The sequence below is a fragment of the Pseudoliparis swirei genome, chromosome 9 (assembly GCF_029220125.1).
Source record: "Pseudoliparis swirei isolate HS2019 ecotype Mariana Trench chromosome 9, NWPU_hadal_v1, whole genome shotgun sequence".
In the NCBI taxonomy this organism is placed as follows: domain Eukaryota; kingdom Metazoa; phylum Chordata; class Actinopteri; order Perciformes; family Liparidae; genus Pseudoliparis; species Pseudoliparis swirei.
Genome location: NC_079396.1, coordinates 12,671,200 through 12,789,991, shown reverse-complemented (window position 1 = coordinate 12,789,991; position 118,792 = coordinate 12,671,200). Strand labels below are relative to the sequence as shown.

General features: G+C 41.7%; 14 protein-coding genes and 1 non-coding gene across 21 annotated transcripts; 11 read left to right on the top strand and 4 right to left on the bottom strand.

The window, feature by feature from the left end:
* Positions 1-7,703: 7,703 nt before the first annotated feature.
* LOC130199156 (differentially expressed in FDCP 6 homolog) lies at positions 7,704-16,865 on the top strand. The gene is made up of 11 exons (XM_056422416.1): positions 7,704-7,799; positions 9,237-9,377; positions 9,489-9,674; positions 10,603-10,830; positions 10,932-11,078; positions 12,913-13,021; positions 13,287-13,585; positions 13,679-13,845; positions 14,269-14,467; positions 15,208-15,298; positions 16,139-16,865. The coding sequence occupies exons 1-11, from the start codon at positions 7,704-7,706 to the stop codon at positions 16,333-16,335; spliced, it is 1,860 nt and encodes a 619-aa protein (XP_056278391.1). The 3' UTR covers positions 16,336-16,865.
* Positions 16,866-18,027: 1,162 nt separating this feature from the next.
* On the top strand, positions 18,028-26,456 carry ppardb (peroxisome proliferator-activated receptor delta b). Of its 3 annotated transcripts, none has more exons than XM_056422417.1 (8): positions 18,028-18,172; positions 19,833-20,210; positions 21,473-21,624; positions 21,741-21,879; positions 22,334-22,536; positions 22,809-23,015; positions 23,111-23,354; positions 23,989-26,456. In XM_056422417.1, the coding sequence occupies exons 2-8, from the start codon at positions 19,889-19,891 to the stop codon at positions 24,234-24,236; spliced, it is 1,515 nt and encodes a 504-aa protein (XP_056278392.1). In that variant the 5' UTR covers positions 18,028-18,172; positions 19,833-19,888; the 3' UTR covers positions 24,237-26,456. The 3 variants fall into 3 exon arrangements, with proteins under 3 accessions (XP_056278392.1, XP_056278393.1, XP_056278394.1); XM_056422418.1 differs by having other exon boundaries at positions 19,815-20,210; XM_056422419.1 differs by lacking the exons at positions 18,028-18,172; positions 19,833-20,210 and having other exon boundaries at positions 21,533-21,659.
* Positions 26,457-26,818: 362 nt separating this feature from the next.
* On the top strand, positions 26,819-29,385 carry mkrn4 (makorin, ring finger protein, 4). The gene is made up of 7 exons (XM_056423999.1): positions 26,819-26,889; positions 27,727-27,846; positions 27,946-28,190; positions 28,263-28,345; positions 28,436-28,686; positions 28,778-28,885; positions 29,260-29,385. Exons 1-7 carry the CDS (start codon positions 26,819-26,821, stop codon positions 29,372-29,374), a joined length of 993 nt encoding a protein of 330 aa, XP_056279974.1. The 3' UTR covers positions 29,375-29,385.
* Positions 29,386-30,002: 617 nt separating this feature from the next.
* fance (FA complementation group E) lies at positions 30,003-32,948 on the top strand. The gene is made up of 10 exons (XM_056423189.1): positions 30,003-30,213; positions 30,732-31,293; positions 31,442-31,486; positions 31,566-31,622; positions 31,705-31,848; positions 31,919-32,042; positions 32,236-32,311; positions 32,418-32,484; positions 32,581-32,706; positions 32,795-32,948. The coding sequence occupies exons 1-10, from the start codon at positions 30,011-30,013 to the stop codon at positions 32,897-32,899; spliced, it is 1,509 nt and encodes a 502-aa protein (XP_056279164.1). The 5' UTR covers positions 30,003-30,010; the 3' UTR covers positions 32,900-32,948.
* A 5,512-nt stretch (positions 32,949-38,460) lies between these two features.
* Positions 38,461-40,653, top strand: rpl10a (ribosomal protein L10a). The gene is made up of 6 exons (XM_056423068.1): positions 38,461-38,512; positions 38,919-38,990; positions 39,071-39,151; positions 39,726-39,874; positions 39,971-40,143; positions 40,434-40,653. Exons 1-6 carry the CDS (start codon positions 38,508-38,510, stop codon positions 40,602-40,604), a joined length of 651 nt encoding a protein of 216 aa, XP_056279043.1. The 5' UTR covers positions 38,461-38,507; the 3' UTR covers positions 40,605-40,653.
* A 3,052-nt stretch (positions 40,654-43,705) lies between these two features.
* On the top strand, positions 43,706-45,027 carry si:ch211-163l21.11 (inositol 1,4,5-triphosphate receptor associated 2). The gene is made up of 6 exons (XM_056423866.1): positions 43,706-43,837; positions 44,235-44,391; positions 44,464-44,504; positions 44,592-44,645; positions 44,718-44,857; positions 44,940-45,027. The coding sequence occupies exons 1-6, from the start codon at positions 43,706-43,708 to the stop codon at positions 45,025-45,027; spliced, it is 612 nt and encodes a 203-aa protein (XP_056279841.1).
* A 988-nt stretch (positions 45,028-46,015) lies between these two features.
* On the bottom strand, positions 46,016-53,993 carry inavaa (innate immunity activator a). Of its 2 annotated transcripts, XM_056423320.1 has the most exons (10): positions 53,969-53,993; positions 49,962-50,058; positions 49,439-49,572; positions 49,161-49,283; positions 48,840-49,074; positions 48,704-48,745; positions 48,329-48,545; positions 48,003-48,149; positions 47,247-47,913; positions 46,016-46,776 (listed from the first exon to the last, which is right to left on the bottom strand). In XM_056423320.1, the coding sequence occupies exons 2-10, from the start codon at positions 50,023-50,025 to the stop codon at positions 46,684-46,686; spliced, it is 1,722 nt and encodes a 573-aa protein (XP_056279295.1). In that variant the 5' UTR covers positions 50,026-50,058; positions 53,969-53,993; the 3' UTR covers positions 46,016-46,683. The 2 variants fall into 2 exon arrangements, with proteins under 2 accessions (XP_056279295.1, XP_056279296.1); XM_056423321.1 differs by lacking the exon at positions 53,969-53,993 and having other exon boundaries at positions 49,962-50,135.
* Positions 53,994-55,776: 1,783 nt separating this feature from the next.
* zgc:195245 (uncharacterized protein LOC565483 homolog) lies at positions 55,777-58,741 on the bottom strand. Its single transcript, XM_056423366.1, has 3 exons — positions 57,386-58,741; positions 57,130-57,274; positions 55,777-56,441 (listed from the first exon to the last, which is right to left on the bottom strand). Exons 1-3 carry the CDS (start codon positions 57,511-57,513, stop codon positions 56,307-56,309), a joined length of 408 nt encoding a protein of 135 aa, XP_056279341.1. The 5' UTR covers positions 57,514-58,741; the 3' UTR covers positions 55,777-56,306.
* A 1,058-nt stretch (positions 58,742-59,799) lies between these two features.
* LOC130200211 (small Cajal body-specific RNA 2) lies at positions 59,800-60,164 on the top strand. The gene has a single exon (XR_008832953.1). It is a non-coding gene; the product is annotated as a small Cajal body-specific RNA 2 (non-coding RNA).
* Positions 60,165-62,533: 2,369 nt separating this feature from the next.
* Positions 62,534-75,708, top strand: smc5 (structural maintenance of chromosomes 5). The gene is made up of 24 exons (XM_056422724.1): positions 62,534-62,775; positions 65,149-65,290; positions 65,533-65,585; positions 65,686-65,848; positions 66,122-66,256; positions 66,524-66,664; positions 66,786-66,947; positions 68,231-68,302; positions 68,863-69,118; positions 69,271-69,425; positions 69,991-70,104; positions 70,229-70,323; positions 70,457-70,589; positions 71,029-71,202; positions 71,354-71,523; positions 71,630-71,753; positions 72,098-72,220; positions 72,302-72,427; positions 72,601-72,696; positions 72,883-72,987; positions 73,094-73,213; positions 73,473-73,652; positions 74,830-74,925; positions 75,448-75,708. The coding sequence occupies exons 1-24, from the start codon at positions 62,612-62,614 to the stop codon at positions 75,580-75,582; spliced, it is 3,234 nt and encodes a 1,077-aa protein (XP_056278699.1). The 5' UTR covers positions 62,534-62,611; the 3' UTR covers positions 75,583-75,708.
* Positions 75,709-75,958: 250 nt separating this feature from the next.
* cfap276 (cilia and flagella associated protein 276) lies at positions 75,959-78,586 on the bottom strand. 2 transcript variants are annotated; one of them, XM_056422727.1, is made up of 4 exons: positions 78,454-78,586; positions 76,418-76,494; positions 76,207-76,322; positions 75,959-76,139 (listed from the first exon to the last, which is right to left on the bottom strand). In XM_056422727.1, the coding sequence occupies exons 1-4, from the start codon at positions 78,551-78,553 to the stop codon at positions 76,031-76,033; spliced, it is 402 nt and encodes a 133-aa protein (XP_056278702.1). In that variant the 5' UTR covers positions 78,554-78,586; the 3' UTR covers positions 75,959-76,030. The 2 variants fall into 2 exon arrangements, 1 of the variants encoding a protein (XP_056278702.1); XR_008832808.1 differs by lacking the exons at positions 75,959-76,139; positions 76,207-76,322 and adding an exon at positions 77,230-77,375 and having other exon boundaries at positions 76,455-76,534.
* On the top strand, positions 77,236-89,928 carry elapor1 (endosome-lysosome associated apoptosis and autophagy regulator 1). 2 transcript variants are annotated; one of them, XM_056422726.1, is made up of 22 exons: positions 77,236-77,417; positions 78,914-79,034; positions 79,212-79,392; positions 79,495-79,642; positions 79,740-79,820; positions 79,937-80,042; positions 80,130-80,279; positions 80,543-80,631; positions 80,852-81,029; positions 81,330-81,458; positions 81,844-81,934; positions 82,022-82,127; positions 82,231-82,368; positions 83,058-83,321; positions 83,684-83,860; positions 83,940-84,090; positions 84,460-84,553; positions 84,786-84,887; positions 85,083-85,209; positions 87,856-88,034; positions 88,178-88,343; positions 88,427-89,928. In XM_056422726.1, exons 1-22 carry the CDS (start codon positions 77,331-77,333, stop codon positions 88,511-88,513), a joined length of 2,952 nt encoding a protein of 983 aa, XP_056278701.1. In that variant the 5' UTR covers positions 77,236-77,330; the 3' UTR covers positions 88,514-89,928. The 2 variants fall into 2 exon arrangements, with proteins under 2 accessions (XP_056278701.1, XP_056278700.1); XM_056422725.1 differs by having other exon boundaries at positions 82,228-82,368.
* A 1,072-nt stretch (positions 89,929-91,000) lies between these two features.
* On the top strand, positions 91,001-103,349 carry mapk14a (mitogen-activated protein kinase 14a). Of its 2 annotated transcripts, none has more exons than XM_056424271.1 (12): positions 91,001-91,406; positions 93,778-93,907; positions 94,102-94,160; positions 96,180-96,291; positions 96,536-96,565; positions 96,825-96,872; positions 96,973-97,087; positions 97,178-97,249; positions 98,478-98,557; positions 101,685-101,763; positions 101,969-102,142; positions 102,274-103,349. In XM_056424271.1, the coding sequence occupies exons 1-12, from the start codon at positions 91,288-91,290 to the stop codon at positions 102,336-102,338; spliced, it is 1,083 nt and encodes a 360-aa protein (XP_056280246.1). In that variant the 5' UTR covers positions 91,001-91,287; the 3' UTR covers positions 102,339-103,349. The 2 variants fall into 2 exon arrangements, with proteins under 2 accessions (XP_056280246.1, XP_056280247.1); XM_056424272.1 differs by lacking the exon at positions 98,478-98,557 and adding an exon at positions 97,971-98,050.
* A 750-nt stretch (positions 103,350-104,099) lies between these two features.
* Positions 104,100-114,706, top strand: srpk1a (SRSF protein kinase 1a). The gene is made up of 16 exons (XM_056424270.1): positions 104,100-104,154; positions 104,772-104,829; positions 106,988-107,124; positions 107,296-107,404; positions 107,535-107,622; positions 107,951-108,038; positions 108,532-108,638; positions 109,080-109,245; positions 109,329-109,354; positions 109,497-109,722; positions 109,808-110,173; positions 110,332-110,432; positions 110,684-110,791; positions 110,941-111,010; positions 111,875-111,967; positions 113,364-114,706. The coding sequence occupies exons 1-16, from the start codon at positions 104,142-104,144 to the stop codon at positions 113,546-113,548; spliced, it is 1,941 nt and encodes a 646-aa protein (XP_056280245.1). The 5' UTR covers positions 104,100-104,141; the 3' UTR covers positions 113,549-114,706.
* Positions 114,707-114,718: 12 nt separating this feature from the next.
* lhfpl5b (LHFPL tetraspan subfamily member 5b) lies at positions 114,719-118,264 on the bottom strand. The gene is made up of 3 exons (XM_056424273.1): positions 117,853-118,264; positions 115,647-115,886; positions 114,719-114,939 (listed from the first exon to the last, which is right to left on the bottom strand). The coding sequence occupies exons 1-3, from the start codon at positions 118,259-118,261 to the stop codon at positions 114,929-114,931; spliced, it is 660 nt and encodes a 219-aa protein (XP_056280248.1). The 5' UTR covers positions 118,262-118,264; the 3' UTR covers positions 114,719-114,928.
* Between the last annotated feature and the right edge of the window lie 528 nt (positions 118,265-118,792).

The following is a 118,792-nucleotide window of genomic DNA, read 5'->3' as shown; positions in this document are numbered from 1 at the left end:
AATACAAACAAATATAAATATATAGAGCGTATTCACTCACGTGACCACAACAACCTTTGGCGGCCATGTTGGGGTCCATGCACGGCATTGTTTTGCTTTATTTTATGCCGCTCTTCTTTAGAAATGACCATCTTATCCTGAAGGAGACACAATTTTAGTTCAAAACGGTGTGCCTTGTGATTATGGTACTGTGCCTCACTGTTGGATGTGGGACTAATGATTCAGAATATGGGTTTATCAGCTCAACAAGACGGGCTATTACTTCAACTTGTCATGCATCTACTTCGGCTTCACTCGGCGTATGAGCGTTAGGACTGTTCTCATGTGTTTCTGTTGACACATCGGGTTGTGGGCACGTTTCCATTGACACTCTCTTTCGCCGAGCGAAAATCAAGTTTCACTTGCGCAAAAGGAACTGTGGATGGAAACTTGGGAGGAACATGGCAACTCCGTCGGGCGATGTCTGCCTTTACTCTGTGATTAATTTCAAGGTAAAATAAAACACTGGCTACATGGGCACAGCACTCAGCACGGCCAGCCCATTGATGTAGATGTTGAATGATTTCACTCTACACTTGATAATAGTGAAGCTATTGAAAATTGTTTCCATAATTTATATCGAAATATTCATAAAAATTATTCCAAATCTTTTTTCTTCAAAATGAGAGGTGTAGTCCACTGATGTGGAGCCCATTGATGTAGATATTGAATGATTTCACTCTACACTCGATAATAGTGAAGCTATTGAAAATTGTTTCCATAAATTATGACAAAATATTCATAATAATTATTCCAAATCTTTTTTCTTCAAAGTACGAGGTGTAGTCCACTGATGTGGAGCCCATTGATGTAGATGTTGAATGATTTCACTCTACACTTGATAATAGTGAAGCTATTGAAAATTGTTTCCATAAATTATGACAAAATATTCATAATAATTATTCCAAATCTTTTTTCTTCAAAATAAAAGGTGTAGTCCACTGATGTGGAGCCCATTGATGTAGATATTGAATGATTTCACTCTACACTTGATAATAGTGAAGCTATTGAAAATTGTTTCCATAAATTATGACAAAATATTCATAATAATTATTCCAAATCTTTTTTCTTCAAAGTACGAGGTGTAGTCCACTGATGTGGAGCCCATTGATGTAGATGTTGAATGAATATACCCTACACTTGATAACAGTGAAGCTATTGAAGATTGTTTCCATAAATAATATCAAAATATTCATAAAAATTATTCAAAATCTTCTTTCTTCAAAGTATGAGGTGTAGTCCACTCATGTGGAGCCCATTGATGTAGATGTTGAATGATTTCACTCTACACTTGATAATAGTGAAGCTATTGAAAATTGTTTCCATAAATTATGACAAAATATTCATAATAATTATTCCAAATCTTTTTTCTTCAAAATAAAAGGTGTAGTCCACTGATGTGGAGCCCATTGATGTAGATATTGAATGATTTCACTCTACACTTGATAATAGTGAAGCTATTGAAAATTGTTTCCATAAATTATGAAAAAATATTCATACAAATTATTCCAAATCTTTTTTCTTCAAAGTACGAGGTGTAGTCCACTCATGTGGAGCCCATTGACGTAGATATTGAATGATTTCACTCTACACTTGATAACAGTGACGCTATTGAAGATTGTTTCCATAAATTATGAAATATAATTCATAATAATTATTTAAGATGAGTTTTTTCTCTCCAAAATAACAGCTGTAGTACAACACAGGGTGGCCATTTGACGTACGGTATCAGTGGTGTCAGCCTAGACAATCTTTCAGTGGAGCTATTGAATATTTTTGGAATATGTTTTTCCTGGATTGCTTTTTGCAGACGGTCCCTGGGCTTAGGTCTCACAGCTGATCGCACATTGAGACCAACGTTATTTATCGATCTCGAAGATCGGCTTTTTTTGGTAAAATGAAGGTTGTAGCTTGTTGTCGACATCACTCCGGTCACAGAGAGGTGTTTTTTGTGTTTTAAGTCGTGTCGTGTGAGAGCTATTGAGCTGGGAAGTCTGAATCTGTGAATATCTTTCTAACTTTACTGAACTCCCAGACACGGGGCGCTTGATGTTCCGACATTTGTAGTATTTCCACAACAAGTATAACGCAGAAATAGTTGTTAATGTCCCATGGTCGATAGCGGAAATGAAAACTGTTTTACAGGAATGTGACCAGGCTATGTGCTGGTAACTAGCGAATTAACCACAAAGTGTTGAGCGAGTAAAACCAGGTAAAAAAGCGTTGCGAATATTCAATTCCAACCGCTGATATCTTTCTTTGGTAATGCAGAAGGACATGAGGTTGCTGGGCTCTCGCATAATCAAACAGCGGACACGATAGCCAGGTCAACTTCTTCTGACATTTAATAAGTGGACCCCAAGATGGCGCAATTGAGATGCTGACGTCACGTGAATACGCTCTATAGATATATTTTTATACATTTGGCTTATTCCAATTAGCTACTAAGAAAGCACACTTTGTTTTTATTTATTTATTACTATGCTATGTTACTTTGTACCCTGCATATCATTAAAATAGTATTTATGTATCATAAGTTCGGACGGATGTGAGTTGGTTGATGATTCAAAGTTCAAAAGTAAAGGTTTGGAGGTTCAGGTAAAAGGTTGTTGCTCTCTCTGGGTGTCTGAAGGGTCTGATCACCAACATCGGGTCCCTCCATCTTTGGCGTTTTACATTCCGTTCTATGGTTCCATTTCACAGCTCCACATTCTAAACTCACCTTTGATAATAATTTGGCTATGAATGAACCATAATGGTTAAATAAAAGGTATGATACTCATTGTATCATAAACCAAACTTGGTGGATTCAACCCTTTACTCGTACAGAACACACACATTTTAGGACCATGACTCAATTCTTTGACAAAAACAATAATACTTGAGGAATATCTGCATTTTGGACACAATCAAACATGTTTAACAGACAATTCAGATCCACACATAGTATAAGTACATTTAATGTATTAAAAGGCCTCTAATGTACCACAATTATCAATGGGGCCTCCAATTTAACATTGTTGAAAACACAAACTGAGATTTAATCTCAAATCCACTGAAAGCAGCAAAAACGTCACTTGAAGTTTTCACATAGGGGCAGCAGAATTTGTGAAACCCTTTATTAACATATCTCCACCTTTTAAGTTGTTATAGTGATCTTGTAAACAGACATTTGGCTCTTTATACATCCAGTGGTGAGTGACATTTTCATTTTTTGTATATTATAAATAGAATAATATTGTCATACTATGATAATATTATGCTATATAAATTACACATTTGGCTTATTAGAATTACCAAGAAAGCACACTTTGTTATTACTGTTATGTTACTTTTACACGACATAATATTGTCCATTAAAATATTATAAATGTATTACCTCGACAACAAGTCGAGGGCCATCTTGTTGCATTATATTGGAGAGAAGACAGACACCTCTATGGACGATATCTATAGCACACAACTCACACCAAAACAATCGAGATTGATAAATAATGCCTACAGGTCAAATGGAAAAGTATAATTTGTTTATTTTGGGCTCCCACAATCCGTGATTTCAATGCCTTGTCCAGCTGTGTAATGAGTCCTGTTTAATGAAGAGAGAGAGAGGGAGAGACATAGACAGCCATCTTCTTTGTGTTGCATAAATGCCGTTTAGACAATTTCGAAAGTATGTTGAAAGTATGTTTGTAAATGTCACGAAAATTCACAGCTAGAAAATAGCAGCTAAACTATGCTAACAATGCTAGCTCTCTGTCATGCTATCCTTGTGCCTCATTGTTTTATGTGTTATGTATATCTTTGTTTGGTCTGTTCCAGTCTTACAACGACCAATCTTGTAGAAAGCGGACAACACGGTTTAGCTAAAATAGTTTTAATTTACAGTAAAGTAACAACACAAGTGATTCAAACTATAGTTTCTAGTCTTCTTCACTTTTAATAACACATTTTCGCTGCTTCTGAATTTCCTCTTGGCTGTTGATGTCTATCAACATCGCTCATTTTGAAAATGATGTCAGAGGGCAATACGGATCCGTATCAGACCATGAGGAGGGCAATACGTGGCTGGCATGACGACCCATTAGACTTCTTCTTCTCTCCCTCCCGCTCCCTCTTGCTCAGTGTGTCTCATGTATAGTTATCCCCCTGCCTCCCTTAATGATAACGATACATGCAACAAGTGTAGTTTATTTGCTAGGTTGGAGGCAGGTCTAAGTGGGTTAGATGCACGGCTCCGCGCTATCGAAGCTCAGACAGCTATGCTAGTTAGCCCGCCCTCTCCCGTAGTCGGCGCGGAGCTACAGTCAGCTGTTAGCTGTGCCCGCGGTAACCGTGCAGCCGGATGGTTGGGTAACTGTTCGCAGGAGTCGTAAGTCTACACAGAAGCCCGCCAGCACCAACCACTTCACGTTTGAACCAGTTTTCCTGCTCAGCGACACACCCGCTGAGGAACACACCCTGGTTATCGGGAGCTCTATAGTCAGGAACGTGAAAATAGCGAAGCCACGGACCAGAGTCGTGTGCCTCCCGGGGCCAGAGCGGGCGACGTGGAGTCTTGTTTGAAGCTGCTGGCTAAGGATAAGCGGAGATACAGTCAGATTGTAATACACGCCGGTGGTAATGACGCCGAGCCCGCCTCGGAACTCACTAAAATTAATGTGGAATCGGTGTGCTTATGCCAAGACGTTGTCGGACACCGTAATTTTCTCTGGCCCTCTCCCAAATTTGCAGACAGACGAATTGTATAGCCGAATGTCGTCTTTCAACCGCTGGCTGTCGAGGTGGTGCCCAGCGAATAATGTGGGCTACGAGACAACTGGAAGACTTTCTGGGAAAACCTGATCTGATGAGGAGAGACGGCATTCATCCCACGTTGGACGGAGCGTCTCATTTCTGCGAATATGACCAAGTTGATCACCGGACTTAATCTATGACAACCCAGGGTTCAGATCAGGAACCGGGAGCAGAGTTGTAGTTTAACACCCTTCTCTGCTCTTCCATTCGAGCAGTTACCCACCCTTGACTTTAGAGTAGAGACTGTGTCTGTCCCACGGCCACTTCAATTAAATAAATCAAAAGTAAGCAGAAGAGGAGTCGTACACAATAACCTTATACAAGTTAACACAATTATTTCAGCAGTGCAACAAAATAGGTCTATTAAATGTGGTCTCCTAAATATTCGATCTCTGTCATCTAAAGCTGTGTTACTGAATGAGAGAGAGGAGATAATAGACAGCCATCTGATTTATGTTGCATAAATGAAACCTGTTTAGACAATTTGAAGAATATGTCTGCCTGAAAGAATGTTTATAAATGTCAACTGAAAATTCACAGCTAGAAAATAGCAGCTAAACTATGCTAACAATGCTAGCTCTCTGTCATGCTATCCTTGTGCCTCATTGACTTGGTGATGACATCTACCTGTTAGACTGGAGCAGGCGATTGGCATTTAAAACACGCCGAGACTTTTATGTGTTATGTATCTCTTTGTTTGGTCTGTTCCAGTCTTACAACGACTAATCTTGTAGAAAGCGGACAACACGGTTTAGCTAAAATAGTTTTAATTTACAGTAAAGTAACAACACAAGTGATTCAAACTATAGTTTCTAGTCTTCTTCACTTTCAATAACACATTTTCGCTGCTTCTGAATTTCCTCTTGGCTGTTGATGTCTATCAACATCGCTCATTTTGAAAATGACGTCAGAGGGCAATACGGATCCGTATCAGACCATGAGGAGGGCAATACGTGGCTGGCATGACGACCCATTAGCCAATCAGTCCAACCCTTTTTTCCCTGAAGTGGAGTTTTTCCTGGTCCGATGTGAGGTTTTGGGGCAGGGATGTCTGTGTACAGATTGTAAAGCACTCCGAGACAAATTTGTAATTTGTGAAATTGGGCTATACAAATAAACTGAATTGAATTGAACTTGTACTGTTGTTGACATATAATAATTCATCTTTATTCATAAAGAAAATGTAAGCGAGCTGTCTAATCCTGCCCAGAGGAAACGCAGGTCGAGGACAGCTTCACTAGTGTATTTGTACTTATGCGTCAACTCCGTCTTTATAATTTAAAAAAATTATACATTTTTAAAACTTTTATTTTCTTCATTTTTATTTTCTTATTGCACTATTGTCTTCCTCTTCCTCTGTTGCTGTGCTTCCATTTGGCAGCGCTGCTTCCAGTCTAATTTATTTTAATCAGATGTCACCTCCAGTCTCTATGGAAGAAGAGCAGCTCATCTCAGGCCTTCACACAGGCCAAGTACAGCCTGGTGAAGTACATGGAGGCCTTATCATTGATTGACATAATCTTCAACATGATCCTCAACCAATCACATCGCTAGTTTGACATACTGGGTCTATTTTTTGAGGTCTTTGGCCTTCTGGAAGCGCAGGCTCAAGCACTGTTCTCAAGTCTACTTGAGTATCTGGGAGAGTCCTAGGTACCAGAATGTGGTAACCAGGATGTGTATCGATATAAATATACACATACATGTACGATACGATTCTCTGAATTAGTGTAATTGAGGGTTTTACATTACTTAATAACGCAAGAAACACGGCAACTTTATCTTTTTCCGTCTGCTCCTTCGTAATAAAAGCCCCGCACCGGAACACTGGTGAATTAATCTTACATTAGGTTGTTTAGCTGAAGTAAGACGGCATTGAAGGCCTAGGTAGAAAATGCACGGCCCGCCACTATATATGTGTATATATATGTATATGTATATTATATATATACATACAAATAATGTTATGAATAACGTTACTAATTCATTTCAGTGCATTTAACTGTGGAGTAAGCAGTAGCGTTCTGATATAAACAGCCATTTAGTTAAAGTTAACGTCACCCTCTATTGTGATAAACGTCAACGTTGTCAGGTTATTCATTCGAATAAATATGATGTCGATTCAGGCGTCTGGGATCAGGCCAACGTTGGCGAGCAAGTGACATTGCAATTTGTTTGTTGTTAAGACAATGTCAAACAAACTAGAGAGGTAAGTAACATTAGATGAATTACATGGTAGTTAGAGTTATGTGAGTTACACAACTGAGTTTAAGCTAAATGTTAATTTAGTTATAAGCTTAGTGAAAGTTAACTTGGATAACCACAGATCAAAACGTAAAGGTTTAAGAGAAACTATCGCGTGTTCACGAATGATACCGCACCAATAAAATAACTTTACTTAACACTGTCTTTGTTGCCGTTAAAACATTTAACATAACTTAACATTTCAATTCTATCACCAGCACTTGAAGGCAGCAGAAGCAATAGAAAAATGATAGCACTTAATATCTTAACATAAAGCTTTAATATAACACAACCCTTTAAAGGTTGCGTATACTTATGCAGACTATTTAAGTACTTTTACTAGTTTTGAAGTATTTCCATAATGCAGTATTTCTTCTTCTACCAAAGCATATGAATACTTCTCTCATCACTGGATCAGATCATGGTGGAAACAATCAAGACCCTCCCTCTCCGTCAGGACTATGGCCGGCCTGCAGGTGTCGCTGCCAGCACCCTATTAAAGCCCCAAGCCTGCCTGACAGCACACAGTGTGGGTGTTTGCCTGTCACCCAGGGGCCCTGTGTCAACAGCAAAGGGAAGAAGAAGAGACATAGAGGAGGAAACCAGAAAGTAACTGTGCTGCAGACATGGACCTGCGGTCTGAGCTGCTCAAGTCCATTTGGTACGGTTTCACAGCCCTGGATTTGGAGAAGAGTGGCAAGGTGTCCAAGTCTCAGCTGAAGGTGAGTGGGGTCTCCTCTACCATGAAAATAATAAATTTGTTGTTTGAAAATCCACTTACTTCTTTATTCTGCCGCCTCATTTCCGACCACAATTAATATTCTCGCTCTGAGAAGGATGAGGTAAAGATATTCGAAATGCTCAACAAACTAAATGTCACTGATACATTTGTTATTCGGTCTTTGTTACATTTCATATTATGCCTCAGGAACTAAAAGTGTGTCTGCAATCTGATCATCTTCAATATTTCCTGTGCTTTAAAACCGCATGCTTTCCAACAAGGAACACATTTGTTCTCTACAATTCGCATAAAATGCTTTCACTCCTGAAAGAGGACACAATATGCACCTCTGTTTGGCAAGAGCACGAGAGTAACAGTTTGCCCTCAGTCTGCATATGAATGGGAGCCCTCATCTCCAAGCTGTGCTTACACTGGGCCTCCATGTACCAGCTTATAGTGCAAAGGGTCCTCTGGCACTGGACCTGACCAGAGAACAGCAAGTTGAATAGACATGAGCCCGTGTATGTCAAAAGAACATTGTTGCAGTGAGAGCGAGGAGAAAGTGGAAACATGTTCGTGATTGTTGTCCCTCGCCACAGGGCGTCAATGAAGCCACTGTATTTTTGTTGATCTCATTGTTATGTCACTTCTCGCTTTGGATCAGACTCCATTCCCAGCCAACTCTTACGATGTGCTGCCTGTCGCTGCTGGCTCACAGCGAGTCAGCCCCATGACTAGGCTTATCCCTTCTCATGCATGCAGCCTGTGCACAGGCACCACGCTCTATAGGCACACTCAGAAGCGAGCAGTTTGCGTGCCTCGGCCTCAAAACTGACGGATGTTGTAGAGCACTGGAGGCGAGAGACAGGATGTGGTTATGGCTCAACACACGGAGACCGGTTTTCTGATACCATGCAAAAGATATCTCAAGATGTTGCACGCTCTCATTTGGAGAAATGTATTGCAGTACAAATCAAATGTAATACTGGTGGTAGTAGTACACTGATTGCATATTTTAGTTTATGTTAGTTGGGACTTATTATTCTTGAGCCTTTTTGATTTAGATTGTTTCATTTCAATAATTTGTTGCACATTTTAAAATCTTATTTCCCATTGTTTTGCTTGTTGTCTTTTTATTTTGTCAGACCAGCTGCAAAGCACTTTGAGCTGCACTAAATGTATGAAACTGCTGCATTGAGAGTCTTGACATGTTTACCATAAAGTATGTCCTTGTAAATCACTGACTCTAGGCACACACTATTTTTCTATCTGTTTTCACACTAATGTATCGGCAAACTAAATTATTTTTAGATATATACGATGCAGCAGAAATTCTAAATTTCAGTTCCCTTAATATCAAAGTAGAAATGTTCTCTGAATTTGTTGCTCTATATTTTCCGAGGGCGTCTACTAGATATACGGTTTGTTGATTTTCCAGGTGCTGTCCCACAACCTGTGCACAGTCTTGAGTATCCCACACGATCCAGTAGCTTTGGAGGAGCACTTCAGGGATGACGATGATGGTCCAGTTTCTAGTCAGGGTTACATGCCTTACCTCAACAAATACATCCTGGACAAGGTGATAACAATACAACGATATGCTCTTTTTATTTTTGTCAAATAATATGTTGTCTAATCAAGGATTTGTTGTTCAGTTTTTTTTATAAATCTCTGCATTTTGTTATTCTAGGTCATTGAGGGCTCTTTTAATAAGGAAAACGTAGATGAGCTCTGTTGGACACTTACGGCAAAAAAGAACTACCAGACGGACAAAACCAGTAGCACTGTTCTGCCAGAGAAGGATGCTTTTCGGCTCTGGTGCCTTTTTAATTTTCTCTCTGAAGACAAGTACCCATTGGTTATGGTCCCTGACGAGGTAGGTTCAAGTAGAGTACATTAGATTCAAATGTATTTCGTCACGCTCACTCATTACATTACTCAAAACATGATTGGACTGCAAAAAGCATTTTGTTTAGGTTGAATAAGCAAAAGAATATGCACATCTTGAAGTCATCGTTGTTGTAGTTGTGTGTAATGATAGTGAAACTTGTTTCTAAAATTAGCCACATGGATAATTCAAGTTATTGTGCTCTGTTTTTGAGTAGAAACGGTAGTCAGTAATCTGTGACCTAAAAGTGGAGTTGGATCTTTCACAACCACTAACTACCTGCCTGTTTCTTGCAATCATGGAACACAACGGTGTGGGCTCGTTTCTCACTTGCAGACTTTGGTTTCCTGTTGTGTGTTTTTCACAGCTGCTGCCAAGAGAAAGCTCGACATTTCAAGGGCAGAGTAGTTTATATCATGCTGAGTTTAAGTAAACATTATCTTGTTTTATTTAAATACTTGTCTCGCATAGCAACTGCAGTGCAAAGAAATCGGTGGTTTTACGAGAACTATAGCGCAGTAAATATTGTTTCTAAAGCACGTTTAATTAATAATCAACATTGAAATGTACTCTTCAGAAAGGACATTGTTGGATGTGATCTTTACTCTGTCTTCTATGTTGAAAAGTGGTAACAACAAAATAAAGTGCACAGATAATGAAAAAATACAGACTGCTGTGACAAAAATCATGTATTGTGAATAGCTTCACAACTGTAATGAAGTCAAAACAACCTTTAGAGTAAAGTCACTAAGATGCAAACTAAATTAAACACACAACACTGCAAAAAAACATTAAAAAAGTGGGACTTGATTATAATAGAAGAAGATTGTAACTTCCTCCAAGCAGCAAAGACGAATAATTCAAATGAACCACACACATGTTCCCTCTCAAAACCATTGTTTCTTTTCCTCTTCAGGTGGAGTACCTGCTCAAGAAGATATGTATGTCTATGAGTATTGAGTTCAACTGTGTTGAATTAGACGACTTCTTCTCCCAAGACTCAGTGCAGCAGAGCGGCATTACTGTTTGGGTTTTTCTGGAGATGATGAACTCGGGGAAGATGACCAGAGGAATTGATAAGAGCATAGTCAGCATGACTATAGAGGAAGTATACAGGGAGATAGTGGGTGATGTCCTCAAAGAGGTAGGAGGCCCGTCTGCAACCAAAAGTCTGTGTTTTGCTTCCTGACATGCTCTGAATTGTTTTGGTGACAGTAGGCGTGTGTGTCTGTCGGGTGCATGCAGGGTTATCTGTGGAAGAAAGGCCAGCTGAGGAGAAACTGGAAGGAACGCTGGTTCACCTTAAGGCCGAGCAACTTGTCCTATTACACTGGGGAGGACCGCCAAGACTGTCAGGGCAACATAGTGCTGGATGGGAACTGCTGTGTGGAGGTAAGCAGCTGGAGCCGATCATCTTTCAAAGCTCAACACTCTTAACACCGGAGAACTGTGGATTGTATTCTTTGTCAATTCATCCCGAAAGGTAATAGACATCGTTCTTGTTTGCTTTCTTTAGATTTGAGTCAAAGTGTTATTCTTTAATCCTGTGGTTCCCCCATGATGTTGTAAGATGAGGGGGGAGATGGTTAAGAGTTGTTTTATGACTTTAATCTTTGTTTTTTCTTGTGAATTGCTTCAAAATGGGATCCCTTCATTGTTCACAACAAGCAACCAGATGCAAAATACTCACAGGGGACTGTGTAAGAATGATTTGGGTGGGAGGAGAGCAGAAAACGATGTCTCACAAAAACAAGGCCCTCCCCCGTGTTATTGCAAGTTGAACCATTTCTTTCACTGAGGGACCTTTCACACATGTTTGTTTGTTTGATCCAAACCAAAAATACAGATGTGATGTCCCCCGAACCCACGATCCGCATAAAACAGCTGAAGCTTGTTCCGACATAATGGAGTTTGTCTCTGTCCAGATCAAACTGTCGGTTCTGTTCTAGTGTTCTTTGAATGGGTCGGACTCTCGGATCAAATACAGGAAGTTCTGGCTTGCTGTCGACAGAACTAGAAGAAGAGAAAACAACAAAACAAAATAAGCTGTTGTAGCACATGGGGAGAGGAGGAGACCAAATGATTCACTGACAGTTGGTCCAATGGAGTCAGTTGGGAAGAACTCTCAAAGAGTTAGACAATTTTTGCAATCAATATCCAATAAAGGGAGCTGCAGCTCATGATGACGACAGGATGTACGTCATGTAAAGCTATTTAGTCCGCTCGCATAATTGCAACATGACACCACAACTAACCGGATCAAATGTATCGAATGTTACCATAAAAAACGGATATGAACTGTTTAACGTGGACATTTGATGAGTCAAAATGGACAAATAAAGATTGTTGTTAGTTGTTGTGGTGACAACACACTTGGTGGGTCTAGCGGTCTCCCAGCAGCCCCGCTGTTTGGCTCCTTTGGTGTAACCGGTGTAGCAGTGCGTCATGGTGGGATCGGCTAGCTGGCTAAACAAAGTTGTCACTCTTCTGGCGATAGCAATGTGTTTTGTCCCTTGTGACAAAAGTGTGTGGGTGAAGCATTAAATTACTAATCACTTAAGCCCCTCCCCCTCCATCCTACAAATTGCAGTCTCCCTTCAGCAAGGAGAACATTAACAAACCCTCCCCCTTTTCTGTGCCTCTCTACCTCGATACATGTCATACAATCCCAAAGTAGACGTAGCTTCATATTCATGTGTCATAATTCCAAAAGGTTTGACACGGTCAAGTTTATAAGGTAACATTGAATTATAAGGTCATTGAATGTTCAAATTTCATCACAAATCTTACAGATTTCAAATGAATTAAAGTCAAGATTATTCTTCAAGCCTCAATCTCACGAATGACCCATTCTGACTATGACGCCTGAAGTACAATAACAATGTTACCTGTTGGCTAATGAATGCCACACAGTACCACACTTAGTAATGACAATCACAAATATAGTCATGTTCTGTTATTTCTTCAGCAAGGCCCCTTCACACTGCACCATGTTACTCTAAAGTAAATAAAGCAATCATTCTAAAATCATGCTTTATTATAGGAAGTAGACGATCAATTATTGTTTGGTCATTCAAAATGGATCAAACACCTCTTTTACCCTGTGAGTTCACCTTTTTTTCCCCACCTTACTAATATTTACTTAAGACACGATCACAACAAATGTATAGGACATGTGAAGAAGGAATTTGTATCCATTAAAAATCCTGTGTTACGTGTTGAACAGGTGCTACCAGACCGAGACGGGAAAAGGTGCATGTTTTGTCTGAAAACCCTCTCCAAGACTTACGAGATGAGCGCCTCAGACACCAAACAGAGGCAGGAGTGGACTACAGGTCAGAGGAGCAGGGCTGTCCTTGATTAGTCCGATAACAATCGAACAGTTTGTCGATAGTTTCTTGGAAATAAGTCATTCAGCATAAACAAATCTTAAAAAACGACTAATCACCAATAGAAATCTTTGTCTACTTAGACCAATGAAAGAGTTAGCTGGTTAGCAGCGGGCGTCCCTATAGAGGAGACTTGATCACTAATAAATCATGGATCAATCTTAAAAGCGTAATGTACCTATCAAGACATTAAATATGATCTTCTATACAGCCATTCAAACCGCCATCAGGCTGCACGTGGAGGGGAAAACATCCCTCCACAAAGACCTGAAGCTGAAGCGCCGTGAACAGCGGGAGCAGCGGGAGAAGAGACAACACTCCAAGGAGGAGGAACTGCAGAGGTTGCGGGCCTTGCAGGAGGAACGGGAACGTAAACTGGCAGAGCTGGATCGCCTGAAAGAGGCGCAAAAGCAGGCTCAGGTCCTCCTGGAGCAGGACGAGCAGAGGAGGCGACAGCAGCACGAACAGCTCCAGCGGGCCTTGGAGGTCCAGCTGCGAGAGGCTGAGGAGGTGAGTGCGGAGGCACAGGAGGAAGAACATGCTCTGAATTCAGAAGCAACACAATGATTGTTGATTCCTTTGCTTCTTGCCGTACCTCTCAAGGCTCGGGTTAGTATGCAGGCAGAGATGGTTCTGAAAGAGGAGGAGGCAGAGAGGCAGAGGAAGCGGATCAAGGAGCTGGAGGAGATGCAGAAGCGTTTGGAAGAGGCGCTGCAGCAGGAGATCAAAGCCAGGCTGGACGACGAGGCCTTCCGCTATGCTCAAGCAGGGTAGAGTGTCAGATGAACCCAACCATCTCTAAGACACGATGAGAGACATTTATACACCTTCAGGGCACAACAAGAAGTCATTTATTTGAGAGCCTCCAAATAAAGGGAGGCGCTCTCTGCAGACGGCGGACATTAAGCTCAGATGTCCATGTTGCGTTATGTTCCTCAGGAAGTTGAACCTCCAACAGAGGAAGTTGTTAAATGCTGCCATCATTCATATCTATTGTCACTGTTTCTCTGCTCGTTCAACCTGTCCAAGTAAAAGTTTCTGATTAATTGATCACATTAATCGGCCAACAGCATGCAGTAGCTTCTGTGTATCGCTGCTCATCGTAATGCCTGCAACATTTGATCCTCCCAGAGGATTCATCATAGGTTTTTTTAATCAAATGTTATTATTTGTGTTTTCTTTTTTGTTTCCAGGTTACTGGCCGAGGAGGAGGAGAAAATGAAGGCCCTGATGTCCCTGCAGGAGGAACAGGAGGAGTACATCCTGAAGACACAGAGGGAGAAGCAGGAGCTCAAACAGGAAATGGAGGTCAAGTCACGATCCCTGGACGAGGCTCAGAGGCAGCTGGAGGAGGTCCGCGCCAACAGGCACAGGGTTGACCAGGATGTGGTGGTAAGAACTACAAAATAAAAGCTTCAAGAAAAGATTAAAATCGTCAGAGCTACATGTAACTGAGTCCAAGTTATCCATATTGCATCTCTGGGAGGAAATGTTGTTTTTTGATGTTCTGGTGTGATAGAATAAAACATTGAGCCATAGCAGCTGCTGTTTGACTTACATTTCTTCTTGCACACCTGTTAAGTTGAATTTCAAGCTATTAGTAAGTTATTAATTATATGTATTTATTTGTGTTAACCATCATTTACCCAGGTAAGAGCATGTTAACATGTAGAAATGTCATGTACAAGGATGATAGAGGCAAGACAAACGGCATCTACATGGAGTTACAGACAGGGCGACTTGTTACAGTTTGCAGTATAACACACTTAAATTAAACAAAATAGACCGCTGTCAAGGCTTCTCCTTCAAAAGAGTTCAATGAATTAAAATGCAAACCAGAACCACAGTTTTAAGGTGAAGCTTCCTCTGTCCTTTGTCATTTCTGAAATTATCATTTGTATCCCTTAGTGACAGGACTGTGTAATATATATATATATATATATATATAAAATTAGTTGTATATATATATATATATATATATATATAATTAGTTGAAGTATACAGTTGTTTATTTCTTAATTAATAATAATAATAATACATACAATTTCTATAGCGCTTTTCATAGTACTCAAAGACGCTTAAATTGCTTAATTGCTTAATTGTTTTAATGAGCTGCCCTTTTTCTCTGACAGGCTTCCCAGCGGAAGCTTCGCCTGGCGAGCACCAACGTCAAACACTGGAACGTCCAGATGAACCGACTGATGCGGCCAATCGGACCGGGCGGTATGTGTCCCATCTGCACGACGATCATGTGACATGACAAATCATACAGCATTTAAAGCTTGATTTTTTTCAGCTTTCACACCAGCTGAGGAAAGGGAAAGCCTCTGACATCAGGCGTGTTCACTGACAACATTTTGACATGTCACAGTAGGAAAAGCACAGCTATTAAGGATAGAGACTGTGTATTGGCTGACTTCTGTTTAGCTGCCTAAAACAAATACAGCACACATTTTAATTTACAGAAAATCATCAAAAGAAAATGCTGGTTTCAACAGCTTCTCTTGATGGGAGCCATTGTACAACAGTCTTGTCATCGCAACAGACAGATTTGTAGTTTTCAGTGTTTCAGTCAGTGTTTTCATTTGCAAATTGAAAATGTGCATGAAGACAGGTGACTGGCACGATTCAAATGTGTCAACTGTGACAAAGATCTTATGTCTGATCATGAAACTTTCTCCAGAAGGAGCTTTATATTATGTGATGACAAGTCTGTTTGAAATAAGCATGTATGTCTTCAGTTACAGCAGCATTTTAATTATTTCAACAGAGTGTACTGCAGGTTTCTAAATGCGCTGTGGTTGGATTGACATTTAACTTTGCTTCATGTCAGGACCGGTGTGACACAGTTTTCTGAGATCAGAGATTGTATGAGAATAAATAGATGTTATATTTCATAGCCTGTTCTGTACTTATACTGACTGAAATTTTGACTGAGGTTTTGACCAGTACGTCCTTTCTCTATTTCAACATCCTCATCTCCAAACCACTAAGTCTGATTTTACTTGCCAGTTCTAAATATTCACTTTATTTTCTGAGCTATTTTCTTTGTGCTGTTTTTAGAGAAGAGACCGTCGCTAGGAAGCGCCTACTCAAGCTTCCAGATCCCGACCCAGAGAGATCCCGGGCTGCGCCTCAGAGGGAGATCAGGATCAGAGGATCAGGACGAGAAGAGCAAAGAAAATGTTGACAACGGTGCTGGAAGTGATTTAGAAAAACGCCACTCCCATGCCTCTAACGGAAACATGGACATCCCCTAGAAACACAAGTCAGATACTTCTGTCACTTTCTGAATGAAAGGGCAAGAGATGAAAACAATGGAACGCCTACAATTAAAACTGACTTTACTACCAATAGTACTACCATTTCTATTAAATGTTGAATTACTGACCTCGCTCGACAAACCGAAATAGTTAAAAACATTTTAATGAGAAGAAGAATTTGCAGATTCAAGTAATGCTTTGACTGCAGCCGGTGTGAGGCCTGCACACCAACAGCACCTCAGTGCAGAGAAGATGAGCTGTAAGCCAGATCCTGGAAGTGAGTTGAGATGAAGGCTGATACTTTCACACAATGCAAGGAAGCTCGTTTTTTTTAGCTCTGTAATATAGATACATAACAATGTTTCATTTTTACATGTGTATTTTTTTGGGTGGCTTGGTTCAGTCTTAGAGTTTACAGCAGTTTCATGTGAAGAGGAAAGAGAGAGAGAATCTCTCATTGAACTTCCTGTTTCTTTCGTCAGTTAACATAATTGTAAATAAAAAAGTGAATTGATGCCGTAACCTGATTTCTGCCTGTATCTTTCTTGTGTTAAATTATGCGCCGCATGCATTTCATAGAAATTGTAATCCTGTCAATAATATCTAAATTTATTCTTTACACACTGAGTATCTGAAATGAATACTATTTGAAGAAGTACATTTAATAAGTTATACAAGAGGTAACATTTTAATTACAAAGACAACACAGTGGAGCAAATTCGAACCCACACTGCTGAGTTTTCAAACTGCACATCCGCTTGTTGATGAAATTGAGTCCAACGTCATTCTTTCAGTGTTGAAATGTGTCATGGTGACTAATTTGACAGATCTCACTCACAAAGAAGTCAGCATGAGTGAACAGAGACAGCCGCTGACACGCAGAGCAAACTACATCTTCTGGCTGGATTTATATTGTGTTTTTTTTAAGTTTAAAGTATTTCCCCCCTTTTTTAGGGACTATTTTTCCTTCTCTACAATAAATCATATTATCCAGATTTCAGAAAGTTACAACAACAAAATACAACATATAAACAATAAATACAACAATTACAACACATGAGTTCAGACCCCACAGCCACACATTTCTTGTTCTTGGGAAAGTATTTGTTTGATTTAGCAGCTCTTCTAAATCCATCTAATTGTGAATACAGATTTGAAAGAATTAATGAAATAGAAATATATACCATGACCACGTTAACCTGCCAGTGGTTAAAAAACAAAAGCTGCTTGGCCCCCGATTGTATACTTCCTTTAGTTGCCTGGTTGGTATGTACAACATGGATAGAAAAATCATTAGATAAATACATGTTTTATGTGTTTTGTTACGCACTCCAATTATATCTAAAGAAGTCCATTTTAATCCCCAAAGAAAGTTTAATTTCTGCAGATATGATCATCACAGCTATTCCGGATCCGTGCAGATACCAAAGGAATGACCATGTTACAGAAACGACGCCGAAACATCAATATAAGAGAGACCTTGACTGCTCAGAAAGCTGTTTGATAGATCCAGCCTGATGTGTGCATGCGCGCGGCGGGTTATTAGTCTCTCTCTCTCTCTCTCTCTCTCTCTCTCTCTCTCTCTCTCTCTCTCTCTCTCTCTCTCTCTCTCTCTCTCTCTCTCTCTCTCTCTCTCTCTCTCTCTCTCTCTCTCTCTCTCTCCCAGTCTGACGTTAGCTCCCGCTGCTAGCTGCTCGCTGCTGCTGCTGCTGCTGGGGCTTCACACTGCTTGTCAACAGCCGATCGATCCCGGCCGGGGGACTGGGCTCGCTCCATGTTTGTTTTAGGCCGTTCCTCGTGAACCCGTCCAGAACCAGCTGCAGTATTGGGAGAGGTAAGCTGACGTGCTCGCGTTATTTAAAGTCAACCCGGGAATGTGGGTCAGCTAGCAGTTAACGTGTGTAGTCAAGATTAGTAGCTAACCTAACTAGCTGCGGGTCGAGTTTCCTCGACGGCCAAGCGGCACGTTTTTACTCGTTCAATATTGTTTTCACACGAGTTTAAAAGTTTGACAGTAGCCATGTTGATGAATTTGCAGACTTTTCGTGCCTCTAACTTCAGTGTCCAGTTACAGTCCTGTCATTCACAGCAGCGTTGGCAGATATTTCCTAGAACTAGTGTGACAGGTTGTCTGCTGGACTACAAGCCCAAACAGCCCAATCTGAGCGGGTTGTTCCCTAAACCTCATGAAAACAAAGAGTACACTTTGTGACGCCCATCACGAAGGACGCTATTAATGATCATTATGGATGAATCTGTAATAAGTACACACTGTGGATGTTTGTCCGGGACGCATCTGACGTCACATTCATGCACAGATTAATCCACTAGGGGCCGCAGGGCAAATATTTAACCCCCACCATCAAAGCCCTCTCCCCTACTGCCCTCGACCAGCGATCAACACTGCTCAATGTGTACATAGTGCATATGCACCCTGTCCCCTTTAAGCACCCAAGTACACTGTGCACCCTACCATGGAAATAAGGTAAACAATAATACAGATGTCTCCCGGCTCCAGGAGAGACAATGTTTACTTTTTAAGATAGTGGAGAACAGACTGCATGCTTAAGACACATACATGTCAGGCCAAAGGCTGTGGCTAGCCGAGGACTCTTGGGTGATGGGCCCTCTATTGTCGTGGAGATGGAGCCCTGATCTGTGTTTAGGCCTGCGTTTTGTCATTTATATTTTAATATGGGAAAGAACATTAGTAAGAAAGGGTGGAAGACCATTGTGAGCATGTTCCTACCCAATGAGCCGGACTGCTTCGTGCCTATTAACTATTTTATGTGATCTTTAAAGTGCCTTCATCTGTTCATTATTATATTTGCTGCATTAGCACAACATATACATTTTTGACTGGCTACAATGATTATTTTGTGTGGTTCTCAATTTATTTGACCGAAAATGTGCTATATCTTATTGATATATCAATAACATACACCATAATAGAGGATTTAAAAGATCACCCTATTAAGGTGTTACGGCTATTTATTTTCATGAAAAATGTGACCTTTTAGAGCACTTATTATATATGTCTCACTAACCTAAAGCTAAATAGCCAAACTAAATATGCATGTTTACTAATGTGCTGAAATTAAGTGGAGCATTTTTTTCTCTGCAGCTTGTATTGACAGCGTAATGCTCAGTTTGGCTGTGAGTGTCTTGGACTGTTAACCACTCACATGCTGCAAGGTAGATGACATGTGGACCTTTGAGGCCAGTTTACAGTGATGTGGTCATTGTTGTTTTGAATGACATCCACATATCAGTTATTGTAGATTGTTTATTGTTTTTATAACAGTTTTTTCCCCCATTTATTATTTATATTACTTTGTTCTTTTTTTACTATGTCTCTTGTGTGCAATGTTCCTGTTTGCTGCTGTAATCCTGCAAATTGCCCCACTAATATGTACTAATATCTAATCTAATATCAAATGAACATTTGAATATTATATTGCTTATTTAAAACATAGTATTCTATTCTTCAACAGTGGAACTATGATGGCAACGTGACAGGGGAACCGTTGAGAAAGCTTAAACGGCAAACATGGAAGGACAGCGGAAGGACCAGCACGACAAGGTGAACGGCCACAGCAAGCCCAAATCGCCCCAGGACTCGGCTGATGTCAGGTGGACGCCACCCAAGGGAAAGTTTGGTGGTTCAAACCGCTGCGGGGGGACCAGTGTGTCAGAACTGACAGACCGGCAAGAGTTAAAGGCCAAGCAAAGGGAGGACGAAGAGGAGAAGGAGGTAGTTCCTCCCTCTGAAGGCCTGAAGGGGGACCAGAGGAAAAAAGAGAAAGAGAGTCTGGATAAGGAGGAAAACAATCACAGCAAGCAGAACAGCAGTGCAGCTTCCACCTACACAGGTAACATTTGTATTTCATGACAGTCATTGAAATGGTGCATGACATAATTTAATGACAGAGCATTCAAGGGGCAATCCTTAAAAGAGTCCAGTACTGGTTGATTGAGAATTTCTATTTGAGTGAAAACAATGGTCTATAGCAGGCCTATTCAACTAGCGGCCCGCGGGCCGGATATGGCCTGTTTGAGTTTAACTACGGCCCGCTAGACTGCCTGCAAATCAGTATAGCTTGGTAAGAAAAAATAAAACTGACGGACACGCCTCTTTTATACATTGAGACATCTAACCCAGAGCCATTGAGTTTCACTGTTGCCTCAACCAAACCTGTATGGTTACATCTTTATGTTACGCACCCGTGTTGGTTGCCGGTGTTACACCCCTACTGGTTTTCAAACCTACTGGTTTCCCTGCGCGTGCGTTGTGTTCTCTTAACATCTGCAGCGGGGCTCTGTCTCGCGCACCAGATTCGTCACACATTCACAAACATATTGCTGGAGATCTTCAAGCCACCGTTCATATCCATTTCGGCGATTACGATTGTATAAGTGAGCAGTGCATCACAGCCACGGATGAAGAAATACATTTTCGAAAAAATACAAATAAAAAGATCGCCCGACCTGGTTTTGATCTCTTTCACGCAAAAGGAGACTGCACTCAAAGACGTGCAGTCTGTGCGCTGCGCCACCAGATATTAGTTTCAACTCAAGTAATTTATATATTGATCCATTAAGTCACATTTCTTATGTTTTCATGGGAACAGTTTGGTTGAAGGGATCTGAAACAACTGGTTCCCTTGAGCGGATATTTACACTTTGAAACATGTTTATAGTGATGCTTGTTCGCAACACTTTTGCCACACAATACCGACGCATTTTCGTGTGTGACTGTTTACCTCTGGAAATATACATTACTGTTTTTCATTTTTAGCCATTATTTTATCAATATTCTGTGCGGCCCTCACACCCCCCGTGATTTTCTTATTCGGCCCACTTGCTACTGAAGTTGAATAGCCCTGGTCTATAGGTTAATTTATTAGATTCCATGTTCTACTTTAGAAACACTAAACTAAACTATATGATATGTGTAGGATTATATATGCAGTTATATATATATATGTCTTGCAATATTTTCAACAGTGGCCAAGAGGCTCAATCACCATCGTACTACCGCGTTCAGCCAGAGATAAAGGCTGAACAGTCATTTGTTTCACTGAAAATCTCCCAGATTGCCACGTCAAATTTCATGTTTTTTCTCTTTTTTCAGACTTGTCTCATACCTCGTCACCCTCGCTGTCAGAACAGCTGCGTCTTGGCCGAGAAGACAGCACAGGGTCTGGGATCAGCGTGGAGTGTAAGGTCTGCGGGGACAAGGCCTCTGGCTTTCACTATGGGGTGCATGCCTGTGAGGGTTGCAAGGTAATACAGTGTGTGCGTCACAACAGAATGGCCAAGTAAGATTACAAAGTTCGATAACTGCAGTTTTGTGCCATCTGATGTGAGTTGCTGAACCCGTTGCTTTGTTTCTCACGCAGGGCTTTTTCCGTCGAACCGTGCGAATGAAACTGGAATATGATCGCTGTGAGCGTTCCTGCAAGATTCAGAAGAAGAATCGTAACAAGTGCCAATATTGTCGCTTTCAGAAGTGCCTGTCTTTGGGAATGTCGCATGATGGTGAGAGCAAGAATATGTTCTCAAATGAACCATATCCATAGTTTAAATGTTATTTTTAAAAACTTTATAAATCCATGTCTTGAATTTAAATTATGTTTGAGGTTTAGTTATTAAGAATTGGATTGTTAATCTCTTTTGGAATTAGCTCACATTGTTTTGTTAGTTCTGTTTTGGGGGGAGGTGAAAGACCCTCGAGCTCCAGTGGATGTTAACTTGTTACAATAACAACTTTGTATCTGTCGTCTGGTGCACTTTTGAAACATGCTTTTTTGGTATTATTGAGGTGATGGCTAACAAAGGTCAAGGACTCAATGTTGTATTTAAATTTACAAAAGTGTTTTGCTAACTAGGAACCGGTTCCAAAAAGAAAAAAAGGCATCAGAACCCATGCTTAGGGATTTACTCCTGAAATATTCACCCGAAATAAGACCAGCATGTGTGTGCGTTTGCTCAGCGATCCGATATGGACGTATGCCTGAGGTGGAGAGGAAGAAGCTGGTGGCAGGCCTGCTTGCTGAAGAACTGAATCTTAGCAAACCAGGGGGCTCCGACCTGAAGACCTTGGCCAAACAAGTCAACGCAGCCTACCTGAAGAACCTCCTTATGACCAAGAAGAGGGCCCGCAGCATCCTGTCAGGCAAAACCAGCAGCATCTCGGTACGTTAGAGACTTAGAACAGCTTAGTACTGGTTTTACGGATATATTAAGATATGGAAATGGGGAACTGTGACTCTGACCCTTACCTCCAAACTCTTGTTTTAATCAGTCAGACCTTTTCTGCTTTAAAGTCTGAACATATGTAAGACAACTATAAAGAAGATGTTGATATATAATACATTATTATGTTTTATGCTAATCCACAATCATCAAGTCTTTGAAGTAACAGATGGTCCTTTTTTTGTGGAAATGTATTCTTGTCTTCTGTTTAGCCGTTTGTGATCCACGACATGGACACACTGTGGAAGGCAGAAGGTGGTTTGGTGTGGAGGCAGCTAGTTCACGGCGCGCCCCTTGCCAAGGAGATCGGGGTTCATGTGTTCTACCGCTGCCAATGCACCACCGTGGAGACGGTGCGAGAGCTCACTGAGTTTGCCAAGAGCATTCCGGGGTTTGTGGACCTCTACCTTAATGACCAGGTGAATGGCCGTCTGCTGGACTCCAGAGTGAGATGATGTAGCTGTGCCTGTTTATTTTAGACACTAATGTTCATTTGTCTGTGTGCTCTCTACAGGTCACTTTGCTGAAGTATGGTGTGCATGAGGCTATTTTTGCCATGCTGCCCTCTCTCATGAACAAGGATGGACTGTTGGTGGCCAATGGTAAAGGCTTTGTGACCAGGGAGTTCCTGCGCAGCTTAAGAAAACCCTTCAGTGAGATCATGGAGCCCAAGTTTGAGTTTGCTGTCAAGTTTAATGCTCTGGATCTGGATGACAGCGACCTGGCCCTGTTTGTCGCTGCCATTATTCTCTGTGGAGGTGAGATTGAAGGTTTTTATTGTATATATGAAGACATATTGTCATATTTGATTCTTGTTATGTTCAAAGTTTCTGCAGGTCTTGAGAAGTTTTACAAAATATTACATTAATATTGTCCTCAAATGTCTGAAAAGGGTCTAAAACCACCTTGCACTTTATTTCAAAAACATCTTAAATATGTTCTCAGTCATAAAATGTTTATTTTCAGATTGAGGGCTGTGTGAAGAAAGCGCCATCAGACCTGAAGCAAACACTCGCTGCTCGGGAGCTGTTTGACTCGATCAATGTTAACGTTAAAGTCAAATACATCAACTTAAACAAATTCATCTTTTATAATTGGTTAATCCAACCATCCATCCTGCGTCCAGGTCTCATTAATTCTATGAATTATATCTTCTGAAATTATTTCTATATACTGCTACTACTGAAGAAAATGATATACTAACCCAATTTGTACCTTTTGGTTTTCCTTCGTACTTTAGTCTGTAGGTTTTGAAACGGTTGTTAAATTGCTTTCTATGTGTCACAAAAAGGAAAAACATTTTTTTTATTTAACCTGCATACCCTGTATGTTTGCTTGGCGTAAATTCTGACTCATCAAAAGGTGTCCCTTCTTGTTCTGGTTGTTCTTCAGATCGTCCCGGGCTAATGAACGTAGAGCAGGTGGAGCAGAGTCAGGACAACATCCTTCAGGCCCTGGACCTCCACCTACAATCAAACCACTCTGACTCAGCCTACCTCTTCCCCAAGCTGCTGCAGAAGATGGCCGACCTTCGTCAGCTAGTTACTGAGAACGTTCAACTTGTCCAAAAGATCAAAAAGACGGAGTCGGAGACCTCGCTCCACCCTCTACTACAGGAGATCTACAAAGACATGTATTAGTATTCCCCAGCACAGACTGCTTTTAGCAATACTGTTACAGACTGAATTTACATTCATGATACTACACTGCATTCAGTACAAGCACTGTTCCACGTACCGGCATGGATTATAACGTGCAGATAAGGCAACGTGACGTGGCAGAGCTAACACAATCAGGAAAGTATTCTCAATGTCAGCAATACCCTCTGCACAGTTTGTGTGTGTGTGTGTGTGTGTGTGTGTGTGAGCGTCAGTGTGAGTGTGTGTGAGAGAGGGAGAGATCAGCATCTGGATTCATTTGCTGAAAGTCCGAGTTTCCCACAACGGTCACTTAACAGAGAGAATGAATTGTTTTCTCACCGAGGCTGCTCCTGTTACATTCTAATAGCAAAGCTGACCCCAGAGCAGTTTTTAGAGAGTTTCTCCTCACTCCCCTCAGCTCTGTGTTTGTGAAGGGAAAGCATTTTGGGTTCTTACACCAATGGCATAGTTGAAAAAGAAAAGAGACGTAAAGTTTGTACTGTGCAAGAGTTTCTTATGATGCCAATGTCTTTGATGGAGTGATTGTTCTCAGACTTTTGGTAAAGCTGAAGGTGCACAAATTGGTATTTGTTTACATCATCATCATCAATGACCGCTACTTTGCCATTTGGTTAATAGAACACAAACTGGGCTGGCTCCAGCAGTGTAGAGCTCTCTCTAAGCAGCTGTCTGCAATACCGGTTTAATTGTTCACTAAATGGGGAGATCCAAGTTATACAGGTTTTGTCCTAACGCAATCTGCCCAAGTGGTAACTATTGGACTACGCTGCACAGATGTTGTCTCTAAACTGACTCTATAAACCAGTGGTCCCCAAACTACGGCCCGCCTCCACATTTGGACCGGCCCCCTGAACAATACCAGAGACACGTTCCGATTTATTATTTTTTTCACCCTGCCCGCTGCCGTTGAGATTGCAGTGAGACGCGGAGAAAATGTGAAGTGGTGCTCTTCGCAATAGAACATCTTTGATGGGACGTGTCGCGTCTCGGCCAATCAGCGTTCAGATGTCGACCGCGTTTGGGAAGTTAGGTTAGCTTGAATGTTAGTCCGCTACATCTGCTGCTGTCACGCTGCACGGTGTAGCGATACTAACGAAGTACCCGTACGTTAAAAACGATGTGATTTAGCATATTTTTAGTATCGATACTTCATTAAAAGAGCGATCAGAGCGCACGCGCTGCTCCGCTCCGTTAAATGCTGTCTGCACGCGCAGTGCTCACCTGTGTGCGCGCATCGCTCAGCCGTGATGCGCGCACACAGGTGAGCACACTCTCACCAGCCCCGCCCCCCCCCCCGGGCTGGCCCTCCAGCAGACAAGGGAAACGTTATGTGGCCCTCTCAGGAAAAAGTTTGGGGACCCCTGCTATAAACACATAACCCACTGAAGTTCAAGGGACAGCATGTTTTTTTATATTCTTTTTTTTATGTCACAAATGATAATGAATTTGCCATTTTAAGGGTAGTCCATGTAATTTGTACTAATTATTTGTAATTTTTATTCATATTTGTAAGGGCAAAACATGAATTGTGATCTTGTTTTATGTATTAAGTACATTTTTTTTCATATTACATGCTTGCCTGTTTAGTTTCGGTTGTACCAAATATATTGTCGAGCATACCAACAAACGTTTCCTTGGTAAGGAATTTGGATTTCACGACCTAAAACTTGCATAATGTACCACATTGTCATTATTGGGAAAATTGATGATAAGAAATCAGCATCCAGCATTTGGTAACGTTAGTCGCTCATGTATTAACCACAGTCCTAGATTACTATCCTTTTTGTGTACTGATTTGTCGTCTTAAGAGAGCCACAAAGTGTAACATCCTTACAATACTGAAGCCAAGAATCCTAGGTTTTCAACTGTTTTCCATCCCCTCGTATTCTGTAGGACTTTTCTTTTTTTTCCGTCACTGTTTTGACTCTAAATAGACTTCAGCATGTCAGCATCCGTGCACACAGTCCACTTCCAGAAATCTCCTCCTGTGCTCTTAATCTGTCTTGATCCCTATCTACCTCTAATATATGATCTGTGACATTATTCCACTGTTGCACCTGATCTCTGACGTTTGTTATTGTTGCCTTAATTCTTGCTATTGACACACATTGCAAATCTGATATTATTGACTGATGTGCGGCGATCCAACACAGCAAAGGGTGTGGATGGATAAGGAGATAAAGTACACCAAAAAAAGTTGATGTAAGCTACCTCTGTGTCTGAGTGATTGGGATTGGCATGTGTTCTCACAATAAGACTTGAAATAATTTCGTCCGCACAGTCACGTGTACAACATCTGCAGATCTCGTTTAGTTACATCTCACTGATAAAACTTTATTAGAAATACCGCTGATGTTCTACTTATTTCTAAAGAGAGACAGACGCATGTGCGACACACAGGTCTGGTGTGATCACCTTCACCAATTAGACGTTGGGCTGGTTCAGACCAATTAAGGGCGCGATGGAACACGTCGCGTAGAAACGTCAACGCCTCGTTCCTATTGGCTCGCTGCTCAGGTGATTGGGACGAGGAACCGGCCGCCAACTATTTAGACGTAGAGATGGAGGTCCATTGGCGTGATGCTCGGAGCGCACAGAGGATGGACTCGGCCCGTGGTCGAAGTATCTGCAGGTAAGCGGCGGCTGGTTGTGTTACAGCCGTTAAAGCGGACGAGATGATGGGGAAGCGTTTGCTTTGATATTGAGAAACGTTACTATCCGAGGAGGGGAGCCAACTAACGTTAACGTTACTTTCAACCGCTGCACGAGAAGGCGGACATTGTAGCGAAAATAGTGACTTTAACCGATTTTAATAACGTAACCTAGATGTTAATAAAACGAGAAGCATTTTGTTGTTGTTGTTGTTGTTGTTTGAGTTGGTTTGGAGAGTATAAATGACAAGTGTCAAGAAGCATTTGAGTGTCCTTGTTGACGTTGTTTAACCGCTCATTGACGGGCCCCTGCTCAGCTGTCTCATTTAACATGGACACCATTAAATTAATCTCTCTGGACATGACTTGCTTAATTAATGCGAACTTAATTGTAACGTTAGTGTCACTTCGTAGGACACAAGTTAACGTTAGTCTAACTGAACGTTAGTCTAACTGAACGTCAGCCGGTGACGTGTTTCATACCGTTCAAACTGTCGGTTATTAGCGTCCCAGATATCATTTCTACATTCACTAACTATTCCTCGTAAATAAATGTATTGGTTCCTCTTCTTTCGTTTCGCTTGCATGTTTATTTTGTCATGTTTGGCTTTAGGTAACTAGCGATGGTACAACTGTTTCTAAATGTAGTTTTACTCACCGGAGACTCGCACAATAAGGATAAGTTAACGTTACAGCTCTGACTTGACCAACGTGCGGCCTAAAAGCAGGTTTTATGTTTTGACTCGATTGTAAGACTTATACATTTAATCGACCTCCGATTGTTTAACAAATATACTGCTCACTCTCTTTCATTGCAGGCATTTCATGAATGGCTCATGCCGATTTGGTCAAAGATGTATTTACCAACATGAATTGCCACAACAAAGAATATGTTGGTACTTTCAGAAAGGTGGATGCTGGTATGGAGAACAATGCTGGTGCGCTCTCTATCCCCACATCACTCCGATGTATTTAATTTAATGAGGGAATATGTCATGCACACATTACTTTGGCTCTTTAATATGTTCCCCTGCTAGGTATCGCCATGTCCTTCAACCTGACTTTGATGCAGCTATTGCTGGAAGAAGAGGTTCAGTGCCTATGGTTTCCGTCAGAGTGGCTTACGCTCCACCGGAAAGAAGAGGGTCCGAGCCTGCCCTTCTGCAGGCCGAGCTGCTGACCAGGCAGGAATGCAATGGATCACAGTCGGTGGTTAATGAATTAAATTCTCATCATGGCATTTGGCTCCTGGCAGCAAATATTGCTGAGGAACAATCGCAAGGTATTTACTGTTTTCACGGATGACGCTGACCTCGGTAAGTATTTCGCTACACTACATACTACTTCTTTACAGATGCAGACACTCCTCTCACTGCTTCTTGGGAATCAGTCCAGAGCTCAGAAGTTGCTCAAGCATCTGATGGAAGAAATGAGAAGGTTTGTTTAATGATGTGTTCCTTTATACCCATTAGTGGCTCAAACTAAATTGAATTCTACTTGTACTGACTTCCAAGTTTCTGTGTCAAGGAGACTTTCAATGAAACGATAGAGGATGGTGCAGCTGCTGCAGCCTTCAGTCCCCGTGAGCATATAGAGGAAACGGAGGCCTTCCTCCAGAGTGAAAATGTGACCTGTGGCATCTGCATGGACAAGGTGTACGACGCGAAGGATTCAAGAAGCAATCTTTTTGGACTCTTGCCCAACTGCAATCACTCCTTCTGTTTACAATGCATCATGACCTGGAGGAAAACAAAAGACCTCGGGGCAGATGTTGTCAAGTGGGTTTAAGTAACATATTTTAATATTTAACTGCATCTGACAAGGTGTGTAAATGATTTGACTTTAAATCGGTGTTTGATAATTCCTCAGGAGCTGCCCACAGTGTCGAGTGAGGTCTGCCTTTTACGTGCCAAACAAACTCTGGGTTGAAGGAAGAGCAAAGGAAATCGTAATTGCTGCCTTCAAAGAGAAATTTAGGTATGTTGTCAAATTTAGTTTTGATAACTGCACAAAACGTACATCTGGGCTCAGTCTAATGTGACTGATGGCATATATATATGTGTATATATATATATGCATACATATATATATGTGTGTTAGTTCTGTTTTTATTTTAACTGTATTGTCAAGGTAGCACCCTGACAATTATTAATGCTGAAAGGGCTACATTGGTAATGATTACAAAATGGGACAGCAATAACATAAAAAGACGGTTGCATCAATAAGAGCCTTACCTTCTTTCAATTCTAAGTTTTGCTTAAAGTTTACAGACAATGCTGGTCTTGCAATTTTTGTTTTGAGAATTGACCACCTACAACTGAAACCTCTTTTTTTTCTTGTCTCACGAATAGTATGAAAATATGCAATTACTACAGCCGAGGCCTGCGCTGTCCCTTCCATGCGGAATGCCTTTATCGGCATGACAAACCTGCCTGTCGCGGGTTATTTCCCAGAGAGAGAGACTGACCAACATGTGAACTCACCTGCTGCAGTTGTTTGTGAATGAGTGTACACGTGGCACATAGTTATCTGCTTCTCTTCTAGATGGAAGCAAACCACACGTGATGCTTCTGTCTAATGTTATTGTGGCTGTCTGTGGCCTTCTAGTTTGGATATATTTCTCTCCTGTGGCCATTGTGCTTCAAATATGTTGTAGCCTACATTGTTAGTTTTTCCATGACTTCTAATTCATAAGAGCTCAATTCTGACTACTCTCCTAGCAATTTGCACTATTTTGATATTTTAACGTCTGCGGATAATTGTTTTAATAGTCTATAGATAAAAAAAGTATGCTGTTCCCCCTTCTTGCTAATGTCCACTCCTGATGAATGTCTTTTGGCAAGAATATGAAATGTACGTTTTTATTTATTTTTAAACAAGTTGTACTTGTGCACCGAAAATAAAACATTGCTTCACATGTCTCACTGTAAAGGTAATTTGTTTTATTTTTATTTCGCGATTTGCTCTGAGGGGCCAGAACGTATTGCGCCTGAGTTTCACCGCTAGGTGGCGGTGTGGAACACAACGTTCGTGAAATGACATCCGCGAAGAAGAATGTCAACACAAGTGGCGGGGAGGCGAGCAGCAGCTCATCCAACCGGGATGTTTCTGAGTCGGTTTGACGGGCCAACGAAGCTGCTGGTCCGGTCGCTCCTGTGTGGACCCGCCGGTGCACACAGAGCTCTGGACGTCTTCCAGCGGCAGCAGCGAGTCCACCCGGACATGTCGCTGTGTCGCTTCATGGAGACCCTGTGTCACGACGAAGTGACCAGCTCTCCGCCTGACGAAGCCCAGCCGCTAACTGTGCAAGTAACCGCTCTGGGTTTCTGTAATATGCGTGTTTGGGAGTAAACGTATCTGGAGAGAGGAGACGCGTCCTCTTCTGGGCTAGGAACCTTATTTCTGCTACAATGTACTTGAGCAACACTAAAGTTAGGAAATTATGTTGCTATAAAAACAGGTGCTGGAACCTCAATGTAGACATACATGTGTCCGAATAAAACTGTGAAGCCCCGATTTCTTTGTGGCATGTCAGATAGTTTATACTTGTACTAAACTGCATTTCTGATAAACTTAGTAACCATTTTTAAAACTCATAAAAATGACCAGTTTGGCGGCTGGACTTCCACTGTATGCTGATATGTAACTAACTATTTGAGCCACCACTGTCTGCCTGTATGGTCGGTACCAGCACTCGTAACACGTTGATGCATTTTTATTTGAGAAGTCATAGTTAAGACTAAGTGCTAACTTGAGAAACTGTGGACATCTAGTGTTATTGTCACACCCCTATGCCTCACACCCATGTTCTCACCTGTTCTAGTAAGCCCCTGGTGTGCCTGTTCCCAGCATTATTTCAACACAACCTGCTCTCCTTCATCCATCTGGTCCACTCGGTTCTTCCTCGAACAACTGTTCTTCGTCTTCTCAACTGCCTCAGCCAGGACCCTCATCCAAGCCCCTGGGTCATGGCTCTGGTTAGACAGCTGGAAAGAAACTTTGGGACCCACAATAACCCTCTGTACACTCCACTGTGCAGCCAGAGACTCGAGGCGCTGTCAAAGAATTTAGTTGGTTTTGGTAAGACCGGAGGATGGGCCATGTGCTACAGCGGTCCAACAGTGGACTCTGGTTCTCAACATGCATCTGGGTCATCAGAGCTGGGGACACAACGGAAAAGAAAAGGCAGCGTTCTCACTCTGGACTCAGAATGTGAGGAAACGGGACAGCAGAGTAAACGGATGAAGATGGAAGACTGTGGTCGTGAACGGAGCGCAAAAGAAGAGACGGAAAGATTGGAAAGTGAGGCTCCAGCAGAAACCCTTGGTGAAGAACTGCAGGCAGCACCGGACGGTCCATGTGAAGCCCTGCCTGAACATATCACGGTATGGACCATACAGAGGCACTCGCAGGCTTCATCTGTTCTGTCTTCACTGAGATTTACATCCCTTTAACAATGTAGTACGTTTCCAAAGTGATCAAATCTATTGTTTAGACTATTTTATTCATACAAGTTTATTTTTAATTTTGTAGGCATTTGTTCTTCAAATAAAAGAACTACTGGAAAGTCAGACAGAGGTAAGAATAAATGTTGTCTTTATTCAAGCCAGCATGGACAGTTACATTTGTTTTAATTAATGTTATTGACTGTTTGCAGTGGGACCAGATCTCCATGGATGTGTTCGAAGTGTTGAACAACTGTGACCCTGGCCAAGTATGTCCTCAAAAATACCCTTTTGACCAGTCTTGCTTGCTGGTGGGCAGAGTGAGGTCCAACTTCACATCTCGTCCTCTAGGTGGAGGTGTTATGCAGCATGCTGAGTTTTCCTGACTTACCGGAGCAAACTCTGCCAAACTTGTGCAGCAGTATTTTGGCTCCTGCTCTTGACTTCAGCTACAGCACGGCAGCGACACTCATCAAGAGCCTCCTGCTGCAGAAGGTCCTAAATATGCAAAATATAGAAAATGGGTTTCTGTGTTTGAGACTGACAGGATATCCTTTTATTGCAGGTCCTGGCTCTGTCAGAACCGGCCTCCAGATGTTTAGTCACTGCAGTGACGTCACTGTGTAGCCGCTATCCCAGACCAACGTGCCACGCTCTGATCGGACCACTTCTAGAGGAAAAGAACATGGGTGAGGAAAGGGTTGAGCTACGCTTGAGTGCAGTTATGAGCATCGCAGGGACTTGGCCAGGGAATTACAGCTGGCATGGATCCAGTGTTTGAAGAACATGGAAACAGGACGGATGCTTTGAAGGGACGACCTTGGTCCTCACCGCTTGGCCCGAACAGCAATTTGGCCTCATTTTGTAACTGTTTTTTTTTAGGGAACTTGCAGGCTGATCTGCTAAACAGACTAATAGAAGGCTGCCTGGATTCTCATTACAGACTGCAGGTGCTTCAGTAAGAAAACATTTAGATTATGCATGTACTGCACTAAAGAGTCAAATAAACACACAATTATTATTAGTTGATTGTGTATGCAGTATCCTCTCTCTTCCCCTCCTAGAATGACTTTCAAGAGATCTTGGACTGAGGCTGTGCTCTCCGTTATCCACAGCTTGCTGGACTCAAAGGTAAGAGGAAAATGTGTTTATATATTTTGAATAAACTAATTTTTCTGCAAGGCCACATTGTCCGAATATTCGTTATGGAGTCGTTTTGTTTTTCAGCCTGACTTCAGTGAAGAACTGTTCACACAGTTCACTGAACAGCTCTTCAGCCAGAGTCCTCAATTCACAAAGTCTGTGAAGTTTGCAAAAATGATGCTAACAGTCCTCACCAAATATAACTGTCATGTACGTTTGCACATTGTCATGCACAATGGCAGAGCAGTGGCTGAAATGACATGTTCACCGTTATGCATGTGTTTTAATGTTTTTCCAGATGACACCTGCACACAAACACTCCCTGGAAGGCTGCTTGATGGCAAATGAGACTTTCCTGAAAAAGTCTCTCCAAGCTGCTTGGAGAAGAATCACACAACCGTGAATTTTCTTCTGTTTTAGTAAATGTTAATAAAACTGTTTGAATAAGTTCTCGTCCATCTCTTTGCCATATTTACTTGAAAATGAAAAAACCTTATTTCATGTACAAACTTTGATCTTGTAAATATATACTATGCTGTGATTTAGAATTAGCTCCACCTCGACTATCGTCAACACTAAGTTAGAGTAACTACATACCTGCAAACTTGTCACCATTCGGTGAAATTCACCGTTTTGAAAACAAAATAGGTCATCCACGTGAATCGTGTAGATCTGAAGAGTTTTTGTTTTGGGGTAGGGGGGGTGGGGATCAACTGGCCGGCCGGCGTTTATGAGATTGGAGTGTGACACAGAAAATGTGATGTGCTCTTCGCAATAAAACATCTTTGAAGGGACGTGTCGCGTCTTGGCCAATCAGCGTTAAGATGTCGACATCGTTGGTGGGAATCACCATGTGTGATTCTCCTACACTCCATCCCGGGGTGGGGTGGGGTTCACAGAAGGGCGGATAGGCTCGGAGAGCCTATCATTTCACACCGGCACCGGCACGCACCGTGTCTCAATGGCTGCGTGACAAAAGCAGCCTTAACTTAGATTATATATATATATATATATACAGCGCCGCCGCTCCCATAACGCGCACTACGCGCTGTGCATAGGGCACCAAGTCCTGAGGGGGCACCACAAAATAGGTGACTAAAAAAATCCTCATAGTTATAATAATTATAATGCCGATATTATTTCAGTCTAGAAATATTAGGCGCCTTTAAGGCATGTATATCACAAAACAGGCAGAACAAGAGAGATGTTTAATCGCTCATATATACACTACCGTTCAAAAGTTTGGGATCACTTAGAAATGTCCTTATTTTTCAAAGAAAAGCATTGTTTTTTTCAATGAAGATAACATTAAATCAATCAGAAATACACTCTATACATTGTTAATGTGGTAAATGACTATTCTAGGTGGAAATGTCTGGTTTCTAATGAAATATCTCCAGAGGTGTATAGAGGCCCATTTCCATCAACTATCACTCCAGTGTTCTAATGGTACATTGTGTTTGCTAATCGCCTTAGAAGACTAATGGATGATTAGAAAACCCTTGAAAACCCTTGTGCAATTATGTTAGCACAGCTGAAAACAGTTATGCTGGAGATATAAGCTATACAACTGGCCTTCCTTTGAGCTAGTTGATTATCTGGAGCATCACATTTGTGGGTTCGATAAGACTCTCAAAATGGCCAGAAAAAAAGAACTTTCATGTGAAACTCGCCAGTCTATTCTTGTTCTTAGAAATGAAGGCTATTCCATGCGAGAAATTGCAAAGAAACTGAAAATTTCCTACAGCGGTGTGTACTACTCCCTTCAGAGAACAGCACAAACGGGCTCTAACCAGAGCAGAAAGAGAAGTGGGAGGCCCCGGTGCACAACTCAGCAAGAAGACAAGTACATTAGAGTCTCTAGTTTGAGAAATAGATGCCTCACAGGTCCTCAACTGGCAGCTTCTTTAAATGGTACCCGCAAAACGCCAGTGTCAACGTCGACAGTGAAGAGGCGACTCCGGGATGCTGGCCTTCTAGGCAGAGTGGCAAAGAAAAAGCCATATCTGAGACTGGCCAATAAAAAGAAAAGATTGGTATGGGCAAATACAAATTCACTATTTGTTTATATTTAAGATGGATATCCCATCGCTTCACAAATGTAAACAGCAGATGCACTTGTGAAAATGGGACACTATTGGACATGTGTTAGTTTTCATGAATATATATATATTTAGAAAAAATATTTTTTTAAAGAGAAAAAATATATACTCATGACAAAGATTGATCTAATCACTCACTTTTAACTATTCTCATTTCTATACAGGTAACACTTATATGCTTAAATTGATTAATATGTTAGTCTATTCATAAAATGACATGGCTTGAAAGACTACCCTCCTTTTATACTTCTGGATATTTAAAATGTATTGGACTATCTCAATATTGAAAACTTGAAACTCGAAAATAATAAGTTTTCAAAATACAGATTATTTAGATATCTCAAATTAGCAGGTATTTAGGATTTGTAGGAGGAGAGCGGGGTAATGTGAGACACTTTTTACATTTGCTCCCCTCTAGGCGAGCTTAAATGATATATCAGTAAAACGTCCACATTTCCCATTAATTCAGGATGTTACCTAGCAATGTACGTTATCAGAATGTCTTTTGGACAAAGGGCAGTTAAAACATGATTGTTTCAAAAAAAGTGGTCTTGTGTCTCACTTTACCCCGAAGCTGGGGTGAGACAGACCTGAGAAATCAAGGGGGTAAAGTGATCCACTTACTTTTTCCATTTTAAAACTGCCATAACAACACATGTTGTAATAGTTACAATCCTGACAGCTAGATTGACAACTACACATTCCAAAACTAATATCGGACTAGTCATAGAATCATGGAGATTAAGATCAATTAAGCACATTTATTTAAACACTTGAAAGTAACTCCGAACAAAATCCTATACAACAAAATATAATGCAAAATGTTTTAATTAACAATCAAATGACAGATCACAGCAATTAACTGGAGCAAGGCCATGCAGGAACTGGTCAGCTAGTTGTTTCAAGTGTTTGCTCCTCCTCCATCTCATCTGTAATTATTCTCTTTGCCTCAGCTACTGCACCCCAGGATACTGATTTTACTTCCCCTTTCTATTTTTCTTTATAAATCTTTTGAGGGTTGTCTTGTCAATATTTCTATCCCTTCCAGCTTTTCTTAAGGACTTATGTCCTTGCATGACCTCAGCGGCTGCACTCTCCATCTCTGCAAGGGGTGTTTGGCCCCATGTTGTCTTCCTGGTGTAGTTTCTTGGCATGATGGCTTTTCTACAATGTTTATGATATTACAAATACAACATAATTAATGTAATATTACACTCAAATATGTTTAAGACTAAACTTAACTTGGGGTAAACTGTCTCACTTTACCCCATAACATGTGTCTCACTTTACCCCACAGCCACTATTTTAGAAAAAAACAACATATCTTAGCCATTCAGGCTGATCTTCAGCTAGCATCAATCACATGGTTGTATATGTTAGAGGTTCATCGACATGTATGATATATGGTTTTCTACCTAAATCAATTTGTTTTGACACAAAAGTTGATTTAGTTCACAGCAAGAAATTTTACTTTTACATGCAAAAAACTAATTTTTGTGAAAAAACAAACTTAACACAGCACCAGCACCCACTTCTTTTTCATGGCAAGGGGGGAATGGGAGGGGCTTGAAAACATAATGGTCACATGACCACAAATGGGTTCCTTTGCCTCGATACAGGGGGTGTCTCACATTACCCGGTGTCTCACATTACTCCGCTCTCCCTATTCTTCGTTTTTTTCTGAAATTTTGTGATTTGTTGTACAATTTAATTTATTTAAAAAACTATACTTTGATGTTTTACTGCAACTTTTATAATTCAAAACAAACTCGAACATATATAATCCATGTAATAGACTTTACAAAAATCACCTCTGGCCAGATCCTCCCCAAATTGTTTTAACCTCAATAACCCCTGCACTGCTTTCACTTTATATTCTTAATACACACTTAAATACACTGTATGTACTCCATTTTCTTTATTATTTAATCTTCTTAGTAATATGCCCTGCGCTGCTGTTTCATTGTATACTATATATTGTAACCTCGCTTGCTGCTGCTACAAACACATCTATCTAGTTCAATGATGTCAATGTGTGGTAAGTCCTATTTTATTTTCCATTGCAATAAATGACATCTTTGGAAAGGTCTCACCAGATGTGGGCAGATGATGGGGCTCTATGGAAAAAAGGTAGAAACTTGGAACATATTGTTAAAAAATTGCAAGAAGGGATAAAACAAGTTGAACTGTGGGGGAAGAAATGGGGATTCAGATTTTCAGCAGAAAAACGATGCTATTTACAAGACGGAGAAAGAGGGGAAACTGTCAGCTGAAGCTGTATGGGAGCAATTTAGAAATAGTAGAGACGTTTCTTTAGAGTACACTTTGACAGCAGATTAACATGGAAGGACCACATTAAAAAAAAGTAATTAATGTATTGAGATGTCTGGTAGGGTTGGACTGGGGAGCAGAGGTTGCATCTCTGCTGCACATGTACAAAGCTTTAATTAAATCCAGATTAGATTATGGTTGTGTAGCATATGGTAGATGTTATCCAGGCCAGGGCCCTGAGATCTATAGGGCAGTAAGTAAGAACATCACCTGTGTGCGCCCATCCAAGTAGAGAGGAAAATGCACTGGTCTTCGCAGAAAGCAACTGCTGGTTAATTATTGGATAAATTTGAGAGGTCATGAGGGTAGTCATCCAACTAAAAAAGTACAGGCATGTTTGGAGGAAGGCAAGTGCCAAAGACGAGTTTTGGCTGGATAGATCCCTACTGTCACTTGGCCAATAACTCCTGTGTGGTTGCTGAAGGAACCAGAGGTAGACATGGAGTTGCTGCAGATCAAGGTAAAACAAAAGAATCCTGATCTAGTGAGTGAGTTCTATGAGTACACAGCTGAAAAAACGTAGAGCATGTGCAGGTTTTTCACTGATGGATCTAAAGATCCAGTTGCAGGCAGTACAGGGTCTGCTGTTTCAGTCCCGAGCAAAATTATGAAATATACACGCACTTCGGATTTTCTGGCTGTGTATTCAGTTGAATTGTATGCACTTGTCTTGGCATTAGAGTGGATTGAGAAACAAAGACCAGGCAAAGTCCTTGCAGTGACTCTCCATGTCGGCACTCGCCAGTCTGAAGTGATCTACTGTTTAAAATATTGACAATGAGCTCAAGAGCAGTGGAGCAAGGCATTGAAGTAGTATTTTTATGGTGCGGCTCATGTAGGTATCAGAGGGAATGAGAAAGTGGACAAGCTAGCCAAACAAGCTAAAGGAAAACAGAGTACAAGTAGATCTTAAGTTATCAAAAGCAGAGGGAAAGGGCATCATCAAGGAAAATATCAACAGGTGTGGGAGGAGGGAGGGGAGGAGACATGTACCAATTCAGAGTAGTGTGAGGGGGTAAAAGTGTGCAGTCAATGGGACCAGGAGGAGAGGGGAACACTTGTACTCATTTCAGAGTAAAAGAGGGGTAAAAGTCAGGGGAGGAAATAGGAGGGAAGAAGTCACAATGGCAAGATTGAGGATTGGGCACAGCTATTTATGCAGCACATTATTTGTGATGGGGAAACACCCAACTGGACTTTGTGAGCACTGCCAGGCACCATGTTGTTACCACATGCAATAAATACAGGTCAGAAAGGAAGGTCATGTTGGAAGAAATGGAGAGACTAGGGATGAAGGGAAGAGAAAGAGGGTGTTTCATGCAATTTTTGCGAGCAACAGGACTGATGGGGAAAGTATAGTAGCTAGGAACCGGAAGATGGCAGTAGTGCAACTAAAAGGATGCAAGCTGCCGTAAAACACCATAGAAGAAGAAGAAGAATGATGTCAATAAAGTTGTGGAGAAAAAAACGTCTTCTGCGCTTTTTGGTGACGTGGACACACGGACGCCTTTATTGCGCGTAACTTCCGGTTGCTCTTTCTTTTTCAACGTAGCGAGTGGAGAGGAACCAGCCGCAAAAATGAGGTCAGACTCAGGATAACTAATAAATAAGAATGCATAAACTGTTTCAACATTTAAACGTGCTGTAATACTCGTTTAAGACCTGCGTCTTGTTATCGTTGGCGGAAGTTGAGTTATTTAGTGCAGTTATTCGGAGTTCGGTGAAGCTAAACGTGACGGGAAGCACCGGCTCATCTGCCGCTGTAACGTCGGGACACCAGAAACAATCCACCGGCATCCAGCCTTTAAACATGTGTTATAGGAAACAATCACTCACCCGATGTTCACATTAGATCGCACAGATGATATTTATTGCATTATTTTTGAAGTTTTTACCAATTTGTGTGATGCTCGTCCAGCGGAAGTATGTCTTTCTGTAGCTGTTGCACTAATGATGGCCCTAATCTCTTTGGTGATATTTGTGTTCCAGTAAGGTCTCCAGGGATATGTTGTATGAAGCGGTGAAGGAGGTCCTGCAGGGCTCTCAGACCAAAACGAGGAAGTGAGTTAACGTGGGCAAGCTGTTAAAACCTTGTGCCTCGAGCTGAACGAACGGGAGACTGTAACTTTGTCTGTTTTTAGGTTTACGGAGTCGGTGGAGCTGCAGATCAGCTTGAAAAACTACGATCCCCAAAAGGACAAGCGTTTCTCCGGCACCGTCAGGTTCGACCATTTACTGTTTCACCCGACCTTTTCCCTGTGTGCCGCCAGCCCTGTCTGAGGATGCAAACAGCCCGTCATGTGGCAATTGGTTGCTAAACTTAAAAAGTGAGACCAAGTCCAGACAGGCCAGGGGCAGACATAGAGAAGTACTCTGGGTAGTCTGACTGAGCCGCCCAGCCTGGCTGGTGGAGGTGAAGCAGACGGACCCCTACCCTGGGTCTTAAAACATGAGGGAAGGTTTTGAGAGCCTGAGCTGCTAAGTTCATGTCCTCTAGCCGACCAAAGAGGTCAGCTGGACACCGGCCACAGTGGTGGTATGGGTAAGATTTATTCTATTGCATAGTAAAATGAGGGAGGGGTCATTTGGGAATGGCAATGTATTTGAGAAGAGAATATTTGTCATCTGTCAATTAATTTATTCTAGTTTCCATGTGATCTACAAAATGATTTTGTAAACCAGAATAAGGAGTATTCATGCAGACTATGAGCGCGTCTCAACCATACCCTGCCTTTCTTCCAACTGATGCTGGATGTGGGGTTGTGAGCAGCGTCGAACCGCTTTGTGAATCTGCAGGCTGAAGACTCTCCCCAGGCCCAAGTTCTCCGTGTGCGTCCTTGGAGACCAGCAGCATTGTGACGAAGCCAAAGTTGCTGAGCTGCCACACATGGACATCGAGGCTCTCAAGAAGCTCAACAAGAACAAGAAGATGGTCAAGAAGCTCGGTACGAAGTGGGCGTCGTGACTCTGAAAACGGCTGATTTGATTAAAGTCCTGCAGGAGTTATTTTATAACATTGGTGTTTCTCCCTTTCCCTCCAGCCAAAAAGTACGACGCCTTCCTGGCCTCTGAGTCTCTGATCAAGCAGATCCCTCGTATCCTCGGCCCTGGGCTGAACAAGGCTGGCAAGTTCCCCTCCCTGCTGACTCACAATGAGAACCTGAACACCAAGGTGGATGAGGTCAAATCCACCATCAAATTCCAGATGAAGAAGGTACGTTCAGCAACACTTGAACTTATTCCCATCAACAAAATCCCATCTATGTATCGGTTACATTTTCATGTTGCCCTAAACTTAAAGAAATGACTCACTTCCACACAGTGAGGTTTACGGCTCATGAATTGAAAACGGGAAGTGATTGTTACAAAGCCCGGGAATCTGTATCCGCATTACACATGTTGGGTTGAAGTTATTTTACGCCGCTATCTCTTGTGAATGTTGAGGTTGTACTTGATGGTCGTTGGGTTTCTTAATAATCTATTGATCCTCACGTTGTGCTGTAGGTGCTGTGTCTGGCTGTTGCCGTAGGACATGTGAAGATGACGGAGGAGGAGCTCGTGTACAACATCCACCTCGCCGTGAACTTCCTTGTGTCTCTGCTGAAGAAGAACTGGCAGAACGTGCGTGCCCTGTACGTCAAGAGTACCATGGGCAAACCCCAACGCCTCTACTAAAAGACAGCTTTTCTATTAATAAAAATGTGGAGACGCTCCAAGTAAAGTTGAGAGTTTTTCTTTTGTCAGATAGTTTAGTTTGATTGTATCCTCATGGACGCCTCAGTCAGTGCGTTTACATGATGGTATAATTCGAATATCTTTTGGGGATCTGCTGTTATCCCAATATACATGGTGGTGATACAGCCATTTACCAACAACAACATTTGAGAAAGATGGCGAACAGAGATTCTTCCATGGTGTTAATAGGAGTACAAATGGCGCTATTGGCTGAGTTGATAACGGAGACCGTCGCTGAAGGAATTTAATTTATCGTCTCTTTCGACTTCCGGGTCGTCCAGTTGCGAATCGAATTCAGAGTTACATGCCGCGAGTCGAATTATCACGAAGTCGGACCGCACATAGTCCGACTAAGGTGTTTACATGAAACGGATAATTCGATTTCAGTCCGACTAAGCCAATAATTCGATTGCATGTAACCGCACTGAGTATTTTGAGTTTCAGGTAAAACATTTCAATGATTTCACCAGAGCTCTAATGGTCTATAGTTCAGTCTAAACAATCAAATATAATGTATATTAATAAATACAAGCTGTTTATATATTAAATATATAATTAATATTATGTACAACCAAATAAAGAAGCTGGTCTAGTTCTATTGGTCATTTATCTCTTTAATTTACATTTAAATATAATTTGTTGGCTGAAATTTCCCACAGGAAATATCTTTTAAATGTTTTGGGTGCTACTGCGCCTCTGCTCGCTGTCTGGTTCATGAGACTCAGACGTGGCGTTTCCTCCGTGCTTTGAACTATCCCAATTGACCGGGATACAATTAAGTCATTGCTGATGTCCTGAATCTGCTGACTTATCAGTCATGCCCAGCAGCATCTGACCGGGAGATGAATTAACTTCTGCACTATGTTGTAAACATATACAACTAGAAAATGCGTTGGAATGCTAACGTCTGAAAGCTTGAAGCTGAAATATAAAAAAGAAATAATTGAAAATAGCTGAAATATGAAAAGAATAGCTGGAATAGGCTGAAAATAGCTTAAAACAGCTGAACATATCAAAAAGGGAAACTTTGTGCTGAAAGTGTTGAAGCACACAAAAGTGGAAATGTATAACTGGAAAAGATAAGCAAAACTATCATCTAAATCAGGGGTGTCAAACTCAATTACACAGTGGGCCGAGATAAAGAAATTGATACAAGTCAAGGGCCAGATTTGTTCAACATTTATTGAAAACGTATTGAAAGAACCTTAGTGCACATATTGAACCTGGAACTAACAAGGCCTATAGAGTATTGCCTATAAAACATTAATTATGAAATAAAAATTATAAATATTACAATATGTTTCATTAATTGCTTATGGCTCTATCTGCAGCTTTTCCGGTCATTTCAAGTGAAAACATTTTCTACAGAACAATAGTTGGACTGCTGAAGCATTCCAACTAAATATATTAGAGTTTTAAAAATATTTTTATATGTAAAACAAATAGGAAATTAAGTGTGGCCTGTACACTGTGTTGTCTTCAGTAAATCTCCTTGCATCAATTTAAGAATAGTTGGATAATCCTTCAGTGAAGTTTATAGTAGGGACTCATGTTTCCTTATTCAAAGGATGGGGAGATGCACGGGAAGCAATACCCTTGATTCATCACTCGGGACAACAGCATTTATTTACCAAATATAAAAACATCTACAGCTACCCATGAGCCTCTTGGGGCAGTCCTGCTCTGGTTTGACTGGATCTCTTAATGGGAATATGTATTCTCAGTACAGGAGAAAGGTCGTAGGAGAAGTGAACCCAACACGCACAGAAACAAACATATTTGTGTTCCCAGCAGCAATGAAACATCCAGAGTTGACTGAAGAGGATTTAAATGATTTAATCTGTTTCTAACCCGAGGAAGACAGTTGGATTGTTTTTGAGAAGACAGAAGTGGATTTAGTGATGACCGCTCAGGTGAGTCTACCAGTTGACCCACCTGATTACCATTATTACCATAATGAATTCAGTAATAGAGATCTGTTTCTGAACTGCTTCCAGCCGGATGCAGAGGCAACCAGCTACAACCCGTCCAGTGTGCCGGACAGTGAGGACAGCGACGAAGGTAACGGCTGCAATATGGACACAAAGTCCAGGAACCAGAGTCATGGCAGTGCCTTTAAACGGGGTTGTGTCTCGACAGAAACTAGTCAGGAGGAGCTGCCGATCACAAGCTGGAACGAGCTGTCCATCATCGAGCGCGTCGGCCTCGACAGGTGACCCAACGTGATATTTATCTGCCACATATCAGAGTAAACCTGAATAACACCAGTTCATCTGCCTTTTCACCCATGTTTTCTGACAGTATGGAGCTGTCAGAGAAAGACTTGGAGTATACGGTCCCCATGGTTACGTGCATTCTTTCCCTCTTTGTTTATTAGTCATGTGCATTTTTATGTACTCCATATGTTACATGTGTGCATGTTTGTATTTTGCTTTTAGATGACATCTTTACTATTTGTCTAGTGAACAGGTTTTGCTTAAAGCCCTCGCTGTAAGTGAAGATGGGTCAGTCGTCCTGTGTTAAAGCTTAAAGGCCTTTATGAACAGGAGGAATGATTACAACAACCAAGAACCTGTTGCAATGTTCATATGCGCAGCTACAGCAACTATTTTGAAGACAGACATGAACAGTTATGCGCCTATCCTTTCAATTTAAGTTTTAATGTTCATGTCTGTCTCCTGATTTGAAAGAATTCACTTCTTGACTTAGTGCTAAATATATATAAATATCTAGGCAGCATGTATCAAATTAAATGTATCAATTAAAATGTTATAATAATTGCAATCACAAAGAATCAAGCTTAAAACGCGCCATAAGAGCCGCAATGTAAGATGCACATTGCGGCTCCCAGACGGCCTCCCGCTGTGACCAGGACACCCTGAAGCAGCGGCTGCAGGCGGAGGACAACGTCCAGCTGGAGCTGACCAGAGGCCGGGAGACGCTGGAGGTGCAGTGACTGACTGATGATGTGAAATACGCTTTAGTGGCGCTACCATCGAGCAGGTGCACGTGTGTGTGTGTGTGTGTGTGTGTGTTTTCAGATGCTGAAGGGCCTGTGTCTGGACACTGAGCGCAGTGGCATCCTGCAGAGGATGGAGCGGTCTCTGGACGTCCTGGGTGGGACTGTGGAGCGGATCTCCAACACAGCGGAGGTGCTCGGCGCTGTGCACCAGGTGCTGGATGGCTCGGTGCCACCTGTGGGTCGGGGGCCACAAAAAGGGCCTTAGAATCGCTGTGAGGGGTCACAGGAGGATTAGAGACATCTCTTATGAATCATAAATATGTTCACCTCTTTAAGCCTCAAGAAATCCTTCAAATAAAACCGTGTCAGAGGAAAGAATCACCCGTCACATTAAATATTATTCACTAAATAATCCATCAAAATGAAAGTTTGTGCACCATTTACACTACACTGTTTACCGACGCGGTGACCAACATCTCTCTATTTATGCATGACAGTTTCTTATAATATTGATCTTTAACACATTATTATTCATGTACTGACATGAAAGCATTCAATGACACACATGATGGTTTTATATGATATTTGAGTTGTTCTGTCCCTGAAAGGAGGCTCGAGTGAGTCGAGCAGTGAAGCTCATGGTGGCTCATGAGGAGAACCTGAAGATGCAACACCACAGAAACGTGGCGGAGCTGCAGGAGGTGAAGAAGAGGGTCCAGCAGCAGAACTCCAGCAAGACCGTGTCCCACCCCCGAGCAGCGCCAGGTCTCTGGCGTCTCGTGCTGTTTGTCCTGCTCGGTCGTCACGTGCAACGTTTGACTGAATTTCTCGTTCTAGATCCGGAGGAGAGTGACAGCAGAAAGAAAAACTCTCATCAAGTATGCAGCCAATCGGCTTATTGTCTGATATGCAAACTCTTTCCTTTTCATGACTTCATCATCTGCTTTATGTTTGTGTTCTTTCAGAACAGTGGCGTTCGTTACAGAGTCAGCACAACACTAATTCCCAGCCAAATCCAGGTACGGAGGTTTCTTGAGTGAACTTCATGTTGTTATCACCCAGAAGCCCAAATGAGTCGAGTGTCTCCACAGAAGAAGCTAAAACGAGACAAGAAGAAACCAGCTCCTCCTGGAAGAGACTCCTTCCTCCCCTGCTCGTCTCCTCCCCGCCTGAACTCTGAGTCCAGCTGCTCTGCCATGAGCAAGGATGACCGCCTCCCTGTGGACGGCAGGTCTAGAAACCCTTTACGCTTTGTATCTGGGCCAAGTCGTCAGCCAATGGGCATCGCCTGATTTCCCCTTTCTATGTTTCAGGCTGCTGGATCCAGAAGAAACTCTGTCAGACACTCCAGCTGTTGAGTTCTTCCAGCCCCCCCCCCCAGCCGCGAGTGCCTCGCATTAAAACAACTGGCCACCAGAAAGCTACGCAACAAAAAGTATGGAGTCACTGTTCATGAACGAAGTAGCAGAAACACCAGACAATTCTGAAGTAAACATCAACCCTGCTGAGGCGCTGGATCTGTTTGATTAAAGCGTGCTCTTTTTTAATAGGGTATTATTAATAATAGCCCTAATTACCAGATATCACTCATGTCAGTAGAAACACCTGTACTCTTCCTGATACGAATGGTTTCATATTATTAATCAGTTACGGTTTTACGAGAAGCATCCACACATAATTGAATTTGGACAAGTTACAAAGTGAACATAATTTCTATAATCCAAAATCATGTTTCAGACAACGCCTTCAACATCGCTCCAACAAGGGCTCTCAGGCCTGAGGGAACTGGGACTAAAAGACACTTTATACATTAAACACCAGGATAAAACACATATGTTCTTTCAGTGTGTCACATTGCCACTGTACTCGGGTGTCATGGAACTGTGACGCAGCGCTCTTTGTTGCAGTTCCCCTCAGGATACTCTGCGCCACAGGCACAAGGGCAAAGCTGCGTTATCAAAGAAAAAAGCCGACAAGGAGAAGAAGAGTTCAAATATTTACCGACAGCTTTCCGTGAGCACGTAAGTCAACCTAAGTTTGAAAAGACGAGGGTGATGATGTCTGCCCTGGACACTGACTGCCGGCTCTCCTCAGGGGGGGGTCCTCGTGGAGGCCTCGCCCGCTGGCTCACTTGTTGTACCGCCGCCGCCGGCCGCTGCTCTGCATCTACCTGCTGGTGCTTTTCGGTGGCGTGGCGTTGACGTGCTTGTGGAAGCTCCAGGATGAAGCGCCTGAGCCGTGAACGTGTCACCAGCAGGTTGTCTGTAGTCTGAACAGCCGCTGTAGAGCAGCCTTTGAATATAAAACTATTTATGACACTTCTGTTTGTTCCTGTGTTGTGAAATACTTCGTTTTTCTTTTTACCTCCTAGAAAACAAAATCCACAAACTTAACTTTCAGCTGTATTTTTTATTATAAATATACAAAACATATCAAAACTGATAGAATCACTTTGTTAGTAAGAAAACACCACACTGAAGAAAAAACATTCCTCAAACCACCGTTTAAGGCATCGTGATTAGTTATTAAGAGTTAATATCAAATGTTAAGAATCAGCTCACTTCACATCATGGCTGTTAAATTATATATATAAATATAATTTTGTCCAGCAGAGCAATGCAATTCCAAAGGTGTATCAACATTTTTGAAATACATCTTTATGCTGCAAAGGGGAAACTCTCATTAAACGATACATATAGTAAAACATAGAAAGTTATATTCGGAATGGGGTTACTTTTTCAAATACTACTGTAGATGAATTTCATGTGCAAAATGTGTGCCAGACACAAAGCATTTCAGCATTTGTGTTTTAAATCGGTTTGATGTGAACCTTCATTCACTTCATACCTTTCAGAAGCATCTATTAGAAAGCAATTTAAAATAAATAAAACTGGCATCTTAAATCGAGTTTTAAATTAAAAGACGAGAGAATCGTGCTCAGCGGAGTCCCAATGGGTCTACTACGTTCGTCATGTCAACATACGATCTCACAGAGAGTCCACAACCGTAATAAATACAGACATAAATAGAGAGGAATAACACACTTCACTAGTAGAGTTACACCTGGCTCACGATTTCAGCGTCTTCTGCAATGAACCACTGGACTGGAGTCCCGTCTGCAGCTCTCTGGAGGACCACATTCCCTGAACCCTGTGGAAACATGACGCCAGTGTTCAGCTCACACATTCTGGACACACGGATATTTTACATCTGGTTAGTAAATCAAAAGAAAATCATTTTGCAACTATTTTAATAATACATTTCAGTTACTTTTCAAGCAAAAAATGTGATGTTTCAAGTCTCTTCAGTGAGGATTTGTTTTCGCAATCTAATTGCAAACAGAATATGCTAGTGTTTTGGACTGTTAGTGAGAAAATTTAAATATTGGAAGATGTCACATTTGTCCCCAGGACATCGTGATGGAGATTTTATATGTATTTCTGAACCCTGCAAAAATAATTCCGATGTGTCTGGACTGCTGGTCTAGTAGGCACAGATGGCAAATAAAAAACCTTGAACCTTGAACCTTGATGTTTTATAGACAATCCATCTATTTAAGAGGAAAATAATCATCAGACTCTCGCGGCCTATTGTACTGTTAAGGCATGATCAGCACTTACCTGTTCAAAAAGAGGTAGATAAGGTGGAGGGAGGCTCTTGACACTCCGGGGGCTCTGCTGATCCTCGCAGCTCGCTCCCAACTTCTGCAGCTGATTCCTCTGATGCCATGACTTCAACTCCTCCGACACGATGTCTCTGGGCCTGATGGCGTGGTTCGGGTACTCCTTCAGCGAGGGAGTTCTCACCAGCCTGGTGTAAGGCGGAGGGGGCTTTGGGATTCTACTCGTGGACGAGGCCCCGCCCTGCCACTGAGGACTGTGTGCCACAAGAGGAGAAGACAGGAAACTCTTTCCCTTGTCCAGGTCGTGGGGGGAGAGGGGGCCATCTTCTGCATTCGCTCTGACGTAGCCAGGGCTGGCCTGAGGCTGGTTGGTGTTCTTGTGGGAGCTGGTGAAGCTGGACAGTCCTTTCTTTTGGGCTCCAAAGTGGAATCCGTAAGGCGGCGGGCAGAGCTTTGGCATCTCAGTGGGTCCATCCCCGCCAGGAGAGCTAATATAGGAGGAGGACGAGTGCTCCGAGCTGCTGTCCTCCGAGCTGGACTGGTAAGGGCGCAAGGGAGAGTACTCTGAAGAACGCACCATGAAGTCAGCCAGAAAGCGTCGCTGGGGGAGCCGGGCTCGCACGCGGTTGTTCTCCGTGTCAGCAGGTGGCTTACTTTTGGGAAGTCTGAGGAGGCATATCATGCGGAAATGTTATATTATAGTATGCGTGTCGTCTTTTGTGCATTTGTGTTATCATCAGACTTCTCTGTGCACCTGAAGGATTGGGAACCCTGCCGGCGTACGTGCAGCTCGGGGGTGGAGGGGGCGCTGGTGGAGTGGTTCTGACGCAGGGCCGTTTTCTTTATAAACTGAGACAGAGGAATGATACTCTCTGCTGACATCTGGGTTCCTGCTGGACTACTGCACACAACAACAACAACAACAACAATAACAACAACGGATAAGACGACGTGAGATGTGCAATACATCCTGTGAGATATGACATTAAGCTCCCTTTTTTATTTGATTTTCTCTCTTGTCGTCATGTGAAGACAGAAGTTGTGTGTTCAACGGGCAGTTAATACACTTCAGATTCGTACCTGGACCTGCTGCTCCAAACAGACGGAGGAGGGTTCGTGGCCCTCAGGTAAGGCTGATCCAGACTGGACTCTTTCCACGGAGAGTTCTGGATGGGAGAGCGCTCATACTCCACACTGAGCTGACTTGATGACTGCAGGGCCGTGGTCGAGAGCTGGAGGGGCTCTGAATAGGAAGTGCCCAACACAGGAGGAGAGAGAGGGCCGGGCGAGTCCACGTCTGTGGATGATCACAGAGAACATCAAACCATGCTGCTCCAAAATACATCCTTCTAATCCCCACTTCTTTTCACTGTATGTCTTAATCCAAGCATTTATATATCAGAGAGTGATGATAATTTTCAAAATAAAATATTTGTAAATGTACTCTTCACTCACCATCATCCAGAGCCACCACATCAGACAGGGAACTGCACACATCTGCGTGCAAAAAGGGAAAATTTTAAACGTGTCCGTCAAAGCCGCTGGATGTGTTCCTGGCGTGTGGCCAGAAGAGGGCGGCAGTGGGACTCACCTTTGTTTTGTTTGTTTGAGGCACTGAGGCAAGGCGTGTTGCACTGGCTCTTGATCCTGTGCTGGAGCACGGCCTCCTGCAGATCCTTCACCTTCTTCTCCTCCCTCTTGCACTGCTGCAACCGACTCTTCTTCTGCGGTTTCCTCAGGTTCCCCTCAAGGGAGAGTTTGCAGGCCGCCTCAAAAATCTGCCGCTGAAGAGCCAAGTCAGTTTCCAGCCCTTGCAGTGCTGAGTCCTACGACAAACCCACATCCTCACAGTTAGTTTCAGCTCATGAATTGCAATCTCTTTCCCCAAAAAGACACTGACTGAGGTCCATACCTGTTTGTTCAGATGGATCAGACCTTCGTCGAGCTTGAAGGAAGCTCCGATCCTCCTTCTGACCATAGGAAGCTTCTCATCGGGCATCAGAGGATAGTCTGAGGGCAGTTGTCCAGTCAGCTCCTGTGAATTCAAAATAAAAGTGTTGATAATAAAAAGGGTACATCTGTGACACTTACACACATAACACTATTTTAACAACTCATTTAGAGCAATTACAGAGTGCCTAAATAATATATGTGTCGTCTGTGCATTGTCTTAATCTATAAATGACTCACCGCCTCTCTGATGCAGAGCTTCCTGAGCTCCAGCAGGCAGAGCTCCAGACGCTCCTCCAGAGACTGGTGCTTCAGCTTCAGGGCTCTGGTGTGTGTGGTCGGGTCCTTCCCCGGAGACGTGGGGCTCTCCGGACCTGCAGTGAACACACAGAAGATCAGATCAGGCTTTCCTTAACGGATGACCCAGAAATGGTTTCATCCCATCCGGCATTACTTTTCTAACACATATACATGACATGCTCTTCATGTGTGCCAACACCCTTTGGGATAATACAGTTAATTTGATCAAATCATAATTAAATCATAATTTGATCAAATCATAATTATAATATGCAAATTAAATTATTGCAAATTGTTACATTTGTATTTATTCACAATTCCCTCTTGAATGTTTTTGAATATTATGGGTTAGGATAGAATTTAAAATATAAAAATAGGGACAACAATATGACATTTTCTTTAACTTAGCTATAACATGGCATGCGTTGAAATGCAATCTGATATTTAGAGGTGATGTTCTTACCAGAGTGGACGATGATCCCACTGTCAGTGTCACTGATCTCCTCTTTACTCTCGATGGCTGTCATCTCGAAGGTCTACACTTAACTTTTCTAGAGTACCTGTTGAAATAAGCAGATGTTACTCAAACGGTACACGTTGGCTGGATCCCTTGTAAGAACACAGACTCTCCTGTTGTTGTTCTACCACATGGCTTCATTCATGCTCCCTGCTGCTGCTTTACTTAACAAAAGTGAATGACTGGCGAGTGTCCTTTCACACACTTATCCATGCAGCTCTCCATCTCCTCCCTCCTCCTCCACCACCTCTTTCTTCCTCCCATGCTCCCTCACAAAAGAGGCAGACCCCCATTCTTGACTCGGCACATGTGCAGGGGTTAATCCGAATCGGGGTGCCATGGTGACGGGGCACGATGTGGCTGGCTAGGGGAGCGTGTCACTGTGAGGCGTGTCAGAGGGCGTTTAAAGAGCCCAGACCCCGAAAAAGAAAGCAGATGGCAGCAGGAATTACCCCTCTCACGGCCTGCACCTGTTCCCCCCACACACCCCTCCCTCAGCTCCTATTCAACCAGTGTCCAGAAAAACCCTCTGGGGGGCTTTGAAGCGGAAGAATGTCTCAATGCTGGGCTTGTCTACGCAGCATCAGATCACAAAGTCCCTGCTGACTCCTGTGCAACACATTTCACTCGCACACTTTCACAAACAGGCCGACACAATTCAGGTTTATGGCCCGCTCTGCTCCATTGTTGCTGTCCACCAAACATCTGACTGACAATAAACAAAAAAACAAGGAGAGGAACGACAGAAGGGGGAGGACAACAATGGCAACAACAAATTGGAGGCAACATTTAAGGATGGGCTAAAACACAGCAGGTCTGTGTGGCGTTTTTGTGTGAAATTGCGTTAGGATGAGCGAGAAAATACTTGCTGTCCCATTTCTTAGTTTCTTTAAGGTCAATGAATTTATTCTGGATCTCACATGGCTGCCACCCCCCTCCACTTCTCCTCCAGAAAGCGAGCAGAACATTACAGGCGCTGACATGATGAACGCTTAATATTAGCCTCACTTATTGCTTCAATGCCACACATTCATAAAATGATACTTCATGAACGTGATGACTCCTCGAGCAGTATCTGTATCAATATCATGCAAGCAAAGTTCATACGATAAGTATATTACGTGTTTTTAGTGAGGAACAAAAGGGACGGGCAAACAGACGCCACATGAACGAATGTGATTCTAAGGCGGTCGAGTATAATCCTACAATCTTGTCCCATCCTCTGTGTTTTGAGATCGGTATCGGGCCTTTTCCTGTGGGGACCAGGAAGACACTGAGATAGACAGGATATTATTGTGTGTCCTATTGGCCTGACCCATTCACTACCACAACTCATGTGGACTGACTCAGCTGTGAGCAGTCATAGAGTACAATGTGGCGCAGGCAGCTCGAGTCAGTAAAACAACATGGCAACAAAGGCCCTGTATGCACCAACCAGCCTTAATAATCTGCTGTGGGCGCAATATCTGCTGACAACTCTGCTTCAGTGCTGAGCAGCGTTGTTGGGCCAATATTGAGACAAGGCTGCAGTGAGAGGTGGGGAAAGGGACAGTGCAGAGTTTCTACTGTGTACTCTCAAACACATGGCTCCATGCTGCAGCCATCTCAAACTCAAGACGTCAACAGGAATCCAGCCTGGTAATCAGAGACAGGCAGGGTAATGTGGGATTTACCCACTTACACCCAATAACTCTGAGGACTTTCACAAGAACCTGTGGTCGGAGGGCGAGGCTGAGTGAGGGCTGAGTGAGTGGCTGAGTTTGGGTAAAACAGAAGATCACATTAGAAGTCGCAGCTTTTTTCCAAGACGTTGATGCCGTTTGTCAAAGCTTTCAGAAAAACCTGGAAGCCGTGGGAGTGTTGAAATCCTACTGATAGCCACTGATAGCACAGTCTCCACTCGGTTTGATTGATATAGTCATAACATCTTAATTGTGGCGCAAGTGATCACCGCTAACGAGGAACGTGTCTGGAATGGGAGCTGATCCTCCCAGCCAATCCCCGCTGCTCACCCGAGCGTGACAGTGTAACATCTACGGAAGTGGGTGTTTATGGCAAGAGATCCCGATGTGAATTCACTGTCTCCCAGACTTCCCCCACCACCCTTTCCCATGAGCATTTGGAGCTGCGATCTCCTGGAATGCCGCCACCACCGCCGCCGCGCTCATTACCACTGTGGTCGGCCCTGGAATTACCAATGGGGACCAGCCTCGCCGAGGAAACAGTGAGGGATGCCTGAAACCAGACCGAGGCCTGTTCAAACCCTGTAATTAAGACTCTCCACTGAATGCTGATACTATGGATGGAAGAAACCAAACGACCTTACAGCATGCCTTATTTCAGAGTCGGGTGAAAAGCCAAAATCCATTCAGCAGAATGGATGCACTCTGCACACAATATGGGCTGCTGGAAGAAAAGTGCATCAATGTGGGGGAGCGGCAGGAGGAAGAAGAAGAAAAAAAGTGTTCTATTACAAAGCACGTCACTGAAGTCAGATGGTTGTCTTAAGAAGCAGTGCTGAGTGTGGAAACTCCACAGACTGCAGAAAAAAGCAGTCAAGAGGCTGTGCTCACACTAAACGCCATGGTTACGAGTAGTCTGTGTCAAAGACTCAAACACCGGCAGCCTATTTCCTTTCTCAGATCAACATTGTAAAGTCGTGCACAGGTCTTAGTTTTCGAGGAGAGACACAATGCCGGGTAATCAGCACCATGTCGGCCTGCGCTCAGTCGCTGGAGGCCATATGCCGGCCAGACACACCAACTCGGTCACAGCCAAACGACAGCGTAAATACAGAGGGCAAGAAGAGATGCTCCATTGTTCCCCAGAGGCCGAAGGGCTGAGCGAGGATCATGACACCTTGTCTCTCTGAGTCGTCATTTCTGAGGCCTCTGACTGGTCACTGATGGTCATCTTGGGCTCTTGGCAGGATGTGGTTACAGCTTTTCACCCACGAGTACCCATCGTTTACAGAAGAACTGGGGGACTGCCGGGGCATGACAACACATAGGTGTTGTCTTTAGCACCACAGTAGCACCGCATGTCTGTCAACATGTGGACTGGCAGAGACGGTGTTTATTCGGCTGCCTTAGCCACAAACAACTGCCACCAGGCCGCCTGCTGCCCCACACACATCCGACAGAGTTGTTTATCAGTGAAAGCCACCTGTTCCTATTCAGAGCTTATTAAACCGTGGAAGAAAAACTCAGTCTTCTGGATAGTAAAAAAAAGAATGAATCATAACTGGTATAGTCTGATCATTGTAATTCTGAGGGGATTTAACTTTCTGCTATAATACATCACTTTATTTTTAACACTTGTTTTTTTTATGAGGAGCAGTGAGTTGACTCATATTCAGATCCTCACATTACTTTACAAGGCAAATACGGCAAAACCACATTATGAAAATATTCCATTTCAGGTCCTGTGTGTTAGATTTTGCTTAAATAAAAGCACAGACGTATTATCAATAAAATACTCAGTCTCAAAATACAATACATCTTATATACATTTCTGTACGTTTTACATGTAAAGTTGTATTATGTAGTGCAAGTGACTAACTATAGCCATACAAAAAATGTAATGAAGTAAAAAGTACAATATGTCCTTTTGTAAAAGTTGTGTAAAAGTAGAAAGAGGTAAAAAAAAAAAATGGTTTTAATGAAAATGACAAGTAGCCTACCTCGTGATTGTAGTTAAGTAAATAACTTGCGTACATGTACGCAACTTACTTTACAACACTGAAAAAGAGTGAACGTGTTTTGAAGAAATATCAATATCAGTTCAGCGAATGGCTCTGTGCGGGTTTCTAAAGTTGACCGATCTCTAACATCGCCCCCTCACACGCTTCATGCAACTTACTGCTGGTTGAACTAATGTTGCAGCTGCTTCCCTGTCCGGGCTTTCCCTTCACTTATTATGTTGCGGAGCGATATAAAGCATTGAGTACTCACCTCGTAGAGTGATATCTGCTCCTCTACAGCATCCTCTCGGAGACAGCAGGAGGTGTTCAGCTTTCTCTGGTCAGATGTGAAGGCAACACTTGGGACATCTGTTTCAGTCCGCTCCAACGTCACGAGGACGGGGGTAGCGCTACCTTTGTGTTTACTCACGTATTTCTTCACAAACTAATTTAGATATTGTATTTCCTCCAATGTATTATTTACTTTATGCACCCGCTAAAAAAACATTTGTTTTTACTAAAGTAATTGTTAACCCGAGAAAGGTGCATTTAATGGTGCCCGTGATCTACCCGGATTATTTTAAATGGTTCGGTCCGACGCTGCTGACGCTCCAGACACGCTCTGTGTATTTACACAGCACGCGACTCACTGAGGAGGCTCTTAATTTGAAAAGAGGCACAAAAGACGAATGGCCGGAGGGAGAGACAGGGTGTGATCATACCCAGGACAGCTGGTGAGTGAACACGACCACACTCACATCTTCATTCCGCCATGATGATGAAGACATGATGTTGTTTGGGCCAAGATGAGCCACACATTCCTCCCAGAAGCCTACAGTCAAATAATATACTGAGGAGTAGGGTGGACTTTTAAATGCTGACTTGCTAACTTTCTATGAAGAAGTATTTGGCCTCCTGTTCTTTTAAAATATGTAATGCATTATTGGATGATTTGACCTTGATATTTAAAATATTATTATTATTATTATTATTATTATTATTATTGTTATTATTATTATTATTATTATTATTTTAGCTTATTCTCTAATACGTAATCTGCAGTGGTAATAGTATAGACCTTAGTTTATTGCTCTAAAACTGTGTTTAAATGTAAATGTTTTAATGCAACTCAGAGGGAAATGTACTTTAAAAAATGTATTTGACAACTATTGTATAGAGTTAAATTGCAGATTCAAATGTCAAAGATCTGTTATGTGTCGAGATGATATTATGTGCTGTTAAACAATCAGTTTCAAGTTTCAAGTTTCAAGTTTTTATTGTCACATCCCCTTTTATACAAGTATAATCGGTTTGTGAAATTCTTATGTGCAAAACACCCGACAGCAGTAGCAGACTAAAAAAAGAATAAGAATGAGAATAAACTATACAATATCCACACAAAAAAAGAAGAAAGTATTAACAATATATATATATAAAACAATGTAATAGAATATACATCATGACAATATATATATATAAAACAATGTAATAAAATATACACTTTTTTGAGACAATATATCAGCTGCCTAATGTAACAAGTAGTTAGCATTAGCTCCATCTCAGACTACAACATTAAAATGCTGCTGACATGTTTATGTATCAGTATCAAGAATCCAAAAATATGATAGACATGATATAATAATACAGAAATCTTAATTATTGAATAGTTTTTCTCTTGATCTTTTAAGAAGTGAATGTAGCTGGTTATACTTACTTAGACAATATGAGTACTTCTTTCACCATGGATAACGTGTTGCAGTTTGTGTTTAATTTGTTTATGAGATGTAGTTATATAATCATCCAATGTAATTCTGCAATAACAAACAGGCTGGTTTTATTTGCCTTCAGCTCGGGGCTTTCCTGACTATCCCAAATTTCTCCAGTACTTTAACCAGGCCCTTGGGTATTCCTTGTATATCCCTAAAAGCCTCCTCCAGATGGCCTGTGCTTTCTCCTCTCGTCCCGTGATGGAATGAAAAGATCAGCTAATTACACAAAGTCGCGTCCATGTGAAAGAAGCATTTGAGTCCACAGGGAAAAGAGCTGCATGCAAATCAATTCCCAGTGCTTTGAATTGTGTCCAAAAAAACACACATCTCTGCAAACCATGAAGCCTTTATTTACACAACACACAGGCACACTACACATCTAAGGTCATGACATAAATAGATATGTGTACATTTGTGGGGGATTTCTATTAATACGAAATAGTTCTGTTCAGAAAGGTGAATAATCGCAGGTCTTTTAAAGTAAATCATTATTTGGCCTTTCCACTAAACAAACAACAACACATTGTCAACGTCCTTTAATCCAGGAGAAAGCATGATAAATTAAAAAATAGTATAATGACCATAAAAAAATTATAAAATATCCATCCTGTTTCCGGCAACAAATGTTGATCCACATAAATATAAATAAAAAAGAAGTGCTCCTTCATCAAACCTGTTCAAAGTTTTAAGAAGACATTTCTAAATATGTGTTTATTGGTATGCATGATTTATTAAACAAGTTCTGATATTTCAAAATGTAATGTTACTTTCACTAAGAGATGTGTAGCGAGCTGGTGCCTCTGGGATGTGTCTGTCAGACAGTGAACATGAAGATGGGGCTTAAGGGTGAGATGCGTGGGGCTGATGGGAGCCTGACTGCTCCGATGTTTGTGTCCGCCTCAGGTTGTCCTTCACACGGACAAACTCTGGGATCTTCTGCTGGTTCTCCTGCTGTCGGATCTCCTCCTGCTCATACTGGTCAGACACAAGACAAGTCAGTGTCGTTCATCCACCATCCATTTAGTCCAGACCAACAGCAGTATACCATCACAAAACGTACATCACCAGGGTTTTAATAGTTTATGGGCGTAAACACAGTCAGATTTATAGACCTCTTTGGGTGTAGAACAGTTATTTAAATTAAATCATCGTAACGTAAAATGGGGCCGAACTAGATGCTGTTCAGTGCCTCAAAACTGTGCTGAAGTGCAGTACTTGAGTATATGTACACGTGTTAGTTGCCTTACTAACCTGACCCTTTGGGCCAAAGTACATGTATTTGTATTTCATAAATCCTTAATCCATCGTTGAAACCAGCAGGCACAGGAACAGCTTCTTCCCACTGGCCCTCACTCCGATGAACACTTAATCAGACACATCCACATACCTGCACTGTCACCACTTTCGTTATGCACTAATACCCCCATTCACTGCCACTGTTGTTGTTTATGTTGTTTTTTATATTGTCTTCAATGTCTTTTTTTATATTTCTCCTGCTATTTGGAAACTTGTAAATTCCATGTATGTACGATGAGTGTAAGTGTAACCGGAGTCAAATTCCATGTATGTGCACATATATATGGCCAATAAAGCCGATTCTGATTCTGATTCCGATTCCGATTCTGATTCTGAATGTCTCTCAGCTGTTTGTGCTTCTTCTGACCTCTTGCAGCTTCTGTTGCCTCTTGCGAAGCTCCGTCTGCAGATCGGAGGGCCGCCGCTGGGCCAACTCCTCCTCTCTGTGCAGCTCCAGTCTGCGCTGCTCCAGAACTCGTTTCAGCTCCGGTTTCTCCTCAAGCAGCAGGCCCCTGCAGGGCCAGTCACAGTCACACTCACACAAACAGTCCACCCTGCTTTCTGTGAAATGTAGACCACATTGAGATCAGAGACTGGAGGTGTTGGAGTTGGCCCTCCTGTACCGTTTATGGGTGAGCAGCAGTTCTCGGTGCAGGTTCTGGTGGCTCGGTGTCTCCACTGAGGAACCGTTCAGCTTCCTGGCCTGAACGCCCTCGTTACCACTCCAGTCCGTTGTGGACTGACGGGACATCCTGGAGCGGCCAACAGAGGTCTCTGAGAAACCCCAAATAACTCTAATCACTAGCTGTTGACTTTCACATCTCTCTGAACTCCAATTCTGATTAAATCCTTGAATAAATAAATAAATAAAAGAAAGAAACGTAAACTAGTGCCATCATGTATGTTGTTAATGTGAGATTTACGTCACAGAGTAACTCGGGAAATTATTTAAAGAGGGAAAAAACCCTTAAATAACAATTTGGACAATTTGTAAAACAAAGGTTATTCTATTGATCACATTGAGAAATGGATTGGTTCAGCAACCAAGATATCATTACAATAGAAAGATTTATCTATTCAATTCATCAAAAAGATAAAGCAATCAAATATTTGATTGTTTGGGCAATCAATCTAAATCAATTAAATATACTAATCATCAGTATTATCAACTTTTATAGTGTAGAACATGTGTGCTTTAATATACCTTTTTTGTAATGTCCATATCCTGGTTTCTATTGGTTAAAATGAATAAAGAAGAAGAGACACCTTGTTAGTAATTTATCAAGTAAATGAGTGAACCGTGGGTATAATTAGACACAGAGCAGGAGGGGTAAGCGCCTGCTGTGCTGCTTAAGCGGGTGAGCTGTGTTTACTTGGAACACAGAGGTGACGTAAGCGCTCATTCAGGTGGAAAAACATGCTCAAAGTTCCAACGGTAATTAAAAAGGAAAAGAATGTAAATATCTGTATTTATTACACACGTAACGTAAACAACAAGAGATACAAACTTGGCATGACAGCGTACTGAAACACAATTACTCCGATACCTCTGCCACACCCACTGAAACCAGATAATCAGGAGTGAAGGATCCCATTGAGCAGGTAACAGATGGTAGATGCACCATGTTGTAACTGATGTAACTCGGCCTCAAGAATCCTTTGAGCTCAGAACTGAATTTGGGAGTGTGCCTTTCACTGTCCCTGTCACAGACATCGACCTCCAGATCCAGTTCCTCCTCAATCGGCTCCTGCAGAGAGTTTGAGCTGATGGATTTCTGACCTGATGGAAGTGGTTGTTTCAGTCGGAGTCTGAGTGGATTCCAGTAAAAATCAATAATCTTACAACTCTTCTTTCCCAGATGCTCTGAATTTTGATTATCCCCAACTGACTCTCTGAAATCATTTTACATTCAGAAACATCAACTTTGTTTCTCATGCATTGGAGTTTTGAGAACATTACAATTTAAACAACTTTTAGTTTTTCCTATGAGAATAGGGATATGCCACATGTTTACCGGTACATGCAATAAGTGACTTTATCTGTTTTTTGAAGTTTGAGAATCAATGAAGCATTGAAATCAATACAACAATAAAACACCTCATGAATCAAATATATATCTTGTGTTTGATAGCTTTCAATATGGGTACAACACTTTGATGGTTGCACTTCTCACCTGAACTTAAGCAGTTTCATAAATGAATCCACTGATAATCTTGATCATCTTTATCTGCAAGAGATTCAAATTTGACGAGGGATGTAAAGTCTACAGGACATAAAGAATTTAAAAATCAAACACGACTGTGAACTCACTGAGGATACAATTAAATTCTGACAGGAGTCAACTTCACCTCCGACAGATGGCCACCAGACCCGACGTTGACCTCTCACACACTTATTACTTGGAGGTATAAAGTACAAGTAGAACAGTTATTTGCAGTTTATTGTGTTGTGTTTGCTATAATAAGAACTCTTTGTAATAATTTACATTGAGATGCAGGTAATCTAAATGTCATACGTCTTGGCTTATGCTATATGTGTCATTACATATCATACAATAACTTATTATTTAGTTTGTCTTACTAATATTTTCTAATGTAATTGAGCTGAGAGCCTCTGTTTCAGTTATTTTGAATTGAATATAAACTTCATGTAAAATCCATATTATAAACTCAGACAAGTGTAAACAATACAAATATAACTGAATTGTAATATCGTGATCTGCTTTTGTTTTTTTACTACAATACTCACCAATCCTTTATATTATTTCATATTACTTACATTATTCATTGAATTCATATTTTAGTTTTATTCTACTATTGTATTATTAATTACATAATAAATGATACATGTATCCTATGTTCATATACTTACTTGACTGTAAAACTTTTATTTATGATATTTTTAACGACATGAACTATCCAGTCAAAAGGGAAAGAAGGAGCGGTCTTTCCATTGATGGCCACATGAGGTCAGTCTACCGAACAGTGAGCCTGATTTCAATGTCCCATGATTCCTTTCGGTTATTTGCTATAAAGCCGACCCGGAAGGGACTCGTGCTTCATAGTATGAATGTGTTGTGGTTGGACTGCTTGTGTGAGCGATTGATTGAATGCATGTGGAGAGTTTGTGTGTGAATGTGTGAGTGTGTATTTCTCAAAAAAAACTACACAGTGATCTTATTTGATCTGGTCGGAGATTAGCTCCACTCCGATCAGAAATGATAGGAAAGCGCTCGCGAGCCTCCATGGCGATGAGCAGCGGGCGAGAACAACCTCGGAGCCGCCACGCTTCATGTTGTGGTCAGAGGTGATGAAAGCATCAGATATACTAGTTCTCGGTGCGTTTGGGTTCATCTCAAGCGTCACTACGGGACACTGAGTAAACCAGCGATTCTGATCTAACCACAACTGGAAAGCAGCGCGAGGCGACCTGAACGGTTGATGATTTACGGCCTGCGGTCTGCTCACGAGACGCTCATTGTGTATGACGTCACGCGGCTTCTTGCATTGTTACAAGATGTCGGCGGTTCACCTTTTCCGTGGGGAAATGTCCACACGTGTACCAGCACGTGACGGTGGAACATGTCTAATTACAAATGAAGAACGAGCAACTGAGGCTTCATCGTCCGGGCTTTAATGAAGAGAATCATGGCCGACGGTGCAGACGTCCGGCTCGTGGTTGCCTCCTGCACGTTGCCGCCTTGCTTCCATGCTTAAAGGGCAGCCTCACGTGTGACCGTTTAAAAACTATAACTCACGCACCCGTTTCCATTTTAAGTATCATTGTTTGCTGCAATCTTCCTTCTGTTGCTACTTTCTTTAAATAAACCATTCAGCAATTTCCATTGCAGTTCAGTCAAAGCTAGGCCCCTCGCAGTCTGAGTCGAACACTAACTTGGATCTTAAAGTCCAAAATGCACTCTTGATGCATCCTTTGCAACACATAACTGAGGCAGCACAAGTGTGGCCTTTCAATAGGAATAACTGGTTAAAGTAGCAGCAGGTAGTCTTCCTCATTTGTGCAAATGCTGTTATCTTGCTCCCTTTCTTTAGAAAAAATGGGAAAACACTTGGCTGATATTTCAGTCTTAATACATGAAACACCCTGCAATACAGCCTATCTTAATGACCTGTTTCTAATATTTTGTCCAGCCTGTTCATAACAGTTATGGTAGACGGAGCAATAAAAACAATACCTCTCAGTATAATGCAACTCAATAGCACCCAAAATGACCATAAAGGTGAAATGTCACCTAACAACAACATATGTACACAACCTCACACATCACGTTGGGCCTAAACAACTTGTATATAACCAGGAATAAGTTGTTGAAACTAATGAATAGAATATAACAAACTCAAATTAGTTTGGCTCTCTATTCCAGTAGTTCTTTGATAAAGCTATCCAGTTATCAGAGCCAGTCTGTTTCTTTTCATTTATGTTCATACAATATGTCTTTATTTTTTACTTTTTTTACTTTTTAATTTGCATTTTCAACAAAACAGCAATCCTTGACATACAAATGCCAATCTCCATATATCCGAACATCGACCTCAACAAACACCCACACCTACACACAACCATCCATATCCACATATACACCCACACAGCATTCCCACCACCCCCTCCCACATGTATATGCACTTCTACATCTATAGACTCCAAGAGGAGGGCCCAACGAGGAGGGAGGGAAGGACCGAACAGTTGAACTGATTACAAACAAATGACTCTACTGTAGAGCGCGGTTTGGCCACCTCAACCCCTTTCAGTTGTAGCATAGATCCAATGTCGACACTGTGTAATGTCATGCAAGTCCATATTCTTGTGAAGATATCGATTGTCATTTGTAATTTTGCAGTAATCTTTTTCCATTGTATGAACCTGATTTAATCTCTGTTATGGTTGGTGGTTTTGCATCCTTCCAGTTCAGAGTTATCATTTTCCTGGCAATCATTAAAAGTACACGCACAATATACCTTGGATCGGTGTCCCTTAAATATTTCGGTATAGACCCCAGCACAAATGTTAATGGATCTGAGGGTACCTCCACTTCGATGATTTTATCGATTTCTTTTAAAATATTTTTCCAAAAACCTTTGACGACTGGACAGTCCCAAAATAAATGCGTGTGATCTCCTATGTTTCCACATTTTCTCCAATATAATGAAGCTGTAGGATTCTTCACATATGAAGAGAATATAAGAGGTGTATTGAAATATCTGATTTTTAATTTCCAATCAAATTCTTTCCACAATTGGCTTTTGATTCATTTATGAAATTTGTTGCACACATCTTAACATGTTGTATCTTGAATTATAACATTCAATTCAGATTCCCACCTTTCCTTGATGTTCAATGTATTTAGCGTTTTGTCTTTATATTGTGTCTGTTTAATTTTTGCTGTCTTTCTTTTCATAAAACGCACACCGTCCATCCAGAATATTAAATTATATTAATATAAAAACACCAGATGACACAAGAAAGCTCTCATCACAATATCTCCTGCAAACCAACATCTGTCGTTTCGGGGATTTGAATATACCATAGTTTTGTTAACATCAGTATAATTGTTTTAGACAAGGCTACCTTATATTATTTAATAATATTTTACAAGTGAAAATAAAAACACATATCACAATAGTTGGTTAAACGTTGTATTCATAAAGATATGTTCTCGTATTGGTCTGTGAATCATATCTCGCGATAGTTCTAATGATGACGCCCATCTTTGTGTATACACGTGACCTCTTTAAACCAATCTGAGAGGTGTATCCGCGAACACTCGGCGTTGTGGGCGAGGGCGAACCAACTGCAATTCCTTCCCTCGAATGGTCGTCTTTTGCTCACCATGAATTCGTCCACCAAAAAACGGCGTCAAAGTCACGTCAACACCGGCTCACAAACGACCAACAGCAAAGCGAACATGTTCTCAGGCGACCAGAAGCACGAACTCGGAGTCGAGGGTAGTTTTGTGGAGGGATCCATACTTCGCATCACCATGAAAAACTTCCTGTAAGTCATGCACTGCTCCTGAAATGTAAAGTAGCAACAGAACAACGTCTAATGCTGCGTTCACTCCCACAGCCTGAGGACACTCGCCCGACAAGTTGTGGTTTAATAGCTTCTTTCGCTGCTTCCGCGTCTTGTGCGTTCACACCAAAAGCGAAACTATTTTTTCGCATCGCTTTTGGTGTGAACGCGCCGTAAGAGGTGGCGTGTCTTATCTCCGTGGAAACTTATCATTTACGCGTTCCACCTTGCAAGAAATAACCACTATTATTGCTTCATACTCCTTGTGGATATCCCACAAACGTCTGGGTTCATAACATTAACAGAAGGCTAAATTCAGTGTACTTGTATAGCCCAATATCACAAATTACAAATTTGCCTCAGATGGCTTTACAGTCTGTACTCATACTGTCCCAGGACCTCACATGGGATCAGGAAAAACTCCCAAGAAATAGAAACAACCCTTTCACAGGGAAAAAAGGGAAGAAACCTTCAGGAGAGCAACAGAGGAGGGTCCCTCTCCAGGATGGACAGAAGTAATATATGTCATATGTACAGAAGGAATCATTACAGAGTTATAACACATTCAATGAGTGTGTCAGAGTGTATGAATAGTTGGTAGTAGGCATGGACCACGATCCAGACCTCCATGATCCATCAGGCAGATGGAGGTAGAGAGGAGGAGTGGGCGGGGCACATCATCAGGGCCATGACATCAGACCCAGCCAGGTCCAAAGGACCCTATGAGACGTGAAGTCACAAAGACTCCGGGGAGGAAGCAGAGTTAATAATGTGCAATAGAGAGATGAAAATTCATCCATAAGGAGAGAGAGAAGAGGAGAGAGGTGCTCAGTGTATCCTAAAACGTCCCCCAGCAGTCTAAGCCTATAGCAGCATATCAAGGGGCTGGACCAGGTGAACCTGATTCAGCTCTAACTATAAGACTAACAAAGAGGAAAGTCTTCAGTCTACTCTTACATGAGGTGACTGTGTCTGCCTCCAGGGCTGAAGGTGGAAGCTGGTTCCATAAAAGAGGAGCTTGATAACTGAAGGCTCTGGCTCCCATCCTACTTTTTAAGACTCTAGGGACCACAAGTAGCCCTGTAGCTCTCTAGTGGGTTAATATGGTTCTACAAGCTCCTTAAGATATGATGGAGCATCACCAATCAAGGCTTTGTAGGTGAGGAGAAGAGTTACAAATGTGATTCTTGATTTTACAGGGAGCCAGTGCAGAGTAGTAATGTGATCTCTTTTCTTAGTGAGTACATGTTTTAAGACATGCTTGATTTCAGTGAGCTGGTTGGTTTCTTCTGGTTTGATCGATAGATATATGCAGGGCAGGAAATGTACACAATATTTTGGGGGCAATGTTTGCCCCCATTGACGGAAATCCAGGGGCTTTTAAACATAAATGAAGGGCACTTTTTTAAACTTCTAAAATTACATTTAACCTTTGTTCAAAATACTAAATATACTTATTTAGGCACAGTATATGAGCAATTGTCATCAAATGGCAATAATAAGACTATTAGGCAGGAGTCTACAGATTAAAAGTGTTTTCAGAGATTTTTTGAACAAAACAAACAGAATCATAAATCAGACAATCATGTTCAACTTTATTCTTATTTCTTTGTGGTTATTTATTAATACATTGAAATTTTTTTTTTGACAATTATAACTCATTTCATTGTTTTTTTTATAATTCAAATTTATATTTATTTGATTTTTTGTGTGTGTTGCAGGAAATACATTTTTTGTTTACATTTTCACCAGTGCTGTGGTGTTATCTATATTGGATTGGATTCAATCTATTGTCATTGCACAGAGTACAGGTACACATGCAACGAAATGTATTCTCTGCATTTAACCCATCTTTAGTTATTAAGGAGCAGTGGGCTGCAGTGATGCGCCCGGGAAGCAACTGGGGGTTCAGTGCCTTGCTCAAGGACACGTCGACTTGCAACTAATGGGGAGAGCGGGAATCGAACCGACAACCTTGGGGTTGCAGGATGACCAGCTTACCCCACTGAGCTACAGCCGCCCCCATACTGACTGAAACTCCTCAAATAAACTATTATGATGGAAAAAGTCACACTCACAGAGCTCTCAGAGTTAATCTCTTCAGGAGAAGTTTCATTACAGCTTCAGAATGACTTCCGCTTCCGGCGCTGCGAGAGTAGCAGCAGCCAGTAAGGTTCACCAACGGCAGGACAGTGATGACGGGCTGATTGGCTTTCGCAACTCAGCGTCGGGCGAATTTTTGGCTTAGCTATATTCGCGTCAGTGCATTGACTTTGCATGAGATCTACTCACGCTTTTGGTGTGAACGCACCGTAACAGCCCCTGATGATAACTGTTCAACATCTACTCTCACAGGACCTACGACTACTCTGTGGTGTATCCGGGACCCAATCTGAACATGATTGTTGGAGCCAATGGAACTGGCAAGTCGAGCATTGTGTGTGCCATCTGTCTGGGTCTGGCTGGCAAGACGGCTATCCTGGGCAGAGGTGACAAGGTAGAACCACAAACCACTGGTAGATGTACTCTGAACTCAAAGCCTTGATTTAGTTATAAAGGCTCAATTCAAAATGTGATACATACTAGGTTTTTAGCTGATAGCATTTCATAATCCTCTCCCTAGATTTCAGATCCCTGAACCAATGTCAATCAGTCAAATCAATATACAGTTACTTTAGCTCACACATTAAGTACAATTCTGATGATGAAAACTAAATGTTTTTATATTTTTCTCGACAGATTGGGCTCTATATCAAACGTGGGTGCAATAAAGGATTTATTGAGATTGAACTGTAAGTTATGTGACAGAGTTTGCAGACACACAATGCTCCTTATATTTTCTTTCCGAGATGTATCTGATTGTCGAAACCAAACTCTTTGTTGTTACTCCAGGTTCAAGACTGGTGGTAATGTAGTGATTAACAGAGAGATCCACGTGGAGAACAATCAGTCACTGTGGACGCTGAATGGAAGACACAGCAACCAGAAATCAGTGGAAGAAGAAGTCAAGGCTCTGCATATCCAAGTCAGCAACCTCTGCCAGTTTCTGCCGCAGGTATGTTTGTGTCGAATAGACGAATGTCTGCTCAACTTGTCCACGAAGTCAGCCTGTTCAACTATTACTGTCACATTGAAGCATTTGTGCACAGTGCAGGTGTCATATGTGTGAATCTAGAAATGTCTTAATGATGGCTGATCATCATTCAATCAATGTGTCAGTGTTGTTTTATTCATACAAATCCTCCCTATCATAATTGTAGATAGCCTTAAATGTTACATCCGATAACACTTGTGTTTCCCTGTTTCTGTGGTTCGTTTGTCCTGACAGGAAAAAGTGGGAGAGTTTGCCAAGATGTCCAAAATTGAGTTGCTGGAGGCAACTGAGAAATCAGTTGGGCCCCCAAATATGTACGAGTACCATTGTGGGCTCAAAAACTTTCGCAACAGAGAACGAGAACTGGAGGTAAACATAATGGTCAAAGAGTGAATGCATTTCAAAAAGTTGTCGCATGTTTTTTGTTTGTGTCTGTCATTGAACACCTAAGTGGATTTCTCCTTTCTTCTGTTTGACGAGTACCACACAGACGATTTTAATTACATTACATGTCATATAACACAATGTCACAGTGGCTCCAACCATTATCTAACCGTTTACCCATATTTAAAAGATGTAAAGGCAACATAGCAAACTGTAGGCTCTTGGAGGGTTTTCACCGTTGTTTCCCTTTAGAACGTTGTGAAGGAGAAAGCCAGTTTCCTGGAAAAAGCCAAGCAGAGGAACGAGAGGAACAAACACGACGTGAACCGTTACTACGAAAAGAAGAGACATCTGGACATGATTTTGTTGCTTGAGAAGAAGAAGCCGTGGGTGGTGAGTGATGGAAATGAAACACCGTGAGACACAAAGACGAATGAACACAAAGGGCAATCTTCCAAAAACAACAACTGTAAAGCTAACCGTGTTAGCTGTGATGCTTTCCCTCTGACATTAGGAGTATGAGACCACCCGTAAGGAGTGTGAGGGCGCGAAGAAGGAGCGAGACGATGCCAAAAAGCAGCTCGCTGCCCTGAAGCAGGCCCAGGCGCCGATGCTGGGGAAGATCCAGCTGATTGATGAACAGTTGAAGCCCACAGAGGCACAAATAAAGGCTAAGGTGAAAAAACAACGTTATTCCTCTCTGATAGATGTCCAGCAGGAGTGGGCCACCCTTTTGATATGAATGCCATTTTAATAATGTCATTGTTAATCAGTGTGCCTGATCAACATAGAGATCTACATGGTTCACATTCTTATCCACACTGTGTGTCATTTACTCCCATTCATAGATGCAACTTGCAAAGCGACGTGTTTAAAATGATATATGAATACATATACTGTTCATCTGAGTTGAAACATTTACCCGAGCAACCTTCCAACAATCTTGTTCAACGATAAATAACAAATTCAGTGAAAAAGGCAACATCAATCAAGCTATCGTAAATAATAAACTGCAAAACAACCAATGTCTGAGAAAAGGCAGTTTCTCAAGCACACTTATTGCTAGTTTGCCATTGGTTAAACTACTGCATGCTGATTGTGGCATCTGTGCCTGAGGTTGCATAGCAGGTTTACCGTGTGATGGCTGCACCTCAAAGTATAAATATGGTTAATGGTTTGTTATTTTTTGTAGATTACTTTGAGTTAGTACTTATGATCTGCACGTGTCTTTGTACCTCAGAGGTCTAGTCATTAGCTCTCGCTGATCCATCATTGAATGTTTTTATGGAGAGCCTCTTTGGGCAGCTATGAGAATTTCACATGATTTTTAGGACATTATAAATGACTCGGAGCATTATGCTGCCCACAGAAACCCATTATAAAAAGATTAAGACATTTTTGAAGCGGCACACTTAAAAATCCCACTGGCTATTTTGGTTTATTTATTAAATACGTCTCTGCTGAATGTAAGCAGGAGTAATTAAGATTAATTAATAAAAAATGTCATTAAAATTATAGTCTAGGATTGTTGATGTATTTCTACAGTACAATGAATACTGGAATGTAATGTGTGTGATAGCATAATAACTTCAAGGAATTAAATTTATTGTCATGATGCAATACAGGGATAAACAACAAAATACAGCTCATTTACAGAAAAACATGACAAAACACAAACGGTTTACAATATATCATTTATTAATTTGCACCCGAATGCAAACCGCGGCCAGAAAACAATTTTACTGGCCATCTCGACATTACATGTTTGAAGCTTGGCGGGATGCCACAATGGAGCCAGAGACTAACCTGAAAAGACAACAAAGTGAGGATCATGGGAGCGACTGTCCGCTGCATCATTTCAAGTGTTAATTGTAAATAAGGAATATGACTCTTGTGAAACGGATTTGTGCCCGACTTCAGCGTTTAAACGGTGAAGTTGATGTGTTTTTTTTTCTTCAGACTGTCGCGATCAAAGAAGCTTCTCTGAAGTGCAAACAGAAACAAGAACAGTTGGATCGAAAACACAAAGAGGTGAGACTCGGAAAGAGGAGAAAAACGTACAGCTACTAAGAACTGAATGAGTCATCTACGTTTACTACGTATGGGAACTAGTTGCTTTTATCTTGGATATAAATTCTGCAATTAAAGTGGATTTTTGATTTGTGGCAACTATTGATTTGCAATATGGATTTATGATGGTATTCAGGGCTGAGTGATTGTGAGTTAACGGAACATAAAAGCTAATCCATTTTGTGACAATGTGGAGCAAAGTATAAACATTATACACTAAATGTCCTTCTATCTGCGATTCTGCCCCCGTGGATATCCTCCTTTTTGTTTTTCTCATGGTTTATTTCCATTTTAGACAGTTACAGTAAAATATTTCAACAAAAAAAAATCTAATTCCTGTTTTGCATCAAGTAAGAAAGTGATGATGGAAGAAATTGATAGTTGAATCTTATAAAGTATTGTTTTGTATTTATGGTGCATTCCTAGTTCATATCGTGTGTGTGACAGAATAAAAGAGACGTGATCGGTCGTGCAGCTGTGTGCTGGTCAAGTGAATGATAACTCCCTGTTCTTCTCCACAGATAGCAGATATTAAACAGGCACAAAGGCTGAAGCAGATGGAAGAGGAAGACCACCAGAAGCGAATCAGCAACACCAGACGGACCATTGATGACTTGAAGGCAGAGCTCGCCAAAGTTGGCGACCAACCTGATGTGATCCCACGAATCAACGCTGTGAATGTCGAGCTGAGGAACATCCGGGAGGAGAGAGCCAAGATCGAAGGAGAGAAGGCCGACCTCCGCAGGGAGAAAGACAACCTCTATGCTGAGTCCACAAGTGAGAGCTTCCCACAAACTATGCAGTGTCCTTCCTCTGAACATGATATTGCGTATTGTAATTATTTTCCATAAGATGCTGCGAGTTTAGCTCCCAGAGTGTGATGGACTGTTCAAAGTCAGGAGATTATGTTTATTTATTTGAATTGTCAGTGTTGGAGAGAAAGCTCAGTGACATGAACAACATGATGAACGCCAAAGAGGAGAAGCTGCAAAGACGCCACAGGGACACACACACTGCCCTCCAGTGGCTCCGGCACAACAGACAACTCTTTGCTGGAAATGTCCACGAGCCCATGATGCTGGTGGTGAGGCACACTTTATTTGAACCCCACCCCATTCAGCATTTATAAGAAGAGTATAATCATCTAATTGTTATAATATAATTGTAATACATTGTTTATAAGACAGTGTATTGTAGATAAACTGTAAGTTGTTTATTAATGTATGTCTCAACAACTAAGACTGCTGTATAAACACGTCATTAAGGACAATATATTAAAACACAGTTAGAATAATAAAATAGTTGACATGTACATCACCTAGAACACAAGACATGTCCTTATATATGCGTAGAACTACATTACAGTGTATTAAACCATCTATACCAATCTTATTGTGCTAAATGGGAGGTTGAAGTCAAGTATCAGCACGGGTACATAGAGCAAGATGACAGAATAAAACCGGTCTGTCCAATGCCAACGGTTGGGATCTACGTTCTTTATTCTTTTTAATTGGGCAGAGTTCTTCTCTTTGCAGTAATTCCTCACAAAAAGTTTGAGCTTCATGGATTTATCGCGGTAATTATTGTGATTGTGATGCTTTTTGAATCCGCTGCATAGTCCACATTGTAATCCTTTCCTCAAACCTCAGATCAATGTGAAAGACCATCGCTTTGCTAAGTTCGTGGAGAACCACATCTCATTCCACGATCTGAGGGCGTTCGTCTTCCAGAGAAAAGATGACATGGAAAAATTCATGATAGAGGTCAGCGCGGATTATGATTGCCATGTTGATTCTGGGTGGAGGATGAAAATCCGGACTTTGTGTGTGAAATCCAGTTTTTGCCATCCCAAATAAATCAAATGATTTGATCTGCCCTGAACCTCAGGTCCGTGACAAGATGAACTTGAAAGTGAACTCCATCTCTGCTCCGGAGAATATGTGCTCTCGGCGCCAGCCGTCGCGAAATATTGAGTCCCTGAGGTGAGAGAAAATGAACTGTACTTGAGGCGTCATGACTTATATATTCAGCATCAACATGTGTCATTTTGTCTGCCCACCATTACTTTAAGAGTTTTTATACGTATATTGTGATGTTTTCTTTTCTTATTTATAGGCGTTTTGGGTTCTTCACCTACCTACGCGAGATGTTCGACGCCCCTGACGAGGTGATGAGTTACCTCTGTCACCAGTACAAAGTGCATGACGTTCCTGTGGGCAATGACCAAACGAAAGCCATGATCAAAACGGTACGTTCTTCTCCCCACATCATTCAAGTCCTCACAACACAGCAGCAGAGTGTTAGCGGCGTGAATTCATGCTCTTTGGTGAACTAAAAGGTTAAAAGCTTTCAAGATGAATGGTGTAGGTTGAGGCTTGATATGCCAGTGAGGACCCATTAACATCAAATGGTCACAACATTAGCATTTTTATTTTATAAATTAGTGCCTTTTCAAAGCAGAAAGTTGCATTTTTCAATGTAATCTTATTTAATTTGACTGTGTTTTGCTTTTGGAAACTTAAATCTGACAGTGATACATTTTTTTACTTTAGTATTTCCCGACTACACCACTGAGGTTCAGAGAACCTGCTTTGGAGTTCGTAGTGTTTAATCTCATATTTTATTGTTTTTATCAAAAAGGCTTCTCTGCTGACCTCAGTCTGTGTCGTGTCATTTCTTTCTCCCAGGTGATTGAGGAGCCCTACCTCAGGGTGTTCTACACCACAGATGAGAGGTACACATTGAAGAGGTCCCACTACTCCAACAAGATCAGCACCAGTAACTCCGCAGTGCACCCTTCCCAGTACCTCACCATCACTGTGGATGCTGAAGAGAAGCGGCTGCTGGAGCAGCAGATGAAGGTAAGGGAAAGACACAGGAACAGATTTGGAAGTATAGCCTTAAATTATTTATTCTTTGACTTCAACATTTCACAAATCTGATACTCTGAGAAATATACCTGGAGACATCTCAATATGTTAGCGTTGAACTGTTAACCCCCACTGTGCCTAGACCTGTGAGGTGAAGTTACGAGACATCGACGAGCGGATAAAGGTCCTGCAGGCGGAAGCCGCCACACTGGATCGCCGTGACAACGAGTTGTTGGCAGAGAAGAAGCACCTTTCTGAAGTAAAGGGCAAAAAGAGGCAACTGGAGCAGAAGATCAGTACTAAGCAGGACAGGCAAGTCTGACTTGAACAGTTTCTAACGGGCACAGAACGCTTCCCTCTGTAACTCGACTAGTACGCTGCCTCAAACTCGTCTGACTCGCTCCTCCCATGTGTCTAGTCTGGGGCAGATGGAGCACAGCGTTATTGACCTGCAGAAGATTGAAGAGGAAACTAAAGAAAAAATTGCCGTTGTCAATTCCCACAAAGTGTCCATAGTCACAGTGTTCATGGCCAAACTGAAGGTATGGTGCCATGCCCTGTGCTGTGTATGACTGTTGGGCACTTGAGAGCTGTGGTTGCATAACATTTAGATTTGACTTTAACACAATACTTTTCTGTCCCTGCATTTACCTCCCCTCTGCGTGTTCACACCTCTCTTGATCTGACTCGACCTTCCAGCCGACCATTATATCAAAGTTCATTATTAAATTGATTAAACAGCGAGAAAGACCATTTCTGGATTGTTTTTTTCGGGTTTAGTTTTTGCTTTAAAAGTCCTCATATTCTTTCTCTGCCCATTTTCTGTCTTCAAATGTCCGACTCACCTCGTGCCACCTGTTTTTGATGTTGTCTCCATCGTCTGTAGCTGAGATCCAAGCTGACCATGGAGAAGGTGTACCTGGCTTTGGAGACGGTGGGTCTGATGGCTGAGAAGGCCAAGCTGGAGATCGATTGTAGAGACGGCGTCTCTGAACTGAAGAACACTGTGGTTTGTGTTTGACTCCCACTTTCATACACAGCTGCCCTGCCGCAGTGTCCACGACAGTAACTTAATGGCGTGTTCTTGCAGCAAAAATGTAGCCGTCTGGAGCAGAGGAAGGTGCAGCTGACGGAACAATGCAAAGGCCTGTTGAAGAGAGCAATGGCAATTTGCAAGATGAAACCTGATGAATCATTACCCAAAGATCTTCATAATGTAAGCGTCTATTGGTGTTTACGTATTATATCCCTGAATAAAGCCAGCCTCGGCCCTTTCTGTGGTATATTATACTTATCATGTGGTCCTGTCGCTGCTCTGGAAGTCCTTTGAACGCAAAGTATGATTTATATTAGTTTGTAAAATATTCATGGTTCTTGTTTTTAATGCAGGCGTTCAGCAAGCTGCCTGACACACTAGACGAGATCGACGCCATGCTGAATGAGGAGCGGTCCAGAGCTGAGTGCTTCACTAGCCTCAGTGAAAATGTAAGCTAACGCTATTTACAGGAGACTGTGATCGGGCCATATGATGCTGTTTTGTTGTTTTATTGACTTCGTAGCAATTTCATCTATTGTTGTCTTTCTTGCTTTTTTGGGCAGGAGTTGTGAGTCTCAATACATCGGGTCATTTACCCTCAGTGTGAATGTTTCTCATGTTGATTTTCTTGGAAGGTTGTTGATGAGTACAACAAGAGAGAGCAGGAGATCAAACACCTGGAGAAAGAGCTGGAAGACGAGAGCAACGCTCTGAACGCTTTCCGACAGAACATATCAGAGGTATGCGAGAGGTCACTGCAGGGATTCCTCTGGCATTCTTTACAGGACAGCCTGGTCGTCCTTTGCTTGAATGTGTAAATAGTGATTTCTGTATTTGTCTTCGTAGGCTAAGGAACGCTGGCTGAACCCGCTGAAGCAGCTGGTTGAACAGATTAATGACAAGTTCAGTGATTTCTTTCGCTCCATGCAGTGTGCAGGAGAGGTTGATCTGCACTCAGAGAACGAGGTAAATGCTGACTCCCATGGAACAACACACACACACTGACATCTCGGGGTTAAAGAGTAATTCCAGTGGTTTTTTCCATGAATTAATTTAGTCTTATGAGGATTGTTTTTAATTCACTATTTAAAAATGTTGTTATTAGTATTTGTAACAGTGGTTTAGGTTATCCTGCCACACTTTATAAATATATATATTTATATATATAGTATAACGTGTGCTCTTTTTTAAATTCAAGAAGTAATTATTATCCTGTTAAATGCAGGAGGAGTATGAGAAGTATGGGATCCGAATTCGGGTGAAGTTCCACAGCAGCACTCAGCTCCACGAGCTGACGGCCTACCATCAGAGTGGAGGAGAGCGCAGCGTCTCCACAATGCTCTACCTCATGGCCCTGCAGAAGCTCAATCGCTGCCCCTTCAGAGTGGTGGACGAGATCAACCAGGTATTGGATCGTTAGATCTTTAGAAAACTTTATTAATCCCCAACAAGTCATACAGACAAGAAACACACCACAAGGAGGAACAAACAAAACCAGAACATGCCCCATAAAATGTGACCATCAGAAAGATGCTAAATAAATTAAAAAAACTAAAGGTGTTCATTAAATAACCGAACTGCTGCTGGAACGAAAGACCTTCTGAGTCGTTCAGTGGAGCACTGAAGCACCCTGAGTCGCTCCCTGAATGAACTTCTGAGTCCATTAAACACACCGTGTAGCGGATGGCCTTCAAAAGAAATTATTGTTTTTAGCTTGGCCCTTGTCATCTTTTGTATGGTGACCTCTAGTGAGTCCAGGGGAAGGTCAATCTCCGAGGTAGGATTTTTGATAATTTTACTGATCCTGTCCCCCCCCCCCCCCCCCCCAGCAAAGCAAAGCATAGAAGAGGACACTAGATAAGATCACTTGATAAAAACATGAAGACGCTTTCTGCTGAAATCAAATGATCTGAGCTTCCTCAAGAAGAAAAGACTTGACTGAGCCTTTTTAAATGCAGCGTCAGTGTTCTGTTCCCAGTTTAATTTACTATCCAGATAGACCCCAAGATATTTACAGTATATGACTGGACAATTTCTATCTGCTGACCCGCAAATATCACTGGGGAGACCTCCTTCTTCTTTCTAAAATCAATAACTAACTCTTTGGTCTTTCTTTTTTTTAAATGTTCATTACACCAGCTGACAAAGGATTCAACCTCCCGTTTACAGGCCAGGTCATTGCCTCGGGTCAGCAGACCAACCAGAGCAGTGTCATCTGAGAACTTTTTTATGTTACAGGACACATGGCTCTGCCTGTAGTCAGCTGGATAAAGTGAGAGTAAAAAGGGGGATACAACTGTTCCTTGTAAAGCTGTTCCCTGTGGTGCTCCAGTTTCAGTTAAAATAGGGTCGGAAAGATATTTTCCACATTACTGGAATTTGTGAAGACAGAGGCAAGATAAAATGAAGGATTGAGCACAGCTGGTCAGCACAGACCTTCAGCGTGCGTGGATGAACACCATCAGCGCCCGCTGCCTTGTTAACCGTAAGGCGTTTTAACTGCTGTGGTGGAGCGCACACACACATTTATCCCTGCTTCCTCTGCTTTAATGTGGCTGATACTGTTTCTCTCTTTTCTGCAGGGAATGGATCCTGTAAATGAGCGAAGAGTCTTTGACATCGTGGTCCGCACGGCCTGCAAAGAGACAACCTCCCAGTACTTCTTCATTACACCCAAAGTGAGTGTTTGTCATTTCTAATGAGTTTATTCAGAACTTAACAAGAGATTCTTACCACATTGTGTATGTGTATGTGTGAGGCTTTAATCAATATGTTGATATTGATAATGAATCACATGCCCAGTTATATATTAAATATGTTGCTTATTATGATGAGAAAGAGACAGACGGAGACGTATCAACTATTTACATAAAATCTAAGCATCTTTCAGCTCATTGTTTTGGTGTCCGGCTGCAACTTCACTGTACGAACAGCCCTCAGTTTACTTCCTACTCAACACGGAACAGCAGGCAAACACAGTTAGCAATTCAGCTATAGAGCCAGATGAGTCCCTCAGGACATGCAGACCAAAAACATTGTTAAAAGACAGTGATTATTGGACTTGGATTCATGAAGTGGCCAGAAACATGACTCCATACCGATGCAATGTTGGTCTGTATCTGCTGATGCGTAAATAAGCAGCTGATTGTTCTTTTGCGCTCTTCATTTCTCCTGAACTTTTACTTCTGCATTGTCTCCAGCTGCTGCAGAATCTTCAGTACGCTGATGAGATGACGGTCCTCTGTGTCCATAATGGCAGCCACATGCTCTCCTCCGACCAATGGGACGAGAAGGCTTTCGTCAGACGACGTCTCAAAATAAAAGCCAGAGAATGAACCCACCGTTTGACCTTCCCTTGCCCAAATTCAATTATATTGAACTGTTCAAATTAAACTGATGTTTCTCATTTTGAATAATTTCTGTTAAGCTGTTTTCAAATAAAGTTGACCACATGAACCTTGTCCAAATAGGATGTACATTTATAAAACAGATGGAGAGGAAATGTAAATATATTAAGTGTATTTGTATTTTTTGCTATTTTTATTGAATATCTGATTCCTGGTACGCTTTGCATGAATACTGCTTCATTACGCAATGCAGTGTGAAGTTTGTACTTTTCCAGATTAAAGAAAAAATTCATATATACAGACCTTATTGCACTTGAAATTAATTATAAAAACATTATCATACAAAGTATTAAAAGGGGCAATCAAAGGTTTTAGGGTTCTTTTTTATTGTTCATCAACCCGGACACCAGCTGCAATACCTGGGGATCCTCATCCACTAAACGTCACTGAATGCTTTGAAGGCGCGCCTCTCTGGATCGACCCACACTACGCCGTCTTTTTCCTTGTCCTTTTCCAGCATGTCCTGCTTTAACTGTTCATATTTCCTGTAAATTGACACAGTTGACTGAGGCTCCTGAACGGCCACTGCCAACACAGTGAGGTTGCACCGACCTGAGCTCCTCAGAGACAGTCTTCTTCTGGTAGAATATCTGGTTCTTGGAGCAGAAGGAGTCATTGTGGTGATTGTACACAGACTGGAGTTGGAAGTCGAGGCTATCCTTGGGAGCCTGAGGATGAGACGAGAGTGATGCATTCATATTCCTTGCCTCGACATATTTTTCTCAAATAAAGGTAAACAATCATTCATCCTCCTGGAGGTTACCCGATGCTCTTGATGGACACTATTCCGCTGGGAGCTGGCCAAAGTGTCTGCATCATGGAGACGACACCAGGGTTCCTCTGTTTGGGCGACATGTGTAGTCGTATCATAGGTGGTTCTCTGTGCATCGGAAAAGAAAAATAACATTTAAAAAATAGGGCCCAATATATAATATAAACAAACTAAAACACATCTCTGCAAGTTCGCTCAAGTTATCCACATTGGGCTTTTCTCCGGTGGAAACCCTATACCTGCTGCGGCCGGAAGCCGCTGAGAGTGACGCCGTTTTCTAACTTTGGAGACGGGAAAGGATCCCGGCCCGACATCTTTAATGATAAGACGATATTAGTTGTTATTGCTGTTTTTCGCCAGACGAAGAACCCTAATAATATGTGTACAACCTGGTTCCTAAGCAACCACATATTTCCGGTTCAACATTTTCTAAAACTTATTGACAAACTTGATATTAAACCAGAAGTTTACCCCACAATGGTAATTTTTGTTTAATAATATGTTTAATTTGTTTTCTTCATTAATGACAAAAATGGCCACTCACTAAACCTAGCTTGAAATAAATTAACTTAAAAAAAAAATCCACCCTCATTGTGATGCCGTGCTAAACCACATATGTTATTCTTTAGAGATTAATAGTAGGCCACCGATAAGGACTCAGTACTCCAGTAAATGTCCAAGTAATGCGAGCAAAATGATGGTAAACTACAAGTCAGCCTCTTGCGTTTCGTCAGCCAGACATTGATAGATTAATTAGGGTAAGAACAGGCACCAGAGCCAATCACCGAACAGTATTTGCTTACCGTTCAGCGTTAAGCCACGCCCCCGGCCTGCAGCACCTGAGGGCGCAGCTCAACCCTCCGCTCCTCCGTCTCCATCACTTCAGCACTGACGGGAGGTGACGATGCATCGAGGCCCGCTACACCTGCGCCACCTTTTACTGTGGTTGCTTTTTGCACAAAGCCGTGCAGAGTTGCCCATGTGCAAAGAGGTGAGGAGATTCATATTGTTTTATTGTTATTGCCATTTTTACATTCTGAAAAACAACCCATACAAAGCTCAAATGACTGGTCAGTTGTTCCCATTTTAGCAGTTGCATGTGTTTATTATTAAGGTTTGATCAGGCACATTGCTTAGGGATGAGCAGTAGGTGGAAACTTAAGTTAAATTCAGCAAGATGGCAACATTTTTGAGAATGTTGAAAGAGGGTTGACCTTAATCCTCTCGAATAGTTTCACAGGACAAGTAAAAGCCTCCTTGAGTGGGAAATGAACATATGTTTCAATAGCAAGTGTTTGAAATACATTATTATGGTTATCACAGAGTTGGTTTACGAGAGTTTTCATATGTTACGTCCTCTGCCTTGTTCTTATTGCCCTTCTGTATCTGTTTTCAATTAGCATAAACTTGATATTATGCAAAGTATATATATTTTTTATCAGCATACTTTGAACTGAGTGCGTGGAATTAAGATATACGAGTTGTAACTGAAAAGTTAGCACAATAAGCTTGTGGTCTTGAAATGTCAGTCTATTAGGCTCATAGGTGATGATGATTTGGGAAGGAGGTGAGTTTGTTTCCATGCCAGTCCACTGACCATGAGGCAAAGCGGTCATTATGTCCTGTTGCCTTGGTGTCCTCATGTTTGTTTAAAGAAGGCGATTAGGCTTCAGCAGGCCCAGCCATCCCATTCAAAGCATTTTACATCAGATCCTCCAACCAAAACACACATTCATCTGATACTCCAGCCACAGCTAATGTAGCAGCTCTAATTGAAAACACAGACCCAGAGGAGTGCTGCTGCTGCTGCTCTGTTTCTGTTAACTATTAATCCCACAAGGCGGTGTGGCCTTGGATAAGACTGACTTTCTATGGAACATTAAAGCCTGCTTTTGACCACACTGTCTGCCTGCTCAGTACTCACTACTTGTTTTTGAAGGTGTCAGATCAACAAGATAACCTTAAATGTCACGTACCATCCTAAATTATATCATTACGGGTGGAACAGTGTTTTTTCAGTCACTTACCGTCAGTATCTCCAAAAGGCATCACACCATAGACAAATACAGCATACGCGTTGTACCGGAGCTCCTGCTGTCTCCAGAAACCTGTGACAACACGGCACATGCCATGTTTACAAAAGGATTGGACTAATCAGCATTTCTCACCATTGGCTAAGTCAATAAACCCTGAAGGGAGTTTTACTGGTGCAGAGTTGCTGCACATACTTGAGGAGTGAGATTAGGCCAACAGTTGGGATGGACTCCTGGGCAAATATTAGCCGTAACTTTTATTTAGAAAAGAGGCTTGCCTGGTTTTGGAAAATAAATTCAAGAGGTAGACAATAATCTGGTAATATCTTTTAATATTAGCCCCATTCGCTGTTCACATGCATGCTGACTTGCAGCGTTATGCATCATTACAAGTTATTTGATGTATACTTTCCCCCAGCTGTGTGAAACTAACACCTGTGTTTGGTCCCTGCAGTCAGATTATCACTTTGAGTACACAGAGTGTGATGCACTCGGGTCACGATGGAGAGTGGCAGTTCCCAACAAAGCCGACATATGCACAGGCCTCCCAGATCCAGCTGAAGGCACTCAGTGCAGTGAGTATCCTGCTCTTAAATCTAATTGTATACATCTCATATACTCCCTCAATCTGTGCCACAGCTTTAATTTGTAAATATTTAATTGTTACCACTTTAAATCCTCTTGAGCTATTCTTTGTCCGGTTTTCCACGTCTCATGATACATTTCCAATGTGGCCTCTTTCTCTCTTCCAGCCTTCTCTTGTAGTGAAGGGGAGTTCCTCGACATGCAGTCGCAGCAATGCCAGAAGTGTGCGCTAGGTACCTACTCTCTGGGCACCGGTGTGGCCTTTGAGGAGTGGGACAGCATGCCTCCTGGTTTTGTCACCCATGGAGTGACCACGAACGGCGGGGATGCCCTCACAGACTGCTCCAAGTCTGTATATGCCTCACTTGTATTCTTATTTAAATTGTTTTCTCACTGTTTCTTAGTTTCAAGAAGCTCATCAAACTGTTTCTGATGCTGATGTTTCTTCAGCTCAACCTGGACACCAATGGGTGATTACATGACATCAAACACAGATGAGTGCACTGCAACGCTGTCCTATGCTGTGAGCCTGAAGCAGCCTGGGACTGTGTCCTTTGAATATTTATACCCTGACAACAGCCTTTACTTTGAGTTCTTTGTAAGTGTTTTTAAATGACTCTGGGTGAAACAGATGGGTGATTTTCAGCGACATACAGAATTTGGTCATCTGTGGCTCGTTTCTCACACTGCTGCAGATTCAGAATGACCAGTGTCAGTCTACGGACTCAAAGAGCCGGTGGATGAAGACCTCTGAGAGAAACTTCAACAAATACAAGGTTCGTCTCCACTAAACCTCCTGGCACCTTGTTGTCATTTGCAGGATCATTTAGATTAATAGAGCTCTCATGTTTTCTCTTTTGCTCCTCTCTCATGTTCCCATTACTCTGTGCAGACTGAGCTTAACAGCGGCAACAATGTGCTGTACTGGAGGACCGCTGCGTATACTCTGCAGGGCAGTGCTGTCAAACCTGTGCTGTTAAGAAACATTGCCATCTCAGGTAGATCATCCCGATGGTGTGTTGTGTGAAATGTGTCTTGAAATTGATTACGGTTATGAAATTGATTGATGGGTGGCTCTCTCCCAGGGGTGGCCTACACATCAGAGTGTTTCCACTGTAAACCTGGCACCCATAGTGCACAAGAGGGATCTGCCCGCTGCCTCCCCTGCCCTGCTCAAACCTACTCTTACAAGGGTGCTGCCATTTGCCACAAGTGTGAGCAAGGCACATATGCAGGTATGTATGTTTGTATTTGTAACGCACTGTCCACAAACACCAGTCAGGTCACCGATCAGCCTATACCCTTGAACTCGTAGATATTTCCAAACTCACATCACAGATTTGCATCTCGTCACACACACATGCAAGGCAGTCTACATGCAAATACCGTATTTACCGCTTAAGTGTGTGAGGCTGGTGTGATCTCTTATCTTAATGTGAGCTGTGTGTTTTCCCCCGTCCCCGCCTGTTTCCCTCTGGCTCTGTTTCTATTTTTCCAGAGACTGGTTCAGGGAGCTGCAAACCGAGACCTGCATGTACAAACAGTGATTACTTCTACACTCACACTCCCTGTGACTCTGAAGGAAAGGTAGATGTAGAACATGACATGAAGCGTGTGGAGGCAGAGGTTGTGGAGGTTCAGTAGAGTGGTGAACACAGAGAAAGGTTTAGCCTTGAAAATAGTCTGCAGCCATCTGGTGTAACGATTAGGTTTCTTTACATATGAATGGTTCGGGCTGATTGTGTGCGGTACAGAGCATCTGGTGGCTTCTTTCATATATTCATGTCTTACCTGTTGTGTGTCTCAGACTCAGCTTATGTATAAGTGGATTGAACCAAAGATCTGCAATGAAACTGTTAAAGGAGCCGTGACGCTGCCCGCATCAGGGGAGAAGCAAACCTGCCCCCCATGTAACCCGGGTTTCTTTGTCACCAACTCTTCTTCCTGTGAAGCTTGCGATGAAGGTTTCTACTCCAACGGAACAGGTACAGAATGATCACACTCCTATTACTCCATCTTACATGCAAGTCAGACTGAGGGGCTTATTGTGTACTGACATAAACATGTACTTAACAAAGATGTTGAGAATTGTACACCAATATTATAAATATTAAAAAGCCTTTGTGGCAAAGCGACTTCCAGAGTAGTGAAACTGTAGCTACTGTCACAAATCCACAAAAGCGATCATACAGCTTGATATGTGTGAAGTATATCAAACTGTCAAAAAGTGTCTTGTTGTATTTGCCATGTGTACACTGACATACTAACACAGTATTTACTCACAGCCTGTAGCAAGTGCCCTGTTGGCACTGAGCCCGTGGTGGGTTATGAATACAAATGGTGGAACACAATGCCGAGCAACGTGAAGAGCTCCATCTTCCGTCAAGAGTTCGGCGACTCTGAACACAACACGGGTGAGAAACTCAATATTCGGCAAGACAGTGCAGATGGAGAAGATAAACTCCACGGCAGTTGAGAGATAATCATCACAGTTGTAAACAAAGTGTAACTTAAAGAGCAAGATACGAAAAACTGAACATCCGAAAAGCAATTACTGAAAACAGGATGTGTAAGATAAGTAAAAAGAGAGATAGATAGTAAAATACACGATGTGTCTCATAAATATACAAGTATACAATTAATCGAGACATTCAGACTTTATGGTACTAACTTGTGCTTTGAGCTTAATTTAAAGTATTATATGTTAGAATAGATTTGTCAGCCTAAATGACTGTGTGTCTCTGCATTGCTTGAGGGATGGCGTCAGATTGTTTATTAAATATTTATTTGTAATGCCAGCATGGGAGGTGGCTGGAGAGTACGTCTACACCACCCCTGGGGATCAGGACACAGACTACCTGATGCTTATACTCAGTGTCCCTGGATACAGGTGAAGTCAGACGTGTCTCTTAAACGACGTCCATATCCACAATATCCCAGTTGGAAACGTTGATTGACACGTCCTTTGTTTTCACAGGCTGCCTCAGTCCATGGTCGAAGACAGTGAGAGGAGCGGGCTTTCTCGCATCACGTTTGTCTTTGAGACCACGTGCACTGCTGACTGCAAGTTTTACTTCCTGGCGGTGAGGGGAAATGTTCCTACTTATATATATTATGTATTATATATAAAGAAGTAGAGCTATCAGAATGGTTACGTATATATGAGGTGACTGTATTTCTCAGCAGGGGTATAACCAGTGGATCAATGATGTGGTGGAGCAGTGGAAAGGCAGCAACAGTAAACAGTCATACTCCTACCTGATCCAGAGAAACAGCACCGCCAGCTTCACCTGGGCTTTCCAACGATCAGAGGAAGCTAACACAGTGAGACACAATCCCACAATCCCACATCCCCAGTATCACTCTTCATCTATGACCTTCCAACCGCTTCACTCCCTTCAGACTTTAAAACATAATAATAAAGTAATAATTGCTAATTGCTTTAGCTCTCTTCCCCGTAAAGCTTTATATTTCTTAGTAAGTGCACATTATGTCTGAGTTCATAACTGTATATTCTTCATACATATATATTGTCATACTGTTGTCTCTGTCATTGTTTCCCCTTGGTACCAGACTTCGTAGTTTATGTTTTTAAAGTCTCAGTGACAATCAGAAATCGTAAAAACAACATTGTAAGAATAATTACGGGTAAGATAACGTCTGACACATCCATTAGATTTGCAAGATGGAAATAAGATGAAGCACCAACATTTGCAATACATACTGTGAATATATTTACACATTTTGGATGTAAATTTATTTTTATTATGATATAACACACTTTTTGCTTTTGCTGATTTGTGCAGTGTTTTTGCTCTGGGAGTGAGTTTTCCCTCCAGTTATTGCACTGAACTCTGGAGGACCGTCTGGAGCCATGTTGCTCTTGAAACACAACACTTAAACTACATGAGATCTGAGTAGCACAGAGGTGCACAGGTGCTCACACGGTTTCAACAGCAGACCAGGCTCCTATATCGTCTGCAGCGACTCAGCTTGTGTTTCTTTTTCTTCAGGAGAGAAAATACAGCGCTGATGCTGCAAAGATCTTCTCCATCCACATCACCAATGTTATTGGAGGTGTGGCCTCTCAGTGTCGCCACTGTGCCCTGAGCTCCCCTAAGGCTGGCTCCGCCTGTGTTCCCTGCCCACTGGGTCACTACATGGTCAACGGGACTGGAGTCTGTAAGAGCTGCCCACCGAACACCTTCATCAGGGCCGATCAGCCTGTGGGAGAGGCTGCTTGTGTTGAGTGTGGCCCAAACACACAGAGAAACCAGGTAATAAGATACAGGATACAAATACAAGGTATTTATGCAGGGCTGTCAAGGACACGTAGATAATGTCCTCAGAGTGCATTGTAGGGAGTTTTAATGGTCTTAGAAAAATACTTAGAAAGTACTTCTAAAATCTTGACTATAGCTTTAATGTATCTATATATTTATCTATAAAATTTATTTTATAATGCAATAATAATCTTCCATTAAAAAGTGAATTTTACTGTAACAATAGGCAGAATAAGGTAATTTCATGCCTCCATATTCCAGCTAATCTCTGCATTTCCCAGTTGCCGTATTTGCCGGTACATGAGATGAGATTATTCCGCTCACTGTTAACAGAAGACGTACCTCTCATCCTTCAGGCCCACACAGCTTGCCTCAGCGACTGTGCGTTGGATGTGCAGACAAGACGAGGCGTGCCGCTGCACTATAACTTCTCTCCTTTGTCCAACGCCACCAACTTCCACAGCAGCCCCAGTTTCACCAGCAAAGGCCTGAGATATTTCCATCGCTTTAATGTGGGTCTGTGTGGAAAAGAGGTGAGAAGCTGTGGTCCTGGTGGCATTTATTTGAGTCAAATTTAGTTTGATGTTAAAACCTGCTGTGTTGCACCTACAGGGCAGAGTACCGGCTACCTGTGTGGAAAATGTCACTGAGAGTGGGAGAGAGATCAAAGGTTACATCTGTCAGTCCACTGTGGTTCCCTCTGACATCAGGAGTCAGAGCATGGTGTCCACCCAGCCTTTCATCATTGGTGACACACTCATTGGTATGGACTTAATGCTTTATGACCATGGACTGTAGTTTATGGCCCAAAACCTACAACACCACTGTAGGCGAATACACGTCAGCCTCAGTGGAACTTTGTATTTAATAAGCAAATGTTAGCACGCAAACATAATAATCTAAATTGGTGAACATGGGAAACATTAGACCTGCTAAACATTAGCATGTAATGTTCTCACTGTGAGCACCACGATACCACAGTACAGCCTCGCAGTTGTTATCATGGCTGCAGACTCATTACTTTGCAGTTACTTTGCAACAAAAGATATATTCTGCTATATGGGGTTGCTTAAATTTGAATGTATTTCATATATCAGATGAATATGCTGATATATGTCCTCTTATCCTGAAGGTGTGACCACCGACACGAGCCTCAACAGCATCTCATCTCCAACATGGCTGTTTCCCTCTGTGCCCAACCCGCCAGATGTCATCTTCTATTACAAGTTAATAAGATCATAACTTATCATATATTTTGTTGCCTTCATCCATTGTGGTACTTTCAAATACATATTTCTAATGGTAATAATTGCTATATAATGTATGTAATTTTATTATATGAATATAAAGTTTTGATGCTGGAAGTTGTATTGATAGTTAAAGTAATAAATGTAATTGAGTATCAGAAACAGTATACAATATATAACGGAGTTGAAGTTAAGACTTTTATGTTTCCAGGTCCAGTGAGACGACTCAGGCTTGTAAACACGGCCGGTCAGCCACCATCAGACTGAGATGCAGCCCCTCAGTGACCGATAAAGACCATATCACGATGCCAAGGTATCTTTCACGAAGACCAAGGTCAATTTATGAACTTACAAAACCTGTCCGTATAACATTTGATTTCACACACATAATTTTTTCCAACACACGAATAGCCTGTCGCATAATAAACTCTGAGAATCTGAACGTGGAGATATTATTTCATCACTTGAAGATTGTAATAATCTCTCCTATCTGTGTTTTCTTCCACAGCAACTGTTCAGAAGGGACGTGTGATGGTTGTACTTTCCACTTTCTGTGGCAGAGCCAGCATGCATGTCCAGTCTGCACCAAAAACAACTACAGAGAGATTGTCAGTGCTTGCATCCAGGGAATACAGGTAGTGCTGCACAGTATATGGACATATTGGTCAAAATAATTGTACCTCTTTGACCCCACATATCCAATCAGAGGTCCATCACAAATGTATATATATTGTGTGTGTGTGTGTGTGTTATGAAAATTATTATGATCAATTATTTGTGTCTACATTACAGGAACATTTATAATAATTATCATATAAAAATGTGATATTTTATAATTGAGTACTTTTTACTTAAGGTACTGTGTGATATTAACACAGTGAATCACTGGAACACACAGATAAATACTATGTAGCCTATGTACTTGATGGGGAAATGTAAAGAAATAGTTTGACGTAATGAACAATATGCTTATTTGCTTTCGGGTGGAGAGTTAGATGAGAGGATTGAGACACTCTCAAATGTGAAGCTACAGCCAGCAGCCAGTTAGCTTAGCATAAAGAATGGAAACATCTAGCCTGGCTCTGTCGAATGTTACAACATCTGCCTACCAACACTTCCAAAGCTCATTATTCCTGGACAGTACTGAAAACCTGAGGATTCAATTAGTTAACTGATGTCTGTGTGTGTGTGTGTGTGTGTGTGATATGTGACCAATACAAATTAAACTAGAATGGGCACTCGGTAGAGCGCATACCTTCACATATCACAAGATTGGGCATTGAATTATGAACATTTTGGCATTAGTTGCATGCCAATTGGACAAAAATGTATCGTGCTATGGTAAAAAAAGAGTTTGACCTTTCCATAACCTTGACCTTGACCTTTGACCCGATTGATCCCAAAATCTAATCAAATTGTCCCCGGATAATAACCAATCATCCCACCAAATTTCATGCGATTCAAGAACATTTTGACCTGTTCATGACCTTTGACCTTGACCTTTGACCCGATCGATCCCAAAATCTAGTCAACTGGTCCCCGGATAATAAACAACCATCCCACCAAATTTCATGCGATTCGGTTCAATACTTTTTGAGTTCTGCGAAAGATTTTGACCTGTTCATGACCTTTGACCTTTGACCCGATCGATCCCAAAATCTAATCAACTGGTCCCCGGATAATAAACAATCATCCCACCAAATTCCATGCGATTCGGTTCAATACTTTTGAGTTCTGCGAAAGATTTTGACCTGTTCATGACCTTTGACCTTTGACCCGATCGATCCCAAAATCTAATCAACTGGTCCCGGATAATAAACAATCATCCCACCAAATTTCATGCGATTCGGTTCAATACTTTTTGAGTTCTGCGAAAGATTTTGACCTGTTCATGACCTTTGACCTTTGACCTTTGACCCGATCGATCCCAAAATCTAATCAACTGGTCCCCGGATAATAAACAATCATCCCACCAAATTTCATGCGATTCGGTTCAATACTTTTTGAGTTCTGCGAAAGATTTTGACCTGTTCATGACCTTTGACCTTTGACCCAATCGATCCCAAAATCTAATCAACTGGTCCCCGGATAATAAACAATCATCCCACCAAATTCCATGCGATTCGGTTCAATACTTTTTGAGTTCTGCGAAAGATTTTGACCTGTTCATGACCTTTGACCTTTGACCCGATCGATCCCAAAATCTAATCAATTGGTCCCCGGATAATAAACAATCATCCCACCAAATTTCATGCGATTCGGTTCAATACTTTTTGAGTTCTGCGAAAGATTTTGACCTGTTCATGACCTTTGACCTTTGACCTTTGACCCGATCGATCCCAAAATCTAATCAACTGGTCCCCGGATAATAAACAATCATCCCACCAAATTTCATGCGATTCGGTTCAATACTTTTTGAGTTTTGCGAATAACACGCATACAAATAAATAAATAAATAAACTAGAATGGGCACTCGGTAGAGCGCATACCTTCGCATATCACAAGATTGGGCATTGAATTATGAACATTTTGGCATTAGTTGCATGCCAATTGGACAAAAATGTATTGTGCTATGGTAAAAAAGAGTTTGACCTTTCCATGACCTTGACCTTTGACCCGATTGATCCCAAAATCTAATCAAATGGTCCCCGGATAATAACCAATCATCCCACCAAATTTCATGCGATTCAAGAACATTTTGACCTGTTCATGACCTTTGCCCTTGACCTTTGACCCGATCGATCCCAAAATCTAGTCAACTGGTCCCCGGATAATAAACAATCATCCCACCAAATTTCATGCGATTCGGTTCAATACTTTTTGAGTTCTGCGAAAGATTTTGACCTGTTCATGACCTTTGACCTTTGACCCGATCGATCCCAAAATCTAATCAACTGGTCCCCGGATAATAAACAATCATCCCACCAAATTTCATGCGATTCGGTTCAATACTTTTTGAGTTCTGCGAAAGATTTTGACCTGTTCATGACCTTTGACCTTTGACCTTTGACCCGATCGATCCCAAAATCGAATCAACTGGTCCCCGGATAATAAACAATCATCCCACCAAATTTCATGCGATTCGGTTCAATACTTTTTGAGTTTTGCGAATAACACGCATACAAATAAATAAATAAATAAATACACGGCGATCAAAACATAACCTTCCGGCATTTTCAATGCAAAGGTAATAAATAAATAAATAAATAAATAAATACACGGCGATCAAAACATAACCTTCCGGCATTTTCAATGCGAAGGTAATGATGTGTGTGTTTCAGAAAACCACCTATATGTGGCAGCAGCCATTGCAGTGTTACGGAGGAGAGTCACTTCCAGCACAAAAGGTCAGCGCTTGTGTCAGTCTGGATTTCTGGCTCAAGTTTGGTGTTTCCATGGGAACGATTGGTGCTGTGCTGCTCATCTCTATCAGCTGCTATTTCTGGAAAAAGACACGCAAGTGAGACTGCTGAGCTTCAGCTTTTCTATGTTTGTTGAAGGACTGATATGACATACAGTAAAAAAAGGATTAATGCTAAAACCTAAGTGAGATCTTAAGAGGTTGTAATTTATGTTGACACAATGTTATTTGCTATCATGCAGGTTGCAGTATAAGTACTCCAAGCTGATGGTAAGCTCTGGGGGTAAGGAGTTTGAGCTGCCCTCTGCAGACAGCTGTGCAATAATGGAGGGAGAGGACGCAGAGGACGACATCATGGACCTCACCAAGAAATCCTTCTTCACCAAAATGAGGTCCTTCTCCCGAGAGGTCAGTAACCCGATCATTCACAAGGACTGAGCTACTTATGAAGCAACATCTCATGCTTTGTGTTATTATCAATTTGTTTTCAGAGGACATCAGATGGATTTGACTCAGTTCCACTAAAATCTTCATCTTTATGCCATCAAAGAGAGGAGGAAGACTCTGATTATGATTAATTCAGAAGATGAACAGATGCTTCTACCAGAGTGCAAACACACACACAGCTCCAGACCCAGAAAACAGACATGGGCGGTTAAATGCATTATTATTACAAAAGATACAGGCTTACCGTGAGAGTTTTAAAATAATAATGTTAAGATCATCCATTTTTTATTATTATTTGTCATATGTTAGTTTGCAAGACCTGTAATAGAAAGTCTCCATATTGGGGATATTCTGTATTTTCAAAGCCCATTGTGTATTTAAAAATTATATGATAACCAAACTGTTTATTAAGTTACAATTGTTGTAGATGTCTACAGGACTGTCTCAGAAAATTAGAATATTGTGATGAAGTTCTTTATTTTCTGTAATGCAATTCAAAAGACAAAAAAGTCATGCATTCTGGATTCATTACAAATCAACTGAAATATTGCAAGCCTTTTATTCTTTTAATATTGCTGATTATGGCTTACAGCTTAAGAAAACTAAAATATCCTATCTCTAAATATTAGAATATCATGAAAAAGTATACTAGTAGGGTATTAAACAAATCACTTGAATTGTCTAATTAACTCGAAACACCTGCAAGGGTTTCCTGAGCCTTGACAAACACTCAGCTGTTATCAATCTTTTTTTTAACTTGGTCTGAGGAAATATTAAAATTTTATGATAGGATTTTAGAGTTTTCTTAAGCTGTAAGCCATAATCAGCAATATTAAAAAAAATAAAAGGCTTGCAATATTTCAGTTGATTTGTAATGAATCCAGAATGCATGACATTTTTGTTTTTTTAATTGCATTACAGAAAATAAAGAACTTTATCACAATATTCTAATTTTCTGAGACAGTCCTGTACATTTAACATAACTGTGAATGTATATTTTATTTGTTTTCTACTTTCTTTTGTTATGTTTATTCGTCTATACTGTTTATTTTGTATCAGACCAGCCATCCAGTTCAGTCTTAAAATGTTCTTTGGCAATATTGTATGTATTATATTTGCTAACACCTTTGATAACCTGCTGCACGTAAGCGTATTATACGATCTTGCTTTATCGTGAAATAAAGACATTTTCTTCAATAAAAAACAACAAATGTGCATTTCTATAAATGAAGTGAAACCTCGAATACTGCCTTCAGGTGCTCTTCCTAGAAGCATATTATCACTTCACATTGCATATATTATATAATACTTGAATGTAACTTCTTCAAATGTGTGTATGTGTTTTATGTGCCTTATAGATAAAATGTTTTGTGCTTGAAAAATACAAGCATTGCATTTTAAATCACTGCATATGTTATAGATGTTTTTAATATTTTACTGCTGATTGTTAAATCTATATGTCATGAAACCCAAGTCAAAAATATGCATGTATCAAAATGTTTCTCTTTTCTGTGATTTCACAAGGAAGAATAAAGTATTTTACCCCAAAAAATGTCTTAAACATCAAATCATTATAAGCAGCGGTGGAATATAAATGAACATTTACTCAAGTACGACTTTCATTCACTGCTACTATATTTCTCTACTTCACCACAATTCAGAATTAAATATAGTACTTTTTCTCCTTTTACATTCATCTGACAGCTTTAGTAGCCAGGTATTACTTTGCAGATTATTCGTAAACACACAACGCATGTAATCATCTTGTAAAATAAATTGTAGTGTATAACAGTGCATACAAGTTAATTCCACTTTACACCATGTAAATGATGTTTACACGTTGCATTACATTATTAGTAATACTAATCGAATAACATAAACAATGTAATAATGCAGAGCTATTCTGCTGCAATAATATTGTACTTTTACATTTGTAAAGTTTGGAATGCGGAGAATTAATGTCTGAAGCTGCAGCATGCTTTTCTGTCGGGCATGAACTTTACCAGTTACCAGGAATCTTCAATACTTTGAACCTATTTCCAGGAGGAAGGGCGTGGCAGGGCAGCTCTTATGCAACAACTGAAATAGAAGAACACATCACAGTGGAAGACGCCTTGTCATGACCTTCAATGAAATCAAAAGCTATGTCTCAGTTCAGAGATGGGTATATATATGGTGCTGTCTGTTACGTTCATGTAGCTTTATTATATATAAATATTTATGAGAGAGATGCCCTTTTTTTCTTGATCACCTTATGTCTTTGCGCGGTCGGCCCTGTAATTATTTTAGACTAGACATTTTAACTTGTGGACTATATTGTTTGCTATCTCTCTGATTATAAAAACTAGCATACTGTTTTCGGAGAAGATTTGAGTCTCCTTTGATTTGGTCCTTCTGGTTTATTCTAACACTCTCTCATAACGATCATATATGTTGGAACAAAACAATTAAAATCCAAAAGGTCAGAAAGTGATTGATGTTTGCCGTTTACCCTTCGACGATTTGGACAATTTGTTTAGGAGGTTTCTCTTTTCTATTTATTGCCCTGAATGCAGCACGGGTTTCAGTTTCTGTCGTTTCGTAAGGTCCCGTTGTTTTCTCTCGCGAGACGTTGGGAGCTGTTGCAAGCGGGGTGAAACCTCGGGAGCTGTCTGAAGGCGAGCGGAGAAGGGAACAAATAGCGTGAAGATTTAAAAACCTTCGTTAAGCAGAAGGTGACTCGGACTGTGCAGCACTACGCAAAAAAGGCATCACCGCCACTTTCGATTAGTTAAAGTTCTCTCACGACGAGACACGTTTAAAATCGCGTCACTTCTCGTAAGTTGGTTAAAGTTTGGCTGCGCGGCTCGGAGTGCAAACCCCGGAGCAGAAAGTCGAGTCGGTGGTCGCGGTCGGTTCTGCAGGAATGTCGCAGAAAGAAAGACCCAAGTTTTATCGGGAGGAGGTCAACAAGACGATATGGGAAGTCCCCGAGCGCTACCGGAACCTGTCCCCGGTGGGCTCCGGTGCCTACGGATCCGTGTGGTAAGTCCCTCCACGCGCTACTTTGTGACCGTTTACAGTCTCCTAAACGTAACCGACCCTCCTCCATTCATTTAGACGAGGCCTGCGCTGCAGTTGCTAAAGTTGGGTTAGCTCGCCCTGAGCTAGCAAGGTGGAGTCACGATGTTCCCTTCAACGAGAAAACTTGTTATGTCTCTTGCAAAACTGGAATTTAACCCATCTAACTGCTTCTTTATTCACACGAGCCGCGTTGCAGGACGCTTCTCACTAACAATAACGACCAACCGACGCGAGTCTTTATCCGATCAGTGTGCATGTTAACGTAATACATGTAACAAAGCAATCACTTTATAAGTAAGTTACGTAATGCAACTGCAGATTGTGTTCCCAGAGGCGACACTGCTGATATGTGGTTTGGAAAAAAAGAAGTTTATTTACATTATTAGTTTGAAATTCCACCAACAGGTGATGTAACCCGAGTAAAGTGGAGATGAGGTTAACAGATAATGCCATTGTTGGTTGGGGCTTATGTGTTTGAGGAAGATCTCGATAACTCACTCACGTTACCTTAAGTACATATCATCTTAAACCGGTAAACATTACTACTCGGGTTTAGTAGGTGTACAAAAAGGTTATATGCATATGTATATACTTTATTCATTATCATTTCATGGAAAGTAGTTTTAAAATTAAGTGTTTTGTTGAAATGATAGTAACACACCAACAATCCGTCATCTTTTTTTGTTTGTTTTGGATATCTTCTCCCGAAAAAAATAAATGATTTTATTTCATTGAAAATGTCAGTTTTTTTGGTATATTTTATCGTCCAAATTGTGGTTATTCGTTTGAAGTGACTGGTAAGGAATTGCTAGTTGCAGCCCGATTGTCTACAGCGGTATGAGTTTATCTTTAATCCAATAAAACCAAGTTTCTTTCCTGGTCATACAAATCCCAAATGATGAGTAGTCTCATCTAAATAATGTTTTTTAATCGGGTCTAAATGTTTTCACGAAAGTGCAAGTACGCTTTCATGTGATAGACCCGTTGCATTGGTTTGGTGATTACATTCGTCGTGCTGATACTATCTAGGACACAACATGGTTAGCAGTACACTTAATTTAGTGGGCAGATGTTTGTTTTGCAAATGGAAGCAGACAGCTGTGCTGTTGCTGGGCAATAGGATAATCTGTTGCTGGTCAGATTACTGTTTGCTCACCAGTGCATTGACAGAACACCGGCCTTTAACGTTTGTGTTTACATGGTCTAAGTTTACTGTGATTTTATATCCAGTTTATTGATATAGAAAGTGTACAGCTTTGCTGTGGAGATGATACCTGCATACCCAAAACATTCACAGTCTATAGAAAACACTCATAATAACATGGTTATTTATTTCAGCTTCACCAATGTGGGATATTGGTGGATCCCTGCTCCCCCAGCAGTAGTTGCCAGTGGCTGTCCACTGGCTGAGGCGAACTTCGCCGAGATAGCCGTTTCAGGAATAACTGCACCTGAAAATGCATATCGCATGATGCACAATACACCAGGCATGTGCATACTGGTTGCAAAGGGTTCCAACAATAGCTGCCCTCCCCTGCATGTAGGCAGTAGGAGCATTATAGTATGCAGAATTGAACTGCACAATAGCTTCTAGCATAGACCACAAGGACAGCGACGCCTGTCATTATCCATCTTGAAATCAATCTCTGGTAGTCGAGTCTCTGTTTTCTTTTTGGATAGGATTACAAGATCGGGGCGTGTCATATCAGGGAAGGAGAAGTCGTGACTGATGAGCCCCCAGTCAAGAAGCACACATGCCTGCGTCAATGTTTCAAATGTCCAGACAAAAATGCAACTCTGGAGTTTTCAAGCTAAAACAGCCTCAGCAGTTGTTTCAAACATCTGTGGTTTAGTGGTTCTACAACACGGCTGTGGTGAGAATGCTCGGTAGAAAGACAGAACAAAGTCATGCTGCTTTACTTCTTTTTTCGAAAACGTGTTGTTGTGGGTGAAGCCTGAGGCGATGGTTCGGTTACCAGGAGAACGTGTTGGGTTTGGCTTCGACAGTCAGCCTCTGAGAGTGCAGGACAGACTGCAGGTGGGCCTGACCCCAATCTGCTGACGGATGACATTTTCTGCTGATGTCGCCCTTTTCTGCAACGTTCGGCAGCTCTTAATGCACCTACTTTAGTTTTGGGAGCAAACAGTTTTTTTTCATCTGCCTAAATCTGCATTTTATTTAAGGCTAATTCCTGGTGTGTTAATTTTCATACCATGTAGATTATATTATTGATGTAAATTTATGCCGACAACAAATGTTGTTGCGGTGACCAGGGTTTTATTACCGATGAGACGGCAGCTTAAATGTGTGTCTCTTTTTTCTTCTTCCCAGTTCTGCATATGACATGAAGATTGGTTTGGAGATAGCTGTAAAGAAGCTCTCCCGGCCGTTTCAGTCCATCATCCATGCCAAGAGAACATACAGAGAGCTGCGGTTGCTGAAGCACATGAAACATGAAAATGTGAGTCAACTTGTTTCTCTTCCTTTTTATTGTCAGATGCTAAACAGTCATAAAAACAAAGTTGTTTAACTTGCTTATGCAGTGTTATACAATGCGTTTGCTTATTAGGCTTCCTATGTACTTATTAAAAAAGGTTTTAGTTGCTTTCCAATGTTTGTTTTGTTAACTCCACAATGGTTTTACCTTTGTTGCAGGTCATTGGCCTCCTAGATGTCTTCAGTCCCGCTACTAGTCTGAAAGAATTCAATGATGTGTAAGTTTAATGTGTTTGTTTAGAATAATAACAAAATCCCATGTCCACCTCAACATTTGTGCATGATTTAGAAATGGTGTTCAACAAACTGCAGCCTTCGACTTTTGCAGCAGCAGACAATCCTAGCTGTGCCTGGGAAGCACCTGGAGACGGGCCAGCTCACTAAACACACTGGAACATTGCTTAGAAGTACACTCTGTTAGGTATTCACTTGCTACTCAAGTTATTTTACCACCGGCGTCCTTCCCTTTGTTTCCTGCTCTCTGGCTTGTGAAACACATTTCTGGATAACAGCTAGATAGATATGGTTCATTGATATTACAGTTTGTTAGAAATGGGAAGTGGATAGTTAGACGGTGATTAAATCCTCAAGAGTGTGCTGCCTCCCCCGCCATGTGTGGAATGTCTCCCTCTCTTCTCTACACACTGAGTGACTTGTTTCAAGATCAAATTGTGTTGGATTTCAGTCGACACCCGACATAAAAATGTGTTTCAACGAAATACTTTGAGTCAAATCTCTCTTCTCAACTCATTTATGATTTCATACTTTATACATTACGGTATGGAAAATGATTCCTCAAGATTTGCCTCATGGTAATTACTTTGCAGCATTGTGGGAGTGGGCGGTGTAGCACTTGCTTCATGTCGGAGGCCTTGCTCACATGCATGGTCGGGCTTATTGCTAATACCTAACATGCGGGTCATTTAGTGTCTGACGAACTACAAAGTAGCTGTTTGTCATGTCTTGAGTAGGGACTCCAACGGTTAATGTTTTATTTCATTCTTCCTGACCACCTTAGATGATGTACATGTGCGATGGAAGTCAGAGTAATGCAACGTCTCTGTCGGTCATCTTGTGTTTTACGTCATAAAAGACAACCTGTGCTATAAAACACTGAAGAAAACCCAGGAAACATGTGTGGTCTCAAGCCTCCTCTACTGCTCCGAATGCGTTCTGGTTCAGATTAATTCAGACTTATATTTAGAGCTAGCCACTGTCGGATCACCCAAGAAACATTTGAATACAGAATGTAAAACAAGGCTACAGAAATTGACAGCTGGGGCTGAAGCTGGTTGTGAACTGTGCTGGACTTTTCTTTCCCCGGCCATGTTCCCGAATAACCTTTCCCCCATGCAGCTTGTCTACATGATCGTTTCATATTTTACAAGACAATGTCTTGAAAGCGACGCACTGTGGATAAATATCTTTGTGAATTCCACCAATTTCACTCTTCAAAGTCTGTGTACCATTCATGGGGAGAACTTGTGAGAAATTGGTTATGTCTTTAGCTCTACATCCGCTGGAAAGTTGGACATTTCCTGAATGCCGTATGGCATCCAGGACAATCTGAGATATGAAGGTGCTTTAAGTATGGTTCCCCTTGACTCTAGAAATAAATACTTGAGTCACAATGCGGTGGTAAGGCTCCTCAGAGCTCCTGTTTCTAGAGGAGAAGAAGACAGAGGTCGCTATTTATATACCCCTTTTTTCCAAGGCGGGTGAACTTTGGAGAGTGTCTGTGTCCCCGTTTGCTGCTGAGAACAAGTTTGAGTGTAACCAGGTGCTATTTTAAGACCTCCCTCTCTGCTGTGTGAGAATAGAAGAGTATTCATGAGGTGGGTATTTGCTCAGCAGCAGACTGACGAAGCAGCACATGGCTTTGTGTACTTTGGCTGCAGCATCCTGTTCTCGCCTTCCTTTACAAGTGCTGTTGGGGCACCTTAAACAACTTGGGTTGGATTTTAATTCTCCACCGATGCAGCTCCATTAGACCCATTATGAGGGTGTGTTGTTAAATGGCATTTCATTTGGGCAGGGCTTGGCCTTTCAGTGCCTCTGAAAAGAAGTAGCAGCCAAACCGGTTTGAGCTTGCATCGCCGTATAGGCAAATAAGATGACAGAAACTCTGGGGAAGAAATTTGCAAATATAATAATGTATCCATCTAGCTGTGTTATGAAATGTGAAAGCATTGACATGCCTTCTGATATTTGTCTGTTTCAACTTCTGTGATTGGCAGGTATCTGGTGACACATTTAATGGGGGCAGATCTCAACAACATTGTGAAATGTCAGAAACTCACAGACGACCATGTGCAGTTCCTCATATACCAGATCCTCAGAGGGTTAAAGGTGAGGTTTTGGAGAACCGGCTGTTTGTTTTCTTGCCAATAGATGAGTGGATTGATACCGCAGGTATGAAAGGAGTATCAATAAGCTCATCAAGAAAACAAATGAGCCCATTTCCTAAATAGTTTGATGGATCAATGGTTCCTACACTGCACTGCCTCTGACATGGCATGTTGCGTACAATCAATACACATTCAAACTGATGGTGTTTAACCTAATGCACGTGTTCTCTTCGATCTCTATACAGTACATCCACTCGGCAGATATCATTCACAGAGTAAGTGGGATGTTTGTTTGACGAATGTCACTGTGTCTCTGACCATGATCAAATAAAAAAGTGTGTCGGGGTTTATGACTTCCTCCGCTTGGTGGAGTTTGGGCCGGGCCTTGTATAAACACTGAAGGAAAGGGAAGTCATAAACAGGACCTTGCACATGGTGTTAATGATGTAATGCTTCCATTCCAAGAAGAGATAAAGATTTCCGATGTCAAAATGACACAACATAAATCACTACATTTTGGCTTTTGTTTTTCAGGATTTGAAGCCGAGTAATCTGGCTGTAAATGAAGACTGTGAGCTGAAGGTCAGTGAACAGCTGCTCGCGTGTCAAACATGAACAAAAACATGTCAATGGGATTCCCCACATGTACATTTTATTCAATATCTTTTGCACTTGCTCACAGATTTTGGACTTTGGCTTGGCGCGGCACACTGATGATGAGATGACCGGCTACGTGGCCACTCGTTGGTATCGCGCCCCAGAGATCATGTTGAACTGGATGCATTACAACATGACCGGTAGCTGGTGTTGAAATGATCTTCCCCAGTGACGTTTTGCACCTATATGTCATATTCTTAATGCTTGTGTCCTTCTTCTCTGTGTTTCAGTTGATATTTGGTCAGTGGGGTGTATAATGGCAGAACTTCTCACTGGAAAAACTCTGTTTCCTGGAACCGACCGTATCCTTTTCATTTGAAAGTGCCGAATGTTCAGGACTCCCACAGCTGGAAAGACTCTGACGCCCCAGTTGCATAACAAATGAAATGGGTTAAATGTACATTTCCATAGTTGTGAACTGATTAGCGCAGTAGCAGAGACTGATCTGCAATGCTTTTCCAGATCCTCTCATGGAAACTGCTTTTCTGTTGAAACATGACCCTGCCTGAGGCGTTTTTAATATTAGACATGTAACACAGGCAGTACCTGTTTTCACACTTCCCTCTGGCTTGACACGTGCCCTTTGCTGCAATGTTTCCACTGGCAGGCTTTAACTCTTCCTACACGTCAGTATGCATCAATGGCTCCGGTCCACTCTCTGCCTGCACCCTTGCCAGTCTTTGCACGGACCTTTCACTCTGTGCTCAAGATCTAGTTTATCTTTCTCTTCCCTGGTTGTAAATTAAGTGTACAAAAGGGCTGTCCGCTGCTTCCACCTTTTTTGTTTTTTTGGAAGCTGTCCACAGGTTACATTTGAAATACTTTATCCTGTGCAAACTTGCCTGCAGGTTTCTTCTTTTGCCTCATCTCACGTGTGAAACATAAAGTAAACGTAGTGACATTTTGTATCAAAGATGTTTTTTTTAAGTGGCATCAGTTTTACAAGGAGGATGAAGACTAACGAGTCAGATTACAAGTTCTCCCTTGTCCAGTTTCTGGTCTTCCTTTACCGTGTGCCGATAGACATTGATCAGTTGAAGCTAATCATGCTGCTCGTCGGAACACCAGGGCCCGAGCTCTTGATGAAAATATCTTCAGAGTCTGTGAGTTCAAAAAGACATCCACAGTTTTTCTCTAACCAGTTTTCTGCTCCAAACGTGCCACTCTTTTGTGCAATAACTGGGTGTATCTGTTGCCTAACTGACAGCATGTTTTCAAGCCTTCAGCTGTGGGTTTGAGTCTTGCTTTGTGCCCTTTAATTGGGTGAATTCAGTTTGTTGTCTTGATATGATTATGACACAGGTGATTGTGCTGTGGCTTTCACTGATTGACTGTAATATAAAGTATTGTGTTGTGTCTTTCCTTAAAATCGTAACTTTTATGGTCACATTTTGCTTCAAAGCTTGAGGTTTGCTTTTCAACATAACATTGTAGTGCATCGTGAGTTTCGTCGCACAGTGTTAGATTGAGAAGCGGCTTCTTAACTTACTCTGCTCTGTCGCTATACTCCCCTTGACACAAGCTTCATAGATATAAACCAGCTTCAGCAGATAATGCGTCTAACAGGAACGCCCCCAGCATCTCTAATAAACAGGATGCCCAGCCATGAGGTGAGCCGGATCCAGCGTTACCTTCTGTAGACCAGACAGTAGGCCGGGGTGGGAGGACAGTCACACATGCTGAAACGCAGCTGTTGGCTTAATATCCTATATTTAGCCAGTGTTGCCCCAAAATGGCACCATACGTACTGTAATATTTGGTGCCAAGATTTAACTATGTTAATCTATATTTCCCTTTTATTGTCTTAAGTGATAAGGCCACGGGGATGGCCACACTGATGAAAGCATCACTTAGTTGACTCGGATAACTTTGGTCAAGTGGGGTGTGAGGAGGAGCACGGCCACCAGGGTTCACTAGCAGGGATTTAGGATTTTAGTTTAATCCTGGTAATCGTGTGTCTGACACGCTTGCTGCATGGGATTGTGATTACCAGAGGTGGCTCTGAGCTTGTGTGGTGGAGGCATTTGTGTGCTTGCCGTTTCACCCTGGTAGTAACACATTGTCTCTTGAGAATTAAACATGCACACTGTGCATATCTAGGCTTTCTGTTGGTGATACAGGAGCGACTAACGGCACTTTCTGTATGAAAGATGCTTTGTTCTGTGGGTTTCTCTCTTTTTTTTGTGCCCATTTCTTAAAACTTGCTGTGTTGCTTCTCTCAATATGTTTGTGTAATTTACATGTCTTCCATTCCAAATGATAGAATAAGTTGCCATCTTAATTTCTTAATGTTTTACAGGATAATTGGGCTAATTATTATCAGTTGATAAGAAAAATGTATTTGTTTAGTTAAGTAGTTTTGTTATTGGAATAGAATTGACAAAATCATGATGAATTGGATATTGAGAAAAAAAATTGCATATGCACCATCTGTTTAAACCAGACAAAAAGACAAAGCCACACCACAATGTTTATATTTGATACCTTGCCGTTGTGAGGCTGTTAGGCGTATTTCATACAGTATAGTTATTAATTGAGATAAATGTAAGAATTGAGCAGTAATTATATGATGTGCAATATTTACCTGCAGGCAGAATCGGTTGCATAGAGAACTAGAATGGGCACTCGGTAGAGCGCATACCTTCGCATATCACAAGATTGGGCATTGAATTATGAACATTTTGGCATTAGTTGCATGCCAATTGAACAAAAATGTATCGTGCTATGGTAAAAAAAGAGTTTGACCTTTCCATGACCTTGACCTTTGACCCGATTGATCCCAAAATCTAATCAAATGGTCCCCGGATAATAACCAATCATCCCACCAAATTTCATGCGATTCAAGAACATTTTGACCTGTTCATGACCTTTGACCTTGACCTTTGACCCGATCGATCCCAAAATCTAGTCAACTGGTCCCCGGATAATAAACAATCATCCCACCAAATTTCATGCGATTCGGTTCAATACTTTTTGAGATTTGCGAATAACACGCATACAAATAAATAAATACACGGCGATCAAAACATAACCTTCCGGCATTTTCAATGCGAAGGTAACTAGAATGGGGACTATATCACAGGATTGGGCGTTGACTTATGAACATTTTGGCATTAGTTGCATGCCAATCGGATAATAATTGACCGTGCTATGGTAAAAAGAAGATGTTGACCTTTCCATGACCGTGACCTTTGACCCCAAAATCTAATCAAATGTTCCCCGGATAATAAACAATCATCCCACCAAATTTCATGCGATTCGGTTCAATACTTTTTGAGTTCTGCGAAAGATTTTGACCTGTTCATGACCTTTGACCTTTGACCCGATCAATCCCAAAATCTAATCAACTGGTCCCCGGATAATAAACAATCATCCCACCAAATTTCATGCGATTCGGTTTAATACTTTTTTAGTTCTGCGAATAACACGCATAAAAATACATGAATAAACTAGAATGGGCACTCGGTAGAGCGCATACCTTCGCATATCACAAGATTGGGCATTGAATTATGAACATTTTGGCATTAGTTGCATGCCAATTGGACAAAAATGTATCGTGCTATGGTAAAAAAAGAGTTTGACCTTTCCATGACCTTGACCTTTGACCCGATCGATCCCAAAATCTAGTCAACTGGTCCCCGGATAATAAACAATCATCCCACCAAATTTCATGCGATTCGGTTCAATACTTTTTGAGTTCTGCGAAAGATTTTGACCTGTTCATGACCTTTGACCCGATCAATCCCAAAATCTAATCAACTGGTCCCCGGATAATAAACAATCATCCCACCAAATTTCATGCGATTCGGTTAAATACTTTTTGAGTTCTGAGAAAGATTTTGACCTGTTCATGACCTTTGACCCGATCGATCCCAAAATCTAAACTGGTCCCCGGATAATAAACAATCCCACCAAATTTCATGCGATTCGGTTCAATACTTTTTTAGTTCTGCGAATAACACGCATAAAAATACATGAATAAACTAGAATGGGCACTCGGTAGAGCGCATACCTTCGCATATCACAAGATTGGGCATTGAATTATGAACATTTTGGCATTAGTTGCATGCCAATTGGACAAAATGTATCGTGCTATGGTAAAAAGAGTTTGACCTTTCCATGACCTTGACCTTTGACCCGATCGATCCCAAAATCTAGTCAACTGGTCCCCGGATAATAAACAATCATCCCACCAAATTTCATGCGATTCGGTTCAATACTTTTTGAGTTCTGCGAAAGATTTTGACCTGTTCATGACCTTTGACCTTTGACCCGATCAATCCCAAAATCTAATCAACTGGTCCCCGGATAATAAACAATCATCCCACCAAATTTCATGCGATTCGGTTAAATACTTTTTGAGTTCTGAGAAAGATTTTGACCTGTTCATGACCTTTGACCTTTGACCCGATCGATCCCAAAATCTAATCAACTGGTCCCCGGATAATAAACAGTCCCACCAAATTTCATGCGATTTGGTTCAATACTTTTTGAGATTTGCGAATAACACGCATACAAATAAATAAATAAATAAATAAATACACGGCGATCAAAACATAACCTTCCGGCATTTTCAATGCGAAGGTAATAAATACACGGTGATCAAAACATTACCTTCTGCATTTTCAATGCGAAGGTAATAAATATATAAGCATTCCGAAACGGGCTGTACTGATTGTGGGCGACATGTTGCTGCTGGTAGAAGCTGACATTTGATTTCCTTTATGCATTTTGCAGGCCAGGAACTACATCAGCTCCTTGACACACATGCCCAAGAGGAACTTTGCTGATGTGTTCATCGGTGCCAACCCACAAGGTAGTACAAGACATCTGCTGTATTGGCTTGTAAGGCCAGCCCTGAAAACTTCAAATATTATTTCTAGATTCCAATAAATAGGTGTGGCTTTTGTTTGTGAATAATATTGGTTTTAACTAAACTTTGGTCAAAACATCTTGAAAACTACATGACCGGTTATGTCATGGATGGTTTGAGATTGACCTCTGTTGACATGTTTTAAAAGCTGTGGACCTTCTGGAGAAAATGCTGGTTCTGGATACAGACAAGCGGATAACGGCATCCGAGGCTCTGGCTCACCCCTACTTCTCTCAGTACCACGACCCAGACGACGAGCCCGAGGCGGAGCCGTACGACCAGAGCTTTGAGAGCCGAGAGCTGGAGATCGAAGAGTGGAAGCGTACGTTATTATTCTAAACCGAGTCTAATACTGTATAAAAACATCAACAAAGAAGCGTGTTCAGGTATTGATGTATGCCGTACTGACGGTATGGAGTCCCTGATGTGGTTTGATCTTTCTCGTTCTTGCAGGATTGACCTACGAGGCGCTGTGTAGTTTTGAGCCACCGGTCTTTGATGAGGACGAGATGGAGTAACGTGACCCACGTCGAGTCCAGCCTCCGATTTGTAACAATCCCGAACATGTTCATGAGTGCAATTATTATTCTTATTTATGAACCACTAATGTTGATGGACTGTTGCTGGGAAATGGCACTTCTTGCCAATAGCTGAAATCATTTTATATTCTTCAGATTTTATTATTATTTTTAAGCATAGACTTTGATGACTTGTCACTGTGACACTGAGATGCTGAAACACCTGGACCGTTAGCTGTGCTACTTTGTTTTAAAATGTTCTATTGAATAACTTATATACGCTTCTGTGTTCATCAATTAAAATATGTAATATGCTAGTCTGCCAGTCGCCCTGCCAAGCTGTCACGAACAGCACTGAGTCACATGCATTTGTAAAATGATTGTTATCATATATTTAAGAAGATATAACTGAAGGGTTTCATAATTGACAGAAGTAGATTTGATGTTTTTAGGTGTTTGATAATTTGAGAACATGCCTGTTCTGTGTAGTCACTGACCTTCAGTGCTTACCAATGAAATTTCTCACATTTTAATGTTTATTTTGATAGTTTAGATGCTCTGTGAGACTCTTATACATATTTTGGCGACATGGAAAAATCTGAGCTTCTACTGTTTAAGGACAGTGCTATTCAACAACAAACAAATGCTCTATTCAAAACTGTAAATATATGTGCATTATTTTTTAAATCTCTGACTTATCTGAGTTTGTTATAAAGCAATCACTTTTATTATGTACATCGTTGCGTGCGTTTGCGAGAGTGTGTTGTTGGTTTACAGGAATTTAAAGTGTCATGCTAAAATCTCTAATAGAAATACTGCTTCAATGTTTAAATGAGGGATGTCCGATGTATTTATACTTTGTGGAGGTGGTATTTATAAACAACAATCGAAAGATCCCATAAACTATTTTCAGTCCAGCTGAGTAACTTCTATCTTCAGTCCATTGTTTAACAAAATAAAGACTTATTTTTAAGAGACCTGTGTTTAAAAATAAATAAATCCTTGATTGTTTTTGATGTGAATGGTTTGACCCAGAGGACAATGACACACACATTTATTTAGCATTGTTGAATGGATATTTTGACTTTCTCTAAAGCACCTACGATGACAACTTGAGCTCTATGGGTCCTGTTCATGAGAAAAATACTGATATTCAGGAAAAAACGAATTAATCTCATTCTAAAACCTTAGATTGTCTGTTCAATTGCAAATATGACTAAACAACAACTTAGTGTTGAAAACGTATTGAATGCACTATGTGCAGGAGGAGTGGTGGCTGCTGCATTCTTTCTGTGGTCCAGCACTTTCTCACACATGGAAAATACATTACTACATCAATGAGGTGTCTTATGAGTCAAATGCCTACCAAGCCACAATAGCATAACACAAGATGATAAATTAAAACATTGGTACCAATAAATTACAGTGCAGAAAGGCCAACCTTTCCAGATTACGGTTAGTCATGTAAAAATGTCTGTATATCTATTAACCACATTTTAAATATAAAGGAGAATGCTCCTGCCTATCTTTTATGTGCACACCAATAGTTTTTTGCATAACCACGTGGTAGCTTGTCTGGGATACTAATTACATTCATCAGTAAATATAAAACGCAATACTGGCCATAACAGCGTCCGTGTCGACCTGCAGCTTCAGTGTTTCCTAAAAAAAATATAATGGTTCGGCGCTCAGGTGGAGACATCACTCGGGAAGCTTCCCCTTGAGTACACGAACCACTGCGCACGCGCGGAACATTCGATCGTTGGTGGTGTAGCTAAGGGCTAAGCTACGGATTCAGCCAACATGGAGAGAAAAGGTAAATCTTTACACCGGCGCGCACCGCGTGAGAGACGTTAGCCCGTGTGTGAGCGTTGACACGGCAGTGGATGTTCCTCTGCGGTCACACATGCAAAGTGTAGCCGAGCGGCATACATTCAGAGGGCGGTTTAATTGAACGCGTCTGTCACGCACTGTTGAGCTACGTTAGCTCTCTGGACATTAGCTTCACTGGGACGTGTCAGGATTATGTCGCTGCGTGTGGCTGTGTATCTCTGTCCGTTTCTCGCACAGCCTAAAACACCCACAGCGGCAACCAGCCGCGTGTGTGCGCCGACCGGACGGCGGAGCGCCTTCACGTCGCGCTGCCGCTGCTCCTTGAGCAGAAGTACCCGAGTGATGCCCGTCAGCTAGCTCAACGTCAGACCGCCCTTTAAAACCCGGGGACCGACACATGCGCCTGATGTGTGGCTGATCTCGATATTGGTTGTTGCAAATTCGACATACTGCGGTGCATGATGACCGCGTTCACGAGCTGCCGGGGGAGATGGCGCTAGTTGTGCCCTCCGCCGCAGACGGCGTTAATCTGTTGTCAAGTAGACAACAAACGGCAACCAGACAATGGCGAGATAATTGGTCACTGGTTTCTTTTGACAGTTCTGGCACTCCAGGCGAGGAAGAAGAGGGGGAAGAAAGCAAAGAAGACCAACAAAAAGTGAGTAAAATAACCCAACCTATTTTCAGATCTTTAATTGGTGCATGACACCTTCAAGCATGTATTGTTAGTTCAGGCAGAGATGGTTGTATGTTGCATTTTGAAGGTGCTGCGCATGATTTAGATGTGAACCTGACGCAAGGGCCTTCACTGCATGCACTTTATTTTTGGCCTGTTCAATCCAATGATTAGTTAAATAGTCTAAGACTAATTAACATATCGGAGCATGAGGTTGAGCACTCTGGGTTGGTTTAACTAGTTTTCCATGTTTACATGGGGTCTCTTCATGTGAGTGCATATAGCATCTTATATTTGGACTGTTATTTAAGCTATACGTTTTAAGCTATCCATATAGAATGTGCTGTAAGAAGTGCCTGAAATAAGCCACCCGAAAGTCATGTCTCAGTACAAAAATAGTTCATGAATGATTGTATTAAAATAAAGTAACATTCAGGATATACTCAAAGTATACTACTCAAGCGTTGATCTCTCCACATTTTTTTGAGACGCCACACAATTGACTAATAATGCCATTAGCGGCAGCCTCCGTAGTGTTGCATAACAGCCTGTGCTATATTTAAAACCATAGAATGAATCAGCCCACCGATGCATGATGTTGCACTGAAAAGGGCACTATTGCACAAACAGACAGGCACGTCTATCAGGCAGAATAATTCTATATTTCTAAAAAGCTAAATTTACCTTAAAACGGTGTTGTTGCACGGTTATGTTTGCATGCTGAGCACCATGTCGGTGGAGGAGCACCAACACTCCAGTCAAATACACAGCGCACTGTAGAACCTATAGTTCTGCATCAGTTGTCAAATATTAGTTTAAGTTAAGCCTATTAGGAAAACGTACATCAGAGCAACTTGAATATTCAATGCATAGTTCTCTTCTTACCAACATTCATGAGCACCAGCAAATTATATGAGCACCCACACAATATTAGAGCAGTCATGTATTTCCTTTTCATGACCTTTTTCGTAATGGGAGTTTTGTCTGGCTTCACAATTAAGTAACAATATTCCTCCCTTTTTATTATTCACCTTTCAATAGTCAGTGAAGTGCTGTGGATGAGGATGAACTATGTAGATTTATTATTACCAATTTAGTTTTTCTTCGACAAATGTTTGAACTATGCAATAATGTAAAAATAGTCAATTCATTTAAAATTATCCTTTTTCTGACACTAGCAGTCAAAGAGCCTTGATGGTGCTGGGTTGGGATGCCAGAATCACTATATTTCTATTTCTCATTTCAAGAGTTGTATGACTAATAAAATGCACACATTAAATGAAAGGTTATTCTGGATATGTCATCTAATTAAGATCCTTATATATTCAAATTATATACATGTACCTACTGTTGTTCCGTGATGCCAACATTGATAAATTGTTAACTGCAGTTATGGTCAAAACACCCATAGCGACAGATTTTTAAGAATCCCAATATATATATAATCGCTTTCTTATTAATGATGAATATTTATATTTTCTTTTTTAACCCAGCTGCAGTTATTTTACCCTATCCTAGTAATTTGTGATAGGTTTGTTAACAAAAGCAAACGAAACCAATCTGCAAAATTGGTTTCAACTCTAATCTTGTAGATTAGCTTTACAAAAAAACCTGCTGTTGAACTTTCCAGTCATTTTAATTATACATAATTTATAATGGGGTAAACGTTAATTTAGATAAAAAATGTACATGCATTCAAATGGTTAGACGAGGACAGCTTTCCTGTGAGAATAATACTAACTCTCTAATAAGCATAATGTGGGTGTGGTTAGGGTTACAGGGTGGAGGCAAATGAAAGATACCGGTTCTCTCTATAAAAAAGAGAATTTACCTGTGTTACAAATGTAGGTTTATACACTTTAAATATTAAGTAACCAGGGCTGTGAAGTTTAATAATTACAGCTCCAGTACAGAACTTTTGTCCCACATCCACGGTGTGCCGTCACAGGAAAGACGCCACAGAACTCTCCAGAACAAAGACTCCAGAAAACTGCACCATCCAGACAGCACTTCTAATAATAAATAAAAGTCCAGCAGCGCTACAGCTTGAGAACTTTTGTTTCCAGGCAGAACATATATGTCCGGTCGTCTGTTCCTAATGAAGTCTAAGACGGTTTGTTTGCATGTCTTTGCCCATCAGGCAGCCAATAAATTCCAGAGCTCGACAGCCTCTCCAGCAAGAGGCCTCGCCTCAGGAACCCGAGGAACCCGAGGAACCTGAGGAGATCCTCGGCTCTGATGATGAGGAGCAGGAGGACCCTAACGACTACTGCAAAGGCGAGTCCCTTCTTATTCAGCAAACGTGTTTGTGTTGTTTACATTGAACATTACAGTTATGCCGGTTTATTGCCTTAATTTATCAAAGATAAATCCCAATGGAGTATTGCCTTTATTAGTTCATTGACTGACTGACTGACTGTATTCAACATGCATTTTCAACTCTTCTAGGTGGCTACCACCATGTTAAAGTCGGAGACCTTTACAATGGAAAATACCATGTAATCCGGAAACTGGGCTGGGGACACTTCTCCACCGTGTGGCTCGCCTGGGACATCCAGTACGACAACAACTTTACTGCATATTCTTAGTGCACTGTTTAGTTTTTAATGCCCGAAGTTGGATTCAGATTCAGTTGCAGCTGACTCTGTGCTTCCTGTTAGCGAACGTTCCTTGCTCTGTGGTTGCAGGGTGAAGAGGTTTGTTGCAATGAAGGTGGTGAAGAGTGCGGAGCATTACACGGAGACGGCTGTGGATGAGATCAAACTCCTCAGATCCGTGAGTCGATGAGTTATTGGCACACACAATGTTTTGAGTTCAAATTGGAAAGCGGAGTAAATGTACTGAACGACGCTGACACCGTGATCACGGGTCATGATAACACGAGGACAACGGGGTCTTGCAGTGAAAAACATTACAGACTTAAATTGGTGTGTGACTCTACAGACAATACTGTCACAACAGTCAGTCGGCGTGTATGTTGAAGTAGTAATACATGACGACAGCTAAAGAGACATGCATGCCGACCCTGCATCGGTCCAGTCTAACATTAGTACGGGTGAATCCTGATTGTTTGCATCGCGTTGTTCTGTTTACTTGTTCCCAGGTGAGAAACTCTGACCCCAATGATCCCAACCGGGAGATGGTGGTCCAAATGGTAGATGACTTCAAGATCTCTGGTGTCAATGGAACCCGTATCCTTTCAAGCCAGATATTGGAAAAGCTTTCAGGTCTTTTTTATTAATGATTTAGATTTGATCTTTATTAAATTCTTCCTGCTGGAATGAATATAGCCTGTTAATTCTTAGGAAAATGCTCTAAGAAGGGTCTGATCATTCTTTCCCCTGGTGTCAAATTTAGATGTGAAAGCAGTATGCATGTAACAAAGTAAACAGGTGAGGGTTTTACTGAAAATAACCTTGTGTGTCTAAAACAGACTGCCGCCTATCAACAGCACTTTGGCTGAGTAAGATCCCCTGAATGCCACAGGGAGCGCTGCAGCTGTAATATGACACTTCAAAACAACACTCCCCAGTGTTTGCTCTCTTTTCTTGTCTGTCTAGAAAATGCTAATGATCATCATGAAGGTCAATTACCAAAAGGCCTCAGCATGTTTCAGCAATCGTTTTCTTCGACTGGGTTTTCATTTTGGATTACTTGTTTTATCTTGACTGCTGTGATCTTCAGATGTCTGCATGGTGTTTGAGGTGTTGGGCCATCACTTATTGAAGTGGATAATAAAGTCTAATTATCAAGGGCTACCCCTGCCGTGTGTGAAGAGCATCATAAGACAGGTAACCTGAGACTCGCAGTGTTCCACCTTTTGTCGGCCGACTGACTCCCGATGAAGGTTGAGTTGTAGCTGCCACTCATTTGCATAAGCCAGGTAGCCTGCAGGGTGTGACACGTGGAAACCTGTCAGGGCGGAGTATCTTGTGGTTGCATTTTTCTTTTCAGCCGAGAAACTTTTGTTGTAACTGATTCAACTGTTTTGATGTAGACTTTGCCACTAAGTATTGCTCTTATTTATGTGGTCAAGTCTTTACTTTCACTTTCGTTAGCAAAGATTTGTTTTCCTATTAAGCTCACCTGTGTCAGATTTGTAGTTAATTTGTTTCAACTTTGTAAAAAATTAGAGAAATGTATATGTTTTTTATGTACTTATTTTTGATCAGTTCATAAATACAGTGAAGCTTTTGCACTCTGTCAATCATTTTCGATTCATTAATTTTCAGGTACTCCAAGGCCTGGATTACCTGCACACAAAGTGTCAGATCATCCACACAGACATCAAGCCAGAGAATATCCTGATGAGTGTTGATGAGCCGTATGTCCGGAAGCTCGCAGCTGAAGCGACAGAGTGGCAGAGGGCTGGGGCCCCGCCTCCTTCTGGTTCTGCAAGTATGAGACAAACACTTGTTCATATGTGCATTCATGAGCTCTGTGTGGTTACAGTTTGTACTAATCTAATATTCTCTTTCCAGTAAGCACCGCACCTGCTCCAAAACAGGTACAGCCCTTTTTTTATTATTTATCATTTGCGCAGAACATCAGCCTCTCACATTTTCAGGATAACACCCATTTAAAGCAGTCCCATAATGATGTATTCATCAAGGAGCACCGTCTTGTTTCTTATATTCATCTCTTATCAGACGGTAAAAATGTCCAAGAACAAGAAGAAAAAGTTAAAAAAGAAACAGAAGCGTCAGGCAGAGCTGCTTGAAAAGTGCATCCTGGACCTCGAGGAAATGGAAAAGAACACAGAGACACGAGAGGATGAAGAAGATGAAGATGAGGACCCACAGTCTCCAAAGGGACGGGCCTGCGCTCCTCTCAGACAGGTGTCTGTTCTGGATCTAGGAGATGAGGAAACGGAGGGTAAGAAGTCACGATTGTGAGGCCGTGATACGTGGTACGAGTCTGTTGCAAAGAATTGTCGCCGGTCTTTTCTTGATGCTTTCAGAGAGCAGCGAGAATGCAGATCTCATGAGGGTGGGACCAGAGGGGCTGTTGGAGTTTAACTGTAATGGCCATGTGGAGGCGGACCAGAGACAGTCCCAGTGGAGGGACGAAGACCAACACAATGGCAACACAGAGACCACAGAGAAATGTGCCATTCAGGAGGAGCAACAGGCGGAGTCCCCAGTTCACCTCATCTGCAACGGCGTGGACTCGGCAGACCTCAAGGAGCTGCACACTGAGACTGAAAGCAGGGGCACGCACAGCAGCGGAGTAACTGAGAGACGCCTTCCTGTCGGGCTGGAGGAGGGAGAGCTGGAGCAAAGCATTTTGCAGGGGGAGGATGAGGAGGGGCCCGAAGGCCTGGACGGTCAGTAAGCCAAAATCAGTACATCTAGTAACTGCATAGAGTTTTTTTGCTTTGGAAATGTATTAAAGGCGCATCCATGTGAACATTAATTGTCATGCTCTTCTTTTATTCGATGTGTTTTTCAACGAATGTCTCTTTCTCTCTCGGCTCCGCTGTAGGCAAGCTGACAGCAGGAGCCCTGCTCGTTAACCCCCTTGAGCCACTCAATTCAGACAAGATCAAGGTCAAGATTGCAGACTTGGGAAATGCCTGCTGGGTGGTGAGTACTGCTAATGACCTGAGGGTTTCCTGATTAGGGATGGATCCTCCAGCTAGGGACACATGCGGTGTCATCTCGCTACCAAAATAGAAATACTTAAATCTTCCATCCCATTGTTTAATCTGTTGTATTGATTTAAGTTTTAAGAATTGTATATGCAGTTGGCTACATCGTCCTCGCCTCTGTCCCACTCGTATATTATGGAATCTATTTTAAGGAGGTGTTTCTCCCCGTGTGTCTCCTTCTCTCAGCAAAAGCACTTCACAGAAGACATCCAGACACGGCAGTACAGGTCCTTAGAGGTGCTCATCGGCGCCGGATACAGCACGCCGGCCGACGTGTGGAGCACAGCCTGCATGGTGAGAGGCGGCACAGTCAACAGACAAAACCAAACCAAACATCCGATTTACCGCGAGGTGTTCTGAGTGTGCAGCAGGTGGAGCCCGAGAGTGAATCCCATCAAACTGTTTCCTTTGCAGTGTTTCTAACGATGCTGTTGTCTCCTCAGGCCTTTGAGCTCGCCACAGGGGACTACTTGTTTGAACCACATTCCGGGGAAGATTATTCCAGGGATGAAGGTATTGCTGGGACTTCCTCTTCCTCTCTTTTTCCACTCACACCTGCACGGATTAAAACCGTATCACATATTTAATAGTATCTTTTAAATATATGCTTCACTGGTGAGATATGTATCATTGGTTGCATCCTTAACTTATTGCTACTGTGAAAAGCTTCATGTTTTTTGTGAAATTGGTCCTCATATTTTTTTTAAATGCCATTACAGTGATTTCAAATGGTCTCACATTTAGATTATATGTAGATGTTAATGATGTAATGAGTAGCAACATTCCTGTTTTTATTTCCTCTAACGCCTCAAGCCACCTTTGCTCCACTGGAGACGGGGCCGTCTCTGATTTCATGGCTCATCTTTTCTTCATCTCATTCTCCCTCTGTGTCTTTGTTCTCGTCCTCACGCTTTATTTAAATGTTGGCTCGCTGCTTAGTTTGAGTTTTTTGTCCTGACTCGATACCGTTGCAGCACGTCGGGTCTGTGCTCCGATTCATTGGTACGTGCCCAGCAGCTGTGAATCAGCGTCTTCACCTACAGTACACAAACTCATGAGGCCACTGCTTGATTCTTCCACAGCTTGCTCTGATGTGTGACAGTTAAAAAACAAAACTAATCACTCCTGTATCAGGTTTAGCTGTACAAGTTTTAGTGTGTAGTCTTAAAATCAGTCTGATTCAATATTTGGTTGTTTTTGTATCTGAAAGTGAAAGTCAATGGCTTCATTTATTCAAATGTTTGAATGTTTTCATGTGAACAATAATAATCTTCCCATACTTGTGCTTCTTGTCGTACAAGGCTGTGATCATCCATTGTTCCTCATGACCGTTGCCCTCTGACTTTATTTCTCTCCTCTGATGTGCCTCATTTCCAGACCATCTTGCTCTCATGATCGAGTTGCTCGGTAAAATCCCTCGTCACTATGCTCTGAGTGGGAAATACTCACAGGAATACTTCACCAAGAGAGGTATGCCACCTCTCTGTCTGTGGCTCGCTCTGGGAACGGTGGATGGGAGGAAGAGGAGGAGGAGGAGGAAGGTTCCTGCCAGCACGTGCAGAGCGACCAACGTTGCTGGTGTCTGCAGCCCAGTGGGCAAAAGAATGAATAGAGACCAACTAATGTTGCTTTGAACAGTGCCATCAGACATGGATTCATGCGTCAGATTGTCGGCTCGCAGAGCACTCGTGATACCCGCTGTATTGATCCGACTGTCGGGGAATACTGTCGGCATTCTGTCCATCGGTTGGTCAAATGTTTTTGTTACCAATAGACCGGCAGTGTATCTGATGTCCAGCTGCACTTAATCCAAAGGGTTCTTTGCTCTAAATACTTTGAGGACACGTGTGCTCCAGGCGTCTCGTGGGTCAGGAGCTCAGAGGTTGCCTGATAGAGTCCTGCTGCCTTCACTACGGCACAGAGTCTTGATACGGTAACATTTGTACTCATTCAGTGCACTGAAAAAAATGATTTGTGAAACTGATGAGGTGTTTAAAGTGCGAGGAAATGGTCACGACCTTCATCTTCACAAAAATGAAGATAACGCTCGTACATTAAAACACACCGCCATAACTGGACTGACCAACGGAAGGTGTTTTGCGATTTGAAGAACCGGCTTAATGGTTAAAGGCTCATTACAGATTTTAGAAAGTGTTGCTTCCACCCTAGTTGTATGGATTTATCATCGAATATGTGAATCTTGGAAATGTTGCTAATGTTGCGAGTGTCCGACTGGCGTGACAAAATAAATGCTACTGACTCTTGACACATGGAGCTGGAAGACGTTTAAGAACCATCCATCTCTTGTCATGTCTGGTGGCCTGTTTTGATTGCGTGATTTCGAGCTGCAGGGATGTGCAGCCCAACCTCGCTCCTCCTCCTCCTCCGCCCCCCAGAGTGAGCCTCTGACCGGGACGCTGTCTGACGAATCTGTTGTCCGTCTTGTCCCTCTCCTCTTGCAACCGTCTTCCGCGTAGACCATATAGCGCTGATAATTGAGCTGCTGGGGAGTGTCCCATGCAAACTCATAATGACTGGCATATATTCCAAGGATTTTTTCACCAAGAAAGGTAAAACAAAGACTCATCAGTGTCGAGATTAGAAGAGCCATTTCTCCTGTCGTTAAAATCATGCCCTAGAGCTAATGATAATGTTTACACATAAAAAAAAAAGAAAATGTAACTTATTGTTAAAAGATTTCCAACATTAGGTATTGCTATTCAAATATTTTCTGCTTTTGAAATCCGTTGGCACTAGTTGAAGTAGAACGTTTTGCACCTCATACTTGAGGTTTGAATGTGTTTCACAGACAGATCGTTGGTTGTGTTCCCGCTCGGCTCTCTGACGCAGCGCTGTCTGTCCGCAGGGGATTTAAAACACATCACCAAGCTGAAGCCGTGGGGCCTGCTGGAGGTGCTGGTGGACAAGTACGAGTGGCCCCGTGAAGAAGCCGAGTGCTTCACGGACTTCCTGCTTCCCATGCTGGACCTGATCCCGGAGAAGAGGGCCACGGCGGCAGAGTGCTTGCTGCACCCCTGGCTCAACCTCTAGTGGAGACCTCAAGCAATTGCACCTTCCTTCCCTCCCTCTCTCTCTCCAGAGCCTGCAACAGATCACTTTCCAATTTGGGCATATCGGATGAATATTTATTTCCTTTTTTTGTTTTTGTGTCCTTGATTTTGATTTCTTCTCTTGTTATTGAACTGATGTTTGTTTTGGTTGGTTCTTCTCTCAGTGTGACGACGTCAGGAGTCCAGTGGTTTATATTACTTCGTGGTCATGTTGGCTCCGATCCGCGGGGCTTTGTTCACCCACCCAACGAAGCAAACACGGTGTTGTACTGCTAGTGACTCTTCCTTGTTTGTTACACTCCTGCACTAAACTAATTAAGGATATGTAGCCTTCCCTGGTCATTCTGTCCCCTCCGAAAAGGATCCGCTCTTACTTCTTTTCTCGTACATTTTCATTAGTGCTGTGTTTTTTAAATAATAATTTGATCTTATATTAAACGTGTACGGTAAACATCTCGTATTTGTAAAGTAGTTTGAGGAAGTTGCACACTGGGCTGACATGTTCCCTGACTGGTAATGTTCACAGCATTTCTCCAGACAGTTTCTTCGATACATCGCTGTCCGATATCGTAGGTCATATTATTTAGCCATAACATATCTGTTGTCATCTGGTACTTGGTGTGGTTAGTTAAATATAATAAATGAGATCTTGCGTTCTCATGGGAGGCTGGTATTCTCATAACTAATACAAATCAGGAATCGGTTTGGAAGGTTTCGAAAAGACATGTCGAGAGGCCGTAGTCAAAGGAATAAAGATACAAAAAGTGAAAATGAACTGTATATATCTGTACCAAAGAGTTTGCCTTGATGTATATTACAGTTATGTACAGTTTTTAACAAATCTTATATCTTAGCTAAAGATATTTAGCTGGGTAGCTGTGTTTTAATAGTGGATGGAAGATGTGTTGGAGCTCAGTTGTATGTATGGCCAACTGTTCAATAATGTCTCTGTTTTTACCAATGAAATATCTGATGTGATGTAATGGTGTCTCACATTGATCATATCAAATTACCTATGTATCCATTGAGCCTAGGTAACTGCAACATGTACATCAGTTTCAAGAACATGGAGTTTGTGTAAGCTGTCAATTTACAAAAGCAAACCATACAATAAAAACAGATGTTCATACAATACAAAGCGACTGTCCAGCGTGTTTCTCTGACTTTATTAGGTCTTTGACATCAAGTACAGAATTGAAACTACTGTTATTGCGAGGGTTGTGAAGCAGTAAGGGATGCTATACTTTAAATTCACAGAAGGTCACATCGACCCGTCGGAAGAGCAGTTTGACCTGAACTACATTAGGACAGGATGCTCGTTCATTGCATCTTCATCACTCCTGAAGGTCCGCCGCATTCATCAGGAGTTTTCTGTAAAAGAGGGAAAACGTTGTTTATTTCATAGATTTAAGACCCTGGGCCTTGGCTTCCTCCTCAATGGGTTGCAACACACATGACTTACCATGCCAGTTTGCTAATACTGACAAAGATCTGTATTTTTTACCAATATTTAAGATGGAAAATGTGTGCTTTTTTGTAATATGTTGAAAATGTGTATCAGTAAGTAAGACAAACAGTAAAACATCCTTGTTTAGCATTTCATAATTTTTCATGGCTGTTAATGTGTACACTTTTAATTAAACCAATTAGGCAAAAGATGGAAATGGAGCATTCATATATATTTGTATTTTTTATATTCTTCCCTGTAATATTTGTGAAAATCCAAGAATATCTCCAGGAGGGAAAAGCAAAGCGTGAGCTTCAAATCCCGTCACAGAAGGAAAAGCACAGGCTTAAAAAATAAAATGACTCATTTATTCTTATTCAGCCATCACTCATTTTAAATAAGTGATGGCTGAATTCCGTTAACGTGTAGCTGCTTCAGTTTTAGGGTCCTGGCGTCGTGGACGCTGGCTCATTGTCCAAACATCACGGCTTAACGAACACTAATGCTGTTCATGACAAGTCCACATGTCTTCTGTGAAGAAGGCCAACAACCAGCAAACAGCCTCCACAAACCAGGCGTGGTTTCCTCCGTGCTTTGCTCCATGCCCTCCACCTTCATCTGTTTTCATTACCTGCCCCTCCTTGCACCTCGAAGTCATCCGACAGCAGTTTGTCCTGACGGTTGCCGAGAGTGAAGGACAGAAATGCCAGGATGAGGGCGTCCAGGATGCTGATGATGGCCAGGATGTAGGCCCAGCGCACCGTGCAGTTCCCCAGGCTGTACTTATCCGTCATCTGGCCGCACATCCTCTTCACCTCCGGAGAGTCCCAGCCGTCCGGGTAGATCATGCAGCCCATCACCATCAACACCGCTGCGGGGGAAGAGGGACACGGAAATGCTCGAGCCTCGGAATAATTACCCTTGTGTGCTATCACTTTGCTGAATAATTATAAGGGAGGTTCTTCTGAGCCACTGGCGCAGACGAAGAAGCCATGATGTAACCCCATAAAGTGCCCGAGGTTTCATTTATTCATGGTGCAGCAGCAAAGGATGCTCAGTTGGGCTGTTTGATGTGAAAGTTCTTAAATGTTAAACGCTCTTCATCTGGTAAAGAGTCCTCTGGGTTTGTACCACAGTTCCTGTGTAAATATAGATTAAAATCTGAATTTTGCAGATTTGCGCATTACAGAATTGTCAAGTTAAATACTGCAGTGCGGTAACGAAGTAGATTTACTCAAAACATTTACTTACGTAGGATTTTGTGGTTTGAGGTACCTGTACTGTACTATTCCATTTTATTTTATATGCCACTCCATTGTAGAAGGACATATTGTGTTTACGTGTTCCTAGTTATTCTTTTACATTAAAACATATTCACAAGTCTTTGATTTGTTAGCAGTTAAATCCGAGATGTCCACTAACTTCTCAAGGAGTTTCACTTAAATACCTGTTTGACGGCTCAACGGGTAAAACGTATCCATTAGTTGACAAAAAAGCCAAGATTAGAGAATGCTGTTTTTTTAAATGCAAGAAATTATGTAGCTTTTTTTGTCTTCCATAAATCATCCCATGACCTCTGAGAGTTTTCTGGGGACCCTTTGGAGGGGCCTGAGCCCTAAGTTGGAAACCATTAGAAAAAACTACCTGACTGTCTCTAAATGCTGCTTACACATCATGGCATCAGCAATAAAACGTTATTAAGATAATATATTAGTCACAGGGGACACATTTACTGCAGAACAAGTTCTATTTATGATTCTTTAAGTACGTTGAGTTGATATGTCTCTGATAATACTTCATCGTTTCTTTGGCCCTGGGATGTAACAGGTGGGAGTTTTGATCAGTTACCAACACAGCAACACCCGATCTTGTTACATGTAACCAATCCGCCATCAGAGGTGTCAGTCTGGACTGGAACTGGATCCTTTCTTGGCTCCCCCAGTGAAGAACAACACATCCAGTACAAACACACACCTCGCATGAAACTCGAGAGGTGAGAAGACGAGTTTATCACACGCTCACACAGTTTAGAGGGAACCGATCAGAAGACTCATCCCTCACTGCTGAGATATTCAGGTGATGCACTTTGGTAAATATTTGAAAGGTTTCTGTTGAATACTCTCATGACAAAATGTAAAAACACAGTCTTTAATTTGATAATTAGAAGTTCAACTAAAAAAACTATAATGTTTGAAGAGTAAGTGTTGGAGCTGTAACTGTATGACTGTACTACCACAGTATTTGTAACACAATGCCTCAATATCAATAATCTAATGACATTTTATGTGTTACTCTTGGTTTAATCCCAGATGATATCCATCCTCATACTCAATAATCAATATCGATTCATGTTTCAGCTTCACTCAAGTTCAGTATTAGTTCTGTACTACAAAATAAAATGAGATCAAAACGCACCCTACAAAATAAAACACTTGTTTTTTAACCATAAACTGTGAAATCTTACCCCAAAGTATTGTTAATATTTGTGGTTAGATGCCACCAATGGTGGAATAATGTATCTTTTTCTTTACTTAAAAATACTGCTTTAGTCTACATTCTGCATTCAAAAAGTACTCACGGTATTTATTTCTAAATGTACTTTCAAAAGTTTAACTGTCAACAGTATAAAAGAGATCAGCTGACCATGGAGTCGAAACGTTAAAAGATTCTTATGTTGGGTACTTTAATCAATCACGATGAGTCATATTTGCCATAATGAGACTATATTTTGAATGTGATATCTTAATCCGAACAGTAACTAGAACTATCAAACGAATTACGAGGACTTCAAAGTACACCGTGACCTCAGAGCCGTAGAAGACCACGCTCCCCCTCACCTGAGGCCAGCTGCATCCACGCACAGATCTTGTAGACGTTCCCAGCATTGCAGAAGAAAAACAAGCTGAAGCAGACCATCGTGGCCACGATCAGCAGCATGGCGGTCCCCACGAAGAACATGGCGGTCCTGAAGGCGACCGAGGGGATGGAGTCAAAGTCCAGCATGCTGCCCTTGCAGACGAGCTCCGAGGTGAGCGCGTTGCCGATGCAGTAGTTGAAGAGGCCGAAGTACCCGGCCTGCGGGGTGTCGACGCTGTCCCCGATCCAGTAGGGCTGGATGAAGAGCACCATGGTGATGATGACGAAGCAGATGGTGAACACGGCCCACATGACGCCGACGGCTCGAGAGTTCCTCACGTAGTTGGTGTGGTAGATTTTAGCAGCCTCCTGGGCCGGAAGCAGATTCATGTTGGCGATATGTTCTCGTCTTCAATGTTCCCTGTCTTAAGAGAATCCCAACAAATCCATTCACGTTTTTAAACTCAACCCACGTGTCCCAGAGGAGCCTTTAAAGTCGCCACAACACGCGCAACAGGCGCTCGTTACCGCTCTGGCTGCTTTGCGTTGAAAGACCTGGCTCAGGATTCAGCACCCCGGACAGCACCCTCATCTCATTAATTAAAGACGTGACTCTGACGTCAGAGAGTGACAGAAGGAGTAATGAGATCACCAATGAAATACTTTTACAGTATTCAAACTAGGAGGTACATGCATGCATAGAATCAACACTACAGTTGTGTTTTCCAATAGCACGTACAGTTCTGTAAAAGTCTCTGTTTCCTTGGAAAGCCAAAGCTGCAGCCTCTTTCCTTCGAAAAGAAAATACAAATGTTACTTTTGATTCAAATGATGAGATCGTCAGTAAAACTACATATTGCACAATGTCCAGGGGTTCTTTGTGTATCCTCACTGCAGCGTTACAGCATTGTTTAGCGGTTC

Excerpts from the sequence above, each read along its gene's own strand:
- LOC130199156 (XM_056422416.1), top strand. The coding sequence starts at position 7,704 with ATGGACCTGCGGTCTGAGCTGCTCAAGTCCATTTGGTACGGTTTCACA. Across the intron at positions 9,378-9,488 it reads ACAAATACATCCTGGACAAG|GTCATTGAGGGCTCTTTTAA; the intron begins GTGATAACAATA and ends TTGTTATTCTAG. Across the intron at positions 10,831-10,931 it reads TGGGTGATGTCCTCAAAGAG|GGTTATCTGTGGAAGAAAGG; the intron begins GTAGGAGGCCCG and ends GGGTGCATGCAG.
- ppardb (XM_056422417.1), top strand. The coding sequence starts at position 19,889 with ATGGAAGGACAGCGGAAGGACCAGCACGACAAGGTGAACGGCCACAGC. Across the intron at positions 21,880-22,333 it reads TTTGGGAATGTCGCATGATG|CGATCCGATATGGACGTATG; the intron begins GTGAGAGCAAGA and ends GCGTTTGCTCAG. Across the intron at positions 23,016-23,110 it reads ACCTCTACCTTAATGACCAG|GTCACTTTGCTGAAGTATGG; the intron begins GTGAATGGCCGT and ends TGCTCTCTACAG.
- mkrn4 (XM_056423999.1), top strand. The coding sequence starts at position 26,819 with ATGGAGGTCCATTGGCGTGATGCTCGGAGCGCACAGAGGATGGACTCG. Across the intron at positions 28,191-28,262 it reads TGCTGAGGAACAATCGCAAG|ATGCAGACACTCCTCTCACT; the intron begins GTATTTACTGTT and ends ACTTCTTTACAG. Across the intron at positions 28,886-29,259 it reads GCCTTCAAAGAGAAATTTAG|TATGAAAATATGCAATTACT; the intron begins GTATGTTGTCAA and ends TCTCACGAATAG.
- fance (XM_056423189.1), top strand. The coding sequence starts at position 30,011 with ATGTTTCTGAGTCGGTTTGACGGGCCAACGAAGCTGCTGGTCCGGTCG. Across the intron at positions 30,214-30,731 it reads GAAGCCCAGCCGCTAACTGT|TAAGCCCCTGGTGTGCCTGT; the intron begins GCAAGTAACCGC and ends CACCTGTTCTAG. Across the intron at positions 32,707-32,794 it reads TCACCAAATATAACTGTCAT|ATGACACCTGCACACAAACA; the intron begins GTACGTTTGCAC and ends ATGTTTTTCCAG.
- rpl10a (XM_056423068.1), top strand. Across the intron at positions 39,152-39,725 it reads CGTTTCTCCGGCACCGTCAG|GCTGAAGACTCTCCCCAGGC; the intron begins GTTCGACCATTT and ends GTGAATCTGCAG. Across the intron at positions 40,144-40,433 it reads TCAAATTCCAGATGAAGAAG|GTGCTGTGTCTGGCTGTTGC; the intron begins GTACGTTCAGCA and ends GTTGTGCTGTAG.
- si:ch211-163l21.11 (XM_056423866.1), top strand. The coding sequence starts at position 43,706 with ATGCTGAAGGGCCTGTGTCTGGACACTGAGCGCAGTGGCATCCTGCAG. Across the intron at positions 43,838-44,234 it reads TGCTCGGCGCTGTGCACCAG|GAGGCTCGAGTGAGTCGAGC; the intron begins GTGCTGGATGGC and ends TGTCCCTGAAAG. Across the intron at positions 44,392-44,463 it reads CCACCCCCGAGCAGCGCCAG|ATCCGGAGGAGAGTGACAGC; the intron begins GTCTCTGGCGTC and ends TTCTCGTTCTAG.
- inavaa (XM_056423320.1), bottom strand. The coding sequence starts at position 50,025 with ATGACAGCCATCGAGAGTAAAGAGGAGATCAGTGACACTGACAGTGGG. Across the intron at positions 48,746-48,839 it reads CTCAAACAAACAAAACAAAG|ATGTGTGCAGTTCCCTGTCT; the intron begins GTGAGTCCCACT and ends TTTTGCACGCAG. Across the intron at positions 47,914-48,002 it reads CAGGGTTCCCAATCCTTCAG|ACTTCCCAAAAGTAAGCCAC; the intron begins GTGCACAGAGAA and ends ATGCCTCCTCAG.
- zgc:195245 (XM_056423366.1), bottom strand. The coding sequence starts at position 57,513 with ATGTCCCGTCAGTCCACAACGGACTGGAGTGGTAACGAGGGCGTTCAG. Across the intron at positions 57,275-57,385 it reads CTGCTGCTCACCCATAAACG|GGGCCTGCTGCTTGAGGAGA; the intron begins GTACAGGAGGGC and ends CTGGCCCTGCAG. Across the intron at positions 56,442-57,129 it reads GGCAACAGAAGCTGCAAGAG|TATGAGCAGGAGGAGATCCG; the intron begins GTCAGAAGAAGC and ends GTGTCTGACCAG.
- smc5 (XM_056422724.1), top strand. The coding sequence starts at position 62,612 with ATGAATTCGTCCACCAAAAAACGGCGTCAAAGTCACGTCAACACCGGC. Across the intron at positions 68,303-68,862 it reads TGGATCGAAAACACAAAGAG|ATAGCAGATATTAAACAGGC; the intron begins GTGAGACTCGGA and ends TCTTCTCCACAG. Across the intron at positions 72,988-73,093 it reads TCCGACAGAACATATCAGAG|GCTAAGGAACGCTGGCTGAA; the intron begins GTATGCGAGAGG and ends TTGTCTTCGTAG.
- elapor1 (XM_056422725.1), top strand. The coding sequence starts at position 77,331 with ATGCATCGAGGCCCGCTACACCTGCGCCACCTTTTACTGTGGTTGCTT. Across the intron at positions 80,043-80,129 it reads AAGAAACATTGCCATCTCAG|GGGTGGCCTACACATCAGAG; the intron begins GTAGATCATCCC and ends GCTCTCTCCCAG. Across the intron at positions 84,091-84,459 it reads CATTGGTGACACACTCATTG|GTGTGACCACCGACACGAGC; the intron begins GTATGGACTTAA and ends CTTATCCTGAAG.
- cfap276 (XM_056422727.1), bottom strand. The coding sequence starts at position 78,553 with ATGTGCCGTGTTGTCACAGGTTTCTGGAGACAGCAGGAGCTCCGGTAC. Across the intron at positions 76,495-78,453 it reads GCCTTTTGGAGATACTGACG|AGGAACCCTGGTGTCGTCTC; the intron begins GTAAGTGACTGA and ends TCGCCCAAACAG. Across the intron at positions 76,140-76,206 it reads ACTGTCTCTGAGGAGCTCAG|GAAATATGAACAGTTAAAGC; the intron begins GTCGGTGCAACC and ends GTCAATTTACAG.
- mapk14a (XM_056424271.1), top strand. The coding sequence starts at position 91,288 with ATGTCGCAGAAAGAAAGACCCAAGTTTTATCGGGAGGAGGTCAACAAG. Across the intron at positions 91,407-93,777 it reads GGTGCCTACGGATCCGTGTG|TTCTGCATATGACATGAAGA; the intron begins GTAAGTCCCTCC and ends TCTTCTTCCCAG. Across the intron at positions 97,250-98,477 it reads TCTGTTTCCTGGAACCGACC|ATATAAACCAGCTTCAGCAG; the intron begins GTATCCTTTTCA and ends CAAGCTTCATAG.
- srpk1a (XM_056424270.1), top strand. Across the intron at positions 107,405-107,534 it reads TGGCTCGCCTGGGACATCCA|GGTGAAGAGGTTTGTTGCAA; the intron begins GTACGACAACAA and ends CTGTGGTTGCAG. Across the intron at positions 111,011-111,874 it reads AGATTATTCCAGGGATGAAG|ACCATCTTGCTCTCATGATC; the intron begins GTATTGCTGGGA and ends CCTCATTTCCAG.
- lhfpl5b (XM_056424273.1), bottom strand. The coding sequence starts at position 118,261 with ATGAATCTGCTTCCGGCCCAGGAGGCTGCTAAAATCTACCACACCAAC. Across the intron at positions 115,887-117,852 it reads GTGGATGCAGCTGGCCTCAG|CGGTGTTGATGGTGATGGGC; the intron begins GTGAGGGGGAGC and ends CTTCCCCCGCAG.